The 109,114-nt window shown below is 42.2% G+C and overlaps 3 protein-coding genes across 3 annotated transcripts; 1 reads left to right on the top strand and 2 right to left on the bottom strand.

The window, feature by feature from the left end:
* The first annotated feature begins 33,603 nt into the window (after positions 1–33,603).
* Positions 33,604–52,376, top strand: FGB (fibrinogen beta chain). Its single transcript, XM_068278900.1, has 9 exons — positions 33,604–33,710; positions 33,860–33,880; positions 39,300–39,506; positions 39,858–40,041; positions 41,866–42,093; positions 43,415–43,528; positions 46,989–47,111; positions 50,614–50,899; positions 51,658–52,376. Exons 1-9 carry the CDS (start codon positions 33,624–33,626, stop codon positions 51,884–51,886), a joined length of 1,479 nt encoding a protein of 492 aa, XP_068135001.1. The 5' UTR covers positions 33,604–33,623; the 3' UTR covers positions 51,887–52,376.
* A 12,003-nt stretch (positions 52,377–64,379) lies between these two features.
* On the bottom strand, positions 64,380–79,231 carry LOC137570185 (fibrinogen alpha chain-like). Its single transcript, XM_068278898.1, has 3 exons — positions 76,987–79,231; positions 70,979–71,124; positions 64,380–69,558 (listed from the first exon to the last, which is right to left on the bottom strand). Exons 1-3 carry the CDS (start codon positions 77,096–77,098, stop codon positions 69,256–69,258), a joined length of 561 nt encoding a protein of 186 aa, XP_068134999.1. The 5' UTR covers positions 77,099–79,231; the 3' UTR covers positions 64,380–69,255.
* An 87-nt stretch (positions 79,232–79,318) lies between these two features.
* On the bottom strand, positions 79,319–93,562 carry FGA (fibrinogen alpha chain). Its single transcript, XM_068278899.1, has 6 exons — positions 93,457–93,562; positions 89,735–89,854; positions 85,608–85,791; positions 82,652–82,797; positions 80,750–81,788; positions 79,319–80,131 (listed from the first exon to the last, which is right to left on the bottom strand). The coding sequence occupies exons 1-6, from the start codon at positions 93,508–93,510 to the stop codon at positions 79,440–79,442; spliced, it is 2,235 nt and encodes a 744-aa protein (XP_068135000.1). The 5' UTR covers positions 93,511–93,562; the 3' UTR covers positions 79,319–79,439.
* Positions 93,563–109,114: the final 15,552 nt, after the last annotated feature.

Here is a 109,114-nt window from a genome sequence, read left to right as displayed (position 1 = left end):
GAGAACATTAAATGAAGCAATGAGTGCTGTACGATCATTCTAAATGTGAGTGGGCATCCTCACAAGTTTGCCTCAGGCAGCAAAAAGTCTAGAACCGGCCTTGGTTACTATGTAGAGCGCAATGGAAGATTGGTGCTATGTAAGTAATAATAATAATCAGAGGAAGTACTGTGTGTGTGTGTGTGTGTGTGTGTGTGTGTGTGTGTGTGTGTGTGTGTGTGTGTGTACCTTTTTATTTATTGTTAATCTTTTTTTTTTGTACATACCTATATGCCTTCCAGGCAGTTACACACTCAGGAAAAGTGTAGTACTAGTATACAATGGCTATCATTCATGAACAGGCTGTCGGTAAGGGGAACCTGTGCGGGAGAATACCGCCGTCGGTAGTTGTGCCTTCTGGGTGGTAATTCATAAACTTTGTGCCTGGGGCGGTAGCAGTGCGGAGGTTTTCTGGAGCATGGTGTCGGCAGGCGGGCGGTAGGCATGCGGAAACAGAAAAGCTGGTCGAGTCCCTCCATGCGGTGCTCTCTCTGCTGATGTGTGGGAGGTCCGTCCCATTCACTTACATGTACTCCGCAAGCTTCCCGCTACATCCAGGGGATCGGTAATCCCCTTCCGCATACCGCTATGCGGAAATGTTTATGAATGAACCTTTTGCTACTTTTTCTGGATAACTGCGTATCAAAGCCGCACAAGGCGGTACGTTGTCACTCTGCACGGGAATGTCAGCTCCGCATGCGGAAAGAGGCTTTATGAATGCAGAACTTGCTCGGTGGTCGGTAAAGTCAGCGGTATTACGCATTTCCGCATGCGGGAATGCTTTATGAATGATAGCCAATATGTTTCAATCCCTTCAGCTTCACCAAGTGTATACAATGTTTCAATCCTTTCAGCATCAGTGTCTCAGATTACAGCCTGGAATCTCTTTCAATGGAGGTGCTGTGGCTGTGCAGAATGAACACATTTACGTACATAATAAATTACAGTACATAAGTAAAGTAACAGGAAAAAATAGTTTAGTAAGATTAGTAACCCTTAACCCCCCTTTAACCCCTAATCTGAACCCTTCACCTTCCCCCTCTTTAACTCCTAACCTTAACCCTTAACTTCCCCCCTTCCCCTCCTTAACTGCTAACCTTAACCTCCCTCCTCCTTACCCTAACCCTTAACCTCCCCCTTAACCCCTAACCTTAACGTCTAACCCTTAACCTCCTCCTCCTTAACCTCTAACTCTACCCCCTCACCTCCTCCTCAACTCCTAACCTTTACCTTCCCCCTCCTTAACTCCTAACCCTTAACCTCCCCCTTCTTAACCTTAACCCCTAACCTTAACTTTGCTCTCCTCCTTAATGCCTAACCTTAACCCTAACACTTAAGCCCCCCTCCTTAAAGTGAACCTCCGGACTAAAAATCTACCCAGCAGAACTGAAAAGGCTCGGTGTTTCTTTAACAGCTTCAGAGCATCAGAACTTTGTTTTTCTTACCAAAGCATCATTTTTAGCTGCATTTTTAGCTAGGCTCCACCCATCAAATAAAAAAATCCTGGCCTTTTTTACATGATGCTGTGCAGAGCATGATGGGATTTCCTATGTTGTTATTCACGTTGCCTAGCAACTGGGAGAGGTGCTCAGGACACAAGACAGTTGGAACTGTGTCTCATGCTCCCTGTCACCTCCTTTCAACCAAAAAGATGGCTGCCCTTATAAAATCACACACCTTTCCTGTTCTTTTAAAACAGGGTGGGTAAGAGATTATATTACCTATCTATTTTAATTAACCTAACTAATGTAACTTAATGACAGTATGTTTGTTTAGGCTGGAGTTCCTCTTTAACTCCTAACCCTTAAACCCCCCTTAATTCCTAACCTTATCCCCTCTGCCCTCCTCTTTAACGCCTAACCCTTAATCCCATCTCCTTAACTTCTAACCTTAACCCTAACCCCCACATCCTAACCCCCACCATTCTGTGTTTGTTACCTTGACAAAGGGGACTGAACGGGGCCCCGAAACAAATCGTTGGTATACGGAATGGCATTTGTCACTTTGCTTGAATCAATACATTGAACTTGGTTCATCCAAGAGTGTGCGGATCCTTTGGATTTTTTTGTTTAACCCTAACCCCCTCCCCAAGGTCAGGAGTTATGGGGGTGGGTTAAGGTTAGGAGTTACAGTGGATCCGAGACAAAACTTTTGGTGCATTCATTTTTCTTGCCCTTACATATAGCTTATTGGGCATTCTTCCCCCAAATGCCTTTTTTATTTTATTTATTACCTTATTGCGTGTAAATGAATGTCTCCATGCCCCCAGCTCATCCAGTGCTTCGGCATTCTGAGTCCCATGCTGCATGTGCTCATGGGAGCTCATCCTGGGGAGGAGGAGGCTTTTGCTGAAGCATGCAGAGATGTTAGAGACAAGGGAGAGGAGAGAGGAGAAGAGGGGAATGGAGTTTTCACAGGCTGAGGGTTGAAGATGTAGAGCAGCTTGCCTGTGTAATGATGACAAGCAGAATATAGCTGCTCTCATTTGATCACAGGAATAAATAATCATATACTGTTGAAGCTGTTTGCAGCTAGATTTACTGTGTAAACGATCTAAACTTTAGATAAGATATACAGACAAGTTACTTGCTATAGTTATTTGTTCATCTCGGATCCGCTTTAACGAGGGGGGTTAAGGAGGGGCGTTGCTTGAAGGTTAAGGTTAGGGGATAAGGAGGGGGAGGGGAAGGGTAAGTGTTAAGGTTAGGAGTTGAGGAAGAGGTTAAGGTTAGGAGTTAGGGAGGGGATGTTAAAGATTAAGGAGGGGGGTGGTTAAGGGTTAGGGCTAAGGTTAGAAGTTAAGGAGGTGGTTAAGGGTTAGGAGTTAAGGGTTATGAAATTTGGTTAAGGAGGATAGCGGTTAAAGCAACCTGAACTGAAAAATAAAAGTGAAACTAAACATATACACATCATACTTACCTCCATGGTAGTCTACTCATCAATCCCTTTCTCCTCTCCTGTGTCCTGTCTGTTTACTGTGATCGATGGAATTATCCATCCTCCATTTTGAAAATGGCAATGACTCCATAACAGTTTCTGGGTCAGCACACTGTTAAGCTGTAATCTCACCCACTTCAGTCATAGGGAAACATGGACATTACCCAGCACATCAGTTGTCCTTTCAGTTATAACTGACAGCAACTGATACATAACTGACAGCAACTGATATATTGTCAAAACTAGAAGGAATCGTTGTTAGAAGAAGATGGTGAGCTTCTGAGGTACATCATGTATTTATCCTCTATAATAAAACCCCTGTGCACCTGCGCAGCGCTGTCTCTGTGTAGATGGGTCCGTGCTTTCTGCTACTGTGTGCATGTGTGCAGCACGGACCCGGATAGCAGTTGGGACTAGAGGATGGGCCAGTGAGCCTGGCGGGCTTGTGCACGGGCAGACAGGTTAAAAAAAAACAGACATAGAGCCCGTTTTTAAACGGGCTTGAGTCTACTAGTTTTAAATAATTTTACTCGGTTCAGGTTTACTTCAAGGTTAGGAGTTAAGGAGGGGAAGGGGGAGGTTAAAGTTAGGGGTTAGGGAGGGGGGATTAAGGGTTAAAGGGAACCTGTACTGAGTAAAATTATTTAAAATAAACACATGAGGTAACTTCAAACATTAAACAGTTACCTTGCTATCAGTTCCTCTCAGAAGCTCACCATTTTCTTCTGACAATGATCCCTTCCAGTTCTGACAACATTTTGTCAGAACTGAAATATGTCAGTTGCTGTCAGTTATATATCAGTTCCTGTCAGTTGTAGCTGAGAGTACAACTGAATGTGCAAGGTAATGTCCAATTATTCCCTGTGGCTCAAGTGGGCGATGTTACAGTTTAACAGTGTGCTGACCAGGAAGCTGTTATGGGCAATGGCCATTTTCAAAATGGAGGACGGAGAATTCCCTTGATCACAGTGGACAAACAGGACACAGGAGAGGAGAAAGAGATTGAGGAGTAGACTACACAGGAGGTAAGTATGACCTGTGTATGGTTTTTTTGACTTTTAATTTTCAGTTCAGGTTTTCTTTAAGGTTAGGAGTTAAGGATGGTGGAGGTGAAGAAGGGTTAGGGTTAAGGTTTGGGGTTAAGGAGGGGGTTAAGGGTTACTAATTTTACTTAACTTTTTCTTCCTGTGTTTTTAGTTATGCACTGTAATTTATTGTGTAAGTAAATGTGTTCATTCTGCACTTAGGGCTTCTTTTCCACGGACTGTTGAGCTGTGTGCTTAGCAAGCAGTTACCAGGCAGCAGCAAGCAGTTACCAGGAAGCAACAAGCTGTGGGAGTTTGAGAGACGTTTCACTGCCTATCAACTGTTCATAGAAAAGTGGCCTTATAGCCACAGCACCTCTATTGAAAGAGATTCCAGGCTGTAGTCTGAGACACTGATTCTGAAGGGATTGAAAGAATGGCTATCATTCATAAAGCATTCCCGCATGCGGTAATGCTGAAAACAGCAGACTTTACCGACCAGTTAGCAAAATGTTCATTCATAAAAGCTGTTACCACATGAAAAGCTGACATTCCCGAGCAGAGCGATAAATTACCGCCTTGTGCAGTGATTATCTCAACACATGTCACTAAATGTCAATTCATAAAGTTTAGAGCAGGCGGTATTAGGACGGAGAGTACCGCTCCCTTGGAAGAGGCGATAAGCATGCAAGAGCAAAGTTAATGGAGACAGACCTCCAGCAGCAGTGAGAGCAGAGCAAAAAAAGGCTTTCCAGAATACCCAGACTGTGTTTTTTTAACTTCTTGGGTACCTGTTTTCATATGTTTTTTTACTTCAGAAAGCCTGCATGTGTAACATTTCTTGAAGTTCTTTTAAGCTGTGGCAATTAAATAGAGTGTTTAGAAAGACTAATAGACAGATTCAGCGCAGATTCAGGGCACACAGAGGCAATTTTAAAAAAAATGCACATCTAAAGGGAAGCTGGGGGCGAGCCAGTGAAAAATGGCGCCCAGCGCTGATAGATTTTAATGGCGCCCGATTCACTTACATTATCAAACGATATTTATCATTTTAAATGTTACAAAATGGCGCCGACCTTGTGAACGTAATTTATCGTTTTAAAACTTTTTTTTTTTTGTTCTGCCTGAACGTTATTTATCGTTTTAAGCCCTGCTTTGCTGCCATTTGGAAAATGTCTGCCCGCCGACTTTAACGTTTAATAGCAAAGCCCCCTTAAAAGCTAGAAACACCAAGTTTGCAGGGAATGTTAAGAAGAACAGTGAGAACAAGAGGAAAAAAAGATTTTCAAAAAGGGAAAATTAAACGGCCGCCGACTTTAGCGGTTAATAGCAAGGGCCCCTTAAATCCTAGCAACACCTAATTTGCAGGATATGTTAAAAAGATTCTAGGAAACATTATAAAAAAAAAAATTAAAACGTTTTATTTTTGTTTTATGTTCAGAGTATGGGACGTTTTTTGAAAAAAATGGCGTGGGGTCCCCCTCTGGAGGCTCAGTAACCCCTTGTCTCTCATGCAGGCTGGGATAGCTAGAATGCGGAGCCCCGGCCGACTGGGACTTCGCACCCTGAGCTATACCGGCCTGCATGGTCCATGGTATGGGGGTCTCCGGGAGAGAGGGGCAGCCAAGCCTTCCCCTCTCCTCCCGAGCCATTGTCCAATCCAAGGACAAGGGGCTCTTTCCCACCTCCGGTGCCCCAGGAGGAGGTGGGGGCAACGACTCCCTGGGGGGGTTCATGGCGGCATCTGGGAGTCCCCTTTAAGAAGGGGACCCCAGATGCCTGCCCCCCTCCCAGGAGAAATGAGTATAGGGGTACAAAGTACCCCTTACCCATTTCTACAAAAGGTTAAATGAAATAAAAACGCAACAAAGAGAAAAGTCCTTCTTAAATAGTGTTCTTAAATAACCAGGAATACTTATCTGTACCTTTAAGAAAAAGTTCCCATGCCAATATCCTTGGAAAAGGTCCCACGCTATAATCTGTTATGTCCCACGATGACAGTATCCTCTATCTTGCGATTTTCAGAAATACTAACCTGTACCTTTAAAGCGGTATTGTCACCATACAAATCTAATTTCAACAGCAACTGGTCTGAGTGTATTAAGTGATAAAGATGCTAAGCCTGCATTCAAAACTTTCAAAACTTTTTCTGCTGTTATGATTTGGAGTTATCACATACTTAAGGAACACTGGCCCTTTAGTAGTCGTGCCAAAGAATTGCATGCTGGGGGTTCATTTTATCTATAATCTATTCCTCCTCTTCCCTTTATCTCCCTGCCAGCTTCTTATCTGAAACCTAATCCCCTACTCACTTGTGTTTACAAGCAAGGCTGAGGCGACTCAGCGATTGGAGGAGACAAGAAAAAAAGTAAAGGGCAGAAATGACATCACGAGTTAGCCTTAACTGTGGGCAAAAGACATGGCCCCTACAAGGAACAGAATTCTCGTAATTTACTATATAACATTCACTGAAATCAAAACGTGGACAGTACAATACATGTGTTATGTAAGTAGATCAAGTGTTTATCTACTTATATATGTGTTTTTTTCCCTGGCATAGTATGGCTGATCCTACTGCTTTAACAAAAAATTCTTCACGCTAATATCCTCGGAAAAGGTCCCACGCTATAATCTGTTATGTCCTACGATGACAGTATCCTCTATCTTGCGATCCTCAGACATACTAACATGTACCTTTAAGAAAAAATTCCCACGCCAATTGGAAAAGGACCCACGGCAATATCCTCTATCTTGCGTTCTTCTGTTACATGTTGATTGAAGATCTCCGCACGCAACAGACGCCGCCCCCGCCAAACTGCTCTCAGCTATAGTATAGCTGAGAGCAAAAAGCATCTTTAAATTTTGGCTCCAAGGCTCTCCATTGGTTCCTTAACAGACCAATGGGGATCAGGAGGATCCCCATTGGTCGATAAGGAACCAACTGATCCCCATTGGTCGATAAGGAACCAACTAATCCCCATTGGTCGATAAAGAACCAATGGGGAGCCTTGGAGCCAAAATTTAAAGATGCTTTTGCTCTTAGCTATACTTAGTATAGCTGAGAGCACGTCTATGCAGACGCATTACTACTGGCTCCCGCTGCCCTCCCTGCCTCTCTCACACCTGTCACCCTCACCCATGCTGGCACCCATCAGTGCATTGGGTGCCAGCATGGGTGAGGGTGACAGGTGGGGGAAGGCAGGGAGGGCAGCGGAAGCCGGCGGTAATAGGACGCGCTCTCAGCTATACTGTATAGCTGAGAGCAGTGCGGCGAGGGCGGCTTGTGTGGCGTCGGGGTGGCGGAGGCCGAAGAACTTCAATCAATGTAAAGAAGATTGCAAGATAGAGGATAATGCCGTGCGACCTTTTTCTTAAAGGTACAGGTAAGTATTTATGGTTGATTTAGATTAATAAAATACTTTTTTCGTAGTTGTGTTTTTATTTCATTTTTAACCCTTCGTGGAAATGGGTGAGGGGTACTTTGTACCCCTATACTCATTTCTCCTGGGAGGGGGGTGGACATCTGGGGTCCCCTTCTTAAAGGGGACTCCCAGCAGTGTTGCCAACTCATCCCTTTAATTACTGACACATCTAAGTTATACAGGTTCTGGGGCTACTTGCACATAATAAGTGCCTTAACTGCATCTACCTAGCCACGCAACCTGTATAATTCCTATGTGTCAGTAATTAAAGGGATGAGTTGGCAACACTGACTCCCAGATGCCGCCACGAACCCCCCCGGGAGCCATCGCCCCCCCTCCTCCTGGGGCACCAGAGGTGGGGAATAGCCCCTTGTCCAAGGATTAGACAAGTGCTCGGGGGGAGAGGGGAAGGCCGCCCCTCTCCCCCGGAGCCCCCCCATACCATGGACCATGCGGGCTGGTATAGGTCAGGGTGCGAAGCCCCAGTCGGCCGGGCTCTGCATTCTGGCTATCCCAGCCTGCATGGGGGACAAGGGGTTACAGAGCCACCAGAGGGGGGGCCCTACGTCATGTTTTTTTTTATTTGCTATCAACTCCCCTCCCCTCCTCCTCACCTGTCACCCTCACCTAGCCTGCCACCTGGTGCACCCATGGGTGCTGCTAGGTGAGGGGTGACAGGTACAGGCAGGTGGAGAGGGCGATCGGGAGCCGGCAGCTATGCGTCTGCCCTGGACACATTATAAGCTATACTAAGGGGTTAATGAATGATCCGGTTCTTTTTGTATTGCATTGAATGAATCGGTTCAGAGCCGATTCATTCGGTCAGAAGGAGAATTTTAAAATCGATTTTCTCAAAAACTATAAGGTCTTTTTGGAAAAAAAAAAATGTTTTCCTCTTGTTCACACTGTTCTTCTTAACATTCCCTGCAAACTTGGTGTTTCTAGCTTTTAAGGGGGCTTTGCTATTAAATGTTAAAGTTGGCGGGCAGACATTTTCCAAACGGCTGCAAAGCCGATTAATAACGTTCAGGCAGGACAAAAAGAAAGCGAGTTTTAAAACGATAAATTACGTTCACAAGGTCTGCGCAGTTAAAACGATAGATATCGTTTTAAACAAATATCGGGCAGAAGGGGGCGCCATTATTTAACCGGCGCCAATTTTCACTGGACGCACTTGGGGTGCCTCTTTTATTGTAACGCTGTCTCTGCACGGAGAATAGGTAGTTTAACTGCGTGCTCAGCAAGCAGTTGCCAGGCAGCAGTGAGCAGTTACCAGGCAGCAGCAAGCAAGTGTGAAAGTGTGAGAGTTTCAACTGCCTGTGGAAAAGAGGCCTAACTACCTGGACAGCATGATACGTAAGCATAGCTCCCAACTGTCCCTTTTTCGGAGGGACAGTCACTTTTTGGGAGCCCTGTCACTCTGTCACTCTTTCCTCCTCATTTGTCCCTCTTTCAGGACTTTGTCCCTCTTTCTATGTAAATATATATATTTCTATACTAAAAATGTGTTTGATTGACTATAAACTTTATTCCCAACCTTTAAATTGATATATTACTAATTTTAAAATGTTACTATGAAGGAAAATGAACCAGGATAGAAAGGACCAATGTGGTTTGAATTATAAAACAACATATTTTTCTTATGAAATCTTTATGGTATGCGTGACTAGAGGCGTGGTGAGGGCGTTGCCAGGGGTGTGGCAGGGGCATGACTTAAGTGTCCCTTTTTCTCATCTCAAAAAGTTGGGAGGTATGCGTAAGTACCTTTTTTTTGGTAGGCCTCTTTTCCACAGGCAGTTGATAGGCAGTGAAATGCCTCACAAACTCTCACAACTGCTTGCTGCTACCTGGTAACTGCTCACTGCTGACGGGTAAATGCTCACTGCCGCCTGGCAACTGCTTTCTGAGCGCACAGTTCAACTGCCTGTGGAAATGAGCCTTTAGAGGAGTCATCCATTGCAATGGTTCAGAATTATTGTTTGGTTTTTAACATTAAGGTGGCTATTATTGGGGCAATTTTTGATACTGATACTGAAGGGATTGAAACATTTACATATACACTTGGGCCCAGTGCTGGGACAAGGTCCTCCAGCACCCTAGGCTGAGACCCCAAAGTGCGCCCCTCCATCCCTGCCACCCCAGCCATCACACACTGATTGCTATTAGACTAAGAGGCGCCACAGGGCCCACAACCTCCCCAACACCTTAATATCTAGTTATCTGGCTTGCAGTCACTGCCATGTATCCCCTTTTCTTATTTCTTTCTGCTTCAAACACAATTAGGAATGACAGCTGAATGAATTCTGCGCCCCCTCTTACACTGCGCCCTGAGGCTGGAGCCTCTCCAGCCTATGCCTCGGCCCGGCCCTGCTTGGGCCTCTTTTTCACGGGCAGTTGAACTCAGCAAGCAGTTACCAGTCAGAAGTGAGTAGTTACCAAGCAGCAGTGAGTAGTTACCAGGCAGTTGCAAGGCAAAGTTTTAGAGGCATTTCACTGCCTATCAACTGCTCGTGGAAAAGAGGCCTAAGTTATCAATTGTACTCTCAATCAGATTTTTCAGATCATATTGCATGAATACAGAGAACCTGGTGGGCCTGATCGATCCTTTACAATCGCATTATCTATCATTTCCTTAAAAAATAGTCGATCTGCACAGTGTATTTTTCACAGATATAATCATTACTAGTTTAGATATTATTGCAAGTTGTATTCTTTAATGCTGTAGATCAATTAAATATTTTTTTCAATCGGAATTATCTTATAGAAAATATGATTAGCTAAAAATCATACTGTTAATCGGGCTCAATAGGTTGATGATGATTGTAATAGCAACTGTTTAACATTTATTTTCTTTTTACAAGTTTTTGTAGATACCCTTTTTCCCTGAAAATAAGACCTACCCTGAAAATAGGCCCTAGCTGGAATTTTGAGCATACTTGAAATATAAGCCCTACCCAGAAAATAAGCCCTAGCAGAAGTTAAAGAGGAGGAAGAGGCAGCCAGTAAGTGGGGACACAGTGGTGCAGTGCCAATCGAGCATTGATCCTGTTATCCCAGCACACATCCAGGTTATCAGCTGTGTGCAGGGAAGACAGGGCAGGTGTCTGATCAGTACAGTAGCATACTTTCAAATCCATGAACATGGTACAGTACAAAGGAACAGGAAATGTTCTGCTGAGAGACACTTCCTAATAGAAGTATAAGACATCCCCTGAAAATAAGCCCTAGCACATCTTTTAGAGCAAAAATTAATATAAGACACTATCTTATTTTCGGGGGAAGACGGTAATTCCCTTGATGATTCATGAATGTTTTTGTTGTGAAAAGGTAGTTCAATATCCATGTGAAAAAACATATTTCTACACTAGGTGGCACTAGTTCCCTACAGTAGAAACACACAATGGCAAGCAGTGCTAAATTATAACAAGAATTCAGAACGGAAAAAAAAATTCAACATCGATGGTCAACAACAAAGTAGTGTTACAAAACCATATAAAATATGAATATCTTCTGTAGTCTATGGATTTCTTTTTCATACTTTGCTTCATTATTCATGCTTGCTTCCTATAATGGCATGGTCCTATGTCGTATTTCTCACAAATTTCATTTTTAAAATAGTTAAAGCTCATAAACTAGGTTAAAGTCCAAGACCAGGCAAAATGTATATTAGTTTTGATTGGTAGGAAAACTGTGCATACAATTTAGGCCTCTTTTCCATGGACAATTGAACTGTGTGCTCAGCAAGTAGTTGCCGCCAGGCAGCTGTGAGCAGTTACCAGGCTGCAGTGAGTAGTTAGCAGGCAGCAGCAAGCAGATGTGCGAGTTTGAGAGGCTTTTCACTGCCTATTAACTGCCTGTGGACGTGGAAAAGAGACTTCAGGCCTCTTAGGAACAGCATTAATACTTGACGGTGACAGTAATATTAAAGTAATTCACCTGCGAATTGAGAATGTGCGAAAATGTGTTCGCTGCACACACAAAAAAAAAAAGTTCTTGCTGCATTTGCATTACCATTAAGTTTTTTATTAGCTGTGGTAAAAAAAAAATGCACATGAAAATTCACATACGAACACAAATTTTAATACAAAAAATGTTCCGTTTTTCTCAATGAAAAGCATGAACCCTGTCTCGCTATACCTCACTCTGACAAAAGATGTGCTTTTTTGCTCTCTGTGTTACATAATTGGTCGTGTAACTTAAGCTACATACGTACATTGATCTGTACTCGGCTGTGGCGAACGATAATGATCACCACGGACGGCAATCGGGTGTCTGACCAGCGTGTACAGCGGCTGTACGAGATTGCTAAAGATCCGGCTTGTCAGATCTTTAGCAATGCCCGAGCAAATTCATTGTTCTTCTCACTCCCCTGCCTTCCAGAAACCGTCGCACACAGTTTTTCGTCCCTCCGCCCCCCTCCATAGCAACAAATGCGTCACCTGCTGAGGGCCGATGTTGTGTCTGTACAGCGTGGTCAGTGCTCTGTACCCCAGCAGTGATCCCTTGGGCAACGGAGATCCCAGGAAGATCTCCACATGAGTATTGATTTAAGGTCCCTTTTCCATTGATAAGTGATGCGAATGTGGCTACTTCGCCGCATCGCATCTCTTCCGCTGGGGTTTGCGTCACTTCCGCATCTCCCGATGCAGAAGTTTATGGAGGGGACGGCGGGCGGAGGCATACGGATGCGACTGTGCGAGAATCTGCAGCATGCTGCAATTTCTCGGATCGCACCGCACTGCTCTGCACGCAATGTACGGATTGGAAACTGCTCCATTGGCGTGCATTAGGATCAGGACTGCAATGCGACTATGTAGCCGCAACGCACCACATCTAATGGAAACGGGCCCTAAGGGCTGGAACCCACAGGAGCGCTTTTGGCAGCGTTTTGGCAGCATTGCGATACGCTAGCACTTTGCCAAAATGCTGGGCCAATGTTAATGGATGGGGCAAATTCCACAGGAGCGTTTCCCAGAAACGCAAACGCAGGACGTGCAGCATTTTGGGAGCATTAGCGCTTCAATGTAAAGTATTGAAACGCTAGCAGAAACGCTCAGCAAAACCTAAACTGAGCGGTTTTGCTAGCGTTTTGCGGTTCAGCACACTGTAACAAAATGAAAAATACTTCACAGGACCAATCAGGATAAAAACGCAAAACGCAAAACGCTACACAACCGCTGAGCAAAAAAATACAATGTTGCAAAATGCGCCCGAAAACGCACATGAATCCGCTTGCAAACCGCTCAGACAAAATGCTAGCGGTTGCGTTTCGCGTTTGCTGGTTTCAGTGGGTTCCAGGCCTAACAGTAGTCCAGCTGAAGGAGTAGTCTCTGTGAGTGTGGACTGGCTACTACTTTCCTCAATATCATCATGCTCATTGTACTAGAAGGGAATGTAGCACATAATAAGCTTCTTCACTGATTTGTGAAGTGCTGTAATATTATGGTAACCAATCTCTATTTATTGTTCTTAAAGATCAGTGGAAGATGGATTCTGATTTGCCGTTGCACTTTGTCTTATTTAATCAGCGTTGACATATAGCATGCTGTACTATTATGCCCCCTCTGTAAAACATGTTTTTAGTGATATTATTTTGCTTCTTCACATTCTCAGTAGTAGTTTTGTATTGCTGTATCAGCATTCAGCTCCTGCCTGCAGGGTTAAGGACTTGGATAATGATTGCAAAGATTATCTTTTTGTCCTTCAAATTACCGTGTAGCTAGGTCCTTGTGACCTGAGCAAATTGCAAATATTGCAGCCTTCAGTCACTGCACTTAAATATATGACCAAAACACTATGCTTTTAAAACGTATTATTTATATTATTATTTATTGTATTTATAAAGCGCCAACATATTACGCAGCGCTGAACGTACAGGCTGGGTTCACATATGACATAGCGTGAAAGGCTGCGTTTTATGTCATGTTTTATGTTAATGTTTTGTGCGTTTTTACTGAGTTTTTGGTGCATTTGCGATGTGTTTTGCATGCGTTTTAATGCGTTTGCGGTTTGCAAATACAAAACACATACGCGTTTTTCATGCGTTTTTATATTTGCATTTATGCAAATCACTAGGAAGACAACTAAAAGCGGAAATACAGCATAAAAAATATTTTTGGGAGAAAAAAAACCCACATATAAAAACGCATGAAAAATGCATACCATAGCATTCCCATTGACTTTCATTATGTGCGTTTTTGATGCATCTATGAATATTATGCAACAAAACCAGCATTTTTAAAAACACAGGTTTGAAAAATAGAAATCGCATGTGCCTTTTTTATATGCATTTTCTCTTGCGTCCCATAGACTTCCATTAGTGGTAAAAATGCATCGTTTTCTGCAACGCTAGCATTTCTGCTATTTGTGCACCTAGCCTCAGCATGTTAAAGGGAACCTGGAGTGAGAGGGATACAGAGGCTGACATATTTATTTGTTTCAAGCGGTCTAAGGGCCCGTTTCCACTATAGCGTTGCGGAATCGCCGGCGAATCACCGCAGGCAAATCGCATGCAGGTGCGATTCCGCATGCGTTTTTTGCCGCGATTTCGCATAGGTAAGGGTGATGCGATTTTAACCATGTCACTGCCTGTGTGAATTAACATGGGTACCTATGCGAAATCGCATGCGAAATCGCGGCAAAAAACACATGGGGAAAACGCATGCGATTTCCCTATTAAATACATTGCGTGCGATTCGCCTGCATTCCACACGCAGGCGAATTCTGAGGGACCTACCCTGCAGATCTTTTCTGCACAGAAAAACGTGCGGGGAGACGCACAAGTGGAAACAGTCCAATCCACTTGCACTGGCAGGGCCGGATTTGTACTTTCCAGTGCCCTAGGCCTGCTGTCATCTACCGCCCCCCCCCCTCCCCCGCCACCACCACCACCACTACCAAAAAACATTCTGACCAACACTGACTATCGATCATTGGTTTGAATGGGCTCATTTCAATTGTGCTGCTCTGCCTCCCATTCAGCCAAGAATCAGAGGATGCTTTGTCTGCTCAATAATTCCTGCAATTTGTGCTCCTGCCCGAAAGTGCACAGCAGCCAATAGTGTTCTGGGCATGCATACTTGAGAAATGACGCTGATATATGTACTTGTCAAGAATGCATAACACTATACTGGCGTTGGTTGCTGTGCACATCTGGGCAGGAGCAGAAAACTTGCGCAAGTCGCAAGTGGCCAGAGCATGCGCTGCTTCTTTGTCCTCTGTGCGACTGGCTGCAGTCATAGCCACATACAGGTGACAGGGAGCGTGAGTGGCCAGAGCATGCGCTGCTTCTTTGTCCTCTGTGCGACTGGCTGCAGTCATAGCCACAAACAGGTGACAGGGAGCGTGGGTGGCCAGAGCATGCGCTGCTTCTTTGTCCTCTGTGAGACTGGCTGCAGTCAGAGCCACAAACAGGTGACAGGGAGCGTGAGTGGCCAGAGCATGCGCTGCTTCTTTGTCCTCTGTGAGACTGGCTGCAGTCAGAGCCACAAACAGGTGACAGGTAGCGTGAGTGGCCAGAGCATGCGCTGCTTCTTTGTCCTCTGTGAGACTGGCTGCAGTCAGAGCCACAAACAGGTGACAGGGAGCGTGAGTGGCCAGAGCATGCGCTGCTTCTTTGTCCTCTGTGAGACTGGCTGCAGTCATAGCCACAAACAGGTGACAGGACAGCTCAATGGAGAGAAACAGAGAACAGGTAAGTAGCAAACATCCTGTCAATACCCACTTTGGATGTTTGGTTGTAATTAGAGCGGACCTGAACTCAGAACTTCCTCTCTGCTTCAAAAGATACACAATAACAAAATAACCTTTAAAAAAAACATTTCTTTGTTACAGCTGATACAAATCCTGCAATAAATCGGCAGTGTCTACTTCCTGCTTTCATGGAAGCAGACATATTGTTAACATCCTGTGCTTTCAAATTAGCTTAGATGTTGTGGCAGTCAGGGGACACAGGAGAGATCAAATTACAACGTCAGATTAGACACAGATGAGGGGGAATTAGACAGGCTCTCTAAAAAAATACAAGGTAGATTTTTCTATGTTTTCATTCTGTCCTGTGCAAGAGTTCAGCTCCACTTTAAAGCATCTGAATGATATTTATTTATATTTGAAAAATCTATGTATCTCTTTTGAATGTTGAAAGTACATATGGTGGTTTGCTCTAACATATTGACAGTATACAGGAACAAAGTCTTAAGAAGGCTTATTCACAGAAAGATTACTTTTTTTCTTTTAAGCCAATAAATGGTATCATCCTCATTCAAAACTCTCTGCTTTCGCTGTGGCTAAAATGGTACAATGCTTTACTGCTACAGGAAAGGAGAAGGATGCCAAACTATACACACTAGCATAGAGGTAGTAACAGCTCAGGTGACAGTGACAGTTTAGCAATGAAAGTAAAGCAAACAGCATTTTTATTCCTCTCATAGATGGTAGGAACAGAAGATGAGTCAGGAAAGAGTTAACTGAGACCACTGCTGGCTAGGAAGAAAAAAAAAACCCTAAAGCCATAAATTTAAGTAGACTAGAGATAAGAAATTGTAATTTACAGCTGCTGGGGTCAGTGTCACAATTGTAAAGGAGAAAGTGAAGAAATTAGCAGGGTTCACTGATGTCTTTGAATGCCTGCATTAAAACTCAGTGGACCTTAGTTCTATCTGCTTTGTAATGTAAATCCCTGGTATTTCTCACATCAACTTGTATGATCATGATAAGAGGAATTGATCATCAGATGAGGTGACAGCAGATGTTGATTGAGAGAGAGACTTGCTGGAATTGGGGAACTCTGGAATTCAGCTATTAGTGCAGAGCAGGGCGCTGGCTGGCTGCGCTGCGGGACCAGAAGAGGTGATTAATTTTGACATATGACCTCTTCTCTCTCCAAGTCATGCCGCCCTTCTTATCTTATCTGATTTTATCGCCCTAGGCCGTGGCCTTTGTGGCCTTTCCAGAAATCCAGCCCTGCGCACTGGCTATGCGAATTCTCATGCGGGCACCGCATGCGAATTCCTGATAGTGGAAACGGGCCCTAACACTTGGACCGTGGCATGCCAGAGGGGAATGCATGCCAAACGTCCCAGCAAAAATTACGGAGAAAAGAAGAAACACACATTGGTCCGTGTGCAATTAACTTTTTCTTCTTAGTATTCTCCTAGGTGATATTTTCAAAATTCCTTTTACACCTCCAGCAAGCAAGAAAATATTCAAAACAATTTTGATTGTACTTTTTCACTTACTTTTTGGTACTTTTTCAGTTGTAAACAGCTTAAAAGTTATTATAAGTAGAAATGAAAATGTATCTCCTAGGAGAAATCTCAGGAGAAAAAAATTAATTGCATATGGGCCATTGGCTCTTATCCAATAAACTTTTTCTCCTGAGTTTTCTCCCAGGAGATTATTTTTCACCTTTTAAAAAATACATTTTCAGCATTTAAAGAGACTCTGAAGCAATTTTTTTTCTATATTTACCTATTAATTCGATTCAGAAGTCTCATTCGCCACAAACCGCCGCATCCTCACTGAAAAACGAGTGCTGCAGACCCCCCAAATCCCCGGGCAAACATCCACGACCAACTTGGTCGTAGATTTTGCTGCTCTTAGAAGCAGAGCTATGAGCTGTAGCTCTGCCTCTCCTGCCGTCAATCTCCGCCTCTACCCGCCCCTCTCTGTGAAGGAAGAGTGTGGGGGGGGGGGGAGAGGCAGCAATCCACCGCGATTGACATCAAAAGAGGCAGAGCTACAGCAGAGAGCTCTGCCTCTTCAGAAAGCACCGGCCAGATTCACCCCCGGGGATTTGGGGGGTCTGCAGCCCTCGTTTTTCAGCCGGGATGCGGTGGTTTGTGGCTAATGAGTAAACATAGCAAAAAAATCACTTCAGACGCTCTTTAACAGTGAAAAAAGTAGGTGAAAAACATCAAACTTTTTTTTTTCCCTTTTTTAAGTATTTTCTTGCACAATGGGAGCTTTAAACGTATTTTATTGGTGAAGTTGGAAAATATTTCCTTGGAGTTAATATTTCCTATTCATTCTTGTTTTTACAAAGCTTGACGTTCTAACCAGCAGGTGGCAATCTTAACAAATATTACTCACTATTTTCCTAGTTTATAAAAACAAAGAGAGGGCTTGTTCACAATAAGGGGGATTTCTCTTCTTTTTAAGTACTGGCGATTTTTAAAATCGCCTTAAAAGTGCTTCTGCAATGTTGCTCTATGTAAGTGTTCTCACATGAGCGATGAGCTTTCTATCCAATTGCAAATGCGGCTCCTCAGAGCGTTTGCAATTCAATAGAAAGAATAGGACATTTATTCATTGAAAGTGCTTGGGAAATCGCTTAGCGATTTTCCTATTCTTTCTGTTGAATTGCAAACGCTCTGAGGAGCCGCATTTGCAATTGGATAGAAAGCTCATCGCTCATGTGAGAACACTTACATAGAGCAACATTGCAGAAGCACTTTTAAGGCAAAGAGTACACTTCTTGACTGACGTCAGGAAGTGAAAAAACATCACTACACAAAAGCGCTTACAAAAGCGCTTTTTTCAGCGCAAATTGCTCTGAAAGCGATTAGAAAAGCACTTTCAAAATCGCTCAATAAATCCCTCAGCGCTTGCGATAGCACTGGCAATTTTTAATGTGAACAAGGCCAGAGGGAGGTTCATTTAATACATTTTCAAAATGTATTTCTTAGTTCCCTTTAATTATTATTATTATTATTATTTAGTATTTATATAGCGCCATCATCTTATGCAGCGCTGTACAGAGAATATAGTCTTGTCACTAACTGTCCCTCAAAGGAGCTCACAATCTAATCCCTGGTTCTAATATAGTACAAAAAAATCAAATCTGTACTAAAATTGGTTAATGAATAAAACAAAAAATAGGAAAAAACAGAATAAAACCCATTATGGAACCTAATAAGTATAAAGCACTTTATTGTCATTGTGTAAAAGTCGGTTCACACTTGCTTAAAAAACGTACCCGTTCAGAGCGTTTTTTAAGCTCCACATAGTGCAGGAAGCAGATCCTAATGTTAAAAATAGGATCCACCTCCACTTGTTAAATAAAATGGATCCGCTTACCGCTTTGCAGATAGCAGAATGCAGAGTCTGAACTTTGCACATATTCCTGTAGAGGCCAGGAAAATATATGCAATGAAAGCCTATTGTTTTCAGTAGGCTTTTTGCCATGTCCACTTCACTCGAATCGATTACCACCATGACGTAAATACTCATGTGACTCCATGCTGCTGACTCCTCCGCTCAGTCCCAGGACACAGATCGGGGCCAGGCAGAAGCATTGGCATCCCAATAGGGTTGCAAAAGACCAATGGGAATCCTTAGCAACAGGGAGGATTCTCATTGGTTCATGGTGGACCAATTAAAATTCTCCATTGCTAGAGAGAATTGGTTTATTGTCTCCTATGGGGAACCATATGCCCCTACCGGCCGCAGGGCTGTATACCGAGGGACCGAGTGGTGGCAGGAATACGGGAATGGTGATGCGTACAGCCTGACATGATTGACGCAGGATACATGATCGAAGTGGATGGGCGGACGTCAAGCAGATGCAAAATGGACAGAACTCGTCACCCTAGCGAATACGGTTACCGTGCCCTTTTTGCATCTGCTGTGGTGTGAATAGGCCCTAACATAACAAAATTACTTTTTATGACAGCTCCATAGTGCATATAAGGAACATAGTAATAGTAAAGGTGTCCATACATGGTACAATTTTTTCATTTATTTTCAATTAGAAAATTTTGTTCAAGTATTCCGTTAGATCGAATATAAAGATTTTTCCAACATGTCCGATCAGATTTTTATTGAAAAAACTGGATAATCGATTATTTTTTCTTGATCGAAAAAAAAGATTATTTTAAACTTTCATTTGATTCGATCATTTTGGTCGAATAAACAGGAAAATGTAACGTTTTTATTGTACTGTGTATGGGCACCATAACAAAGATAGAAATAGAGGAATTGTACACGTATGCCAGGTATTTCAAATATTTATACAATTAGTACACAGGGTTAATTATTTCAGAGAAGAATATGCCAATAATGCTGCTGTTTTTAAAACTCGCTGCAGGGCTTCTCTACCAGCCTTGGTGCAGCAGTTGTAGCAGGCCTATAGAAAATCGTACGTCAAAAAAGGGCGTCGGGAAAAAAGGGCGCGGGGTTTAAACGATAAGCATGAATATTGTTTAAAAACAAATTGTGCTATATTTCGTTAAATAATGTTTTATAAAGTTTAAAATCATTAAATAATGTGTATGAAATCGGCAATTGTGAAAACGTTAATCTTCCCCGTTTCAAAAGTTAAACGTATAATAACATTTTGTAAAAATTAGTAAGTATTACTAACATTTTACTAAAACTATACCTAATCCTACTCTCACACAGAACCCTCCCTGTACCTACCCCTAACCCCTAGACCCCCCTGGTGGTGCCTAAACCTAAGACCCTCGTGGTGGTGCCTAAACCTAAGACCCTCGTGGTGGTGCCTAAACCTAAGACCCTTGTGGTGGTGCCTAACCCTAAGACCCTTGTGGTGGTGCCTAACCCTAAGACCCCCCTGGTGGTGCCTAACCCTAAGACCCCCCTGGTGGTGCCTAACCCTAAGACCCCCCTGGTGGTGCCTAAACCTAAAACCCCCCTGGTGGTGCCTAAACCTAAGACCCCCCTGGTGGTGCCTAACCCTAAGACCCCCCTGGTGGTGCCTAAACCTAAGACCCCCCCTGGTGGTGCCTAAACCTAAGACCCCCCCTGGTGGTGCCTAAACCTAAGACCCCCTTTGTGATCGCTTTATTGTGTGTAGAATAATGTTTTAAAAACTGTAAAGGATAAAATATATTACAATTTACGTTACGTACTGATCGCTTTAGTTTGTGAATAATAATGTTTTACAAACAGTAAGGGATAACATTTTAATAGGTTAACGACAATGATCGTGGGGAAATGTGGAAACCATAAATTAGCAAAAATGTAATAATAAAACGTTATTTTACGCGGGCGCCCTAATTAATATGGCAGTCTATGGCGGCGCCCTTTTTGTCCACTTGCCTCCTGTGCCCGAATTTACTGTTTCCTATAGAAAGACCATGTGCTTTCTATAGTACTTCTGCAGAAATTTTCCAGCAGCTTCTATGGAAGGTTAGTGCTCCTTAGTTTTCTCAAAAGTTGTGGCATTGTTGTGCTTTGCCAGTTACAGCTAAAGCATTCAGCCCAGGAGAGGTGCTCTGCAATGGTGACTCTCAAAAATGAAAACTCTCCACAGCCTCTGCATTGATCATTATCTTTATCTGATCGGTCTTTTTGGTGGTCCTAAAGTCCATAATAACTTCTTTTTTGTATTTAATAACAGGTGGTTAATATCACATTATGCAGTTAGCTTCCTAACTTCTTCCCTTTATGCAGCTTCCTCATTGTCTGATATAGTCCAATGACAGTTGTATCATATGCAAATTTAACAATTATGTTTGATTTATGGATAGGTTGGCAGTCATCATGGGTGAAAGGTGTGTAGAGGAGAGGACTTAGTACACAGCCCTGTGGCACACCATTGCTCAGGGAAGGGGGGAGGATGTTTTCCTAATCTGAAAGCTTGAGGGCGATTTTTAAGAAAGTCCAATAACCAGTTACATATGGAGGGAGCAAGACCTAGTGCATAGAGTTTGTTGATCAGCTGGCTAGGTACAATGGTGTTAAATGCCAACCTGTAATCTTTTTTTTTTTTTTTCTTCTAGTTACATAGTTACTTTGGTTGAAAAAAGACATACGTCCATCGAGTTCAACCAGTACAAAGTACAACTCCAGCCTGCTCCCTCACATATCCGTGTTGATCCAGAGGAAGGCGAAAAAACCCTTACAAGGTAAAAATTCCTTCCCGACTCCAGATGGCAATCAGATAAAATCCCTGGATCAACATCATTGGCATTACCTAGTAATTGTAGCCATGGATGTCATTCAACGCAAGGAAAGCATCTAAGCCCCCTTTAAATGCAGGTATAGAGTTTGCCATAACGACTTCCTGTGGCAATGCATTCCACATCTTAATCACTCTTAATCACTCTTAATCAATCAATGAAGAGTATTCTAACATAGGTGTTGGGTAGAAATTCTTGCTGTACCTGTGTGATTCATGATGAGGCTATGGAAATGTCACAATCAAATCTGCATTGAAAAATGTTTTGCTTTGTGAGTTGAATAAGTACAGAGGCTGTTATTGATCTCTGCCAGATATCTAATACAGAAGCTATGATCACAGCAAGTCCTGTCTTGACTAGAGTTAGTCAATGAGATGATGACACACAAACAAATAGTTAAGAATCTAACTACAGAAATTATGTAATAAATGTATATAAAGCTGGATGAACTCTGTAAAGCAGTGGTCCTCAAACTAAGGCCCACAGGCCACATGCGGCCCGCCGAGGCTTTTTCACTGGCCCCCCAAGCAGAAAATGTATAACTTATAGATGCGGCCCACTGTACCCTTAAATATCGGTTGTCCGCATATAGAATAACAGTTCTGGCACCACCCATCAACATACTGTAGAAGCCAGAGGGCAGTCATTCGCTTTGGTCACCTTGGTATGCTTCACTGTCTGGTGGAAAAAGACATTCTTCGGGCACCGCATGACTGAATGTCTGCTGCTGGGAGTTCTCCTCCGGACATGATTTGGGGGAATCAATACCTAGACTCAATGGAATGTTTTTCAACATCATTTTATGTATGTTGCGGCACCCCAGCAGTCTGAAGTATGTTGACCCAGCACTTGACCGAAAAAGTTTGAGGACCTCTGCTGTAAGAGTAATTATTGTATAATATGTAAAGCCTTTCAGCAAAGCTCTATGTCCCCCTACATGGATCTGGGGGTTTCTGGGGCAGTAACTCACCGCCCAAAAATCTTTAGAGCTCTGAAATTACACTTCTCCAAAACCCTTCTTCCCCATTCCGCCCCCCCCCCCCCCCCCCCGTTCACTTTGAATACACAAGTCTGCAGCTGTGTTGATGCTGGAGTGGGGCATAGTTTCATAACTCTCTGAATTTACAGGTGACTGATGAGTTAAGATAGAGCTTTGCATTAGCGCCCATTCACACCGCTGCAATTAAACGCAAAAGTGGACTGTAAATGTATCCTATGTTATTAATACGATGCGTTTACACTATCAAATGGAACGCAAATGCAGGACACAACCGCCAGACCACAAATGCAAAGTCCCAACCTGCTGCATTTTTCTGCAGCCATATCGCAAACACATCGCAAATCAGATACAATGGAAGTCTATGGAAATGGATGGCGTCTGTTCACACTAGGGTTCTAGACGCAAGAAAATGGCTTGCATGTCCCATAAATTTTCACTTCCATCGCCGCCGTTTAGGCCACTACAGAGCATCTGAGCCCAGCAGAAGCTTGGGGCACCCCACTGGTTTGCAAAAGATCCAATGGGACTCGTCCTGCAACAGGAACATTTTCATTTGTTCATGGTGGACCAATAGGAATCCTCCCTGTTGCTAGGTAGGATTCCAATTGGTTTGTTTTTGTTTTTTTGGGTTTTTTTTGCAAACCAACAAAATGCCTGCTCTCTGGTTTTGTGGACTGAACGGGGATGTTGGAGGATGGCACGGATGACAGGAATAGCGGCAGAGGTTACCAGCAAACGAGCGGACAGGCGGCGACGCAAATGCAGCAGATGGAAACGGCAGGTAATGTGAACGATGCAGACGCAAGCGCATCCTGAGCAGATGCACTTAATGTGCTGTTTCTGCATCTGCTGCATTTGTGTCGCAATGTGAACGGGCCCATAAAGGGTTTACACATTATAAAATAACTACTCTTTAAATTGGCCCTTTATAATGCTTAAATATTGTAGTGGGAAATGTCAGCATCTGCAGATCTTGCAGACTCTAGCATCACATTATGTTGAAACAGTCTGATTCATATCAAGAAGATATCAGGTTGTTGTTTCCAATATGCTCCGGGAACTTTGTACGAGATCAGTTTGTTGAACAAATTTGCTTTAGGACATAATTGCTTGCATCACATTGTCCCAGTGACCGTTAAACAAAGTATTCTATTAGGAACATGCCGGTGTATCCTTGCTACCTCTCATTACTGGAAAAACCGTGACAGACTTCCGGAGGCGCCATAGAGCTTTGTATCACCATGGCGTACTCACATACCGAGCTACAACACCCACTCACATTGCAGGTGGCAGGCAAAAATGTATATACCGTACATCTATATATTTATATATTTTTGCTGAGACAATAAACCAGAAAGTATTACTACAAGTTATTATGAAAGCAATTTTCCAACAACCATTTTTCATATTCCACTAGAAAAAAAAGTGTTATAAGCTGTCAAGTAAGTATTCAATATTAGAACATACTGTAGATGGAGGGATGTGGTCCTTAAGGTGGCCACACACCATACAATCCTTTAAATATATTTTCAATTCAAGAATTGCAATCAGATTTTCTGACTGATTGTAACCAGGGTTCTAGACTGTTTGCTGGTTGAGGCAAACTTGTGAAGATGCACCCAACCCACCCCCCCCCCCCTCCCCAATTCAGAATGGTCGCAGAGCATCCGAAAAATGTTCACCCCCAGTCAGGGGCGTAACTAGAAATCACTGGGCCACCCTGCAAAACTTTGGATGGGGCCCCTCCAGTTGTTGCTGGAGGGGGGGATCGCTGATGGTAACCCGAGGGGGGGGGGTAGGCCCCCCTCCCTGCTGCTGTTTGTGCCTGCAGCTCCCCCTTCCTGCCCCAAAAAATGGCACTGGAGTGCCCCGGAGACAGCCCCCCCCTCGGGCTTCTCCCCCTAAGGGCCCCCTGCGGCTGCATCCTTTGCAGGGGCTATTGTTACGCCCTTGCCCTCAGTATAGGTAAGTAGGTAGCCAGGTATAGGTACCCCCTGTATAGCGTAGAGCTCTCAGATCTGCGGGTCCCATAGCCGCGCGTATACCGGAAGTAATTACTGGTTTCACATTGCAAATTGGCAATAGTAATGCGGTGCACCGCCAAAAACAGGCCTTCACCGCGTTAGTACACGGTGTTACCTGTTTTGCATGCAACCAAACAGGAAGAGACACGTGCTTGCGGTCACTTCCTGAAAGTGCACGGAAGCATATTGCATAAATAAGCTTCCGTGCATGTCCGCCGCCACATCACAACGCCAAGGTGTTTAACCATTTCAGCCCGCGGGGATTTTTCACCTTATGCATCAGAGCAATTTTCACCTCCCATTCATTCGCTAAAAACGTTATCACTACTTATCACAATTTATTGATCTATATCTTGTTTTTTCCGCCACTAATTAGGCTTTCTTTGGGTGGTACATTTTGCTAAGAATTATTTTTTTATAAATGCATTTTAACTACTTAAAAACCGCCCCTCGCCAATGGGCGTGGTCGCGGTGGCAGCCCCAGGACTGCCTAACGCCAATTGGCGTCAAGTCCTGGGGCTGCATTTTGCAGAAGATCGCGCGCAGGGTGTGCACGCATCTCCTGCTCGGGGGGCGGAGCTCTTCAGTCTCCTAGCTGCAATCGCCGCTCGGGAGACTGTTAAACGCCATAATCGCCATCTATTTACATGTACAGCGCTGCGATCGGCAGCAGCGCTGTACTGGGGGAAATCGACAAAGTGTATGGGCACCTTTAGTTTGCACATATTTTAAATTTTAAAATGTTTTGCCATAGTGCCCCTTTAATGTGATGTTGTTGCTGTTACTTACAGTTGTAATAAGCTATATAGGCACACTTGGAACTCCAGCAGTTCTGGATGAGTGTCTGGTGTTGGGTAAGTTCACAGTGGGGACTGGAGCTGCGTAGTGTGCCCTGTAAAAACAGGCACACAGCACAACAGAGGGGAACGGTCACATTACATGTTATGCATGCACTGTGTCGCTTACAGTCAATTAAAAGTGACAAGACAATATACTCTGGACAGCGCTGCGTAATACGTCGGCGCTATATAAATACTTACATAAATAAATATATAATAAAATAAATGAAAAGTATGCTTCACTGCCACTGCTAACACCCATGTAATGCTGTAACACACTGTCTTCACTGTGTTAGGATACTGGAGTTCACTGGATTGCATCACACTGGATGTTGCATAGACTTAAAATTTCAGTGCATTACGCTGCGTTAAATTGCCTCTGTTACATTGCACTGCACCTCCCCACTGTGAACACAACAAGATGATTTGCATATTCAGTAATGATGCTTCATGGGAGATCTTTTTTGTTTACATAAATCTGGGTAACTGAAAATGCCTTCTGTTTTAAGAAGTCACATTCATATTTAGCACAACTCATACAGGTCTAATTTCTTATCCAAATTAACATATTTTTTTACTCTAAATGTGTTCCAGATACTATATCTAATCCTAAAATACATAGAATGAAAAAAGGTGCCAACACTTTCCAAGTATCCATTCCGAAGAGCCCCTGAACTGTTGCTGATGCTCCATACATATAAGAATAAATGGGTTGGCTTATATATTTTATCTTACCAGGAAGAACCAAAAGTGACCAGACTAAGCAGGGAGGTACATAGAAAACCACGCCCCCCTGAACACCACCACCCCATGGATCAATAATTTGGCTGTTTTTAGCCTAGCAACATGTCCTCTTCACTCTTCTCTTTAGCAGCAACATACAGCCTAACTACCTGCGGTGCTTGATGCAAGCCACATGACATGCAAAAGTCGCAAGAAGACGCTTTACAGCGTGGCTGAAGAGAGGATGAGAAGATATGTAGCACTCTGCATCTCCCAACATAAGATGGCCCCCTAAGCTCCCGGGTCACCCAGCGATGGAGGGAGTCACAGGGGCTATTGTTATGCTCCTGAGACAACAGCCTCTTTCATGCGCAAAGCTATACGCATTAATGTAATAAAGGCGCCTGCAAAAAAGGATGCCGATATTGCCGCTAGTAGAATAGGGTTAATATTACTATTTAATACCAATAGTAAATTATCAGTAATATTCAGTGGTGGCACTGCACTGTGGCATGCTGGGGCACTGGGAACCCCATCCCCCCTGGAATCTTTGCGCACCTCTGAGTGCCCCCCGCTCAGCACAGTTAATTGTTTACAGGCTCCAGCAGCGTACATTGAATATAATACGATCTGTAAAATGCTCTCCATGTCAGCCTGTCTATGCAGGTATTAAAGAAAATATAGGGCAAATGATCCTCCCCATTATATACTTACCCGGGGCTTCGTCCAGACCCTTCTGACATGTCCAACGCTGACAGCTCCAGCCCCAGCCCGGGGTCCCCGCATGGTGCAGAGGCCGACCTCAAGGTTGTCCTTTCTACGCCTGCATGAAGCGCAGCTGTCAATCAAGCCTACGTCGTCCGCAGCGTACTACGCATGGCATAAAACTACTGCGAACAAGGTGGACTTGATTGACAGTGGTGCTCGCGCAGGAGCAGTAGAGGAGGTTGGCCTCTGCACCGTTCAGTGACCCCGGGCCGGGGGCTGAGAACGGAGCTTTCAGCCTGGGACGTGTCAGCTGCAAGGGGCTGGAGGAAGCACCAGGTAAGTATATCATGGGGAGGATAATTAGCTTGATGCTTCCTTTAAGTGAAACAAAGGGTCTTATCTGTTTGCCAAACATTACTCACAATCCTTGCGACCTCCCTTGTAATTAATGTATCTGGATGATACTTATATTTGCACAACAAAAAATCTCTACCTCCTCCTGATTGTTTTAACTTTGTCAGTCAATAAGAATACAGTCCGAAGAATGCTTACTAGCTGAAAGCTTACTGTTTTTCTTTTAAATTAGCCAATTAATAGTATTATCCTGATTCAAAACTTCCTGTCTGTAAATGATTGGAATGATTTGTCTGTGATCTGTCCACACGGAGCAGCTTGCTGGCAAGGAAGGATTAAAGCATGCCAGCAAACTAGCCAAGTACATCTGTAGATAACTTTTCTTACATAATAATGCCATCATTTGGACAATCTGCTCTGCTCAAAAGCCTCTGAGTTCTCTTTTTGATCTTTACATTTGGTACTTATCATTGCTGAACTGTTAGCCTTAATTTTATCACCTAAGTTAGGAAAAAAATATCTAAAGCTCAGCATACAAACATCAATTTTGTTCACCCAAATGGGCCCCGCCAGCCAGCCATTATGCTACCTTTGTGCCCCCAAAAATGTTTAAGGTGGAGCCGCCACTGGTAATCTTTACTGATATTTTACTATGAACTAACCCTGCTCTCGCACAGAATCCTTCCTCTACCGATGCCTAACCCTTAACTCTCCCTCTACCAATGCCTAACTCTTAACCCTCTCTCTAGTCTCTACTGATGCTCAACTCTTAGACTTCCTATTGCTGTTATATAAATTCACCTATGTTTTTCGAATTGAGACTTCCACTATATGATCTTTGTATCGAGACTTCCTATAGCCGTTATATTGATTTCCCTGTTTTTCATATTGCGACTTCCTCTATATTATTTTCGTATTGAGACTTGCTATTGACTTTTTATTAATTTCCTTATGATTTTCATATTGAGACTTCCACTATCTGATTTTCACACACGCACACACGCACGCACACGCAGGCACACACACGCACATGCACGCACATGCACGCACGCACCCAGCAGTGGAACTATGAGGTTGATTTACAAAGCTTGCTTATTTTTCACCTTAAAGTGAACCTCCAGACTAAAAATCTACTCAGCAGAACTGAAAAGGCTTGGCGTTTCTTTAACAGTTTCACAGCATCAGAACTTTGTTATTCTTACCAAAGCATCATTTTTAGCTGCCTTTTCTACTAAGCTCTACCCATCAAAGAAAAAAAGCCCGGGCTTTATTTCCCTGATACTGTGCAGAGCATGATGGGATTTCCTATGTTGTTATTCACGTTGCCTAGCAACTGGGAGAGGTGCTCAGGACACAGGACAGTTGGAACTGTGTCTCATGCTCCCTGTCACCTCCTTTCAACCAAAAAGATGGCTGCCATCATGAAATCAAACATTTGCCTGTTCTTTTAAAACAGGGTGGGTAAGAGATTATATTACCTATCTATTTTAATTAACATAACAAACATAATGTCATTAAGTTACATTAGTTTAGGCTGGAGTTCCTCTTTAACTGTAAAGAGAACTAATGCAAGACATAAGGGCCCATACGCAATTCACTTTTTCTCCTGAGTTTTCTCCTAAGTGATATTTTCATACCTCGTCATAAAATACTTTTTAAGCTACCAGCAAGCAAGAAAATGCTCAGATAGTACTTTTTCAACTATTTTTGGTACTTTTTCAATTGCGACGTGCTGAGAGTTATTTTAAAAAGAAGATGAAACATTATCTCCCAGGATAAAACTCAGGAGAAAAAGTGAATTGCATATGGGCCAAGGAAAGGACTAGGGGCCATATGCAATTCACCCTTTCACCTGAGTTTTCTCCTAGGTGAAATTTCAAACTTGTCAATAAAATGCCTTTTAAACAACCAGCAAGCAAACAAATAATCTAAATAATTTTGATAGTACTTTTTCACTTACTTCTTGGTACTTTTACAATTACAAAGTGCTAAAAAATTATTATAAATCAGAGATGAAAAATGTTCTCCAAAGAGAAAACTCAGGTGAAAAGTGAATTGAATATGGCCCATGGAGAGATAATTCATGAGATAAACAGAAAGGAGGAGAGAAGAAGTTTAGTTTAGTCAAATAAGGACCCGTATGCAGTTCACTTTTTCACCTGAGTTTTCTCTCAGGTGATACTTTCACAACTTGTAAATAAAACGCCTTTTAAACCACCAACAAGCAATCAAATATTCAAAATAATTCTGACAGTACTTTTTTTTCGGCAGGGAGGGGGGGATTGGGTGCGCCTTATATGCCAAATGCACAAAAAAAGTTGCAGAGTGTGCAGGAAAGCACTTACCCATCTAGCTGCCATGCTCCTCTTCCCCTCGCTTCAGCCGCGATCCTCTTCACCTCCTCAGGAGCAGTTTTCGGATGTATTGTATTGCTGTGTAGCTTAGTTGTTAGGGCAGCAGGGATTAGTATAGTATAGATTAGAGGCAGTTTTAGGGGGTAAAAGGTCCATAAGAAGCCCCTGGAGTGTAGATGCACCTAGGTTTAGTTTATTTATTTTTTTCCTTATTTTTGCCCTCTAAACCAACTCGTTTTATATGCCAGAGTGTCTTATATGCCGAAAAATACGGTACCTTTTGGTACTTTTTCCATATTAAAGTGCTAAAAAGTTATTTTAAATTGAAGATGAAAAATTATCTCCCAGGACAGGTGAAAAAGTGAATTGCATATGGGCCAAGGAGAGATAAACCATGGTTAAGTCAGTTAAGGAGAGATAAATCATGAGTTAAGTTAGATAAGGAGAGGTAAATCATGAGTTAAGTCAATTAAGGAGATATAAAAGCCCATATGCAATCAACTTTTTCTCCTGAGTTACCGTATCTCCTAGGAGGTAATTTTCATATTCTCTTTAAAATACATTTTAAGCATTTTACAATTGAGAAGGTATAAACAAGTTGGTGAAACTGTACTGTCAACATTAGTTTGAGTATTTTCTTGCTTGCAGGTGGTTTAAAAAGCATTTTATGGCAAGGGCCTATATGCAATTAACTATTTCTCCTGAGTTTTCTCCAAGGAGATAATGTTTAATCTTGATTAAAAATAATTTTTCAGAATTTTGCAATTGAAAAAATGCCAAAAAGTTGGTGAAAAGGTATTTTCTAAATTATTTTTGGTATTTTCTTGATCGCTGATGGTTTAAAAAGTATTTTATTAACACGTTGTGAAAATACCACCTAGGTGAAAACTCAGGAGAAAAAAAGTGAAGTGCATATGGGTCTAATTGTGAGTTTAGAAGTAAGGTAAGATAATTCAACAAAAAATGGGGTCGCTGAACTGGAGGGGCTAGCAGCCAGGACGGGGGGCAGTGAGCAGCAGGTTGCGGTGAGTCCCCATCCCACCTTCACCTGGGTCCCCGTCCCCGCTCCTCCTCCAGCTATTTGCGCAAATGTTGTTATAATGTAATGTAAGTATCGAACAGGGAAGCTTACCTTCCTTCTTTGCGTTCCACTGCTAGCCGCTTGACTTCCTGCAATGCCACCCTCTATACTTCGGAGGGCGGCATTGCAGGAAGTGACGTGGTGAGCGGAGGAAGTAAGGAAGGTAAGCTTCCACGCTCACTGCATAGATTATATTTACAACATTTGCGCAAATAGCTGGAGGGGGAGTGGGGACGTGGGACCCAGGTGAGGGAGCAGGGGGCGACTCCCCTCCCCGCTGCCCACTGCCCCTCCCCTTCCTGTCCTGGCTGTTACCTCCTCCAGCGTGGCGGCCCCCTCCCCACTACAGACTGGGACACAGAAACTGATCCGTTTCTTTGTCCTAAGTTGCCTGTGTAGTGGGGGATCCGTTTTCCCATAGATTTTCACTACCCCTCCGTGTATCTGGGGTCCGTGAAAATCCTGCAAATCCGGACCGTCCATTCAGGTTTTCAACACGGATCCCCCTGAACGCAGATAGATCCGTTTTTTAAATTGAATGAAGAGGGATGCTATTTTTAACATTGGTATCCCTGGCTCCGTTTTTGATCTAGGCCAAAAAACTGAGCCACGGATAAGTTTTTAACCTCCTTGCCGGTCTAAAAAATCCGTCAAGGAGGCAGCGCCACACTTTTTATTTATTTATTTATTTTTTAAATCATGTAGCGAGCCCGGGGCTCGCTACATGATAGCCGCTGAGCGGCGGCTTCCCCCCACCCACTCCGATCGCCTTCGGCGATCAGAGTTCGCAGGAAATCCCGTTGAGAACGGGATTTCCTGCAGGGCTTCCCTGGTCGCCATGGCGACGGGGCATCACAGGGAATCCCGGGCCACCCCTCAGCGCTGCCTGGCCCTGATTGGCCAGGCTGCGCAAGGGGTCTGGAGGGGGGGGCGCGATGTTGCGGATAGCGGCGGATCGGCTTCCCTGGTCGCCATGGCGACGGGACGTCAAAGGGAATCCCGGGCCACCCCTCAGCGCTGCCTGGCCCTGATTGGCCAGGCTGCGCAAGGGGTCTGGAGGGGGGGTGGCGCGATGTTGCGGATAGCGGCGGATCGGCGGCGATCGGGTGTTACAAACAGCTAGCAAAGTCCTAGCTGCTTGTAACAAAAAAATTATGGAAATCGGCCCAGCGGGGCCTGAGAAATCCTCCTGCGCAGGTTACCCCGAGCTGAGCTCGGGATAACCGGCAAGGAGGTTAAAATAAGTGTGAACCTACTCTAACTCCTAAACTAACCTTGTTCTCCCACAAGCCCTCCTTCTGCCAATACCTAACCCTAACCCATAAAAATGTCTTAAACGACCCCCCCCCCCCAACTGATGCTTAACCAATCCTCTGGTGCAAAATGCCTAACCCTAACCATCACCCCCCACAAACCCAGCCAATTCCATGAAATCCCATTCACTTTGATTTGCAGCTAAATATCTGCTGCAGTAAATTTGGCACCTCCATAGTCGGCCATGGTGATAGCCACGATTAGCAGCTTTAAGTGAAAATTTAGTGGAAAATTAGGCGCATCTGGCAGGCGATAAAATACCAGCTCCAGTGTCCCCTATTTTATCGGGCCTCCTTCACTCTAATTTCCACTTAAAGCCACTGATCCGGAAAAAAAAACACTTCCTGCAAACTGGACATCTATATACATCATAGTTGTACACTAATCAGTGCAAATAGGACATCCAATAAATCCATTCTGTTAAAATACACTTGCACACACTCTGCGGGAGTGAGCTCGCATGTGTATGGGCACCGGGCGTGTTTTAACACCTTCAATATATGGCGTAATGCCTCCTGCACCCAAATTACCCGATTTGAACTGTAGCCCCTTTATCCCCATTCTCCCCATTCACCCCCTATTTGAATAGTAGAGTGGCGTGTAGCGGAGCACATATACTTGTTCCAGTATTATGTCTTTACTCTTTTCATCTCCTCTCCACTGCAGCTGGCCAGTATGCTGTGATGTTCCTCTGTAAGGCTCTTGGTGCATGTCACATGAGAGTGGCAGTGGCGTAGCTAAGGAGCTGCGGGCCCCGATGCAAGTACATCGGGGCCCCACAAGCACTCTATACATAACAATTGATACGGCACAGCAGAACCAATTAAGAACAACCACAGTGTCAGAGGTGAAAGAAGGGGATGGGAAGCAGTGTGTTAATGATTACTACTATTCAATGCATCTATAGAAGTGAATATTGACAGCACAGGACCAATAAAGAGCTAACACTGTGGTTGGGGGGGGCCCCCTCTGGCCCAAAGGCCCTGATGCGGTCGCAACCTCTACACCCCCTATTGCTACGTCACTGGAGAGAGGAGACAAGAGGACCCAGCACTGGAATAGGTATTTGTGCTCCATTGTGCTGCTCTGTTATTTGGATGGGGCAGAGAGTTGGGCAGCCAGGTGGCATGGTGGTATAGTGGATAGCACTCTCGCCTTGCAGTTCTGGGTCCCTGATTTGAATCCCAGCCAGGGCACTATCTGCATGGAGTTTGTATGCTCTTCCTGTGTCTGAGTGTGCTTCCTCTGGGGACTCCAGTTTCCTCCCACATCCTAAAAACATGCAAATAAATTAACTGGCTTCCTCCTAAAGAATGGCCCTAGACTACAGTGGACATGTGACAGTGGTAGGGAGTCGATTGCGAGCCCCTCTGAGGGACAGCTAGTGACAAGACTATATACTCCGCTATATACAGCGCTGTGGAAGAGGTTTGCATTACGTAAAATAATAATAATGGAAAAAAAGAAAAGTGACCTCCTCCCGGCCCCCAATCTCTCTGTGGTGTCCAGGAATATTAATGGCAACACTTTATAATGTCCACGCTTACTGGGGGTAGATTTCTATAATGGTCACGCTTACTTTTGCAGCATTCACTATTCTATACAATAAACACCAGCTCAAGTATGATTTTATTGATCTGCTTTCAGTAGATATTATTCAGATGTTACTTTCAAACAACTTCTTTTGCAATGATGCAGCTCCATTGACACACAGGTCCACCTCCGCTACTCAGCTCACAATTCCAGTAAACAGAGCAAGAGAACAGATTACGTATTAACATACTTTGGTCATCCTATCAGAGGCCAGGAAGAGGTCACATGTCATTGCCACTGGGCTATAAGAAGAAAAGTTCAGCTGCTGCCTCTCTATTACAACAAGGCATGGCTAAATTAATGAGGGTGGTGGTGTTATTGGTCCTCTGCACCTCCGCAGTGTGGTGCCTCAGCGATTACGATGAAGATGATGGGGTAATTATATATTGATAAAAATAGTGTTATCATGTTTAAGATTTGTGTTTACTAGGGATCATTGCTATAGCCAATATCAAAGTAATATTGAATGTCAGTTTTTCATTTGATCTAATTCTCATTTTTAATCTTTTTTTTTTTTTTTGCAGGACGATACAGCAGTAAAAAAGGTATTTATACAACTCTTTTTTACATGAATGCTACCTTTATACCAGTAAATTGAATTAGAGAAACACAGGGAAGTGCATCTGTAAGAATATTGCTTCAGGCCTGGAACCCACTACAAAACGCTATCGTTAATCGCAATCACTAGCATTTTTAATGAGCGGTTTGTAAGCGATTTCATGAGCGATTGCTGGCATTTTTTGGTAGCGTTTTTAAAGTGTCAGCTTTTTTGCCAGCGAATGTGTAGCGATTTGCGATTAGCGTTTTTAATTCTGATTGGCCCTTTTAATTAATGTAATTTTTTACAGTGTGCAGCAATGTAAAAAAGCTAGCAAAATCACTCTGTGTTGGTTTTGACGAGTGATTATGCCAGCGTTTGTATACTTTACATTGCAGAAACGCTAACGCTAAAAGCTAAAAATACTGCATGTCCTGCGTTTCGGATTTTGGTAATCGCAAACGCTCCAGTGGAATTTGGCCCATCCAGTAACATTCAGGGCTCTTTTCCACTATGAAATGCGATTGCGATCATAATCGCGATCGCAATCGCGTTTCAATTTCCACCATGCGATTGCGATTGAGCTACTACACTCCGTATAGTAGAGCTCAATCGCATCCAAAACGCGACAGGACAACGATTGCGCTTGGACCAAAATCGCATCGCAATCGGATCGCACTAATGGAAATTGCTGCTGCAGTTTCCATTAGTTTAATGTACCTTGCGATTTGTGATCAGAATCAAATCGCAAATCGCAGGCTAGTGGAAAAAGGCCCTAACTGAGCGTTTAGGGCCTTTTTCCACTAGCCTGCGATTTGCGATTTGATTCTGATCACAAATCGCAAGGTACATTAAACTAATGGAAACTGCAGCAGCAATTTCCATTAGTGCGATCCGATTGCGATGCGATTTTGGTCAAAGCGCAATCGTCGTTCTGCCGCATTTTGTATGCGATTGAGCTGTACTATAATGAGTATAGTAGCTCAATCGCAATCGCATGGTGGAAATTGAAACGCGATTGCGATCACGATCGGAAAAGAGCCCTTAGGGGAATCGCTAGCGTTTTGAATCGCTACCTAAATCTCCTCTAGTGGGTTTGAAGTGGAGAATGCTATTTAGCAAACTATGAAGTAAAGATCATACTGCTCGCCATTGAATATGGCGATCATTACTTACTGCCAAGTGAACAGTGGCAATCGCTGTCTTTTAAGTATAGCAATCAAGCTATCATTATCATTATAAATTATCATTATTGTTCTTTATTTATATAGCACCAACATCTTCCGTAGTGATGTTCATAGTGCAAAGCAGATAACAGTGCAAAATAGAAGCAAAGACACATTTCAGCACACTGTACAATTAATAAACTTCATTGTTTTTAAGCCTACAATCTGGTGCAGTGGAGGACTTCTTATTTAAATTGGGCACAGTGAAATTTTACTACACATCTAGCCAATTATTCCTTATGGATTGTTAGGGGATTTAATAAAAAAAAAAATTGAAAGGAAACAAAAAAGGACCGGGGGGTATATTACCAGCACAGCTACAATCTAGCTAGAGTGAAAGATATTGCTTTAGGGTCTATTCACATTATGCAGGTTGCATTTCACAATAATAGTGCATGCGGACTCACTGCCCATACATGATCATGTTCAACTTCTCTCTGTGTTGTAACGGGTCACGTTATCCTAACTCGCCGTATGCAGTGTGTTTCTGAATAGCATGTGCGATTATGTGCACAACCCATAGGCATTGACCAAGCGCTGAAATAAAGTCCGATTTATAACAGCTGCAGAGTGCACTGCAGTATGCAATATAGTGATGATACTTATTCATATTATGTTACCTAAATTAATGTTCAGCACTGCGTAATATGTTGGCGCTTTATAAATACAATAAATAATAATAATAATAATTATGTGCGTAGCATTATGCATACATTATTTTCATAGCATGAACAATTGCTGTTTTTGGTGTAATGCTGTAGAAAGTGCATTAGGATAATGTTTTCCATTACAATGCTGAGATGGGAACATGTCTATACAACTGTTTACATGCGGCAACACTAGGTGCATAGTGTTAACTCCTAGTTTTTATTTAAGTGCAAAAATATTTAACACCACAGTAATATTATTATTGTTGTTCTTTATATAATATACAGTATACAGTAATTCTTAAGGGGCCCATAAACTGGTCGATTTCAGCTATCGATCGATCGATTCTATAGAATCGATCGATTGATCAGAAATGGATTCTTTTAAATTCCCCATTCGTTCGATTTGCGCCCAATTTCGATCGATTTGATCTATCTGACAGGATGGAAAATCTAGGTCGATCTGCTGCTGACAGCCCATAGAGTTGCATTGGATCTAATGGTCCAATAATGCATTTAGATCGATTTCCAATAGATTTCATTCTGAAATCTATTGGAAATCTGTTCCTAGTGTGTGGCACACATCAGATAGATTCCTGTCAGATTTGACTTGACAGGCATCTGACAGAAATCTATCTGATGGTCAAATCTGCTGCAAATCTATAAGTGTATGGCCACCTATAAACTTGAGACAAACAATTACAGAGTCAAGCATCCTATACAAAAGAGGTCACAACATAAAGTTACAAGCACATGCCTGATTTTCATCTCAACAATTGTTCATGATAGTCTCAGGTGACGATCTACCATGCATACATGTGTTCCCCAACATTGGCTGCCTCCTTTCTCTGATCCGTAGAGTTGATGATAATATTGGGCTGAGCTTAGTTGCTAGTAAATGAATGCTCAGCTTCTGATATATGAATTTCTACTAAAATCAAATTAATCAATTTTTTTTGCCTATTATCACTGCTTTTGATATTGCTTAGTTGAAAACAAAACTCAACGAGAGGAATATACCACTGTTTTCTCCCTTTTAAATAATGCAAGTTGCCTATTGTGATGATCCTCTGTATCTAATATTTTTCAAGTCACTGACCAGTGGCGTAGCAGTAGGGGGTGCAGAGGTTGCAAAGGCACCGGGCCCTTGGAACAGAGGGGACCGCTAGGGGCCCTCCTTCAACCACAGTATTAGCTGTCTATTGGTCCTGTGCTGGTAATAATCACGTCTATAGATGCTTTAAATAGTAGTAATCATTAGCAACCTGTTCCTTCATCCCCTTCTTGAACCTCTGACTGAGAATTGCAGATGACTCCTGACAACCCATAGGAAAGCATTACTTGGGTTTTCGCATGCGATTTTGCATTGAGGCAAACGCCTCCAATTTCAACAATTGTAACACCTGCCTCACATAAATATAGCAATAAATCATTCAATATGGCTGAAAGGAACTCTGGCCCATATGCAATTCACTTTTTCTCCTGAGTTTTCTCCTAGATGATATTTCCATTCCTTACAAATAAAATGCCTTCTTAGCCACCAGCAAGTAAGACAACTCAGAATAATTTTGGCAGTACTTTTTCAACTACTTTTTGGTACTTTTTCAATTGAAGAGTGCTGAAAAGCTGTTTTAAAAGAAAGGCGAAAATGATCTCCTGGGGAAAATGTGAATTGAATAAGGGCCTAAGTTGACATTTATGCAGCATAATTTTGGACAGAGAGAGAGGATGGGTAGAAGTAACATGTTTACATTGCTGTTCGTGTTTCAGTTGGAAATAATGGGCTGAATTCACTAACGTCAATAACGTCGTGTGTAAAGTCTTACCGCAGAACAAGTAGAGCAGAATGTACCGTATATACTCGCAAGCAAGCCAACCCGCAAATAAGCCGATAACCCCCCCCCCCCCCCCCAACTTTTTTCCTGAAAAACCAGGAAAAAACGATTGACCCTCATATAAGCCGGGGATAGGAAATGCTGGCCTCGTGATCCCCCCAGTGTGTCCCAGTATAGTTAGTGTAGTGCCCAGTATGGGTAGGTAGTGCCCAGTATAGCTAGTATAGTGCCCAGTATAGCTAGTATAGTGCCCAGTACAGCTAGTAAAGTGCCCAGTATAGCTAGTATAGTGCTCAGTATAGCTAATATAGTGCCCAGTATAGCTAGTATAGTGCCCCTGTATAGTGCTCAGTATAGGTAGGTAGTGCTCAGTATAGCTAGTATAGTGCACAGTATAGGTAGTATAGTGCTCAGTATAGCTAATATAGTGCCCAGTATAGCTAGTATAGTGCCCTAGTATAGTGCTCAGTATAGGTAGGTAGTGCTCAGTATAGCTAGTATAGTGCACAGTACAGGTAGTATAGTGCTCGGTATAGCTAGTATAGTGCCCAAGTATAGCTAGTATAGTGCTCAGTATAGCTAGTATAGTGCCCAAGTATAGCTAGTATAGTGCCCAGTATAGCTAGTATAGTGCTCAGTATAGGTAGTATAGTGCTCAGTATAGGTAGGTAGTGCTCAGTATAGCTAGTATAGTGCACAGTACAGGTAGTATAGTGCTCGGTATAGCTAGTATAGTGCCCAGTATAGCTAGTATAGTGCCCAGTATAGCTAGTATAGTGCCCAAGTATAGCTAGTATAGTGCCCAGTATAGCTAGTATAGTGCTCAGTATAGGTAGTATAGTGCTCGGTATAGCTAGTATAGTGCCCAAGTATAGCTAGTATAGTGCTCAGTATAGCTAGTATAGTGTTCAGTATAGGTAGTATAGTGCTCGGTATAGCTAGTATAGTGCTCAAGTATAGCTAGTATAGTGCTCAAAATTTTGGCTTGCTTGCGAGTATATACGGTAATACATTATATGCAATGCATTACATTCTACTGATCATGTATAAGTCTTTATGCACGTTAATTTGCTTACCGCCGTTTAGTGAATCTACCCCAATGTTTCTTAGGACATCAATTAACTACTTGCCTACCATGTTGATTGACATCTACATCCTGCAGGTGGCTTTGAGGCTCTGACAGGACGTACTTTTTAACAAGCCTACCGCATGCTTCCACATCGCATCACACTCTCCCCGCTGCAGTTCACTCGCCCTGCCGTCTTTATAATGGAAGAGCTCTGTGAGTCAGTCAGGAGCCGCTTTCATTGGCTTCTGACTGTGTGATCACTGTGAGCCAAACACGTTGTCTCACATTGATGGGTAGGGTCAGGAGCCAATGAAATCGGCTCCTGACCGGCGCACAGAGCTCCGCTATCACTATGGTGAGAGCAGCAGGTAAGTACAGCGATTTGGCGGTTAGCGCCGTTTTGTGGTACCAGCAGTCTCAGGTCCTTAAGGGACCAGAGACTGCTGGTGTGCAAGGGGCTTAATGACATGTTTCACTATGAAAAAGAAGCTAGGGGCAAATCTGCAATGAAGAGGACACTGAAAGAATTATCTAGCTTCCTGTGGGCAGCTTTGGTTATACAAGTTAAATGTGGGATGCTCTCTGTCACATCACAGATGTTGTATTGAACTTGGAAATATGATTAATTGATTATATGGGTACATTTCAGGAGGACACAGAAGGAGGTATTGACGCCAGAGGACATAGGCCACTTGCAGCAGGGCAAAGACTAGAGCCCACCAGAAAGCCTCCTGCTCCTCCGGTCAGTGGAGGAGGCTACAGAGCACGTCCCACCAAGCCTCCAGCAAAAGGACAGAAGAAGGAAGCCATTGTTTATCCTGATGAGGGAGGATGTAAGCATCCGTATGAAGAAATGGTAAGAACACATCGTAGTATATAAAACCTTTTTGCATCCACATCGTAGTATACATTGGAGTAATTCATTTATTCAGATATCTAAAGGTAAAAATCAGTGGGTATAGAAGTTGGTTGTTAGTGCATCTTCTTGACGTTACTAAGGAGTCTTTATGGAAGATGGTCCATGAGGGAACGGAGGGGAGTGACACCATACCTTACGGCACCAGGTGACACCAACTCCACTGACGCCACTGCTGCAACAATTTGGTTTTCTTTAGTTGACATTTCTAACATTACTTGAATGAAGTGGCTCATGTGACTGAGGAGTGCCAGATTCTACCGATACCTAATATTTCTGTCCTTATTCCAGGGAGTGTTGTGTCCAAATGGCTGCATACTACGACAGGCACTTCTGAAACAAGAGAAGACAGTTAAAGATACGCTGACTGCTATCCGCCCCAAAGTGGAGTCTCTCTCCCATTCATCAACCAATATCTACAAGTATGCCTCACTCCTGGTAGACAGAGTAAAGGAAAGAGCTCAACAGAATCAAGGTAATTATGTCACTCTCTGCTACTTAAACATTTCAATAACTAACATTTTAATAGAACATAAAATGATGAATATAAAGTCACCATAGAAGCTTCCGTAGACTTATAGACTTTAGATATTGCCAAACCATATTGAGCCATTGATCCCCACTGCCTCTCCTCACACAGGGATTTTCATCATCACAGTTTCAATCAATATAATATCCAAAAATTGATTGAAAGTAAATAGTTTGGATATGTTGAGGCAATGGATGTCCAGAATATTCGATCAAAGTGATGGAATTGGATGGAAAAAATGGATGTGTGGCCAGTCTAAGTTAGGCGTACAAATTGGTACGGTAAGCTAGGTGCAGGGTGAGCGAATGGCAGCTCACCCTGCTGCCACTCAAATTAAATACTATTCCTCCTCTGAGTCGTGGCAACTTGGAGGGAGAAGTAATTTAGGCCGGATCCCCGAATCACCCTTGCGTGGGGCATGCACTGTAGCACAAGTGCTATAGCAGCGTCCAGCTTCGCTGAGCGCTGTGTGGCAAAACCACCTACTTCGTAAGTTGGATCCTGTCCCCAAAATGTGTAATTGCTTTAAGGCGATACATTTCAAGGCCATTAAGGAAGCCTCCTGTGATCAGCGTGTACTTGTGTTTGTCACATCTTAATAGTACACAGAGGCATGTTCTGTGTACAATGACATGCCTCTGACTGTGTCCTTCTATTGTGCCTCCAGCCCCCCCCCCCCCCCCCGGGCTCTGCTGTCCCCTCTTACATAGGCTTGTTACTCATCGCCGCTCCCCTGCCTCCTGTATTGCACGGCTCCCCCACCTGTGTCCCTTCCCTCCCCGCCTCCATAAGCTTCCTCCAATCGGAAGCTAAGCCGCGACCCAGGGATTGGCTTGCGTTAACAGAACCACAGGGTCTACCCATGTGAGTCCCAGGGGAAGTAGGTACTAACTTGCAATGTTTGAGTTCCCAAGCGTTTAAATCCTATGGAACTATGGTAGTGCACAAGAAGCTGACAAAAAGTGATGGAAATGGAAGCTTCTGGGGATAGATTTCAGGGGTCTCTTAGAAGGAAAAAAAATAATCATGTTTGCATTCACTACTAACCTCTAACTGAAATGTAGCTGTTTATGAATATGAATGTAGGCAACAAGCCACATAATTATGAGTAGTGCTAGTGACTTTGTCTCCAGTAGAAATCACAGTTATTTCAGACCCTAGATAAGTAGAACAATTGGCAACACTACTTTGATACAATAGTATTTATCAGATCCACCAGGCTGCTAGGTCATAGGTAACTGCAGTCTTTCTGTCTGCACAACGGGACCATAAGCTTCACTAAATAGCAGGGAAGTCCATGGCACAAACCAGAGACCTAATCTTACCATAAAATAATAAATAAATAAAACTATAAAGAAACAAGAGCTCTGCCTTCTCTACTTTAATTTTCAAGCTGTACAGCGGCTTACTTATAACATTCAAGCCCTGAGTCCTAACCGATCCTGTAACAATGTGTGTGTCCATTTACTAAAAGTGTGGGCTTTCCCATCACACTTTTACCTCTGCACCGTGCAAATGCCATAATATGGTCACATGCGTCTGGGAATCTGTCAGAACCTTCTGCTACTTCCTAACTACTTGTTACTACATGGACTCACCAGGCCTAGGAGAGTGAATATTTTAGCGAAGTAGCTTGGCAGCTTGGTAAATAAGGCTGACTATAAATGTACTTTGATGATTATTTGAGAGCTTTGTATCTAATTCATGTAAAAACAGAATTTATTTGACGGACAATATGCAGCTGAGAATTTTGCCTCATTTTCTTTTCAGACAATCAGGATGTTATAAATGAATACAGCTCAAGTCTGGAGGAGCAGTACACCTTCATCAAAGAAAATCTGGACAACAGCATCCCCTCAAACCTCCGTATCCTCCGCCAGGTCCTAGAAAACCTACGATCCAAAATCCAAAAACTGGAATCCACCATCTCCAGCCAATCAGATAATTGCAGAGCTCCTTGTGTTACAACTAACAATATTCCAGTGGTGTCTGGCAAAGGTATAGCCTATTTCCCCATATACCGGTAATGTTTTCCTGTGGCAGAAATTCTAACCATGCAATTAAGGACAAAGCAAAAGTAACATTATTATAACTGTCCTCTATTTATACCAGTATATTACACAGTACTGTACAATAAAGGACCAAGGGGTGTAGTTTACAAAGATGAGACAAGTATCAGAAATACATAACACAAGAGAGGAAGATAAAGCCGAGTATCACAACAAGTAAATACACACTTTCTATGTAAGTTTGCAGTTTACAGTTTCAATATTTTCATAAATAATTCAAACTGTTAAAGGACATTCGAGGTGAAAAAATAAATGAAGAGATAAAAAATTGTATCTATCCTCCTTCTCCTAAAAATGACTTTTTTAGTTATTACATAATTTTATTTTATATTTTTACTGTTTCATGGCCTCTTCTTAATAACACATTCATTGAAGTATACCAGAGCTAAAATCTATGAACTATTGACCTTTTTATCTCTTTTCTGCTCTCAGAAGCCATTTTCTGCCAGAAAAATGTTTTATCGCTGAAATTCCTTATCAATGAGGGCTACGCTATAATCCGACCCAGTCCCGACCCAGACAGAAACTGACACTTGCATGCCTGATTTTTAATTCTTTCAGGCAGAGAAAGTAAAAAAGGAACACAGCCTAGTTATTTGTGTGCTTGGCACTGTACATACACATGTCTATCTCATCATGTCACATGTCACCTCGGTTGTCCTTTAAAGGGATATGAAAAGTTTTGCATAAGGGATTAACAACCAATTTCTTTACCAATTTCTTTACGGTTTTGGATAGGATGGGTAAGGGTTCTCTTACACTACATCTGTTGTGCTGTGGTGCAACGGACAATATAATATCGCATCGCAATTATATTCCAATGGTGCTTCCACACTGGTGGGTTTGCGGTGTGACTATTTTCATTGGAATAACGTGCAGCATGGCTGGTACGCATGGTAATGGTTGCTGTGCATGTATACTGTATGTGTATGGACTGTGTGCATTGTTCAATGCGACACTTGTCTTTCAGTTTTCTGCATGCATTTTTCTGCGCGCATTTTAGGCAAAAGGTTTGTTTGTATGGAGAAAAAAACACACTGTTTTACAGCAGCTAATGTAATTGATAGAGAAAAAACACAGAATTATGCTGCAGGATGTCAGTGTTTTGTCTGTACGTGAAAAAAACACATTCAGGTGTGAACTAGCCTATTGATAAACATGAGATCTCAGTTTACATGTGCTTTTCTATGCAGAAAACGCACATAAAATGCGTGGACCCTGCCTAACTGAATTTACATGTGTTATTGCAGAATGTGAAGAAATCTTCAGGAACGGAGGTGAAACATCAGAGATGTACCTCATCCAACCAGATAACTCCAACCCCCCATTCAAGGTGTATTGTGACATGAAAACACAAGATGGAGGTGAGATGCTAAAGTTGAGTTGGTCATGCTAAAGCAGAAGAATCAGTACAGTAAGATATTTATAGTTTCTTCTAGGCTGTCTTCTAGTTGGTACTCAATGTACTTGGCTGTGCTACAGTGTCCGAGACATCACAATGAATGTCAACACATTAAAAACATTCTTTCAACGAATACACCACACAGTATTACACAGAACAATGTTGGCCTCAATTCTGGTAGGCATAGAGCCCACTTTACCACATACACGGTATTTTGCCGCATGCGGTAAAAGCTGCTATTCTGGTAGATTTTAGTCATAATTTACTGAATGTGGTAAATTAGGTCATAAAATGTGTAGTATGTTGTGATATTTTACCAAAAACTGAATTCTCATGAAAAATAGGGGGCATGTTAGCACGTAATCAGTTTAAAGAGAAACGGTAACCAAGAATTGAACTTCATCCCAATCAGTAGCTGATACCCCCTTTCCCATGAGAAATCTTTTCCTTTTCTCAAACGGATCATCAGGGGGCTCTGTATGGCTGATTTTGTGGTGAAACTCCTCCCACAGTGTGATGTCAGCGCTTCACAGCACTGAGGTACTAACATCACACTGTGGGAGCCTGTTTCCAACAGCCACAAATGCAAGCAGCATCTCCTTCCAGTGACATCACCTGCCAGCAGTAAAAATGTCACCATGTGATTTTACATTCAAACACTGGCTAAATAATTTATACATAATTATTGTAACAATTAAGCACTTTTTTTATTACATTATTTTCACTAGACTTCCTCTTTAAGACCTGTCTGTACCTGGCAGTAGTCAATTTGTGAGCATTTTGCAGTTTTGATTGGAGTTCCTATTGCTGTTTTAGTGGAGTTCCTAATCGGGCTGTGTAATAAGAATAGTAGAAATAAAACTCCAAATAGTTACTGTATTTTTTTTTTTTTGGGGGGGGGGGGGGGGGGGGATACCTGTAAATATACTTTCCATAGGTTGCTACATAATCAACCCCCTCCCCCCAACAACAGCAACAAAATCAGGGCCGGCCTTAGGTTTCACAGCGCCCTGAGCGAAACCTAATTTTTTGCCCCCCCTTCATCCTCTTTGCACGCGCGCACACACACACACACACACACACACACACACACACACACACACACATGCACACACATACAGGCCCATATGCAATTCACCTTTTCTCCGGAGATATCTCCTAGGACAGTGGTTCCCAACCTTTTTGACGTTGTGACACATCACGCCAAATGCTCAGATCTCCATGACATATCACATATGTATGTATAAAAGAAAAATACTATCAATAACCACGAATGGATGGAAAGAGTTCATTATCCTGAATATACTTAAAAATGAAGGCTAGAACCTTTCAGGAATATTAAATAAAAACAATCAGTGGGACATTTAACCACCCCCCACCCCTCCCATTTAGAATGATAGCACAGCACCGACAATTTGCACCACGCGTTATAGCCGCAGTGCGCCCCCCCCCCAAAAAAAAATGCCCTTAGACTCAGTATAGATAGGTAGCCAGGTATAGGTGCCCCAGTATAGGGTCTCATGTGTAGGTGCCCTCAATATAGGTTGCCAAGCTTAGGTGCCCCTAGTATAGGAAGTCAGTTGAAGGTCTCCATCGGCCCCATATGTAGCCAGACATAGGTGCCTCCAGTATAGGAAGTCAGGTGTAGGTGCCCTAAGTATAGGTAGCCAGCTATAGGTGCCCCCAGTATAGGAAATCAGGTATAGGTGCCCTCAGTATAGGTAACCAGCTATAGGTGCCCCCTTGGAAGCCGGCGCCCTGAGCGACCGCTCCGGTCGCTCAGGTCAAAGGCCGGCTATGAACAAAATAAACTCCTTCCAAAGACTATTCTAACTTACAGAAGACTATTATTATTTACTGCATGCAAACCACTGAAATACTGCACTTTTACCACATTTTCTGTACTTTTTACCACATTTTAAGAAACGCAGAAAAATGCCACAAAAAAATGGAAAATATTGATTTCGGTATTTAATCAACAAGAAAATATTTACTGCACATAGCTACCAGAATTGAGGCTACATTGTAGCATAATATTTCACAATTTGTCATAAAAGCATACATGATATGGAGGCAGGAAGGATTTAACAACAGTAGTGTTTACACAAGCAAATGTTCATAGTACACATGCTGTATACAAACATGGATACAAAGCATGCATGCTAGCATGTGTACTGTACAGGGAAACAATCTTGAGCTGATAACATTTCCCGCTAATATGCAGCCATCTGTTATTCATAGGATAACTTGAAGCACCACTACCGTGAAAAATTGTAAGATTTCAAATACATGTAAACACATAACAAGTACATTTTTTTCCAGAGTAAAATGAGCCATACATTAATTTTCTCCTATGTTGCTCTCACATTAGGTAGCAGAAATTGGAGAGGATTGACAGGTTTTGGACCAGTCCATCTCTTCATGGGGGATTTTCAGTATTTTGTTTATTAGGCACTCCCTGGAAAGGAGCTACACAAAAATGCAGGCAATCCCCACCTGTTTGCACACTTTTTTAGTAGTTGGACTTGTGAAAATAAAAGAAAACCCTGACATCTGCAGAAATAAGGAAGCCATACACTGGTCGATTGCCTCCAGATCGACCAACAGATAGAGATCCCTCTCTGATCTAATCTGATCAGAGAGGGATCTATTGGCTGCCCATACACTGCACACAGATTTTGAATCGATTTCAGCATGAAATCAATTCACAATCTGTACAGCTGCCGTTGCCAGCTGCTCCCAGCAATACATTACCTCTCCACCGGCGTGAGTCCCCGCTATTCCTTCTCTCTGCGGTGGCCATCTTCTCTTTACTTCCTGTCACGTCCTGTGACCAGCAGAAGTTCAAACAGTAGAGAGCGCTCTACTGTTTGAACTTCCCCTGTTACAGGAAGTGAAGAGAAGATGGCCAGCCGGAGATGGAACAGCGGGGATTCGTGCCGGCGGAGAGGTAATGTATTGCTGGGTCGGCCGTCGGCCAATCGAATGCCGCTATCGACGTGCTCCCAACCCGCCGGCGATCAAGAGAAATTTTCTGCCGGGACAGATCGACAGGAACGATTTCAGATGGAAATTGGTCGATCGGTCAGCATTTGCGTTATCGATTTTGCAGCAGATTTGATCACAGTGATCAAATCTGCTGTATATAGGCGGGAATTTGACGTAGTGTATGGCACCTTAAGGGAGTCTTGCCTTGAACTCCTTCTTATTGAATAGGTACTGACCATAGCCAGGATCCAAACCCTGGTTGCCCATGTCAAAGGTGGAGCCCTAAAGCAGTAAACTATCCAGCCACTCCATAGTAATCCTTTAATATTATGTAAATGCTTGGAAACAAGCATTAGGTTGGGATACAATTATACAATGTTTAAAATATATTGAATCATTTCATTCATGAAGCCTCTCCTCTAATCATTTGCCAGGATGGACTGTGATCCAGAACAGACAAGATGGCAGTGTTGGCTTCAGCAGAACATGGGACGCTTACAAGCAAGGATTTGGAAATATTGCTCTTGATGGTGGAAAACGTATCGGTGATATGCCAGGTCTGTATGATCAGCAAAATATGTTACACGTGGCTAAAGCAAGAATAGTCTGCTTTAAGCTCAACACACACCATACAAACTTTGTTGTACAGATTTACCAAATCTATGTAGTATAAGGGCCAACAGATTGAAAATACCTTGAATGATTGATTGGATAAGCTCTTATACTACATGAAAGTGGTAAGATTGAACAACCAAGATTGTATGGTGTGTGTTGAGCCTTAAGCTCAACACACACCATACAATCTTGGTTGTACAGATTTACCAAATCTATGTAGTATAAGGGCCAACAGATTGAAAATAACCTGAATGATTGATTGGATAAGCTCTTCTACTACATGAAAGTGGTAAGATTGAACAACCAAGATTGTATGGTGTGTGTTGAGCCTTACTCTTAACATAGCACATTGTTCAGTTTTACCTTTTCTCTAAAGTGAGATGTTCTAAAGGTGCGCACAAGTGGAGGGCTAGAAGCTGAATTATATGGTAAATCCCACCTGCCATGTCAACAGGCACCGGACAACACTACTGCAGTTCAGGAGGAACAGGAGGCTCGTAAAAATAACCTATAGATTTACAAATGTCAGTTACATATACATAATTTCTACCTGACATAGGCATACATATACAGTATCTAAACACCCAAACTACAGACCCAATGTGGTTAACATCCCAGACTGAATGTGAAAGAGGAAAGGGGTGTAATGTAGTCCCAGTATCCAATGAATAAATACTTTTCTCCCCCCACCCTTTAGACCTAACCTTTGGCAGGGCCTCCCCCCCCCTACTGTGTCCATCTTGATCTTGCAACCTCGGCTATTACACCCTTCCCATGGACTAACTTGGACCTGAATTGCTGGGTCTTTGTAAAATCACATGATCATGCTTCTTATACCCTGTTTGCAAGGATAACCTTGTGCTATGTTGTATAACCGTTTGCTACCTCTCTGTCATCCCTTGTTTACCTTGTATGTATCCCCATTTGTTGTCCAGCACTGCATAATATGTTGGCGTTTTATAAATACAATAACTAATAATAATACTATTGTAAATATGACTTTTACATGTGGTGTTTAGACATAACACAGAACTAAAAAACGTATCCCATACATATTATATTGTACTACAGCCAGGGCCGGTTCTAGACTTTTGCTGCCTGAGGCAAACTTGTGAAGATGCACGAACCCTCCCCCCCCCCCAATTTTGAATGATCGCACAGCACTGAAAAATGTTCACCCTCATTATAGGTAGGTAGGTAGCCAGGTAAGGTTGCCCCTAATATAGGTAGCCAGTATAGTTGCCCCCAGTATAGCTAGTATAGTTGCCCCAGTATAGGTAGTATTGTTGCCTCTTGTATAGGCAGTATTGTTGCCCCAGTGTAGCTAGTATAGTTGCCCCAGCATAGCTAGTATACAGTAGTTGCCCCAGTATAGTTAGTATAGTTGACCCAGTATAGCTAGTATAGTTGCTCCAGTAAAGGTAGTATAGTTGCCTCAGTATAGGTAGTATAGTTGCTCCAGTATAGCTAGTATAGTTGCCCCGGTATAGCTAGTATAGTTGCCACAGTATAGGTAGTATAGTTGCCCCAGTATAGCTAGTATAGTTGCCCCAGTATAGCTAGTATAGTTGCCACAGTATAGGTAGTATAGTTGCCCCGGTATAGCTAGTATAGTTGCCCCGGTATAGCTAGTATAGTTGCCACAGTATAGGTAGTATAGTTGCCCCAGTATAGGTAGTATAGTTGCCCCAGTATAGCTAGTATAGTTGCCTCAGTATAGGTAGTATAGTTGCCCCAGTATAGCTAGTATAGTTGCCCTGGTATAGCTAGTATATTTGCCCCGGTATAGCTAGTATAGTTGCCACAGTATAGCTAGTATAGTTGCCCCAGTATAGCTAGTATAGTTGCCCCAGTATAGCTAGTATAGTTGCCACAGTATAGGTAGTATAGTTGCCCCAGTATAGCTAACATAGTTGCCCCAGTATAGCTAATATAGTTGCCACAGTATAGGTAGTATAGTTTCCCTAGTATAGCAGGTATAGTTGCCCAAATGCCTGGCTGCTCCCCCCTCCCTCCCCACGGACACTGCTCTGTTACCTTCTGAGGCCGGCCGCTTCCTATATATTCCTCCCTGGCCCCCTCTCCTCCATCATAGAAGACTTCCGTTCAGACAGTCACAGCATCGTGACCGAGCTGCTGTACGGAGGAAGAAGAATAGTGGTTACCCTGGTAACCGCAATATACAGGAAGTATAATACCTGTACATTGCCACTGAAGGGAACCTCTATTCTGCTTCCTCTGCACAGCAGCTGGGTCGCGCTGCTGTGACTGTCTGAACGGAAGTCTTCTATGACGGAGGAGAGGGGGCCAGGGAGGAATATAGAGAAATGGCCTTTGAAGGTAACAGAGCGGTGGCCGCAGGGAGGGGGGGGGGAGTGAGGGCAGGCAGGATGCCACAGAAAGGGAGGGTAAGATGCCGCTCTAGGGCGCATGCCGCCTGAGGAAGCTGCCTCACCTGGTGTCATAGGCCACATAGCCCTGACTACAGCACTGTACTGTAATTTGGGTAACTAGCCGTGTTATTGTCTGCTAATGAAATGAACAAAGTTCAAATCTTGGATTTAGGGCCAAGCTGTAGGGAAAGCATATGCAGCAAATTGTCCTACTTACCAAGGCACACCGCCAGGGCCAGATTTGTAGATTTGTACTTTTTACCGCCCAAGGCCACTGTCAACTAGAGTTGGGCGAACAGTTCGGCTGTGTTAGCCGAACTGCAGCCTAACTGTTCGGCTGCCCAACCTGTCATTTTGATGTGGCTCTTACTACTTTCGGGTCGCAATGACCCGGAGTAGTACGTCTGCGCTGGCCCGGCGGAGCGCGTCCTAGATCGCGCTCCCGTTGCCGGGCACTCTCTGCGCATGTGTGTGACGTCACTCATGACACACACACTTTTATTGATCCCAGTAATCAATCTAATTAGGATGCTTATTAATGATGCAATTTTACTTAACGATCAACGTTCCAATTGATTGGATTGGACAGTGTTGATGGTGCCAATCGACTACAAACGACCAATTTGTCAATCATTTTATCAGTCTGTTTTGTGGATCGATTACATCTGAAATGATCGGAATGGCTATAACTTTTATTCCATTTTTGGGTGAAATCTATGCTTTTTTGCTCTGATAGGTTGGAGCTGGGTGGAGGGCGGAGTTGGACTGGAAGTGCACTTGACAGACAATAAGCTGCCCACGTTTGCTGTCCATTTCTGAGTCCCAGACACTTGCCCGACCGCTGCAGTTCACATGTTTGGCAGCTTGACTGCGTGAGTGTGCCAGCCTGCCCCTCTCTGCCTGGTGCCCTAGGCCATGGCCTTTGTGGCCTTGCCTGGAATCCGGACGTGCACACAGTTACAAAGTCAAAGCCTACTAAACCGTATAAATTATGTCTAAGGAGCATGTGACTGAAATTGCAGACAATGGTTTATTGTGTTTCTTTTTTTAGGTGAATTCTGGCTCGGTAATCAGAAGATTAGCCTGCTTACAAACCTACAACCCACTGAAGTTTTGATTGAAATGGAAGACTGGAGCAGCAACAAGGTCACTGCTCAGTACACTGGTTTCACCGTACAGAATGAGGCCAATAAGTACCAGGTCTCTGTCAGTGGTTACAAAGGAACTGCTGGCAATGCTCTGATGGAAGGGGCATCACAACTGAGGGCAGAGAACAGAACCATGACAATACACAACGGCATGTACTTCAGCACATACGACAGAGACAACGATGGATGGTATGAGGAACATGTTTTGCTTTTAAAATATTCTCTTTCACACGGTCTTTGTCTCTCACTCTTTCAGCTCCTTTATATGTATATTTTATATTTACACTATCATTTTTCCTTAGTACCACATTGGTATTTCTTTTTTAGATTTATATAATTAGTAAATACTAGTTAACAGTCCCACCCATTGAAAAATGGGTGCTAGGCCTCGGCCGCGACCACCCCGCCCCCGCAACGCACTTACGGTCACTACACAAATGCGCACGCCATAATAATTTTGGCAGTATTTTTTTAGAATCATTGTCAGATTATTGTTGTTGCCTTCAAGATTCAACTGCCACTTGGGAGATTGTAGCATGGTAACCAACACTAAGGGGTTGCTTCACTAACACAAATAGCATGCCTTATGAGAGTTAACATGCCTTATCAGAGTAGCATAGTGAGCACTGCAAACTTATGCCTGTTAATTGGCAATGACGAGAACGCCACTCGCCCTGCCCTGAGCCCCTGTGGGTCCAGTCACTTTAAAGGACATTATCCCTGCACTTCGATTGGCCCAATAGGCTGCCTGTTCCGTTTGTGAGATTTGCAAAAGGCAGGAAGTGAAAGAAACTGACCCTAATGGGATGCAGGCAACAGCAATAATCTGACAATGATTCTAACATTCCCTCATGTAATATAAAACTAAAAATTAAGCTTTGAATGGAATTTGCTAGACAATATCAATGAAATGTGAGAATAATAATGTATATTGCTTGCTTTTCTAGGTTACATGCAGATCCAAACAAACAGTGCTCCAAAGAAGATGGTGGCGGCTGGTGGTACAACCGATGCCACTCTGCTAACCCCAATGGCAGATACTACTGGGGTGGTGATTACACATATGATATGACGAGGCATGGCACAGATGATGGTGTCGTATGGATGAACTGGAAGGGATCTTGGTACTCAATGAAGAAGATGAGCATGAAGATTAGACCATTCTTCACCAGCTAAATAAAGTCCAGCAGTAATTCCCCAAGGCCATGAGTGTAAAAACAACCAAAGGACGTCAAAAACACTTGAATCTATTTGAAGTGATTAGAACTGAATGCTAGAAACAAAGTAAACACAATTCATGGCTGACATTTTCTTCAAAAAATAGCACAGATTTAAAAAAAACTATGGATTATCTCTGCACAATTTAGGAAAGGGTGGGTTGATTTATATACTGGAGCAGGAAAAGAGGAATAAAGCTGGAGCAGTTATCTATCTAAAGTTTTTGCTTAATTTGAAAGGTAAATCCTGTTGGGTTGCTTGTTAATGGGAAATGCTCCACTTTTGTCTCACTATTCTTTGCTCCTGAATCTGTAAATCAGCCGCTGAATGTTGGGTAAGAATGCAATAGCAACCTTTGTCACAGGACAGTTGTCACTAGACTTCATATGCTGTTACACTGATGTCACCAAAGAAATGTATAGCAATAAAACCACTGAAGTCTTCTCTATATCTGTCTGGTTTACATTTGCAAAAAAATAAAACCTAAATTATATTTTGCCTACACAACTATCTTCACAAACATATTTCATTCAACAGAGAGACTCAGGTTATCAATAACGAGTGTCGGTGTTCGAATTCAGCATAGTCGATCCTGAACACCCGAATACTCCCGACCACCACTGTTCAGCACTGAACAAGTGGACAAAATCACAAGGAGTTCACTGCCTTTTGTGTCACGTTGCATTTTACGTAACACCGATATTTCCTCCATCCAAACCCAAGCATCGGAGTCACGTGAAATGTAACATGAAATGCAAATGCAGTGAACTCCTCCTGACACTATCTGCTTGTTTGGTGCTAAATAGCTATCAATCAATAACTTGATGGGACATAAAACATCCCCTTCTCCATCACACTATCAAAAAAAAAAAAAGTTGAAAACCATGGAGAACATTTCAAGACAAAAAAGATGCAGCAAACGTGGTCTGAATGAAATGGCGAGACTTTGCAATGTTTGCCTAGGTGGTTTCGGAAAACAGCCCTGCCGACACAAACATAAGCTTTGGGAATCCCAATACCAAATATAAAGACTGCTTTTGCCATCCCAGTTGCCACTTGTGGAACATCAGCTGCAGCCATGTGTGATTATGCAGGATAAAAGCACTGTATAGCTTCCGTGTCAGTGCCCAACACAAGTGCCCAACACATTAGTCAGAAAGTTATGATTTTTTTCACATGACAGTGTTAGACTGTTCTTAGGTAGGCATGTTAAATGAGATGGAGAGCTTCCCAGCTTTTCAGCTGTAAAGTGCTGTTATTCTGTCACTAGTAACACATGGCTGCAGGAGACCATATTGTGCAGTGTCCCCCTGAGTCCTGGCACTCCTCAATAAGCTGATAGAATAACCTTTCAGTGCGATTTGCTACAATAGATTAGAATGGAATAGAAGTGTTTCTTCTCCTCCTTCTTCTAGTATACAGGTGATGAACTCCAGGCCTGGAGGGCCAGATCCATGCCAGTGTTTAGGATGGACTGAGAAAGAGAGGAATGTGTTCTACCTGATGGACCACACCTTTCCTGATTCAGACCCATCAATTCATTTGAGCTGTGTCAAAACTGTGTGAGGCCCTCGGCCCTCAAGGACCGGTTTGATATCCCTGTTCTAGGACCATATTAACTGATTTAATGGGCATAGCAATCACCCCTGCGACCCCTGCCATCGCCCCTCCTCCTCCTTCCTCTCCTCAACCGCAAGTTCAGCCAATTAGCAAGAAAACCTTCCAGTTTGCTCACAAAAACTATCTCCCACCATGCTGAGTAGCTGGAGCTTCTAATTTTTTCTTGCTAGACGCTGCTTCACAGCAGAACACTCTCTGCTGCCATTCGCTGGCTCCCAATCACATGACCCTCATGGGGGCCCCATGCTATCATTTTTGCAGGCGGGCCCTATTAAATCTAGTTACGCCCCTGACTGATTTATTCACTAATTTATGTTTGCCAGTTCTCACATAATATCTTAAACATTTGTGAGAAGCAGTCTTTAATAGCACCACACATTCCGCTCTAAAGGTGGCCTTACATGGGTTGATATTCCCTTTTTATTTGATCAGTTTGTTTGCATCTCCCAGTAATATGAAAAATAGAAAGTAGATATCTGTAGATCGCTCCAGTAGGAACCAGAATATAAATTAAAAATAAATAAAAATCAGATATATTCTGCTATGAGGTGATGATAATTATAAAAGTAATAATATACAATGCATGAACATGCTGACAAATAAACAATCAGTAACAATAATAGCAAAAAAAAAAAGTTTCAAAATAAAAAGATAGTATTAACTTAGAAAGGGGCTTTTATGTCCCTGCTTCTCGGGACCACAACATTGCAGCAGCACCCTGTTGTGACATAGGGTCGTTGCTGAAAGATTAATGAATTAGCCAGCAATCAGAGTCTTTTCCAGTGTACTGTAAATGATCCATGCAAAATCTGAAACATTTTTCAACCTAATAGCAGATATTTAAAATAAAAACCACAGTCCGGGTGTTTGTATCACATGTGTCTTCCAATGTTCCCCACTGTTATCCATCCTTCCAAAATGAAACCCATGTGGCTTTTCCTGATGAAAAAGTGGCACTATACTAATAAAAGAAAGTAAGGCTGAACATGTATTGACTTAGACTGGGCTCACACTACAGCGTAAAACAGTGTGCATTAAAATGCACCCCATTGTAGTTTTCTCAAATATTATATCCCCTTTTATAGTGCCCCCAACATATTACTCCATTTAAGTATTCTGCATTATAATGTTCCTAATTATAGTGTTGTCCATTGTTTTGTTCCCTAAATGTCCATTATTATAATGTCATCTGAAATACTGCTCCTTATTATAGTGTCCTCAGTTATTTTGCTTACTGTTCAAGTGTCACCATTATAATGTTCCTTAGTATAGGGTCCTCCATTACACTGATCTCTGTTACAATATCTTCCATCACGTTGGTCCTTTATGTGGTGTCCTCCATTATAATGTCCCCTATTATAATGTCCTCCACTCTAATCCCATCCCCCCTTTACAGAGTCATCTATTATAACAGGGGTAGGGAACCTATGGCTTGGGAGCCAGATGTGGCTCTTTTGATGGCTACATCTGGCTCACAGACAAATCAGTAGGGGTTGATTCACTAAGCTACACTGCTCAAGCAACGCAGCTTAGTGTGGCAGCGCAAGTAAAATTTTCAAAGTGATGCACACTACTGCTGTAGCATGCACTACTAACTTACTCAAACAGCTGCTTCAATTGTCCCATTCTGGACCCTGTCAGGTCCAGTGATTACAAAATGAATTAACCCCCAAGTCAGGTAGCTAATTGTACAAGCAGTTAGTCGGTATTTCTCCTGCCTTGCTATCAGGGAAATTGCTGATGTTGCTGAAAACGTATCTGACACTTCCGCTGCCCGGCAGATCAACTGTATACACATCACCATGGCAACAGGGATGTGAGCCCCACTGTCCCAGTTTGAGACATATTGTATGGCTCTCACAGAATTACATTTTAAAATATGTGGCGTTTATGGCTCTCTTAGCCAAAAAGGTTCCTATAATGGTAATACAGTGTCATCTATTACTACATACAAAGATGCTGCTTTATGACAAGACAAAACATGCAGAACATTTATATTGCACTTTTCTCCTGGCAGATTTAAAGTGCCAGCTACTAGGATGCGCTCTATAGGCAGTAACAGTGTTGGGGAGATTTGCCTAAGTTCTGCTACTGAATAGGTGCTGGATTACTGAACAGGCAGAGCTGAGATTTGAACCCTGGTCTCCTGTGTAGGCAGAGCCCCTAACCAGTACACTATCCAGCTTCTATTTTTCAGCCAAACATTGTGCAAGTGGAGTCTGTAGAGGTGAGATCTGTCATTAATGGGGTGGGAAAAGCATTAACAGCAGGCAGCATGTTACAGGACGGAGGACCAGGAGTACCACAGATGCCAAAGAGTGCGGAAAAGAGGAACAGATAAACTATCATCATAGAAGATGAACAGAAGAGTGAATCACAATGTGGGAGGGTATGGATTCAGACAACCTGACTATAACCTAACCCCTCCCTACTCTCACACAGAACCCCTCCCCCCCCCCCCCCCCCCCACTGGTGGTGCCTAATCCTAAAACCCCCCTGGTGGTCTCTAACCATTAAACATCCCTGGTGGTGCCTAACCCAGGTGGTGCCTAACCTTAAGACCCCCAATCCCCGCTAACAATAATACTATCGTAACCATTTAATTGCAGCTGGTCGCTAAATATTGTAACGGCTAACAATAATACGATAATTTAATTGCAGACGCCCGCTAAATATCATAACAAATATCAATATTACCATGAATAACAATTGTGCCCATTTTTGGCTGCGACTTTATTAACTGCTCCTATTATGAAAATCCACTTTTCGTTAGGAAACTGATATCATGCTAAATACTAGCTATAATAACATCTATAGCATTCCTATTGCTCCTAGACACCAATTTGCATTAACAAGCTGACACATCATTGCATTCCAGTGGTTCCGGAGGTGTGTTTAGCTTCTTAGGGCAACAATGGTTAATTTATATATAGTCAGCAGTGGTGCTCTGGGAGACATCTCGGAGCTCATTCCAACCTGAATTATCGCAAATTCTTTCTGTTTTAAGAAAGCAAACTCTTGTTTTCAGTTTGAGGATGGTCACAGATTTTCATATAAAACATGCACACTCTCCTTCTTGCGCCTAGTGGCTGGATTCGTGTCCCTGTTTTTACACATTGAATGAAAACTCTGGCTTGATTTACTAAGGTTCTTCAGGACTAGATTATTAACATAAGTGACCCTGTTTTCCCTAGCCTAGATTTAATGGAAATGATCTACTATTATTAAGTCTGCATCTGCAGTGAGGGATTCTGAAATGTTAGCGAATTAGCAATTGTGGGATAGTACCTGTGTGTTTACTCCAAAAGCAACTGATTTTTGAATAAATCCAGGACAGTCTAGTTTTATTTAACAAAAGAAAAAATGCAGTTGTCGCATGCTAGCCCAGTATAAGGTTTTTTTTCCATGGACGTCTGAACAGCTCATTTGTTGAACAGTTTAGTGTCCCGCCTGCCGCCTATGACTGCCATTTGGATGCAATTAAAATGTAACCGAATGGCATCGGTTGTAACAACACGCAAGTGCTTGACACGCGTGTTGTTACAACTGCTGCCATTCAGTGTTACCATGCAATGAAGCAAGCGCCCAGCTGGTGGGACAGGAGAATTAACTTCCTGTCGGATGCTTGTGGAAAAGAGGCCTTAAACAACTCTTGCTATTGTTGGATTTAACACAGGTGATGATTTCAGGCATTATTCACCTACTACCAATGTTTTTAGCCAAGTTGCAGGATCACTTATGTTCTCCGATGTTCAATGGTGCCAAAACTTCTTAGGGCCCTTTCCAAATGTAATCACAAAACACAAACACATGTGAAAGATAACCAGCACAAGCATTAAATTGGAACTCCAGTGAATAATGTAATAAAAATAGTACTTAATTTTTACAATAATTACGGTATGTATAAATTATTTAGTCCGTGTTTGCCCATTGTAAAATCTTTTATCTCCCTGATTTACATTCAGACATTTTTACTGCTGGTAGGTGATGTCACTGGAAAGAGATGTTGCTGGCTTTTTTGGCAGTTGGAAACAGCTGTTATTTCCCACAATGCAACAAGGCTCCCACAGTGTGATGTCAGTACCTCAGTGCTGTGAGGCACTGACATCACACTGTGGGAGGAGTTTCACCACAAAATCAGCCATACAGAGCCCCCTGATGATCTGTTTGAGAAAAGGAATACATTTCTCATGTAAAAGGGGGCATCAGCTACTGATTGGGATAAAGTTCAATTCTTGGTTATGGTTTCACTTTAATTATTACAAGAATGCGATTGTGTTTCTAACAAGATCAAAATGTATCAATGGAAATAGTGTTTAAAATGCCTACAATGGGGTTTGTAAGTTTTATGCGTTTTGTGATTCCGAACAAACCGCAGCTCGTGGAAAAGGGCCCTTAACGTGGCTATGCACTGGTCAGTTTCTCCTGCTTTCCAACTAATCTGAAGGATAAATATCTCTCTGATCTTAGAAATGAATCCTTGCATTGCACTGTACAGCAGTGAGCAGTACTATGGTAGCCATGCCAATGGTCCAGTTGATAGGGATCTGCAATTGAAATCTGTGCTGGTGGTGGTGATGCCCTGACAAATATTCAGTGAGATATCTGCTAAAAATCAGATCAATATGAAATGATACATGGTGGTAAAACTACTGTGTGTATTAATTGTTACCTTGGTTGAGCATAGATTGTATAGTGTATGCCTATAGTCAGGGACGCATCACTCAATGTTACACTCTTTGCAGCAAACATTGAAGTCTTTGAAAATCTTCTTTTATTTACAGTCCAGGAACATCAGTAGATGGCTGTTTCATGTGTCACAATGTTCTTCAAGAAGACAGTGTTGCTTTAACATTCAAAATAGCTGCCCACCGATGTTCCCCGGAATGAAATATTTTATTTTGAAAACTTCAGTTCTGGCCACACATAATATTAGATTGAGTCTACCTTTGAGTACACATGCCGTTATCTGTCTATTTGTTATTCAGGTACAGAAGGTACGCTGTCCTGTTTCAAGGACATCGTTTCTGCAGCTTCAGCTTACCGGCAGTTCTTTGACCTCTTGTGTCCACACTGGTCTCCACTCCTACGCTCTATGTGCACAGAATATCAGTCACTATCTAGTGATTAAGGCTTGCCCAGTTGCCCTTTGATTTGCTAATTCAGTCCATGGGTTAAAAAATGCTCAGTTGGTTTCCTAAAGGTATCTACTGTCATTCAATAGTTGTTAAGTCTGACCAATTAGGGACACATTGAGCACTATCTGATTGTCATATATGCACCCAGTGTTTTTATTATTATTATTAATAATATTGATTTATAAAGCGCCAACGTATTCCGTGGTGCTGTAAGAAATAAACATGGGGAACATAATACAGACAATGGTATACACCAATATACAAAAGACAGAATTGGTCATTACAGTGACAAAAGTAAAGAATAATGAATAAAATGTATAACAAATTCCAAGACACAAAACAGTTAGAGAGCCCTGCCCTTGTGTGCTTACAATCTACAGGAAATGGGTAACAGGGTGGAATAGGAATTCAAACATGATTCTGAGTGACAGGAACCTATTAACTACTTTCCCGGTATGTATACAGTACTTGGGGTGACTTATACTAATTATGACACAATGTATGAATGTATACAGTGTACTGGTGTTACCCATGTATATTCTAGGTTCTGATCTATCTCTGATTGGGGAGATTATTGAATATTTACATTACGGGAGGGGGGAGTTCCTTATGATTAGGGGTGTAAAGTGTTTATCACATGGTGTGTATATATGTTTGGTGTATCCTTTATTACATTGTTTGTCTGCACTGTTCTGAAGAAGGGGACCCTTAGTGGCCCCGAAACAATTGTTAACCTTAGTGTTGACATGTGACTTTGAAGAATACATTTTGCTCATTGAGAAGCTGGTGTGCTGGCCGACCGTTTGTACCTCCAGGGTGGAATAGGAGCTGGAATAGTATACATTAATCATACCTAGAGGCAGAGTGTTTTTAGGCTATCTAGTAGGTGTGCAACTTGGCCTTAGGTCAAGGTGTAATGGCCTGAGGTAGAGTGTATGCTTGTCCGAAAAAGTGAGTTTTGAGGGAGCATTTAATCATTTTAGCCATTTGGAAGTGTCACATCACATCCAAACGGCTGCTGTTGTGGTGCTGCGCACTTCCGCCTTGCTGCGCACTCCCGTTAGCCCGGAGATCAATGAATGGGAACATAGTTCCCATTCATTTATCTAAGTCCCAAGTAGAAAGACCGACAGCTTCTTATCAGAAGACGCGGTCTTTCAGGGTAAAAAAAAAATCACATTCTCCTTGTACTCCCTGCAAGCGAGAGTGCTCGCTTACAAGATGGAATTTAAAAAAATGTAGCCATCTTGTGGCCAAATAGTAAAACTACATGTACATCTTTTTTTTTCACATAAAACACAATGGGCCTGATTCACAAAGCGGTGCTAACAGTTAGCACGCTGGTGAAAAGCCCTTTATCATGCCTAAACTCAGTTTAGGCATGATAAGTTTAGGTGTGATAAGTTTAGGTGTGATAAGTTTAGGCATGATAAGTTTAGGTGTGATAAGTTTAGGCATGATAAGTTTAAGCACCAACTGGGTTAGCACCGCAGTGCACAGCTGATCAAAAGTTTTGCGCTAGCAAAGTCTGGTGCACTTCGCATAGAGTTTAATGGTGCTGCTTTGCGTGCGGGACTTTGCGTGCGATCTAAACTTAGCATGCCTAAACTTATCATGCCTAAACTTATCACGCCTAAACTGGCTTTTCACCAGCATGGTGCAATGATTATCACGCCTAAAGTCTTTTAGGCGTGCTAACTGGGTTAGCACCGCTTTGTGAATCAGGCCCAATAAATTACATTCACAATTAACTGTCTACCACCCACACCCAAGAAATACCCAAATAAAATTTTCAACAAAAAATAAATAAATTACAATTTGAAAAAAACAAAACATAAATAGTTACCTAAGGGTCTAAACTTTTTTATATGCATGTCAAGAGATTATATTACTAAAAAATTTTAAATTACCGTATAAGCTTGTAAATAGTGATGGACGCAAAACTGAAAAAATGCACCTTCATTTCCAAATAAAATATTGGTGCTATACATTGTGATAGGGACATAATTTAAATGGTTTAATAACCGGGACAAATGGGCAAATAAAATGCGTGGGTTTTAATTATGGTAGCATGTATTATTTTTAAGCTATAATGGCCGAAAACTGAGAAATAATGAATTTTTTCAATTTATGTCTTAATTTTCCTGTTAAAATGCATTTATGAAAAAATAATTCTTACCAAAATGTACCACCCAAAGAAAGCCTAATTGGTGGCAGAAAAAATAAGATATAGATCAATTCATTGTGATAATTAGTGATAAAGTTATTGGTGAAAGAATGGGAGGTGAAAATTGCTTAATGCATAAGGTAAGAAATGACTGAAAGCTGAAATGGTTAGGGCCCGTTTCCACTAGCCACCGCACACAGCTGTGATACGCGCAATGACCCTTCCGGGTCTGTGGGTACGCAGACGAATCCTAGAAGCTGTGCCATGCACGGTTATGGGATTCGCTGCCTCCCGCGCGAAAACTGAGGCCAATGCCGGCCGAATCGCTAAGGCAAGCAAATCAGCCGGCGGCGCCATTATTTCCTATGGCAGAGTTTCCCCAAGCGATTCGCCTGCGGGGAAACTCTGCGGATTCGGCCCGGTTTCTGCGGTGGTGGAAATGGGCCCTTGAAGAAAACCAGAGATGAACGTTTCACACAAAATAAACATATCAGTCGATAGCTTGTAAAGAATTAATGCTCTACCTGATAATTTCGCTGCTTTGGTGTGCTTTTTTAGTGTTTTTTATCCATTATTTCTCCAGGAAAAATCAAATATGGCCGCCGGCTCATATCCCTTCTGCTTCCGGGTTATGAGTTGTTCTGGATGTGCTGTCTAGGCTATATGAGACTAGGCTGCTATCTAGGCTATATGAGAAAGGCTGCTGCAGCCTTTCATCTGTGTGCTTTCATTTTGGTATGATGTGCAGCTGCCTGTAGGAAGTGTCTCTCATAGGAATGAAACTGCAGTCATCATCATTATGTAGAGTGCACACAGAGCACACAGATCATATTGCAAGCCACACTTGTCTGTTTCAGAGATTCTCTCTCAGCAGGAGCAGCCCCTCCCATGTCATCACAGCTCTCAGTATGCAAAGCAGGAAATCTGAGCCAGGAGGTGGCAAGCTTGGGCTTGAAAAGACTCCACAGAAGAGTGACTCAGCTATAATGATTCCAGGTCAAACCTAGACTGAGCTAGTCGGGGATTCTTATCACAGCTGATAATAGACTAATTAAGCAGAAAAGAATGAAACTAAAAGCAGGGTAGGTGTTTACTGTCATGTTCCCACTGATAAATGTAATAAAATACATGAGGGTGCTTCGTCTCTGGTTCTCTCTAAATATATCAAAGGTTGGAGAGTGATGGTTGTGTTGTGGAAGGGCATTCCAGAGGAGGGGTGAAGCACGTGCGAAAGAGTCAGTTCTTAAATAGTCAGTGTGATTAGTAACCACAGGATGCAGCTGGTGGTGAGCAGTCGCAATGAGAATTCCCATGATGCCATCCGGAGGCCAAACAGTGAACTGCAAGTCTTTGCAGTGGCAGTAACAAGCCACCTGCTGGTGGATGGTCGAGGTTCAGGATGATGTAAAGTCGTCAGAGCCCACTGCTGGTGGAGCAATGAATGTCCAGGGCAGTCCAAGTTAATACCACCACCAGAAGGCAGGAAATGGCAAGACATAGTTTGTGACAGCTAGGTATAGGTAGCGAATTATAGGTAGTGAGGTATAGGCTGCCCCAGTATAGGTAACCAAGTATAGGTGCCCCCAGTATAGGTTAGCCAGCTATGGGTGGCTCTAGTATCGGTAGCCAGGTATAGGTGCCCCCAGTATAGGTAGCCTGTTATAGGTTTCCCCAGTATAGGTAGCCTGGTATAGGTGGCCCAGTATAGGTAGCCAGGTATAGGTGCCCCCAGTATAGGTAGCCAGGTATAGGTGCCCTCAGTATAGGTAGCCTGTTATAGGTGCCCCCAGTATAGGTTAGCCAGCTATAGGTGGCTCCAGTATCGGTAGCCAGGTATAGGTGCCCCCAGTATAGTTAGCCTGTTATAGATTTCCCCAGTATAGCTAACCTGGTATAGGTGGCCCAGTATAGGTAGCCAGGTATAGGTGCCCCCAGTATAGGTAGCCAGGTATAGGTGCCCTCAGTATAGGTAGCCAGCTATAGGTGCCCCCAGTCTAGGTAGCCAGCTACAGGTGCCCCTAGTAAAGGTAGCCAGGTATGGGTGCCTCCATTATAGGTAGCCAGGTATGTGTATCTCTAGTAAAGGTAGCCATGTATAGGTGCCTCCAGTATAGGTAACAAGTATAGGTGCAGCTGTATAGGTAGCCAGGAATAGGTGTCCCCAGCATGGGTAGCCAGGTATAGGTGGCCGAGTATAAGTAGCCAGCTATAGTTGAACCAAGTATAGGTAGTCAAGTATAGGTGCCCCAGTATAGGAAGCCAGCTATAAGTTCCCCCAGTATAGGTAGCCAGGTATAAGAGCTACCAGTATAAGTATCCAGGCTTGGGTGCCCCCAGTATAGGTAAGCAGGTATAGGTGCCCCCAGTATAGTTAGCCAACTACCTGTGTACCTGCCGGCCTGCGACCGCGGCCTCTACGCCACTGGGTACCAGGGCATTAGAGATAGATTGCATGTCTAGGTTGCGGTAGTTTCTGCAAATAAATTAGTGTACTTGTGCCAGCACAGTAGGAAAAGAGGATAAAGAGAAGAAAAGTTATGGTCAGAGAGAGGGAGCAGAACATTAGTAAATTCAGTGACAGTACAGAGATGAGTAAATATGAGGTCAAGTGTATGGCCATCAGTGTAAGTTAGAGCAGTGACTACTGAGACAATCCAAAGGAGGATGTCAGTGACAGAAGTTTAGTGGCGACAGAATTATTGGTGTCAACGATAATGTTAAGATCACATTCAGAGGAGGATTTCAGAGAACACAGGAGGAACTGGAAGAGCCATGTCATATAAGAATGCAAAAGTAGGGCCGGGTGGGCAGTTTCTCTCAGATCTTCTTTGCCCAACCCTTTTTGAAGGAAAAATTAGTGTTAACTTAACAGTCCTTTTAAGAGAGAAAACCCACACTGGACTGACATCAAGCAGTTTGATATCTATACCACTCTGGTGACTCCTCTGTGCCCTCTGCTGACACCATATCCTTTGGTGGAGGTATTACATTGCCTGATGTCAGAACAGGGCCTTAATTCTCTCTTTCACGTTGGATACTCTGGATTTTACAGTAATCTACTATTAGAACTCACTGCTGCTGTCCGGGATCCTTTTGTGGCCGTTCTTCTGTCCAAATACAAGCTTCTTAATACTAGGCATGCGCTAGAACAATCAGCACATGCTCAGTAGATTGAAGCCAGCTAGTGCATGAAATAAAAAGCTGTGTACAATAGGCTTCTTTCTACAAGTACTGGGCATGTGCAGGCTGTTCTCGCACATACCCAGTATGAAGGAGCTCATACTTGGAAGGGAGAGATGCACTGAGAGCATATCTGAAAAGTTTTTTGTTGGATATGCTTAAAAGGAACCCAGTGATGGAACAGTGGACACCAAGAGGATCCAGGAAGCCTCTGGACTGATTGGATGCTTTCCTCTACTGAGGTAAGTATTTTTAAAAAAAAATTCACCTTAGGTTAACCTTAGAATAAAACAAACAAACAAAAAAACAAAACAAAACAAAACAAAATCAGGCAGGCAGGCAGGAATGGTATGTGATTAACATTTAATGTCTAAATATGACAAAATATTATTAATATTATTTTATTTATATAGCACCAACACATTCTGTAGTGCTGTACAAAAACATAAAATAATGGGTAGCATAGATACTGTACATGAGCAGTTCAACATACTATACAATCAGGATAACCAGTGATACAGATACCAGGTACAGATATTTATAGTTGATGTGTAATTTGAAAAACATCACCAATACTGATAGATGTTCATTTCATAAAATGCACAGAAATAGGAAACACATGGAAAAAGTCTCGGCCCTTGCAAGCTTACAGTCTAATGGGTAGTGGGGTAGAGACATTGGAGAGTACATGAAGGGCTTAGCAAATGAGGCAGTAAGCTTTAAATTGTAGCTATAGCAAATCATAGGCTTGTAGTTCCAAAGGAGAAGTAACATTCGTGAGAAGTCCTGGAAGTAAGGGTTAGAGGAGGTGACCAAGCTGGAGAACAAGAGGATCTCGGGAAGGATGATATTTGGAGATTGATAAGGAAATGTATGGAGGGGATATCCTATGTAGAGCTTTGTATGATATTGTTAGGAGTGAACTGCATCCTTTGGGTGATTGGCAGCCAATGGAGGGATTGACAAAGAGGGGCGACATCACAGGATGGGGAGGAGAGGTGGATGAGAAAAGCAACAGAGCTCTGTAGGGAGGTGCCAGTCTGTTTTTATCAATACAGGAAATTATTAGCGTATGTACAAGCATTTTAATAGCCTCTTGTGCAAGGTAAAAAGATGAATTCTGGCGATATTTTTGAGATGAAGGTAACAGTAGGTTCTTTTTGTGTTAATATGTGGTTTAAATGAGAGCTCAGAGTAAAGAGTTACCCCCAGACAGTGAGCTTTAGTAGTTGAGGTTATTGGGGAATTTTCTACATTAATGGTAATTAAACTATAGGGAGGAAGAGAGACAGAAGAAATATCCCAATCTCTGTTTTGTTCATGTTAAGTTTGAAGAATGCAGAAACAGTAGACAGTACACAGTCAGGTACTCAAGATAATACTGTAGAGAGGTCAGAAGGAGATGAGAGATATATTTGTGTCATCAGCATAGAGGTGATACTGGAAACCAAAAGAGTGTATTAATTGTCCCAGGCCATGAGTATAGATGGAGAGGAGTTCATAGAACTGAGCCTTATGGTACACCAACAGATAGCGAGTGTGGAGAGGAGTTAGGAGACAGTGAAAAAGAGTGTCAAGACTGGTAGTTGCTAATCCAAGAATGTGCTAGTCCCTTGACACCCAGTGATGAGACTGTCTGGAGAAGCAGAGAGTGATCAACAGTGTGAAAGGCAAAGGAAAGGTCAAGTATGATTAGTATAAAAAATTGGCCTTTGAATTTTGTAATTCTAAGGTTGTTTGCAACTTTGGTGAGGGCTGTTTCAGTGGAATGGTGAGATCGGAAGTCAGACTGGAAGGAGTCTAACAAGGAGTTAGTAGACAGGAAGGCCTCATTCACACCTAAAAACGAAAACGCAAACGTTTTGCATTTTTGTTTGTTTTTTTCCCTTCTGGCGCTCCACTGCGCACTGCGTTTCTGGTAAAATTGCTTTTCTAGAGCGGTTTTGTAATATACTCCCTGACGCAAGTCAGGAAGTGAACTCTTTGACCCGGAAAAGAAAAAATACAATGTATTTCTTCTTAAAACCGCGAACGCAATTGCTGCAGAAAGCGATTTTGTGAGCGTTTTTCCTATACCTTCCATTGAGGCAAAATCGCCCCAAAACTGGTACAGGCACCGCTTTGCTGCATGCACAGCGCACGAACCGCGCTGATATGAACCTTCTCATAGAGATTCATTGCACAAGCGTTTTGTAGGCGATTTTAAAAATCGCCTGGCCTTGAAAAAAGGCTGAAAACGCCCCTAGTGTAAATGAGCCAGAAGTCAGACAATTCTGAATAGATGTGTCATTCTAGCAGTTTGGAAGCAAAGGGAAGAAGTGAGACTGGCCGATAATTAAAGAGGGCTATAGGTCCAAAGAAGGTTTTTCGATTGGTGATCTCTTGATTGCTTGTTTAAATTAGATCAATTGGGTCCACTGGGCAAAAAACTATGTATGCATGGTTTTCATAAGTCTCAAACAATAGCAATAACTATGAACACCATTTTTACTTCTTCTCAAAAAACATTTTGGCCGTAGTAGTGAATGGTATTAAAAATGCATATAATATTAGTAATGGGTTCATTTGATTGAGGACTGTCTTTGGATTACATACAGGTCGACTTGTGTTTGTTTATTTATAAGATTTATTATTTTCATTACTCTGAATTATGCCTCAGGCTGGATTCACACTGTACCGATTGCACCACGGTGTGTTCACAGTGGATCCGCTCAGGATATGCTGTGTTCCGTCGCTTGTCCAAATGCAAAGTTCACATTAACTTTCAATGTAAATTCGATCTGCTTGCATCGCCATTCCCCACCCGTCTGGTCCACCTACCACTGTCACATTCAGCCCCACCGCCGCTGCTGGCACCACTGATCAGATCCACTGAAGAGAGGAAAGACCAGTATACAGGTTGGAGCCCTCGCAGGAGGATATGGGACTCCCAATTGAATTGCAACAGATGAATGGGAATCCTCCAATTAGCATCCTCCCTGGTGAGAGAAGATTCCTATTAATCTGTTGCAATCCATTGGGGAGCGCCATACCCCATCCCTGCAGTGGGTCCAAGCATGCGGGGCCAGCAGCAGCAGTGGATCCGTAGTAAAAGAAGACAGCTAACTAAGCTAACTAAGTAAATTAGCGAAACGTATGCAGCTTCTGTACTAGCAAAGCATGGCCTCAATGATGAACATAGTTTGTATGATACTAGCTGGTGGAAGGTGGGGGACAAACAGCAAGGTGACCACCTCACATTGTACGCCTCCTAAAGCACTTGACGTCTAGTACTTTCAGTGCAGGGATGGCTCTGGTGTTTTTGGCCACCTTTCCAGAGTGTGACTGTAGACTGGTCAGTAGTGAGAAGACAAGCTATAAAATTAATTGCAGTTGTTATTTCCTGCTTTAGCTTGCTTCTGCTTATCACACCTCATCTCTCTGCATGTGATAACAGACTACTCAGCTAAGGGCCAATCAAAAAGTTTTCTAGACATCGGTCCTTCAACATCATGAAGAGTAATTTAGGGTGATCTTAGTTGTGGTATTTAGTGGGCCTTACAACGCTAATTTCCTTATAGTCACACTAGACACAAAAGTCTATATCCTCTGACTGTTCTCATTACTGAAGGCTCTGAGAATGGGCTGTGTTAGTTAATAAATATATGCTATGTGTCTTAATGTACAGGTAGAAAAAGCAAAAACACTATTATGTAGATATTTCAAGACACACTATACATTCAAAACTTAGACTTCCTTCAGACATCTGGGGTAGTAGGAGTGATCCAGACACTCCTTGGCTTTCTTGTTTTAGGCATCCTCATAAACACTTATGCTTAGTTCAACCAAGCAATGGTGGTTATGTTGCTTACACAGCCTAGATGGGTTATGACCAAGGAGTAAACTGCAGATGCTGCTGAAGCATGCTACAGGAAGTTCTCAAACCAGTCAGCTAGCCATATCTGGTGCCTTTATAGACATGAGACTAGCATTAAATATAGCCAGAAGTTCCCTTCTGTCTGTGAACACATTTTGGCTCAGGCCACACTAGAGCTGAATTGCAAATGGCCAACTGGAGCAGACAGTGCAAAATCCACCCAAGTGCTTTAATGAGGTACTTCCAGAATGGATGTGTTTCCAACATAGGCTTTTATGGGAAACACATCCGTTTATCCACAAAAATGGTGCAGGTCGGGACTTGCGTTGCTCTAAGTGTACCAGAATGAAGGGATCCGTTAGACTGTACATATGTAATTGGTTCCTATACCTAACATAGCAAGCAATTGGGAAACAGATAAAAATGATGCAGGATGAGTACCGATAAAAATGGCAGGCCTAGTACCTCTATATATCGGGCACCATAATTTAAACTCCTTGACATTAATTGAGGTTTTTACTATTGCTGCCTCTGATAGAAGGAAGTAGGTTCAATCAGGCAGCGGGTTAGGGTTAGGCATGGGGGTGGAGTGGTTAGGGTTAGGCAGCAGGGGTGGAGTGGTTAGGGTTAGGAACATGGGGAGTCTTTGGGTTAGGCATAGGTAGTTGGAGGTATTAGTGTGAGTAGGCAGGGGTGAAGGCAGTGTCGGACTGGGAGCTGGAAACGCTGAGGAAATCCACTTGCTGGCCAAGCAGCAGTAATCAGGTGTTGCTACTCAAAGTGAAGACTTGCTACAAGTATCTATTGGGAATGATAGCACAGGGTTTCTGCTGCTTGGCCAGCAGGTGGATTTCCTCCGTTTTTTCACCTCCCAGTCCGACACTGGGTGAAGGGATACATTAACTTGTCCCAAGCGACTGCGTCTCCTCCATTGCCTAGGTAGTTTGCAGCTGTCCTGCAACAAGCCAATCATCATGCGGCTTCAGTCTCTGCATGGTGATAGGCTGGCTGCAGGACTCTTGCACACTCTTGCATAACCAGGAAGTGGAGGAGGAGACACAATCGCTGAGACCAGGTAATGTATGCAGATGCCGGTAATGACATCTTGTTACTAAGGTTATTTAAAGTTTTAGGACCTTTCTAAAACATTAAGTAACCTTAGTAGCAAGATGTTATAGGCATCACCCTGCACCATTTTTTTATGACGCTATTTTTTAATGTACGTCCTGTTTGAGTTTCCATTCCTCTTCTAATTTACGATCCATAAATCAGTACTTTTATCAGCTCAAGTGTGAACCGAGCCTGAATTCAAATAGTTGAAATAAATATTTGTAAATACCCGTAAAATAGCTTGATGGAGAGATTACTATAAATAATCAGAGTCAGTTTCCTTATCCTCATCTTCCAATTTAACTGCAAACTGGTCTATGTGTTCAAAGAGGCTCAAGCCTTTTCCTTGCATTAGAGGAAAATGTTCACTGAAACTGGTGACATTCGTTTGTGCTAAACTAAGATTAATATAGCACATGTTTTTATCTTCAGCCAGTTGATAATGTTTCATTGCATCCAAATGGCGGTTCCAGGTGTCGTAAGTATCCAGGTTGATTATGTGCCAGGGAACATCTTTACATGATCCTTTGCAGGAACGAACCTTGATGTCAACATCCACCTAAAACACAAGTGCAGAACACAGTTCATTGTAAAAGTGAAAATACTCTAAGGGCCCTTACACACTGTGGTGGTGTGTCGCGGCGATTAACCACACTGCTATCGCAGTGCAATTAAAGTCTGTGGGTGCTTCCATATTACCGACGGTGCGGTGCGCCGGACCTCAAACTGATGGGTTGCCATAGCTCTGTTAGCGCGCGTAACTGGGTTGAAGTGCGTCGGACCGGAATTTTGAAAATGTTGGCGGCGGTGCAGTGATGTTGCGACGTGCATGCATGAAAGTGTATTTTTACAATACGCTTCCATGCACTTTCACATACCCGAAACAGGAAGTGACCGCGAGCACGCGTTACTTCCTGTTTGGCCAGATGCCAGAAGGGGAATACTGCATGGTAACGCGGTATTCCCTGAAGGCCTGTTTTGGGCCGCAACGCTGATGACAAAATACAGTGTGAAACCGGCTTAAAGGTGCCCACTAATGATGCAATCCTAATTGTAAATTTTTTTCACTTCTTCTTAACATGAGAGGGTACATAGAGTATCTATTCGAAGTACAGTATATTCACTCTGTTTACCCTTTTACTACATAGATTTGGTAAAATTGTATAATCAAGGATGTTTCATTAGTAGGCACCCTAAAGAGGCACTGCAGTGACATAGAATAGAAACCAGAAAAATATTCAGGATACCCACTTTAAAGGTAATTTTCCTGGCTTCAGCATCATAAACACTTCCTACGTCTATTTATTGCTGTAGAATGGATGTAGCCCTTCCCTTCCAGAGATGTTTAGTCTACGATGATTATCTATGCTTTACCTGCATGCACTGCAGCTGCATGTAGTATACATACGAGAGTCCTGAATGCCCACCCTATACAGAGCCAGATTTGTACAGCACAACAGCAGAAACTACCCGCCCACTGCTGTCTATGATCTGTGTACATTATCGCCCCGTCACACAGCACACTGGCAGCTGAGCCGGCAGGAGATAGTGACACAGACTGCAGTCGTGTAGCAGCAGAGCTTAAAGTGTTTTGACAGGTTATGCGACTAGTACCTGTTCGTTGCACGCAACCCTCCCTGGCTCTTGTGGCACCCTAGGCCATGGCAACTGTGGCCTTGGCTGAAATCCGGCCCTGACCCTATGCCTAAACATAACCAACACACATGTGCACTCTGTACTAGACCTCCCAAAACCCTTGGCCAAGTCCTAGTTTACCTCTGCCATGTGGGCCTGTGCTGAACATTAACCTTGGCTACCCACTTGTCTGATACCTAACACCACCTCAGTAAGTGCCTATAATATATTGGCCTCTGCCATGCCCTGTGGTCGCATATTTACTAGTATCAAATAAAGTTAATTTAAATTGAACATTTATGCACTTTCAGTTTATTTCTTAAAATTTCGAGAATAGCTCTTACTTCCAGTCTCTTCATTGTTGTAATTTGATCCTGCACCTCACCAAGCAAATGATTGACTTTTGTCACTTGGTTCTTCACTTTTAGCTTGAGTTTCAGCAGTTTCCTCCTGAGCTCATTTCCATAATGAGCAAAGTTTCTCAACGTGTCTGAAATGTGTTATGCATAAATATTAATAAATGCTCTTTCAGTGATGAAGAAAAAACCCTCCACATCTAGCCAAGTTGCTCAAGAACATTCTCCCAGAGACAGGTGCACCATTGTCGTTTCTCCAATTGGGAGATGGAGAAGCTCCATGAAATTAAATAGAGAGAGTTTACCCCAAGATGGCGACCACTTTCAAACCTCATGAATCGGAAGGCCAGAATTGGGCAGACAGCATAAAAAAGAAAGCAACCCAACTCTGGAATTACATTCTTTCGACGAGTGAAATTTAAATCAATGTGTAGCACGATGATGGGAAGAGAAAAGTGAAGGAAAGGAACGGCTCATGATTTAAACCATGATGTATCATAAATGAAACATGGTGGGGCTAGTATTATGGAATGGGCAGGTATTGCTGGTAATAGGAAGATAGTGTTTAGGGATGATATTTTGCCAGTAGTAGGTGGTCTGCACTTGTTGTAACTCTTGGAGGAAGTAGTAACTGGTACGTGGCAGGATTTGGCAATCCAAGTGTAGGTAGAGGCAACTTCCAGGCGTATGGTGAGCACAATTAAAGTTTAATTCATCACCAACACAGGTTACTGAGAATCCCCTTGTCAAGGCCATAAGTGAGCAAACAGGTGTAACTTCCCTGCATGCTGACTGTACCTTACTCCCAATCTGATAAAATGTTGAGTTACAACACAGATGTATGACCCAAAACATATGGCCTTAACATCTCAAGAGCTTGTTAAAGGATACCCGAAGTGACGTGTGACATGATGAGATAGACATGTGTATGTACAGTGCCTAGAACACAAATAACTATGCTGTGTTCCTTTTTTTTCTTTCTCTCTCTGAAAGAGTTAAATATCAGGTATGTAAGTGGCTGACCCAGTGCTGACTCAGACAGGAAGTGACTACAGTGTGACCCTCACTGATAAGAAATTCTAACTATAAAACACTTTCCTAGCAGAAAATGGCTTCTGAGAGCAAGAAAGAGATAAAAATGTGAATTTCTTATCAGTGAGGCTCACACTGTAGTCACTGTTGCTTATTTTTCCTACATACACTAGATTAGAGAAAAAGAGATCACAGCTGAAGATACTGATGTCATGCTCCTCCATTAGTTGTGCTACACATGAGCAACTCTACTGGCTGACGGAATGCAGCCAATCTCCAAGTAGAAGAAGGACTGAATTGGTGCAACTGGGATTTTGGAATTTTATAATGCACTGTGCATTAAAATATTCATGTTTTTAAAAACACATTTTTTGTGAACTAATCTATTGATAAAGTGGTAGCCCAAATGTTAAAGTTCCTCTATATACACCGTCTAATATCTTATAAATCACTGTTTAAATGTTACCTTTATGTGTGAAATTAGGCTTTCTGTGGATGCAAATCCTGAAGCAGCTGAGTTGAGGGACTTAAAGGGTTCTGTGGGTGGCGTTTCTGCTGTTGCTGCTTGGAATGCCTTATCTTACTGTGCAGACTGCAAGGAGTGGGCACAGACTGAACTCTTAGAAACAAAATGTAGCCCAATACAGGGAAAGTCATTGACATTAAGTAGCCAGCGACTGACCTCCTTTAAAAATGGCTTACTTGATAACACATAACTGTCAAGACTTTTTTTTCAGGTATTTATTATAAGAATGAATTGAAAAAAGGAGAGTAACTCCCCCCCCCCCCCCCCCCAAGCCTTGTTCGCCCCTTATCCCTTACAGGTTGGTATTAGGCAAAGGTTTTCTGCAAAGTGAAAGAGGGGTAAGGGACTTGTAGTGAAAGCTCTGCCCCAAATGTTATGTATCACGTTGGCTGGACATCTCAGAACAGTATTTTCTGGTACTTTGCCTGTGCAGTAAAGGTATGATGGACCAGGATATATCTGCTCAGAACAGACATGAGTGGGTAGGAGGAACAACACATCTCTTCATTATTCAGGATTTCTGCAAACATCAGGTAGGTTGTGAAGGGGGGGGGGGGGCGAAGACTAAACATGGGGGGCTGGACATGGAAAAGAGAACCTGATGCTCATGGAAGTACATGTCTGCTGCTCAAATGACCATAACAAATATACATTGAAGAGTGGGTCTGTCTGCACATGAAAGAGGGAGCTGCTCATGGAATGATGGTGTGTCATTGCACATTGAAAAGTACAGGCTGGGGTGCGCGGTGTTGTGGGTTGCACAGGAAGGTACAGGGTCATGTGACACAAAGCAGTATCGTAGTATACATGTGGCTGAATAGTAGGTTCTGCCTATGACACAGGAGACCTGGGTTCAAATCTCAGTTCTGCCTGTTCAGTAAGCTGCACCTATTCAGTAAGGAGTTTCTTGGGCAGGTCTCCCTAACACTGCTACTGCCTACTGAGTGCGCTCTTGTGGCTGCCTCGCAAGCGCTTTGAGTCTGATAGGAGAAAGGCGCTATACAAATTCTGGAATTATTATAAATAGAAGTATAAATCTCAATTTCAGTTTATTTTTCATCTCCACTTTTTTTTTCTCTAAAGTTTTCTCCTCTGAGATACATTTTCGCTTTACAGGGAACCTTAACTGAGAACGATATGGATGTTTCCTTTTAAACAATACCAGTTGCTTGTCAGTCCTGCTGATCTCTTTGGCTGCAGTAGTAGCTGAATCACAGACCTGAAACAAGCATGCAGCTAATCCAGTCTGACTTCAGTCAGAGCACCTGATCTGCATGCTTGTTCAGGGGCTGTGGCTAAAAGTATTAGAGACACAGGATCAGCAGGAGAGTCAGGCAACTGGTATTTATGATTTTAAAAGGAAAAATCCATGTCCATCTCAGTTTAGGTTCCCTTTAAAATACCTTTTCAGCATTTCGTAGTTTAAAAAATTTAGCAGCAAGAGGTTAGCGCTCACAGCAAAGACTCTTTCCAAACTCCTGTCACATATATAACACCAGTTCGCCTCCTCTATAGCAATATATCAAAAACTTTTCATAGAGGTTGGCGCTCACGATGCTTTTGAAGGCTCAATGACTGTATGCACAACACATTCAAGGTTTACAATACTACACATTCAAAATTAAAAGTCCATCAATAAATAAAAAAAAGTCCATCAATAAATAAAATTCTTCATCAGAACGAATTGCAGATCTTCAGATGTATAGAGGCCACCACCACACCCTTTGTGTGCCACTCACCGCAATACACAGACCAACCAATGGTCTATATGCACAACGGGACCGTTCCCGGGTCGTCCCCCACCTCTCTGGCACCAGTAAGTTGCAAAGTCCTCCCTTTAGGCCGACTGTCCTCTTGGTTACCTCAATAAAAAGCCTCATATAGTGCAATATCGCTTTAAAAGGTTTATTTAGTAAAAAGTACAAGTTACACTCACATGCTCCTCCATAAAAATGCTCGCTCAGAGTAATTTTTTAAACGGGCTCTCCCCCGTGATTGATGGCCAGGGCTGGCAGGCGGAGTCTGATGCGGAAGGACTGAAGCGTCTTACAAGCGGTGGCGAGGCGGCGAACGCGGAAGGTCCTTTCATCTACCGAGCGCGCGGCGGAGGTGAGAGGGAGCATACGCTTATCCGGAGCCTGCCAGCCCTGGCCATCAATCACGGGGGAGAGCCCGTTTAAAAAATTACTCTGAGCGAGCATTTTTATGGAGGAGCATGTGAGTGTAACTTGTACTTTTTACTAAATAAACCTTTTAAAGCGATATTGCACTATATGAGGCTTTTTATTGAGGTAACCAAGAGGACAGTCGGCCTAAAGGGAGGACTTTGCAACTTACTGGTGCCAGAGAGGTGGGGGACGACCCGGGAACGGTCCCGTTGTGCATATAGACCATTGGTTGGTCTGTGTATTGCGGTGAGTGGCACACAAAGGGTGTGGTGGTGGCCTCTATACATCTGAAGATCTGCAATTCGTTCTGATGAAGAATTTTATTTATTGATGGACTTTTTTTTATTTATTGATGGACTTTTAATTTTGAATGTGTAGTATTGTAAACCTTGAATGTGTTGTGCATACAGTCATTGAGCCTTCAAAAGCATCATGAGCGCCAACCTCTATGAAAAGTTTTTAAAAAATTTACCAAAAGAAGTAGAAAAAGACCTATGAAAAGGATTCTGTGTATTTTCTTGCTTGCTGTGGGCATTTTATTGACAAGGGCCCAAATGCAGTTCAATTTTTCTCCTTAGTTTTCTCCAAGTTGATATTTTCACACATTGTCAGTTCCTTTTAAACCCCCAGCAAGCAAGAAAATATACAAAATCACTTTGGTAGTACTTTTTCGACTACTTTTGGTATGAGTTTTCTCCTAGGTGATATAAGTTTTCTCCTAGGTGATATTTTCACAACTTGTAAAAAAGAATGCATTTACAGTACTCAAAATAATTTTGGTAGTAGTTTTTCAACTACCGGTACTTTATGGTCCTTTTTTTAATTGCAAAATGCAGAAAAGTTATTTAAAATAAAAGATGAAAAATTATCTCCTGGGAGACAACTCAGGAGAAAAAGTTTATTGCATACGGGCCAAGTTTTCTCCGAGGAGATAATTTTTCATCTTCAATTTGAAATAACTTTAGTGCACTTTGCAATAATAAAAGCACCAGAAAGTAGGTGAAAAGTACTATCAAAATGATTTTGTGTATTTTCTTGCTTGTTGGTGGTGTAAAAGGCATTTTATTGGCAAGTGTAAAAATATCACCTAGTAGAAAACTCAGGAGAAAACTGAATTGCATATGGGCCATAGTGTGAATACTGCTTTATAGTCACCTCTTAAGTTAAAGGGACTCCGAGCAGTGCAGAAACTATGGAAAACACACTGTGAACTTGGCCACGGTCCTGGAACCCCTTCAGGAAAATTAATCCTTGAACTGCCGGTGCTACGCCTCACTCAGGTCACCCACCTGAGGGTAGAATCATGCAAACAGTGAAGAGGCGGCACACAAAAGGCTTGCTATTTAAAGCATATATTGATGGAGCAACACTACATGTTACGAACCATCACGGTTCTTCACCTGATGAAGAACCGTGATGGTTCGTAACATGTAGTGTTGCTCCATCAATATATGCTTTAAATAGCAAGCCTTTTGTGTGCCGCCTCTTCACTGTTTGCAGAAACTATGGAAAGATGCATATCATTTTAAAGCTCTCTTTCTCCTCTTTCCAATGATATATACACCGCCGCCCTACGCCTTTTACTTTTCGCTATTTTCGCGATTGAAATTGCCGCGGCCGCGATTTCAATCGCGAAAATAGAGAAAACTAAAAGGCGTAGGGGGACGATTTAGGTGTCACCAGAAAGAGGAGAAAGAGAGCTTTAAAATGATATCCATCTTTCCATAGTTACAATGTATTACACAGGGCGACTTTGTCCTAAAGTCAGCATCTCCATTCTGCTGAATGGAGCTGCTGACACTGGGGAAAGTGTCGTCCTGTGTAATACAAGTAACTATGGAAAGATGGATATCATTTTAAAGCTCTCTTTCTCCTCTTTCTGGTGACACCTAAATCGTCGCCCTACACCTTTTAGTTTTCTCTATTTTCGCGATTGAATTCGAGGCTGTGGCAATTTCAATCGTGAAAATAGCAAAAACTAAAAGGCACAGGGCGGCGGTTTATATATCATTGGAAAGAGGAGAAAGAGAGCTTTAAAATGATATGCATCTTTCCATAGTTTCTGCACTGCTCGGAGTCCCTTTAACAGCAATGAGGATTCCTAGTTATTTATGTATACCATTACCAACTGAGGTGGAGGACGTGTTGCCTGTTAGAGATCCCCAGTAAATTAGTCAATAAAGCTTTTTGAAATATTGTTCCAGTCAACAAAATGGATGCCAACAATGGGCATCTGAGTACCTTTGTATTCAGATCTATGAGGTACTTGCCTTGATCTTTAAGCATGTCTCTCTCTGCAACTTCATAAAGTTGTTTTATTTCTGCAAAGGTTTTTATGTGTTTGGAGTTACTTGTCACCCAGGATTGTTTTGTTGTTTCCATTCGACTGACAAATTCTTGCTCAGATTTGGAAATCAGGCCTTGTACCCTACACCCATTTGGGCAGTTGTCAACCTGCTGATAAGGAGAGTCTCAGTCACTTTTCTGGTTTTTAATCAGTTTTGTATGTAGATTGTGATCTAGTTGTGTATGGCATCTATACTATGAGATGACTTGTGCTGAAATGATTGCTGCTATTCAGTATTCAAGTATTTCAAAAGCTTATATTATGACTAACGAGTAGAAGAGACTCCACTTCCAGATAAAAAAAACCTTTACCAAGAAACACTGAGCAAATTGATGATCAAATTTAACCTTTCAAGTAAAATGAAATCTGATTGGTTATTTGTTCCTACATTTGCACAGTACCACTGTTTTTGGAATAATTTGCTTGAAGGGAATCTGAAGTGAGAGACATATGAAGGCAGACATATGTAATTTCTTCTTTACCAATGCAAATTGCCTGGCTATCCCAATGATCCTCTGCCTCTATAGACCCTGAACAAGCAAGCAGATCAGATTTTCTGACCCAAGTCTGCCGCAGTTAGCTGCAAGCTTGTTTCTGGTGCGTGATTCAAACACTACTGCAGCAGGACAGCCAGGCAACTGGTATTGTTTAAAAGGAAATAAATATTGCAGCCACAATGTTCCTCTCGCTTCAGGTTCCCATTAATAAACCTAGTATACCCCAATACTGCGGTCTATACACAGTATAAAACTTGACAAAAGAAATGTTGACCAAGTCAGTCAGATGATTATACGGTAACTGTTTCATTACAAGTTTTCAAAAACATTCTACTACAGGTTTAAAAAAAAGAAAACTGTTCTTTGATTGGTGATTGTGCACTACACTGCTGCAACTGGTTTTCTAAATGACCTGTAGGAATTATCGAAGGGTGTGTAAGAGAAATGTTCTTTATCACAACATCAATGAATGAGATATAAGAACTGCTAATTCTGACAAATTTGCAGAACAAGAACAGTTCTTCCTTAAAGGACTCCCGAGGCGAAGAAATACATCTATTTTCACTTACCTGGAGCTTCTTCCAGTCATTTTTTTAGAAGTAAGTAAAGATAGATTTATTTCTTCACCTCAGGAGTCCTTTAAAGGGACTATCATGAGCAACTGTAAAATTTAAAACACATGTATACACATACTTATAAGACATACATCTCTCCCAGTGTAAAATGCACTACAAATTACTTTTCTTCTATGTCACCGTCACTTACAATAAGTAATAAAAAGCTCACAAATATGAAATAGTTCAATAGTTTTGAAATAGTTCATCTTCTCATGGGGGATTCCAGTGTATCCTTTATGCTTTACAAAAGAAACCCTGGAAAGGACCTACACAAAAATGCTGTCAAGACTCCCAGCTCATTTGCATACCATTTTGGCAGTTGGACTGAGCAACTTATATTCACCAAGTTCTTTTGAAAGGAAAGAGATCCCTGAGAATTCCCAGTGAGGAGATGGACTAGTCGAAAACCAGTCAGATTTGTACCACCTACTGTAAGTGTCAACGACATAGGCAAAAAAAGACTTTTTATTTCATCTTACTCTGAGACAAATGTTCATCGTATCTGTAAGTATTTTAAATTTTAAAATTTTTTGCAACAGTGGTCAGACAAATCACTGCTAAATGGACTATACTTGATATGATGTACCCATTAACGGTACAATATTTTCCTCAGATGCAAACAGTGAATCAGATTTTTATTGCCAAACTGTACAGAAAACCACACAGTATGTGGAGAAAATCGACATGAAATATTCTATGGTCAATTAGAATGAAAAATCTGGTAGATTAGAATGTTAGTAGCTTAAAGAGAAAAGAGAAAAGGAAGGCTAATGCATAAGATGAACACAAGTAGTACATAAGAAAAATCATGAGTTAAATCATTTAGGAGAGATAAATAGTGAGTTAATAAGTAAAGTGAGATAATTAAACAGAAAAGCTTTGTGAATCAGCCCCAATGTGCCCTAATCTGACCTTTTATGGGAACAATCAATAGTTACCTTCCGATCATTTACGATAAATCTGAGTGAATGATCGCATCTGAGGAAAATATTGTACCAATGGGCACCTTTAGACCTAGTGCTGTCTTTCTATCATAGAATGTGTAATGAACACTTCCCTATAAAATGAACTAGACTGACCATCATGTTAAGGAATAGAGCGATGTTACACAACATAATAACAGAAACAAGACAACCACGAGTCATTGTAAGTCATTTAGTATTCTTTTCAGTTACAATTGCCATACATTAAGCCAGGAATATTAAAAAAACACATAATACAGTAAGGTTTTGGGGAGTGTCTTACAATACAAACAAATGCTATTAAGAAGTTTCAACGGGACGGATTTTCATTTTCACAGTTTTGAGAGAATAATCAGCTGGCTTGAATGACAACCAAACAACTCCATTTTCAGTCTCGTGGACATTATTTCTGGGATCATATTGACCTCCAGTGTAGTAAATCCCATTGAGATTCACAGCTTGGCAGTTATTATACCACCACCCACCTCCATACATTTCAGCACAATTCTCCTCCCATTTGTCACTGTCCTTGTCATAGGTGCTAAATTTCATGCTGTTATGAGAAGTGTGTTTACTGTCGTCTTTAGAGCCTTCTCTGAGGGCATCTCCTGCGGTTCCTTCATAACTATTCACATGAAGAGCATAACCCTCTTCCTCTGACCCTAACTGGAAGATATATTCTGCGTAAGCCTGATTGCCAGACCAGTCTTCTAACTCAATCCTTAGAACTGTCTCCTTTTGGCTCAGTAAGTGTATATATTCATTTCCCAGCCAAAGTTCTCCTTTCCCGCTTGCATCCACAGATCCAAATCCATCCCTGTACTCTTGCCAGGTCCTGTTAAAATTCACAGATCCGTCTTCTCTCTGCTGAATAAGGAGCCATCCTCCTATGTCGGTTTCTTGGTCGCAGTACACTGACAGTTCTTTTGAAGATCCTTGAGGACTGATTTTGAAAATGCCACTTTGGGCACCAGAACTGATATCAGCACAGTCTAAAAAGAAATGCAATTTTTATCTTGTTTACTAAGATAGTCATTTTGATTATTACTGCATGCTGCTAAGGTTGCCAGAGTGTTTGAAGATACACTTAAAAGCTATTTCTCTATGCCCGTGTATCGTTTTACAATAATTCTCTGTGGACCTTGCAAGGAAATGATGTGTTAGGTGCACCGTTTGTAACTAGTGGGAGTCTTCAGTGATGTGCATGATAGTGATCTGCTTTATTTGAAGTTGAGAAGTTAAACAAATTTAAGAAAATCTTCCCCAATTTTGAATATACAACCCATGGTTGGTGTTGCTTGTTTTCAGATAGCATACCCAAATTACCCAATCATAGCAATGTTATTCTGTACTTTGTATTTTTTTACAGTAGTTTAAGTATGCTGTGGTATATTGGACAAGCAAATGTAAATATAATTTGCTATTAATAAAATGTATGTTTATATAAAGAAAATAATTGTGACCTAAACAATGCATGATTAGAATTGTCTTCTTTTTAGTCTCCTACAGAACTCCTAAGTGAATCAGTTTACATTTTGGGCATCTCAATTATGTGTTTCCCCGGCTTTATGTAGATGGAATCTGGCACTGCAACTTTTAGGTTTAGTTACCTGTCCTAGAGTAATCTTTTGATGCTCCTGGTCGTACGCTTCGAGCCCTGAAATCAGGCTCATCTTGTTCTTCACTTTGTCCAACCTGTATTGGGCCAAGGTCTTCAAATATTGGTCCACTCTTAAATTTAGTACCCCATTCGGTTCCATCCTTTGTGGTTTTGGTTCCACCACTTACTACAGTCTTGGAATAAGAGGATGAGCCAGATGAGGCTTGTGTTTTGACGGGTGTGAAAACAGGAACACCAAGGTCTGTATGGCCAAAATCATCAAAATCATCTTCTCCTGCAGTGAATGAGCTCTGAGTTTTAGAGGATGAACTTTGTGTTTTAGTGGTTGAACCGCCTAAAGAAAAGCTACCACCACTCATGGGCTTACCACTAAGAAAGTCCTCCAGACTTGGAATATAACTACCTCCTGCACTACTACTTCCAGTTACTTTTATATTGTATGTGCCATCAGCATCATATTCCCCTTTTCCTTCTTTCTTAAGATTATCTAATGTCTCACACTCTGGTCCACCACTCATTGTTTCAATAATTTCTTCCTTAGGACCACCTGGTCCCTGAGTAATTTTCTTCTTAATGGTTTTGGTACATGAAACTACTCGACTTTCTGTTGTGACTGTTTTACTTCCCCCTGCTTTCTGTGGCTGGGAATTCTGATTCCCATATACAACAAAGGTTTGGGTGGGTTGCTCTTTTACGCCACCATACGTTACAGCTGAAGTGGACACTGATGGTCCACTTACCTCTCTAGTTTTTCCTTCTAGCACAAAAGCGAATTGTTCAACATCACTGAAAATAGGGTAGTCTTCTTTTTGTTGTGCCAGCGCCTTGTATCGTGAATCCACCAAGGGAGCATCTTTAACTGGTCTCATCTTCAGAACAGGTACAGCATTGGAGTTTGGTGTCAGATTAGTAGATTCAGCTTGCAAAAGCTGTTTCTGTATATTTTCATAGCTGTCATAATCTACATTGTAGTCAACACTCTTTGCACATGACCCTTTGCATGACCGAAGTTTAATATCAATGTCAACCTAAAAAAGAGGAAATAATAAAATATTATTAAATTACCATATCTATTCAATTAAACATGTCAGAGAAGACTGTTTGTAAATGAAACTGTAAATATATAAATAAATAAATAAATAAATAAATAAATAAACCCCTCCTTAGCAACCACCACCACCTAGGGTGACCAGTCATTAGGCAACAAAAAGCATTACTCCACCAGTACAGGTACTGCATGATAAGGTCCTGTATACTACTTTGTATGGTTGTATGAGGGGCCCCTGACTTTACATTGCATTGGAGATTCTGAAGCTTACCTTGGACTGAGTTAAAAAAAAAAAAACAGATGGTGGATTAGCACCATTACCACACAGCCATAATAAAGTACGGTACTGGTTATGACATATATAGATCTTATGATATACTGTATATATATTAAACTCCCTGTTGCTGCATTCTCCTGAGTCCCTGTGTCTGTGTGTTGTGCCTGTTGTGCATGCGTGGCCCGAGGACGTACTTCAGAGAGCAGAGGGGGATGGGCAAAGGGGTATGGGTGTGTGCATGCATTTGTGGCTGTCACAGCCATTTTTTTTCCTTGACACCCAACCAAATTCCCCCCCCCCCCCCCCCCCTTGGCCACTCTTGTACAATGAAGCTTCCTTCCAATGGCTGACTCTAGGAACCTAAGCAACCATTCTCTAGTCCCAAGTGTCATCATATATGGACAGTGGTTGTGTTCAAATTCAAAAACTTATTTTCAATATTTTAATTTTCATATGTCAATTTTTCAGGCCGTCAGAGCAGATAGTTGTCGTGGAGACAGGTTACTTATTTGGTACTGAATGTATGATGGGATTTCGGGACAGTACATAAATAGTTGGCGTCTCACCTCAAGGCGTTTCATTTCCACCACTTGATCGCGGACATTTCTCTGCAGCAGCTTGATTCTGTCTATTTGATTGGAAACTTTACTTTTTAGGAACTCGATCTTTCTCCTGAGAGTTTCAGTCACTTGATTATATGAATTATCAAGCTCTAAAAAAGAACAAACAAAGACCAGTTATAGTCATTTGGCAGAAATCATAACCTGAGAATTTGGCATTTTTTGGTGTTCTCTGGTACTGATGTGTGAACAATTAATGGCACCTTGCAGAAAGACAATGCCTTAGCCAATAACCATGAACGCAATAGTGCAATGTTGCATTATTGAAAACTTCAAATCTGAATTCACCATGACATGGGCACAGTAGCAATTGTTTCCTTTGCTATCATAAAGACTATAATATGCAGTAAAGCCCAGAAACATTACCGGCAGCTCTGGTGTGTCAAAAACAGTGCAGAGACTGTGCGGAGCCGTGACTCAAAGAAGCAGAGAGTGATTACCTATGACTAACAGCAGCAGAGGGCAATAGAAACAGCCTCTTTCTCCTGCAAGTCCCACTGTTTGGATGCTGATAGGACCCAAAGCCTTCTTGGGAGGAACAAGCTTCTCTACCCCCCACGCAGCGCAATAGAGATCTCGAACAAAAGAGGTTTCGCTTGTAGCCCTTCAGATATTTAACCCTTTAGGTTCATGGTTGAAGATGCAGAGGAGCTAGTGGGGAAATCAACTAAGTATGGTTTGTGTAAATGTCTTTTAGAAGTTCATCTGAGCTGTGGCAATAAAATAAAATGTTAAGAAAGACTAATGGACAGATTCAGAGGGAGCAGAGGCAGTATAACAAAACATGTACATTCTAAAGGGATGTCAGGGATGCCTCATACTATTGTAATGCCATCACTGCATGGAACAGCATCCACACTCTTCTGTTACTGAACAAGTTTTTGTCAATTGAAGCCCGAGCCAGATTTACCATAAGGCACTGTAGGCAAGTGTCTTCAGGCGCCTGATGATGGAAAGGTGGCTCACTCTCCTCCCCAAGTGCCTTCATCCTCCCTTACATATAGCTTCTCTGCTCTGTTAGCACTATGCAGCCCTAAGTCAGAGAATGGCTGGTTACTGTGAGCCTTATAGCAACTATAAATGTTGATATGGTCACTGTAAACCAGGGGTCTCGAACTCAATTTACCTGGGGGCCGCAGGAGGCAAAGTCAGGATGAGGCTGGGCCGCATAAGGAATTTCACAATCGCGGCGCATCGCCGCCTCTGCCTGCCTCTCTCTCTTCCTTCACAGAGAGGGGCGGGAAGAGGCGGCGATCCATGCGGTGATTGACGTCAGGAGGGGCAGAGCTGAAGCTGAAAGCTCTGCCCCTTCCAGGAAATGCCGGTGGATTGCCCCCCGGGCGATTTGGGGGCTTTGCAGCCCTCGTTTAGCGGCGGGGGTGCGGCGGATTACTTGGGAGCACTGAAGCAAACTATAAGGAAGCTTTTGCCGGCGGGGCCACAAAATATTGTATCGAGGGCCGCAAATGGCCCACGGGCCGCGAGTTTGAGACCACTGCTGTAAACCATAGCTGGTAATAAATCATAGCTGGTAATTATGACACTTTTAAAGGACACATCCGAGGAAAATAAAAAATCAAGGTCTTCTTACCCAGGGTGGAGGAAGATTTTTTATGTCCCTCGCCGCAGCTCTGGTGTCATGGGGTCCCTTCCATTGCAGTTGCTGACCTCGCCAGGTCAGAGTCTTCTGCGCCTGCGCAAGTGCCGCTCGCGTCGCGATTCAGTGGCTGGGAGCGTTTTGCGCAGGCACAGTAGTTCTGTGCCTGCGCAGAATGCTCCAGGCCACCTGTGCATGAACGTGATTACGCTCGCGCAGGTGCAGAAGATGCTTACCTGGCGATGTCAGGATCTGCAACAGAAGAGGACCCCATGACACCAGAGCTGCGGAGAGGGACATATCGGCTGCCAGGGGCTGGAGGAAGCCCTGGGTAAGTAGATCTTGATTTTTTGTTCTCCTCGGACTTTCCCTTTAAACAATACACATTGCCTGGCTGTCCTGCTATTCCTCTGCCTCTAATACTTTTAGTCATAGTTCCTGAACAAGCATGCAGATCAGATGTTTGACTTAAGCTTGACTGCACTTACTGCATGCTTGTTTCAGGTGTATGATTCAGATACTACTGATGCATGAAAGATTAGTAGGACCGCCAGGCAACTGGTATTGTTTAAAAGGAAATAAATACATATAAGGAAATACATATGGCAGGCAGCCTCCATATCTCACTGCTGTTGTTAATTTAAAAAATGTTTTAATGCACTTGTTCATCATCAATTTACCGTGATTTTAATGTAAATCAATGGTAACGTTTTATAAAAAGCTCTCAGAAAGTGCTGATGGCAAAAAAAAAAGCTCAGAAAAGTACTTATAGTGTGTCTGAGCTCTGAGCAAGAGTTTTACAAATCACAAGCACTTAGAAAAGCGCTGCTAGTGGGTTCCAGACCTAAAGCCATCCATCACACCAAAGTATCAGTTAAAGGACCAGTCCAGCGAAAAAAGTGAGCAGTTAAAATATGACTGAACCGACAGGTTTTGGACTAGTCCATCTCCTCATGGAGGATTCTCAGGGTTTTTTTATGTTTTCAAAAGCATTTCCTAAGTACAGTAAGAAACCAGCCAGCCTCCCTACTCATTTGCACACTATTTCGGCTAACTGTTTTTGTTAGACTTAACAACTGTCATTCAGGAAAACTCTGAGAATCCCCGATGAGGAGATGGATTAGTCCAAAACCTGTCAGTTCAATCAGATTTTAACTGCTTATTTTTTTCGTTGTAGTGGTCCTTTAATTTAGAAATTGATTGGGGTGAATTCAAATAATTATTTATGAAAAAGTAAAAATTTACTGTACCATGGTGCATAATAAAGTACAATTTTTTTTTTCCTTCTCTGGTGTTCAAACTTACGCTGCGCTGAAACCAAATTTCCCTTGATGAGCTCGTATGTTTCCTTGGTTGTGATGTCAATGCTCTTGTAGTTGGTTTCCCCATCCTTCAGTTTTTGCCTAATGGCTTGGATTCTCTTGTTGAATTCTCTGTCAGTTTGGTCGGTTAATCCTTGAATTCTGCATCCAGAAGGACATTTAGGGCCCTGCAGATAATATACAAGACCTCAGCATGATGGAATAGATGGAGACATTCTAATTACAAGGATTTCTTGAAGATACAGGGGGACATTGCTGCTAGCATCCTAGATGATCTGGGGCACCCTGTGCACCAGGAAGGAGCAAATAAGGAGCAAATAAGCAGCACACACAGCTATATAGACAGCTTAGGCTTGTGGAAGGTCACTTCTGCAATATCCTGAGTAGGATTATTTAGTCCCACAGAAGGATCGGGGTATGAGATACATATATTGAATATTATTATGAAGCAGATTGTGTAGGTAAACCAAGGACAAACCCAGGATTTTTAAGTGGGGGATTCCTGAAAGGTCTCTTTCAGCCATTCACAATACAGTATAATAATCTGGTAGGACATCATGCTGGGTACACATGATGCAATTTACCGTCCGACTGACAGGATCTGACAATTATTTCCTAAATGTCCGATCTGCTCCTGATCGACAAAGGGATAGATCAGGAGCAGTTTGGATACAGATATTAATGAGGACAGTCAACATTGGTAATGAAGGGGAAAGTGAATGATTCACACACCAGGGCACAGGGCTGTGCTCATACCTGACTCTGTTAAAGGGAACCTTAACTGAGAAATGATATGGATGTTTCCTTTTAAACAATACCAGTTGCCTGGCAGTCCTGCTGAGCACTTTGGCTGTAGTGGTGGTTGAATCACACACCTTGCAGCTAATCCAGTCTGACTTCAGTTAGTAGAGCACCATATCTCCATGCTTGTTGAGGGACTGTGGCTAAAAGTATTAGAGACACAGGATCAGCAGGAGAGAAAGGCAACTGGTATTATTTTAAGAGGAAAAATCCATAGCCTTCTCAGTTTAGGTTCCCTTTAAGTTCCCCAGAGCTGCTCCATGCTCTGTACACCCGCTACTGCTACATGCAAAGTCATCTGTAGCCGGGAAAGAAAGGGGGCAGTGCTGTGAGATGCAGGATGCCTGCAGATATTCTGGTGTCTCAATGTGCCTGTCCCCAGATACTGCACCGGCCCTGGTCTGAGGGGGGGGGGGGGGGCTCTGGGCAGCTGTAATCCCCCTGCATTTGCCTATGGGTAAACCCCTAATACTACATAGAGGTGTTAAAATTGGTCAGTGATTGGCTAATCATAATTGAAAGTGTGGGCTTAACAGTATATGGATCACTTAAGAGGGTTTACCTTCACAATCTGCTCATACAATTTAATATCTGTTGACCCTCGCGCTACATGGTGGTAAAGTCCATCAGCGATTGACCAGTTATAATTGAAAGTGTGAACCAGGCCATCCTTTTTTAAATTTCTTTTTAATTTAAGAATTACAATCACATTACTTAGGGTAACATTATCCTTGATGAATGGGCTGAAGAATGGCTGTTTTACTAAGAGCACAGAATATAGAGACCTACACACATTTCCACTAATAATCAGTAGAAAGTTGATCCAGGCTTTTTATCTGACTATCTGGAACTTGAGACAAATTTAGTTTCTTCTTTTTTTTTTTTTTTTTTTTTGAGTCTAAGTATGTTACTGTACCAAACTACAACTTCAGTGCCTAAGAGCATCCATACACATGCCACTTTTCCAAGGAATGTCAGCTATTTAAAGGGAATCTGAGCTGAGAGGGATATGGAGGCTGACAAGTTTATTTCCTTTTAAATAATGCGCATTGCCTGGCTATCCTGCTGATCCCCTGCCTCTAATACTGTCAGTCATAGACTCTGCAAAAACATGCAGATCAGATGTCTATGACAAATATCACAACATTAGTTGCATGCTTGTTTCAGGTGTGTGAATTAGACCTTACTGACCAGAAAGATCAGCAGGACTGCCAGGCAACTGGTATTGTTTAAAAGGAAAATAATATGGCAGCTTCCATAGGTTTCACACCTCGTGTTCCATGTAAGACGTATTTGCGGTTAGAGCCCTTTTCCATTTGCGAAGTGATGAGAGTGCGGCAACCTAGCTGCATCACATCACTTCTGCTCTCATTCCCGTCACTGCCGCATCTCCCGATGCGGAAGTGAATGGAGGAGACGGGACATGGATGCGGGCAGATGCAGCCATGCGAGAATCTGCAGCATGCTGCAGATTCTCAGATTGTTCCACATAACCAGCACACAATTGTTCCATTGCCGTGCATTGGTTACAGTTCGGCCGCAGTGCAATGCGGCTATGTAGTGTGCAGTGGAAACAGGCCCTTACTACTAGCAGTGTAACAGAGTAACCAAGCAGCTCAGGGTGACCCAAACTACTAGGAATGTGTAGGGGGATAAAAGGGACCAAAAAGCCCTCTTACTAAAAAAGCAAAGCTTGGTGTAATTGCCTTCTTAAAACAGAAGGAAATTTGCAATAATTCAGTTATAAATGAACATTTGTGGTTACCCACAATGCACTACTACTAAATATGCAAATTATCCCTTTTCGCCCTTCTTAAGCCAAGCAAGCATCCAGAACCGCTGGTATATAGCAAGCCTATAGCTTAAAGTTTTACACAGCCATATCAAACCCACATGTAGACAGCCTGTTTCAGACTTCTGGTCCTCATCAGTACATGGCAGGGATTGATAAGGCTGTATGAAATAGGGCTTGGACCAGTACAACAGAGTAACCAAGCAGCTCAGGGTGATCCAAACTACTAGGAATGTGTAGGGGGATAAAAGGGACCAAAAAGCCCTCTTACTAAAAAAGCAAAGCTTGGTGTAATTGCCTTCTTAAAACAGAAGGAAATTTGCAATAATTCAGTTATAAACAACTAGCAGTGTAGAGATGCTCTAGGTAGGAAGAGACAGATTTATGCATGCATTGATAGTATTCACAAAGCTTTCTAAACATAGTAGAATTTGATGGAAAAAAAAATAATATTTCCTCCCTTTAATATAAGAAAATGGATAAACTGCTGCACTGGATTTAGAAGTGCAAACGATCTCAGTAATACCTGGCAAATCTCTAATCTAATGATGCTATTGTAGACAGACCAAGTTCTTTTTGATCCAAGCTTACCATTTCTATGTAATATAAGGTAACTGCCTAAATTATCCATTCAATATATTTACTCAGTTTACCCTTCTACTACATAGATTTGGTAAAATTGGATGAAAAAGATTGGATCGTTAGTGGCCACCTTAAGATGGTTGGCTGTTGAGATGCAACAATGCAATCTGGATGGATTTATCTTGGCAAGTTTTCAGAAGCATTGATATTCAACAGCCAAGATAGACACACTGGCACCAAACTGTAATAGAAATTGCTTTTTGTGCTGCAATTTTACTTGTCCTAAGCTTTAATATTTTAAGGCCAGATTAACAATTCCACAGATATAGAATATAAATTATGTGAGTGATGCAAGACACTGATAAAGCACACAGTACTGGAATGCCATAACAAAGTACACTTACAGTACGGTAGCTATTAGTCATTTCATTTCACACTTCTCTGATTCTGAATGCAAATGTCTCAGCAATATGCACAAGCTTCAGTGTATAATGGGTCCCAGAACCTAACAGATTGTAGGTTGCTTAAATGTAGTGTCATTATTTATTTTATGATTTCCAACTAGTGATGGTCGTGTCTAGGAGAACTCATGAAGAAGCATTTGACCTGTTTGATCAGATGATAGATTTGCAAAGCTCTGATTTGCTGTGATCACGTTCTGCTTTAGCACATGATCATGACTAGCAAATTAGAGACTTACATATCCATCACCTGACCAAACGGACCACATGCTTCTCCATGAATTCTCCTAGCCATCACTATTTCCAAAGTGATAGAATTAAAGCCTGGAGCGCAACAGAAATTGCTGGCATGTTATAAATGTATTATTAATGATATATGAATACATTAGATGTATGTTAATTATGTTATATTAAAAAGTGGTAAGCAGACGGAAGTACCGTATATATATCTGATCTTACAGCGCCCTCACTTACATAGTCGTCATCAGCACAAATGGGCCAGTTCTTCTCTTGCTTGCAGCTGGTTTCAGCCTTCTGCTCTACAATTCTGGGACCACGACCTGTAGCACCAGTATCCTCAAATGTTTCTGCTGTCTGTTTAGTGAAAAGCAAAATGATAGGATTGATGAAACCTGCAATGCTCTTATAATCTTCTTTATAATTATTATTAATTATTTATAACTATTATTTATAATCATTAAAGGACCACTATCACAAAAACAAATAAACATTTAAAATACAGGTGTCCACATACTTATAAGAAGCACAGTTCTCCTAGATTAAAATTCCCTATAAATTACGTTATACCTATGTTACCGTCATTAAAAGACGGTAGTAAAAATCTGACAGATCTGACATGTTTCAGACTAGTCCATCTCCTTTTGGAGTATTTTCAGCATTTCTTTTATTCCTTACAAAACCACTCTGTGGAAAGGATCTATACTAAGATGTCGGCCAGCTTGCCTACTCATTTGCACACTATTTTGCTAGTTGGACTGAGCAACTACGTTTTAGTCAGTGCTTTTGTAAATAAAGAAAACCCTGAGAATCCTCCATGAGGAGATGGACTAGTCCAAAACCTGTCAGAGCTGATTTTTACTTCCTACTGTAAGTGACAGGAATGTAGTAGAAAAGTAATTTGTACTGGGACAGATGTACTTCTTATGTGTGTATGTGTACACATGTATTTTAAATTGTAACATTTAGTCGGGATACTGGTCCTTTAATCAATTTATTATTAAAAGAAAACGCTAACGTTTGCTAAAAGGAATCAGGATAGAAGATATAGCAGATTGAAAGGGTTCTTAAGGTGCTCCCTAGATGCCCCCATTCTTCCTATTATGATCTTTCCTGTCTAAAGGTGTCCATACACGGGTCAATAATTCCGGGAGATTTAATCACTTTGCTCAAATCTGCCAAGCAGTGATCTTTTATAAAACATTATCGTTGGAAATATAACCTGCCTGTTTAAAGCACAGAGAGAGGTATGGAGTATAATACTGTATATTTGATTCCTTTCAAATAATGCAAAGTGCACATTGCTTGGCTGTCCTGCTTATCCTCTGCTTCTATGTAACAGTTTTAGCCATGGACCCTGAACAAGCATGCAGATCAGGTGCTCTTACCGAAGTCTGACTTCGATTAACCGCATGCTTGTTCGGGGTTGTTCCAGACACTATTATTGCTAAAGAGATCAGCAGGGCTGCCAGGCAAAAGGTATTGTTTAAAAGGAAATACTTATGGTAGCTGCCATATGCCTTTGACTTCAGGTGTTCTGTAAGGTTCGTTTCATGTAGGCAGCTGCAAGCGGCGCATTAACCACCTATCAGCTGCTTGCATACACTGGCGCGATATGAGGTGGTTTCTTACTGCCAGGTACCTTCTCTATGTGTCAAACACTGACATGTATGAGGTTACAAAAGCTGTCATTCGGCTGCATTGAAGCCGGAAGGATCTCATTGGCTGGCAGATGAAAGGTTGACTGCCTGACAAGCGTGAAGTTCAGCTGTGACATAAGCTTTACTAATACAGAACCTGATCAATGATTCGGCACAACAGAGCAGTGTATTAAAAATGTCTGACTGCAAAGGTCTAAACCTCTGCACTATAATGAGGGTTACTGAATAAGTGGTTATGCAGGTGTATTCACATGCACACACCTGTAACAAGAAACATTATTCTTAGCAAACAGTCCTTGGTGCATACATACAATAGCAATAGGACAACAACTGATTAAGTAACCCTTCCTTTGGGTCTGATGTAGCCCATCATTAGTGGGACAAACCCTTCCAATAATAGATGATTGTTAATACATGTAGGCCAGGCTTCAAGAATTAGTTATGTTCTCTAATGATTTACATTCTGAAGATGTCTTAGCAAATTGGACCTGTTGGGTTACATGATACAGAATTAAAAGTAACAACCCAATCACATAGTAATTCCCGTGTTGCTTTTTCAAATAAATGTATGTTTTTCTATTCTATGTTCTATGTTAATTCTATGTTAAATTGTGTCATTGGGTTTACATGTTCAGCTTATATTTTTATTTAAAGGACAACTATAGTGAGAAGAATATGGAGGCTGCTATATTTATTTCCTTTTCAACAATACTAGTTGCCTGACAGTTCTGCTGATCAATTAGGCTGCAGTAGTGTCTGAATAACATGAGAAACAAGCTACAAGCGACAGCTAATCTTGTCAGATCTGTCAACAATGCCTGAAACACCTGATCTGCATATGCTTGTTCAGGGTCTATGGCTAAAAGTATTAGAGGCACAGGTTCAGCAAGATAGCCAGGGAACAAGTATTGCTTAAAAGGAAATCAATATGGCAGCTTCCATATCCCTCTTGCTTCAGTTGTCCTTTAACTACACTCAGAAATCTATTAAATGATATAACTCTCTAAATGTTTGCTTTCATGATGATTCATTTTGCCACTATTACATGAATGATAAATCACTTGTATATTATTTATGCACTGTAAGCATAATGGCTATAGGAAATTAAAAAAAATGCAATCTAGTTGCCATGGATATGGGCATATGGAGGGAATGGAAAACAACATGAAAACACATTGCTTTCTGTTTTCTGTTTATCTGTTTCTCGTGATCAATTTTTTTCCTTTTCGGAGGGGATGAGTGGCAGATAATAGCATTCAGAGATAAAGTGTTCCTTTAAAGGACACATGAACTGAGAAGGATATGGAGGCTGCCATATGTATTTCCTTATAAACAATACAAATTGCCTGGCTGTTCTGCAGATCCTCTGCTTCCAATAATTTTAGTTATCAACCCTGAACAAGCATATGCAGATCAGATGACACTACAGATGCCAGAAAGATCAGCAGGGCAGCCAGGCAACTGGTATTGTTTAAAAGGAAATAAATATGCCAGCCTTCATATCTCTCTCACTTCAGAGGTCCTTTAAGACGAACAGACAGTTTACTTTGCACTTATTCCTATAAGTATACTTTATGATACAAGACAACAAGAAACAATAGAGCAGCCAGTCATTCCTTATCTCTGATCTTCTGGCTGTCATGCTGATTCTTTGCCTGTGGTAAATTCTAAGGCCTTGGCTCAAGTCAAGTATGCAGCGCAAGAGTTCTGCCTTCACTTCACTGTATGCATTTTTGCTCCAGTTATGTGACTCAGAAAGCACTGAAGCCAAAGAATCACTGTGACAGCCAGGAAGCAGGAATTGTGGAGTCAATTCAACCATTACAAACTGCATCATTCTCTCTGCACCTATTATCTTTTACCCAAAACAAGTTTCTATACAGACAGATAGAATCTACATCTATTCACTATCTAATGTGTATTCAATTATGACTATAGCATTCATCTAACAACTAATGTATATAAATTTGTCTGCTTGAAAACATAGCGACAAGACAAATAACATTTATATTGCGCTTTTCTCCTGGCAGACTCAAAGCGCTTTGAGCTGCGGCCACTAGGGTGTGCTCAGTAGGCAGTAGCAGTGTTAGGGAGCCTTTCCCAAGGTCTACTTACTGGATAGGTGCTGGCTTACTGAACAGGAAGAGCCGAGACTTGAACCCAGGTCTCCTGTATCAGAGGCCGAGCCCTTAACCATTACACTTCCAGCCACCAGAAAATGTAAATTAAGCATCTAACTAAGAAAAAGTAAAATAGAGACAGCAGTTAGCAGACTATAGAGAATACCATGCACCATACCCAAGCCGTGCTCACGAGGCAGAGCAACAGGGTTACGACTGTTGCTCTCAGCATCTTTTTGGCTTTGAGTGAAGATTATAGTGAGATTGTGGCAACTAGATGTGCTTTTTAAGCTTCCCCTGTATTCTGAGATGAATCATTGGTCCGTGTTTTGTTTACAAAGCTAATAAGACCTCTGTACCCGCTTGATGTTACTGCCCAGGTCACTGTTGCTCAATTAACTGAGTAAATTTATTCAAGGTTTGCACTGATGACCTGCTGTTCTTGGACCCCGTGTGCTGCTGGACACACTAAGGTCTGATGAGTGGGAGAAGACAAACAAGTAGGAAGACAAGACCACTGACATCAAGAGCTCATTATGCATCATGACATTTTCGGTAAAGTCACACTCACCCCTCAAATATTATGTACTTCATTTTGGAAATTCATGACACATCCGGTGCATAAAAAAGGCACATTGTGAGAATGATGCAGGTACAACAGAGTAGTACCCTGTTGAGAAATATACCGTAAGGTAACAAACACGTATTAACGAATTGCTCATGTTGTAAGGGCATAGACATAGTCAAAAATCTTTCCAATGTTTGCAAAATACACATACAAGATTGCAATACTAAAATTACACAATCGAACAACATTAAAAAATATTGTACTGTGCAGTTTTATGGGTGATACAGTATATGTTTGAGATAAAGAATGTTGATAATGTTGGTACCATTGATTAGAGATGGCACCATCAGTAAAGACAGCATCTTGTCCCAGGTGGCTACTAGAAGTATTTTGTTGTACTGAGTGACTAGTGTTGTATATTTAAATGTTTGTCACACTGTTAGGCTTTGGGAATGTTATTTTTGCTCTAATTTTCAATTGTTGTTTAACAACATCTCCGCCATTCAGCACACTTTTTTTCATTAATTTTGTTATCAACATACTAGCTGTAAGGCTGCCTCCAATACCCTAAATGAAGCAGCAGAGGTACAGCAGAAGGTGAGTATCAGTTAGGTTATTAGTTAAAGGGGCACTATGGCGAAAAATTGTAAAATTTAAAATATGTGCAAACATAGACAAATAAGAAGTATGTTTTTTCCAGAGTAAAATGAGCCATAAATTACTTTTCTCATATCTTGCTGTCACTTACAGTAGGTAGTAGAAATCTGACATAAGCGACAGGTTTTGGACTAGTCCATCTCTTCATGGGGGGATTCTCAGGGATATATTTATTTTCAAAAGCACTTAGTGAATGGCAGTTGCTCTGTCCAACTGCCAAAAAACTGTGTAGCGAGCAGGGAAGCTGGTCAGCATCATTGTTTAAATCCTTTTAGGGAATATCTTTATAAAGAAATAAAAACCTTGCTGAGAATCACCTATAAAGAGATGGACTAGTCCAAAGCCTTTCACTTCTGTCAGATTTCTACTACCTACTTTAAGTGACAGCAACATAGGAGAAAAGTAATTTATGGCTCATTTTACTCTGGAAAAAACATACTTCTTATTTTAAGCAATATTTAGGAAGTTTAATGTAAAGGGATAGCTTAGGGGAAGTTAAATTTATTTCTTAGAGTTAAGTGGTTAGTATGAGGGATAAGCGAAAGAGCTGCTTGCAGTATTGCGAGAATTTTTTTGAACATCCGAATCTCACAAATCGTCTTCACAAAATGGAAATACTAAAACAATGCGGTAATATAATCTATTGTCGAACTTTATATATGATCATTATAGTTCATGTCTTTGACCATAAATACAGTTTTCGACCAGTAAGTAAGAAAATGACAATCGAATCTATGATCAAAGACTAAAACGTTTTAAGATTGTATATATACAATGAAAATAGGGTCGTATTTACATATATTTCTTTTGTGCGACTGGGTATGCAAATACAATTACAACAGCTATCATGATGAGCGAGATAGAGTCACAAATTCAATCTTGCAGCGAATTGGGTCTATCTCACTTAGCAAGTTTTTTCTCGATTAGGCAAAGAAATTCCCATGTGCAAAAACCTCCACCAACAAAGTTAGATCCAGGCCTCACTTCGTCACATAACAAAAACTTTATTATAGAAAAATTGCAGTAATAACACCTATATCAAAAGATTCTGATAAAAACACTAAAAACACTTGGAGACTGGATTAGGCCTGGCAGCCCCTGCACCCCACGCACGCTTCACACCACATACATCCAACTACATCAATTTCCTGGTGAGAGAGCAATTGCATATATTCATCGTGAAAAAACCACAGAGCTCTGGGTAACTAATTTAAGGGACAATTCCCTTAAATAAAGTTTTTGTTATGTGACGAAGTGAGGCCTGGATCTAACTTTGTTGGTGGAGGTTTTTGCAGATTCAGTAATCTGAGTTAAGGCCCGCAAACATCAGATATTTCTGCACATGCAGTAGGGTCATGTGCATGGCAGAAAGATAATCAGATGAATTGTCACTTGAAGACCGATAATTAAGCATATGCAAAGAAATTCCCATGTGCAGAGGTGTATCTAGAGGGGTGCAGGTATGGCTCATGCCATGGGCGCTACAGCACCATGGGCCTTATGCCTGCCCCTGTGCTGCACCAGCATGCCTCTCCTCGTGCCTCCCTGTCACTCAAATCTCAAATGCTGTTATCTGAAGGACATGGCTACTTAATTTATGTATGTAGGGCACACATGGCTTAGTGTTAAAAAAAGAGGACAGAGAGTGAATAAGGAGATATATTTAAAAAAAAAAGTAATTTCAGCAACATCCTGAGCTGAAAACCGAGCTCGGGCAACCACAGGGAGAACACAGGAAACCAAAACACATGTATGCAGCACGGTGGCGTAGTGGTTAGCTCTCTCACCTTGCAGCACTGCGTCCCTGGTTCGAATCCCAGCCAGGGCACTATCTGCAAAGAGTTTGTATGTTCTCTCCGTGTCTGCGTGGGTTTCCTCCGGGCACTCCGGTTTTCTCTCACATTCCAAAAAACATATGGATAAGTTAATTGGCTCCCCCTAAAATTGGTCCTAGACTACAGTACTTACACTACATAATATAGACATATGGCAATGGTAGGGATTAGATTGTGAGCTCCTTTTAGGGACAGTTAGTGACAAGATATATATATACACTGTACAGCGCTGCGTAATATGTCGGCGCTATATAAATACTAAATAATAATAATCATAATAAATATGCGAGAAACTATTCTGTTTTAGAGGGGAAGGGGGCTCTGACATGGGGGGACGCAATTTCAATGTTTGCCGTAGGCTCTATATTACCCATGTACGCCCCGGCCCATGTGGCTGGTTAGAGCTACCTAGAGGGAAAATATTGAGCAGGAATCTTTGGATTGCTTCTTTCACTTCATCACAGCATACATAGCCTGCCCCAGCAGCCACTCACCATCAGAGGCGTATCTAGAGGGGTACAGGCATGGCTCATTCCATGGGCCCCATGCCTGCCCCTGCGCTGCACCGGCCTGCCTGCCTCTATGCTTCCCTGTCATTCAGACCTCAGATCAGATTAATGCTGTTATCTGGGGAACATGGCAAATTAATTTATGTATGCCGGGTGCAATAGGCTTTGTGTTAGAGAAGTGGACAGAGAGGAAATAAGAAGATTTTTCCAAAAAAGCAACTTCAGCAATCTGCCAAGCCAAAAGACACAGGCAAATATAACACATGTACAGGGGGAAGGGGGCTCAGACTAGGAGGACCGGGGGGGTTGGGTGCAATTCCAGTTTTTGCCATAGGCTCTATATTACCCAGATACACCCCTGCTCACCATATATCCCACCTCAGGCCTTTACAGAAAGGTTGAGGGGATTCTCACTTAAATGTTCATGTGTTTGATCATAAATACAATTTTAATCACAATCTACAAAAATTCTACATCAGAGGCAGAGAATGTGTTAAAATTGATTGGAATATTGTGCTAACTTCAATTTCGGATAGTTTAAATGAAAAGATCGTCAATCTCACCTAACATGTACACAGCCAATGTATGACTGCCGATCTTGAGAAAATCTTGCTGACTGAGATTGGAGCAAAGTTGCTGTGAGTCCAAATTGACAATATTATTATACCTAGATAGAATTGATCACCAGAAAGGGATTAATGTTAAGAGTTTACAGATATGCTTCAGAGAGAGGAGTTAACATTGGAAAGCGGTTGCAAGTAGGTATCAGGATGTGAAAGGTTAAAGTTAGGGATCAAGAAGATATTAAAATCAATGAGGATGGTCAGTGGCGTAACTACAATTTATGGGGCCACCCAGTGAATGTTTCATGGGCCCCCCGCAATGTTCACATCCCTTCCATTTCCTCCCCTTGGTGCCCTCCACAGCCTTGGGGCCCATCTTACAAGGACCATAAAACAAATGTGGCCATCATGATCTTCACACCTATAACATGTGTAATCACAAAACACCTGTTCTAAAGTATAGTTCCCTGTATCAAAGGAAGAGAAGGTTGGTAGTTGGGGCCCCCTGCAGCTCTGGGTGCTGCTCCCCTCTAGTTACGCCCCTGAGGGTGGGCAAGTGTCAGGAAGGGTGTTATATTTTGTATGACTGGTTACTGTAATCCGCATGATGGGGCATCAATGTTAACATAATTGGCAGAGGTGGATGGTGGTCAACTCTGCTTTTACCTCTGAGAATTTGGTTGAATTTGAGGAATCATATAATGCATTCGCACTAGCTACTCAGGATGAATTAATAGATAAAAAATGGTTCCATCAAGCTTAATTGTCTCCGGTCCGATTAGCTAAGATGAGTAATGCACATACCAGTGATTGTTTTAAAGTGGACCTGAACTCTTGCACAGGACAGAAGAAAAACATATAGAAATGCATCCTGCATGTATTTACAGAGTTTGACCTGTCTAATTCCTTCTTATCTGTGACTAATCACAAGTTGTAGTTTGATATCTCAGCTGTGTTAGCTGACTGCCATGGCAGATATCTAATTTGTAAACACAGGATGTTAACAGTTTGTCTGCTTCCATGAATGCAGGAAGTAGACACAGTGCAGATTTATTGCAGGATTTGTATCAGCTGTAACAAAGAAATGCTTTTCTTTAACCACTTGAGGACTGCAGGGCTAAACCCCCCTAGTGACCAGGCAATTTTTAGCTAAATTGGCCACTGCAGCTTTAAGGCCAAGCTGCAGGGCCGCACAACTCAGCACACAAGTGACCCCCCCCTTTTCTCCCCACCAACAGAGCTCTCTGTTGGTGGGGTCTGATCGCTCCCCCCATGTTTATTTATTTTTTTAATAAATATTATTGTTTTGTTTTGTTTTAAAAAAAACCCTGTTACTTTAAATTTCTACCCTCCCTCCCTCCCTCCCTCCCCACAGCCAGCCAATTATGGCAATCGGCTGTCATAGGCTTCTGCCTATGAAAGCCGATCGCTCTCTTGTCCCCCCTGGGGACAGCCGTGTCACACGGCTGTCCCCAGTGCAGCGCTGCTGCTCATCGCAGCGCTGCACCTAGTAAATAGACGGCGTAATCGCCGTCTAAGAGTCTCCCGAGCGGCAATAGCCGCTCGGAGACTGAAGGCGGGGCGGAGCTCCGCCCTCCGAGCATGAGATGCGCGCGCACCATGCGCGCGATCTCATGCAAAACAGAGCCCCAGGACTTTACGCCAATTGGCGTTACGCGGTCCTGGGACTGCCGCCGCGGCCACGCCTACTGGCGTGACGCGGGCGGCAGAAGGTTAAAGGTTATATTCTTTAAAGGTTATATTGCTTCTTATCTTTTCTTATCTGCTTCAGGTCCGCTTTCCTGCATTGTGTGTGACAATGTGCCTTGTGAAATGGTTACTGGAAGTCTGGAAACGTGCTGTGAACTCCTTGCTAAACTGACATATCACAATTCACAATTTCCTTACAAACTTAGGAAGGTGTGGAGTAGATGGGTAGAAAACTCAGATAAGGCCATTCCTAACCTTGACATTAATATATCGCTTAATAATACTCAGTTGTGAAGGATGGGTGTCATACATTGAAGTAGTATCTTCTGCCTCAATGTTCAAAGAATTTTGATCTATGTTTACATGAGAGTCAATTGAGTGCCTTATTTCATATATGTGCTAATCTTTATTTAAACCTGTTATGGAATGCACTGAATGTGTTTGGGGTTTTTGTTTTTTTTGTATGTTGTATGTTTTTTTTTACCTGCAATATGGCCGAAAGTCAATGTTTGGCTTCTGGTCTTACAAAAGCTCAATAAAAATTCTCAGTTAAAAAAAATGTTAACATAATTAAACAGTGTTTAGTCCTAAACAATGCAAATAGATAGCATGTGCCACAAAACAAAAATAGGTAGCATGTCACCCAAAAACCACAAGTAGGAAAAGTGTACCTCAAAAACATAATTAATAAGGAAACATGCATCCGTCATAACATAATAAGCAAGATGCTTTCCATAGCAAAATTAGACAGTGTATAACCCCATTGTAATGCCTGGCAGATCTCCTGCTTTCTTTCAGCCACTATACCCCAATCTATCCACACCTTCTTCACCCTATGTGGCGCGACCGAATTCGGTTAAACCCAGGCCTTGTAGGTGCAAGATATAGCGGCTGAGGCCGAGAAAGCCAGAGTACCCCCAGAGCAAACAAGACTATGCAGCTGGGTGATATTAGGTAGTCGAACGGAATGCTTTTGTGGAGGAAGTTACACAGATCACACTAGGAGCTATAAACAAAGGAGCAAGATTGCTCAGGGCAACCGCAGCTCTGAGCTTCCGATAACCGGCACAAATAAACAAGACAATGGTTGATCAGGGCAACCGCAGCCCTGTGCTTCTGATGTCCAGCACACAAAACAGACAACAGACAGACAAACGGAATGTTTGTCAGCAAATAAGACACATTGGTTGCTCAGGGCGACCGCAGCCCTGAGCCTCTGATGTCCAACACACTGAGTAACAAAGACAGACAACAGAGAGACAGACAGAGTGTAACTAATAGAAACCTCAGCCTATAGTTACTTCCACAGGAACAGGACTAGCAGAGACAGACAGACAGAAGGATTGTTTTCCCAACAATAGCAAGCATCCACACTGGCACGGACAAGACAAGCTGGTAGGAGCGTAACCTATAGCAACCACTGCTACAGTCACGTCCACAGCAACAGAGCAAGCAGGAATACTACCAGTCACCAACGTGGTGAAGGCAGTCTCCAACTAACAGGAAGGCAAAGACTTCACTGCACCCCCATGGGTGCAGTGAACGTCCAGGCAGGCAAGGCAAGATAATGCAATACAATACAATAATACAACTTTCACATCCCAGCAAACAACTATGGCTAAGCTGTACGCTATGTTGGACGAGTTCTGAGAGGAGAGGCAGGCTCTTCTATGGGCATCAGCAAATGAGAGCAGACATGCAAATTCCCACACAGCTGAATGGTAATCATGCAATCCTGTGTTAGCCTGATTGAAGGCTGCAAGCTGCCTGTGAATGGAAAGGACTTTCATTACAAATGCATGCCAGATTATGCAACCACATGCATGTAAGAAATCCACAGCTGTCTGACTGCAGTTCAACTGCAGTAAGCCATAGATGGATTCATAACAACATCCTGAGCTCCTCTGTACTGCAGAGGGATTGCAGATAGCAATGAGAATTGTAGCAAATGCAATCAAAACCAAGCAACCAAATGCAGGCAGAGAAATCAAACCTGCTTGGTTGCAGCGGAGGCACAGGCGTCTCACCCACCAGGCAGCTATAAATTCTTGCCTAGAGTGGCAGGAGGAAGCAGGAGCGCTGCTGCACTGAGTAGTGAGAGAAGAAATGCCTCTCAGGTATCAGTTTACACTACAGCAGCAGCTAACAGCAGCACCTGACTGGACTCATAACTGATTCACTGACTGATTCATTCAGTTCCTTCAGCTCCGTGATTCAGGGCCTGTTTCCACTAGAGCGAATCCGCATGCGTTGTCTGCATGCGGATTCGCATAACTAATACAAGTGGATGAGACTGTTTCCACTTGTCAGTTTTTTGGTGCGTTTTTCTGTGCAGGATTTTTCTGCACGGTAGGGCCTGCAGAATTCGCCTGCGTGTGGAATGCAGGCGATTCGCAGGCAATGTATTTAATAGGGGAAAATGCACATGCGTTTTTTGCCGCGATTTCGCGTGCGAAATCGCACTAAAACTAATGTACATTGAGGCAGGCAGTGACATGGTTAAAATCGCTGATAGCCTGCCTATGCGAAATCGCATGCGAAATCGCGGCAAAAATCGCATGCGGAATCGCATCCGCATGCGATTTTGTCAGCGGTGGAATCCCAGCGATTCGCACCGCACTAGTGGAAACGGGCCCTCAAAGAACCACAGTAATGAGTCAGTGAGAGAAGGCTCCAAGTACAGCATCAGCTCCTGAGTCCTGACACTTCACTCTTAACTGATTCATTCAATTCCTCTCTCTCTGCTACTGGTAACTGCGTGGATGACTGAGTGCAGGGACGGGCCGAGGCAGAGGCGAGAGAGGCTCCAGCCTCAGGGTGCAGTGTAGAAGGGGGGCGCACAACTCACTCAGCTATCATTCCCCTATTGTGTTTGAAGCAGAGAGAAATAAGAAAAGGGGATACATGGTAGTGACTACAAGCCACCAGACTAGAGATTAAGGTGTTGGGGGGGGGGGGGGTAACAATAACAATCAGTGTGTGACAGATGGGCGGGTGAAATTTGGCATCTTAGCCTTGGGTGCTGGAGGACCTTGTCCCGGTACTGACTGAGTGTAGCAGCCAGGCATGGACTGCCCCCCAGGCCGCCTTTTATTCAGTGATTTGGGGCTAGTCTGGTGTTTGGTGTGTTCCGGTTTGTTGTTGTAAGGCAAAGTGAAATACTAAGCTAGCTGATAAAAGTGCAATTAGAGGGCAGGCATGCTGGTAAATATACACAGCATGATGCGGAGCTCGTCTGGAGGGTCTGTGGGGAAAAAACCTGTCTGGTCTCTCCCCATTGTTATAATGACTGCATGTGTGGATAAGGTTTTAAACAGGTTGAAAAGTTTTGACAGTCCCTAGACTCCAGGAGGGCTGCTTTCTGACTTGTGTGAGAGACTGTCAGGGACAGCAGTCCTATTACCGGCAACCAGTCTCTGTGTAATGTGTGACTGAAATACAGATAAACTCTCTGCTCCATCTCCTGCTATTCTCAGTCTCACTCCACTCCTCCTCTGCTTGGGCTAGTGCACGACAAAATCGCAATAGCAATCGCTAGCAATTTGCAAATGCGACTTGATAATTTGGGCTGAGGCTGCCATGATAACGGGCCTCAAGTCTATGTTTCCCCAAGCCCAAAAGGTGTGTGTGTATAGTGTATGTCTACTGTGTGCTGTGTGTGTATAGTGTGCGTGTGTATAGTGTATGTCTGCTGTGTGCTGTGTGTGTATAGTGTGCGTGTGTACTGTGTGTACTGTGTATAGTGTGTGTGTTGTGTGTATTTTCTGGTGAACCCATGCCGCAATAAGTGTATTTTCTGATTTTCTGGTGAAACACTGCTGTATTATGATTTTCGGGGGTCTTGGGGTGGGGTTCACCACGGGGGTGGGGGGTATGGGGCTGGGGGGCAATCACGGGAGGTGGGGGGGCGCCACAGGATTTCTCGCCTGGAGTGACAAAATGGCTAGAGACGCCCCTGGGATCCTTATACCCATGTTGCATTTCCCCCAAAGCAATACATTTCGGCATAGTGCCTTTCTGAATAGAATTAGGTGGTGTGTACCCCCCCCCCCCCCAAAAAAAAAATTATTAGGCAGCATGTAGCCCAAAACAGCATGACCCCCTTAAAAATGAAGTAGTATATATTTCAAAACAAAATAATTAGGCTGCATGTCCTTTCAAACTTCACAATAGGAAAATTAGATACAGTGTTTCCCAGAAACATAATTCACTAGGCAGCATACTTCCCCATAACATAATTAGGCAGCATGCTCCCCTTCCTCATCCTAAAAATATAATTAGGAAGCATATACATCCAAAAGAACAATTAAGACAGCATGTCCCCAAAAATACATATCTAGACAGAGAGCCCTCAAATAAAATTCTCCAGCATATAGCTCTAAATAACATAATTAGGAAGCATGTAAAAACAATATAATTAGGTAGTGTTCCCCAAACGATATAATTAGGTAGCATGTACCCACCAAAATAATTAGGAAGCATGCCCTGCTAAACAACACAGTAACAAAAGTGTCTCCCACAAACATAATTGTTTATGAAGCATACAACCCCTTCTCCACCTAATCACATAATTAAGCAGTGTGTACCCCCATATAACATCGTTAGGCCAGATGTCCCCCAAACAACACAATTAGACAATGTGTACCCCCCAAAAAATAATTTGGCACTGTATAATTTCAAACAACATAATTAGGCAGCATCAACCTCAAAACAACATAATCCCGAGGAACATAATTAGACAACATGTCCTCCAAAGAATATAATTAAGCAGAATGTACTTCTAAATAAACTAATTAGACAATAGACATACAGTAGTTTGCCAACCAAACAACTAAATTAGACATAATGCCCCTACAATAATAATTAGGCAGTGTGTCTCCCCTAAATACCATAATTAGTCAGCATGTACCCCCTTCTCTCCCCAAATAACATAAATAGGCAGAGTGTACCTCCAAATTTTGTAATTAGCAAAGTGTCACACCAAACAACATAATTAGACACAATTAGAAAGTGTATATCCCTAAATAATATTATCAAGCACAGTGTCCCCACAAATAATGTAATTAGACAGAGCGTGTCAGTGTTTCCCTCACATTTTTAAATTATGCATAGTGTCCTCCAAACATAATTAGGCAACATTTACTCTGCAAACATAGGGCAGTATGTGCCCCTAAATCACAGGAAACGCAGAGTGTCCCCACAATAATCTTGTAAACCAGTGTGCCCTCAAATCATTATTAAATCATTATTTAGAGCGTAACTGTAAAAAGGAGAGTGGGAGAGAGACCATACCCTCCTTCCACTTCACTCGTCCAGCACTCACATTCCCCATTTGCAATAGCAATCCTCCCACTCCCTGAGCATGCACTACAATAACTGTGTCAGTTGATACAGAACATTATTGATCCTATTTGAATATTACCAACTGTTCCTGTCTAGCTTATTAAAATACTCATTTGAAAGACTTTCATGTGTAAGAAACTGCTCTTAAATTCTGTCCTGGAATCAGACATCAGGGTGTTAAGGCCTGCAAAAAGATATATGAGCTTATCTCTAATTTCTGTTGGTAGGACACATTTCAACAAAACATTCTAGAAATGAAGGCCTCCTTCTCAACCACATAGATCCTCATAATTTCATTTTCTGTGGATTTACAACTCCTGCCTACTCTTCAGTGTCCATGACCTCATAATTAAATCATCCTAATTACAAATTTACTCTTCCATAGAGTACAATAATATCTGTGACACAGCAGGCCATTTTTCTAAACTTGCCTGTTCTGTTACTGTCTTCTCCTAGTCTGGCTAAGATCTTTTTTAAAGAGACTCCGTAACAAAAATTGCATCCTGTTTTTTATCATCCTACAAGTTCCAAAAGCTATTCTAATGTGTTCTGACTTACTGCAACACTTTATACTATCACAGTCTCTGTAATAAATCAATGTATCTTTCCCTTGTCAGACTTGTCAGCCTGTGTCTGGAAGGCTGCCAAGTTCTTCAGTGTTGTGGTTCTGCTATGAATTCCCCCTTCCAGGCACCTCTATGCACACTGCCTGTGTATTATTTAGATTAGAGCAGCTTCTCTCTTCTCTCTTATCTTTTACAAGCTGGATAAATCGTCCTCTGAGCTGGCTGGGCTTTCACATACTGAGGAATTACAGACAAGGGCAAAGCTGTTTGCAGGAGAAAAAAGAGCAGCCTGAAACTTCAGTGCATGAGAACTGCAGGGAGAAAGAAACACACAAATGATCTCTTGAGATTCAAAAGGAAGGCTGTATACAGCCTGCTTGTGTATGGTTGTATTTTCTATGTGTGGACATACAGTACATCAACCTACTTCCTGTTTTGGTGGCCATTTTGTTTGTTTATAAACAAACTTTTTAAAACTGTTTTTAACCACTTTTAATGTGGCGAGGAACGGCGAAATTGTGACAGAGGGTAATAGGAGATGTCCCCTAACGCACTGGTATGTTTACTTTTGTGCGATTTTAACAATACAGATTCATTTTAAAGATGTGTTTAATTTGCATGGAGTTCCAGAATCCTATGCCAGTTGCTAGATAAACCTGAAATGCCTCCTACACCTGGAGACCAGTTGGCTGATTGAGTGGAGAGGTAAATGTGCCTGCATGTTTCTGCTTAACATGATGACTGGTTGGCCTTGGACTGAGTTTACTCACAACAAACCTACAAATGAATATTGAGGATCCATAATTTTCAACTTAGAATTCCCTCCTAAGGTCCCTCAGCTAATCCAACTTTTTACTAATGTCCTTCTATTTCTTCAGCCACAAGTAACATCAGTCATGCCATTCAACGGCATGTGACGTCGGTTTACCCTGGGTAAGGAGTCTAATAAGTTTTCAGTCTTCACCAGAGCACTTCATGCTAAAACACAAGGACGCATAAGAGCTGGCAGGAAGTGTAAGTTTGCTAGGGGCTCTCTTCTGCGCCAAAGCCTTTCATTTAGTCAGATATACCCATCATACTTCTACTATTCAGGATATTTTTTCGATTTTAAACTCCTCATTGTCATAAATCAAGACAAGAAAAGTTCAGATGTCTAGCCATAGAAAAGAGAACACACTAAAGCTAAATACTCATTTAATGATGGATCGAGGAACCTCACAGCGATGCCTCCCGATTAACGAGGTTACCCGATCCATCTTCCTGCCGACGGGAACACATGACGGCACACGGAGGGAGGCATGAACAAGAGTACAAACGATCGCGGCACTTTGTGCGGGAGTTGTTGGGGATCTTAAAGATCCAATCCGCCATGAGTGTTGTTATCCTGGCACCTGTAGCCAGATCGCGAGATTGCAAATACGATCGCTTATCGCTTAAAAAAAATCGCCGGTCATTGGAAGAATTGCAGACAAAATTGTGAGGTGATTATGGGCCTTTAGATATGCATGACAATTATACAGTTCTGATTTTGTGGTACACTTTGGGATACCAAGATAGAATGTAGATCTTTTGTTATGTCTCATAGACACTCTGGTTCTTACATGCAGTGGGGGTTGTGTAATACAAGTATTACATTGATGAGATGATGAATCGTCCCTTGGCAAAATAAATCCCAAGAAGCATCAGAAAATAAAAAAAATAGAGGCTGTATTTACTAAATACTTCATATCTATGAAAGGGAACAAGACCCATTTAGTATGTCAACAAGATAATAAAAAATAAGGATTACAAAAAAAGATACACAGGTAAAACCCTCATTCAGGGAATGTTCACATTTGACCCAGGAACTTATGCCTGTGATTTATTTGCATGCACAATTGTGCATTTGCATTTTTTTTTTGTACAATATGTCTTGCATGTTTTTTATATATGTTTGTATGCAAAATTTTAAATCATGTTTTTTTCTGTGAGTGCCAATAAAGTTATAGAAACTTCAAAACTGCAAGACCACAAAAAAAAAAAGGTTTATAATTGAAATACATTATATGTTCAGTAATTCTATCTTTGTAAAATGGCAAATCACACACGATTTTTAAGTGTGAACCCTGTCTTATTGTGTAGATATCTTACATGTTCTAGTATACATCTCAGCTGACAGGACGTTTTACTGATGTATGTTTTCAAGCACGTACATCTTGCCCCATAGTTTACAATCAAAGTGCTACAATTCATAAACAACAAGGTTCTAAAAATACCTCCACTATTTAGGTCTGTGAACCTGGCTGGATCCAAGGACTGTATGAGGCCTAGTGCACACCAAAAACCGCTAGCAGATTCACAAAACGCTAGCGGATTTTGAATCGTTTTTTCTTATTATTATGAAGCGTTTTGCTAGCGTTTTGCGGTTTTGTGTAGCGTTTTTTACTTAAAGTGAAGCGTTTTTGGTAGCGTTTTTGTGTAGCAGATTACAGATATTGTTACAGTAAAGCTGTTACTGAACAGCAACGGTAACAAAAACGCCTGGAAAACCGCTCTGATCTGGCATTTTATCAAGCGTTTTGTGTTTTTTCTATACTTAACGTTGGAGGCAGAAACGCCTCCGAAATCCAAAAAATGCTGCAGCTCGGGAGTTTGCGTTTCAGCTACAACCGACCCACTCTGGTGTACACCAGCCCATTGAAATACATTACCCAAGCGTTTCCTCAGCCGCAAGTGTTCCGAAAAACGCAACCGAACCACTCTGATGTGCACTAGGCCTAAGAGCAGGCTGCACCATGCTCATATTCTTTTGTTTTCTTTGTTTTGTTTTGGGGTGAAGTGTACATACTATGCACACTGGAATCTCTCACATTTTTCAGTCACCTAAAGGTGTTCGGGGCTTGTAACCAATAGAGGAGAGATCTTATCAGTACATAGCAAATTGAAATATTTTTTAAAAACTCAGTAAATGAAGTGAAGTTGTGCTGAGTCTGTACCAATTTAATGTCGGATCAGTGAATAATGGCGCACAGCGCCTTTGCATAAAAAAGGCGCCACATTAAGATAAGATACGCTTATCGCTATTTATCGTTAGTACTGCATAATAATGATGCACAGGGTAAAAAGAATAAAAATGGCACACACTAACGTTATTTATCAATAGCATCGTTCATATGCCAAACAGCAGACATTATTGCGCACAGTAATAGCGCCCTACATAAGCCAAACTGCAGACGTTATTTAACTGCAAAATGGTGAATGGATTTAATGTAACACTGTCAAGGTTAGGGTTAGGCACCACCAGGGGAGATTTAGGGTTAGGCACCACCAGGGGGGGTCTTTGGGTTAGGCACCACCAGGGGAGATTTAGGGTTAGGCACCATGAGGGTGGTCTTAGTGTTAGGCACCTCCAGGGGGGTGGTTAGGGTTAGGCACCACCAGGGGATCTTAGGGTTAGGCACCACCAGGGGGGGTCTTAGGGTTAGGCACCACCAGGCGGGTCTTAGGGTTAGGCACCACCGGGGGTGGTTAGGGTTAGGCACCACCAGGTGGGTGTCTTAGGGTTAGGCACCACCAGGGGGGTGCTAAGGTTTAGGCACCACCAGGGGGGGGGGGGTCTAGGGGTTAGGGATAGGTACAGAGAGGGTTCTGTGTGGTAACACTAATTTTCAATAAAATAAACAGAGCTAAATAACAATAAGGCTTTAACATTAAATAGCGATAATCAACAAACGGATTAGTGGCAACACCGTGCACCATTATTCGCAGGCGCCATTTTCGGATGGATCCATTAAATGCACCGTATGTTTCTGTACCTATTCATTTTTTATTATTATTATTATTATTATTACTATTAACATTCAAAGTTCTCTTACATGGTATAACACTTTCTCTTCTGCAGGCCTTCTTTTACTACAATGCTAAGAAGGCTTCTTTGCGTAAACTATTGTCTTAAAATTCACTTTCATCATTTGTTATCTGTTGAAAGTCTGTTTCATAATCTGCTTTATGTACTGTTATTAAAAGATACCAACTGATTCTAAAACATTCTGTAGAAGAAAGAATTCTTATCGTATGGCTAGTGAGTTATGACAACTATGGTCATT

This window comes from Hyperolius riggenbachi, chromosome 1, assembly GCF_040937935.1.
Source record: "Hyperolius riggenbachi isolate aHypRig1 chromosome 1, aHypRig1.pri, whole genome shotgun sequence".
NCBI classification, from domain to species: Eukaryota; Metazoa; Chordata; class Amphibia; order Anura; family Hyperoliidae; genus Hyperolius; species Hyperolius riggenbachi.
Note: the sequence above shows the minus strand (reverse complement) of the source record. Positions and strands in the feature narration are given on the sequence as shown.

Bases quoted from the DNA above. Each gene is read 5' to 3' on its own strand.
- LOC137570185 (XM_068278898.1), bottom strand. From the start codon at position 77,098: ATGGAAACAACAAAACAATCCTGGGTGACAAGTAACTCCAAACACATA. The intron at 71,125-76,986 runs GCAAGTACCTCA...AACACATTTCAG, and splicing joins AGACATGCTTAAAGATCAAG to ACACGTTGAGAAACTTTGCT. The intron at 69,559-70,978 runs GTAAGAGCTATT...CTTGTGTTTTAG, and splicing joins CAACAATGAAGAGACTGGAA to GTGGATGTTGACATCAAGGT.
- FGA (XM_068278899.1), bottom strand. From the start codon at position 93,510: ATGCTGAGAGCAACAGTCGTAACCCTGTTGCTCTGCCTCGTGAGCACG. The intron at 89,855-93,456 runs GTATGGTGCATG...TTCACTAAACAG, and splicing joins GCCTCGTGAGCACGGCTTGG to ACAGCAGAAACATTTGAGGA. The intron at 80,132-80,749 runs GTAACTAAACCT...ATTTCTTTTTAG, and splicing joins AAAAGATTACTCTAGGACAG to ACTGTGCTGATATCAGTTCT.
- FGB (XM_068278900.1), top strand. From the start codon at position 33,624: ATGGCTAAATTAATGAGGGTGGTGGTGTTATTGGTCCTCTGCACCTCC. The intron at 33,711-33,859 runs GTAATTATATAT...TTTTTTTTGCAG, and splicing joins ATTACGATGAAGATGATGGG to GACGATACAGCAGTAAAAAA. The intron at 50,900-51,657 runs GTATGAGGAACA...TTGCTTTTCTAG, and splicing joins GACAGAGACAACGATGGATG to GTTACATGCAGATCCAAACA.